Consider the following 144,179-nt stretch of genomic DNA (forward strand, 5'->3'; position numbering starts at 1 on the left):
TCACTTGATATCCACGTGCATGTGAGTGAGAGGGATGTATGACTTTACAACGCATGCTTTTACCACGCATGCTGTTACAACGCAGTTTTTACATCGCATACCATTACAACGCATAGCGCTTTGGGGTGCTGGATAGTGAATAGTTTAATTTACTATTCCAACTCCAGTCCCCGTGGACACTAGGGAAGGTTATTGGATAGTAAATTAACCTATTCCCTATCCTATAGCGCCCCCAGAGCAATGTGTTGTAATAGTTTGCGTTGTAATGACCGCGTTGTAACGGTAGTGCGTTGTAAAAGTTTCGTTGTAAGTGATGTTTCCCGAGTGAGAGAGGGTGTGTGTGAGGGAGTACTGCTGGTCATGTATTTTAACCACCCCTGTAAAGTTGTTATGTTTCATGTAAAGTCAGTCACACTCTAGGCCTCGCTCTTTAAGCCACATGTCAGGGATGCATTCTAGCCTTTCAATCAATCAATCAATCAATCAATCAATCAATCATTCAATCATTCAATCAGGATTTATAGAGCACACTAATCACCTGTGAGTGTATCCAGGCGCTATGAGCAGTCATCTCAGGCGATTCCTTCATTTCCCTGTAGGTCTGGCCACCACCAGACTGAGCTCCGCTGTGGTGTATTGCTGATCCTGCAAACAGGAATGAACCAGTCAAGAGTTATGCACAATTGCACTTAGGTAAACGATGCGGGAAATAAAAAGCATGGGGTATATTTACAAACTTGTCAGGCAGTGTAGCGCAGCAAGTCACCTTCCTGCGGTGCCCTGCGACACTGGGAAAGGGCCGGAATGCGCTGTATTTAAGTCAAAAGGGATATTCCTGCCTTTTTCCCCATCGCGGGCTCTCTTTAGGCAGCTTAGTGGCAACGCAGGTACCCTTGCATCATGGTGTGAGGGTGCTTCTGTTGCAGGTAGGATTGTTTTTGTACCGGGAGTGACACCTTCCTGCACAAAAGCAATCCTGAGAGGCGTATTCCTCTATCTATGCGTGCTGAAGAATGCAGCAAATGGCCCAAAGCCACTATTAACCACATGGGTGCTGCTGACGAGCTCAGCTCGTCATGAGGCACAGCGGAGCAGCCCTCATGACGAGCTGAACTCATCACGGCCGTTGGAACGTTCGCACGCGGGGCTAATTTCCCCGCTGTGCTGAACGTTCTAAAAACGGGTGTGGCCGTGACGAGCTGAGCTCGTCATGAGGGCAGCTCCGCTGCGCCTCATGATGAGCTGAGCTCGTCACGGCCAGGCCAGGCCCCTTCTCTTAAGAAATTTGATAAAGTACCAAACCCAGCCCGTTCCCATTGAAAAACAATATCTGCTCCGATTTTAATTCCCATAAAAATGAGAGCATTCCTTACAGGAGTTCTAGAATTGAACTGCGGGAGAGAATACCTTTTTAGAAAAACATCGCGACGTTTAAAAAACCCAATATTTGTATCGCTATTTGTTTCACGCTGTTTTTACCAAATTTCAAGAGAAATGGCTTATTTATATTAATGTTCGATAGGCACAGGCAGCTTGGCCACCTGTACTGCATCTATACCCAGTGACACCCACATTGACTGCCGCAGTCAGACAAAGACTCCTGCACTTTTTGCCATCTAAACCCAATAGTTACAAAGGAAACATAGCTACACCTAGTGGCACTCACACCCATCCTCTTCACAGTGACACTGGCACCTGCACAAATGGACTGGCGAAACCCACACCAGTAATGAGTACACAGGGACCTCGAGACCTTGACTCACTCTGTTATTGTGGTTGTGGCCTTATTATGAGTGGTATATAACTACTTATCACTACTAATAATGCACTTTCTAACAGTAATCCCCTGTCATTTTGCCCTTATCCGCTACTTTCCTTGCTGAATTTGATTTTGTTCTGCATTTTATCACTGCTAACCAGTGCTAAAATAGTGAGCTCACTCCCCTGAAACATGGTTACATTGGCTTATACCCAATTGGCATTTTTAAATTACTTGTAAGTCCCTTGTAGGGTGGCATACCATATACCCAGGGCCTGTAAATTAAATGCTACTAGTGGGCCTGCAGCACTTATTGTGCTACCCACTTAACTTGCAGTTTACATATCAACTTGTCATTTAAACCCCTTGTCAAGCCTTAGACTCCCCTTTTAATACATATAAGTCACCCCTAAGATTGGCCCTAGGCAGCCCATATGGCAGAGTGCTGTGTAATTAAAAGGATGGACATGTACTTTTAGGTTTTACATGCACTGGCAGTGAAGAACTCCTAAACTAGTTGTTCACTACTGTGAGGGCTACCTCTCCCTTAGGAAAACATTAGGGATTACTTTTTACAAGTAATAAGCTGTAATTGTTCATTGGGAGTTTGTAGCTACACCAAGTTTGGTGTCTTTGGAATTGTGGCCAAGAGCCCAATCTAAGGGTAAAATCATGTTTTCCATCAAAATTATAAAAATGCCACTTTTAGAAAGTTATAATTTTTCTGATCTTAGACCTTTTGTCTACAGCATGGCCTGGTTCACATGGCTCGGTGTAACTCACAGACTATGGGAATTCATCCCACACAATCACAGAACAGAGGGATAGGTATGCCTGGATGGGCCATCTACTGGCAGGATGAAGTGGAGCTGAGCACTGCCCCACTTACAACTGAACAGCCTTTGCTCTGCCTTCACACAAAGGCCTGATGACCCTGCATTGTCACTTCAGCCAGCTTGGAGCCTTGGCAGGAGAGGCAGGAAATTCAATGCATTTCAAAGCCACTGTCTGGAAGCTTCTCCAACCCTCCAGAACCAGGTCACCAGGGTATTAAAGTAGGACCTCAGATATCAACTCTTCAGTGCCCTTCTGGACCTGTGGATAATCTGCCAGGAAGAAGGAATGCTGCGCAGCAGAAAGGACTGCCACTCTGCAGGACTGCTGATCTGAAGAAACTCCTGCCTTGCTGTGCTGACCTGCTGCCTGCTTCCCTCTTGTCTGGGAGGAAGAAATGGACCTGCAACCTCATCTTGAATCCAGAACTCCAGAGTGATGCCAGGTGCTATTCTACCTCTCAAACATCTTCTGGACTTAGCAGCAGTGAGTTCCTGACCCTTGACCAGTGCCCCTTAAGTCCTGGACCCTTGGTGTGGCTCAGTGAGCTTGAATGAAGATTTTGGGCTGTTTTTGCTGAGAACTGTCTGGGTTGCCAGCCTGTCTATTTACACGGCAGCATTGATCACTCGCAGGAAAAGGCAAACGTGAAGTTCCAGCCTGTCTGCGACTTCCGGACTGCTTTTCGCGCCATACTGACAGCATCCCATGACCCTCTCCTTGCTCCTCGTGCCCGTCTGCGATATGAACAGGACTCTTGGCTCAAAACTTGAGAAAGTAAAACTTCAGTGGGACCAATCTGGGATGGTAACCAACCTGCAATCCATCACAGTTATCCTGGGTGTTTGACATTGTCCATGTCCATTGGGACCAGATAGCCACGTTTCGTGCTTTATGCTTTTAAAAATGAATAACTCCAGTTCTGCTAATTGATCATTTGTTGTTTTGGTCTTGTTACAGGTATTACGTTTTGCTCTATTTTTCTAACTTGTTGTAGGATCCTTACTATATGGTGTTTTCACGGCTGTACTATTCAAAGTGTCCCAGAAATACTTTACACATTGCCTCTAAGTAAAGCCCGACTGTTCTGTGTGAAGCTACCAGGGGATTGAACAGAGGTGAATTTTATATTTGTTTGGGCTTCAACCTGACAAGGATTATGGTTTATGCTTGACCAGGGCTCACACTCCAGTCTACCAACACCTAATTTCTCACACACAGTAACTCTAAATGCCCTATAACTTTACACAGCAAGCGCAGTAACTCTGAATGCACAGTAACTCTGAACGACCAAAACATTTACAGAACATGCACAGTAACCTTGAATTTACAGACATTCTAAACACCCTGTAAGTTTACAGAAGATGCACTAAGTAACTCTGAAAGCACGGTACCTCCGAGCACCCTATAGGTTTACAGAACATGCACACAGCAACCCTGAATGTGCAGTAACTCTCAATGCCCTAATAGTATACACAGCATGCACAGTAACTTTGAATGAATGCACAGTAACATAGAACACCTTATACATTTAAAGAGCATGCACAGTAACTGTGAATGTACAGTTACCCTGAATATATCCTATAGGTTTACAGAGCATGCACACAGTAACTCCGAATGTCCTTTAAGTCTACAGAGAATCAGTGCTTAATTTGTAAAATATTAAGTGCCGGGGCCAAGGGCTTTCTTCACAAACCCGTTGTGCCACTGCAGAAAACCAGTGTGCTGAATACAACAGCTGTCTAATCTTAATTTTGCCCCACGCCTCTTCCACCATCAGACTCTCCCTGCCCTCTTATCTCACTCTTGCAGGCTCTTTACTCACCCTACATTTCTCCTTTGCCACTGTTTTCCCATTGTTTGCTTCCCCTTCTTTTGCTGCCTTTCTCTCTCTCTTGTTCTGGGTCAAAGTCTGATGATGAAAAATAAGTCCCAGGCCCCACCTGCGACCACTGGCTCAAACTAAGCCCTGCAGAGCATGCAGAGGAGCTCAGCACCAGGACTGATGATGACTTTGGAGATGCAAAAGAGCTCCATTTGTTCTTGGCGCGTTTCAAGCTGTCATCGCAGCAGGGGCGCGATGCAAGTATTTGCATATACATTAAAAAGGGTGATAGGCTGGCTCTTGGTTCATGGCAGATATATTTTGTACTGATTACATGTCGGCCAAAGGGCTGACTTTGTGTTCTCTCCACCGCTCCATTACTCAACTTAACAGTTTCTTACATTATTAGTTTAATGTCTTAGATAGGACACAGTGTGACAGATGGGTTCTTCAGGCAGGGGAATGGAGTGAGAAGCAGGTGCAAAGGTATGCAGAGCTCCAGTGAACCACATGAGTAATTATAAAATAATCTATTGTTCCATGAGCTAGAATAGTAGTGTGCCCTGTCTGTGCTGGTAACAGGAAGCTGGACTGTCAGGACAGTCATTTTCAAGGAGACCAAGGCAGCAGCTGACCGTCCCAATTCTTCCCATAAAGACGGATGAGAAGGCGTGAAATGGACATCGCCACAAATAAAGTGATGAGTTATGCCCTTACCCAGTTCATCTCTTTAGTGTTCACTGTAGCCATTGGGTACCGAGGTCTGCCAGCGACATCCTTCCAATGTGGATCTAGTGCTCCCATTGGTTATCAGGGCATCCTTCAATCTCAGGCATTCTACAAGGAAGTGTTGTGCCATTGTGAATTCAGTGACAATGTCTTCAGTACTAGAACCATCCCTTATGTTGGTTCTTCCACAAAGCTGAGACACTGTCTTTTTATGAAGGACTGGCAGGGCCTGTTTGAACCTCACGCTCTTTGTACGGCCAGCGAGGAGCACCAATCCCTCTGGGCTAATGTGGTCCCATGGGGGGCTCCATCGCCTATGTCGATCTCCGTTCTTGCTCCTTCTGGAGTATTGCATGATGGAAGAGACCTTCCATTGGGTCAATTTTAATACTTTTGTTTTCCCCTTATTTTTGAATTGTCAATTAAAAGATAATAGGTGGGAATGTACGTTGGGGTTCATTACAGATTAGGGAATTGTTTGATTGCAGAGGCATCTGAGATTCATGCTGCCAAGAATTAACAGCAATTCGAGCCTAATGGCTGTAAAGTGAAAAGCCAATAAAAATGGAAGAGACCTTCCACCATCACTGCTGGCTGAGCATCCATTCTCTCATTGACACTATAGAGTAATGACAATTAATTGTAGCCCAGAAATCCTTTCTTCTTGTTGGGGATCTCTAACTGGCCTTCAGTCATGCATCGCTGGTTCACCATACCCATCGTGTTTAGGACACAATATTTATTTTGGATGACATTGATATTGGGACATACAACCCTTCATGAACCATCAGACCAGTGGTACCAAGGGGAAAACTAGGGGTGGCAAGTGCTACCCCTCTCTACACCCAATTGAAACCCAAGGAAAAGTAATTCTGTTAAAAATTCAGCCTGCAGTTAGTTGTAGAATGAAGCCTGGACATCTGCACCCGCTGGTTCTAAAAGGGTGACCTTTTTGAGGTGATGCAATTCAGTCATGGAATGTATTGACTGTTGTGGACTTTACATTGCAAGAAACATTCATTTTCAAGAGTGGAGACACAGCTACATACCTGGCAATGTTTAAATATTTTCCATGCTGAGATTTGTTGGTGGGTGAATAATTTTATGAAAACGATGGCGGCGACTGGGCTGATCGCGGATGGACATTGAGTCACACCGGAAGGAATGGTAACAACACTAAAACGTAAGCAGTTTATTACAATACTCCTGAAAGCAAGTGAATTACTCACTGTGAAATCTATTGCTATTAGCTACAAACATATCTGAAGAATGAACAAATTTACCTTAGCAAGAACATTGGTTCTAATGCTACAATTTATATGCTAATATCAAACAAACTTAGCTTGCCTCCTCATAACGTCCTCATAATCTTTATAATATCACATAGGTAACTTCTTCCATTCTAGAAAATCATACATGAAACCATGTCAGAATTGTCTAAAATGGCTTTATGTCAGAATTGTCTAAAATGGCTTTATGGTTAGGAAAATGCCATGTCACAGATCATTACTTTTTTTCATTATTTACAAATTTAAAGGTCAATATAGTCTTTATTGATCATAATCCTAGTTCCACTAAGTGTAAATCATTTATTTTGCCAAATTTGACCCAAAAGATAAAATCGCAATGTCCCATTCAGATAACCATATCAATAAACTAGAACTTAAATATCATACCTATTACAGTACTTAATTAAAACAATCTACCTTTCCCTGTAATTGCATTTTTGCCTCCGATATGAAGGTCTCTGGCTCGCATCTCTACTTGATCTCTTCCCAGCACAAATCTGAGTTGCCCTATTGTATTTTCTTTGTACCACTTTTCCTAAGCGTGAGTAACCAGGACCTCTTTGCAGTGTCCCCCTCCACTTTTTGCCCCCATTTTGACTACTGGATGCTGGTTTTCTGACTCTGATTGTGCCCTGGGCTCTGCTACGCATGGCTGGTGCTCTGACTAAAAGTACATGGTTATTTGGTATAGTTACAATTGGTACTGGCAACCTACCTGTATGTCCCTAGTATATGGTAGGGCATGTGGGTTTAGAGGCACAGCAGATTTAATGTCCTCAGATTAGCACTGCTGTTTTGCCTGCAGTCATTTTAAAGGCAGTCATGCTTTGCAGGCTGCTTTTAAAAGTAAATTATATGCAAATTCAACTTTGGAAGCAAAGGTTCTTCCAAAGTCTTAAACTACCTTATTTTTTCATACAAGTGCCCCTAAGGTCTCCCCTAGAGACCTCAGGGGTAGGGTGCCCCGAAAAAATATAAACCTCCCAAGGGGTTCACTGATACACCTGGTTCTTTAACCCCTTCCACGCTCATGACGAGCTGGGCTCGTCATGAGGTAGCCTCCTTGCACGCTCATGACGAGCCCAGCTCGTCATGTAAAGTGCGTTTTAAAAAATCTCAGCGTGCGAGCGGAATTCCGCCCGCACGCATGCGGTTAAACCAACAATGAAGTGATTGGCACAAAAGCTGTAATATAACGTAAAAATATTTATTAACCTCAGATGAGGGAGACTATGTCACACAGTACCCTCAGGGCACTGTAGGAGACATTCTAAGGAGTACAGGGAACAGGGGCCTTATATACGCATAGGTTACATTAGCATAAAACCAAGGGGAGGTCCTGGCACATGCAAGCATGCAAAATGACTAATATGGGTAAACAAAATTTGCTTGCTCAACAAAGTGAGAGGAGAGACATTTCTCCTTACATCAGCAAAAATAGCCTGACAGTTATAACAGTAGAGCAGGCGCCTTTATGGCCATGTGCAAGGCTCTGGAAGAGGGAGAAAGCACATGGCTAACTAAAATGACTGCCAAGTACAAAATGGCTTTCAGCTCATGCTAACAGATTCCTGCAATCACTAACAGCTCTTGTAACTCTAACGAGGGACATTATGAGATACGTTTTCTAATCCCTGGTGAGGAAAAAACTGTGAATTTCGTTTTTGCCCATAGTAGCAAATTGACTCCCTAGACTAACATGGGAACACTTTAATAAACTATAACTAATGATAAGAGTGACCTATCAGCGAGAAGACGTATAGAACTTGCTTTTCTGTTGTGCTAAAATCCAGCTTTCTTGCAGCCTCTCCTGATTGGCCTGCCTTTCACAGGCTGTGCCCAACTGCTCTGATAAGGTGTGAAGTGGCCTGCATGGAGACACATAAGACATCTGGTGCAAAGAGAACTACAGCTGCAGAGCAAAAGCAGGAAGGGGGCTGGGTAGCCAAACCGGTCTTCAAAGAGGGAAAGACACTTAGGACAGACCCCCATGGCCATCCCCATTACCTGCACCCCCAGTCATATGGAAACCCCTGTAATTGAATTAGCAGAAGTGCTGGAAGGAGAGTCTTACGAAAACTTAGGCATGCCAGTGGGTTGCCTTAGACATATATTAATCTCCAGGAGAGAGTTTCTCTAATTTGGATTTTAAAGGAAGAGTGCTTTCTGGGTCAAGAATATGGCACACTTTGGAGGAAGTGGTCATACCTGAGGGTAGCACCTTGCCCCCCATCGATCATGGTTGCCCCCCTACTTGTGACATAAGAACAGTGGATGCATATGGGAGAGCTAGCCAGCAGCTCAAATCCCTGCCTGAAACTACACGAAGAAGAAGGACTGCCCTACTGGAACCCTGGCCTGCACCAAGAGGATTGCACTCTGAATGACTGCATGTGCTGCAGAGTGTGGAACTACATCCCTAAGGACTTTGCCTTGCTTTGAAAAGTGAAGGAGTGGTCTCTCTGAAAGCAACAGGTTAAAAGAGCTCCGCCTACATCATCACCAGCAAGAAGAAAACAGCTGACTACCTTCAGCTGCAATTTAAAGGATTTTGCCAGGTGCATTGTGGGAGACGGAGTCCTAACATCCCAAGGAGCAGCTCAGAGCTTATGTAACCTTAGAAACCGTAAAGGGACCTTCTGGTAGAAGATCCAGAAGTTTGGATGACTTTTGGTAAAAGGCTCCATAAGGTGACAGACCCATCAATGAGAGTCAAGCTGGCAAAATTTCACCGCGACCCAGACTGAGATTCAGGTTTGCTCCGCTGAAGCTCCAGAGCTTATCATCATCGACGAGACTTCCAGGAGTTGACTCAGGCATCGCGCTGAGCCAAGTCACAATTGCCTAACCCAAAGTCAATCTTACCAGGAGCCTTGCTCGACATCGAGAGAAAAAGCTCAAAAAAGGGACTAAAGGCCAAATTACGAGTTTGGCAGTCCATTGAACTGCCAAACCTGTGGTGGCTATGCGGTGGCAGTTATAGACCACCGCACTGACTGCTGTATTATGACTACGGCAGTCGTACCACCATAGGACAGCCGTAACCGATGGGAATCTGCGATCCCTGGTGGTGGCATGGCGGTGTGAGGCCGCAGTATGCTTGGAGGCCTGGCTGCAGCACCACCAAGCATATTATGAGTTGCCTCACCCCATCGGCCTCATGGCGGTGCTCACGCCATGAAAATGCTGGTAGTGAGGAATTGTTGCCTTAAGGTCTGGGGATACTTTGCAGGACGGCAAATCCTGTTCCCCCTGTGTGCATGCACCCCAGTTCCTGCACGGTATGGACAGCAAAGTCCATGCTGGGCAGGAACTTGCTTTGGCACTCCTTCGGCACTGCAGTTAAAAGGCTCCCATATGAGCCTTTGAACTGCACCACTGCAGGACTGCCCCCCAGACCACAAAATGACTTATAATCTGCTGGGTGGGCGGTGGTTGACTTTGGCAGTGTGGGAGCGGGGCGCTTGTGTGGCGGCCTGCTCACACACTGCCAAAGGAGTAATCAGGCCCTAAGTCCGAGGGTAAAAATTGGACTGGGCCTTACCGCTAAGTGTATCCAACCCACGCTCCATCTTGGTCAGCCTGAAACTTTGACTTTGTCCAGGTCCAACGTGACCAGATTTCCCAAAGGGGCGCTTTTGGCCTTTAAGCACTAGAAAGTGTTTATTTTATATATTCGTATCTCCCGTGCCCTACATTGGATTTTTGTTGTTTTGGTGTCATTTTAATCATATAAATATGTCCTATTGTTATAAATTGGTGTTATATTTTTATTGTGTGGGGTGTATTACTTATTTAATGTATTGGTGTTTTAAATGCTTTACACAGCTGTCTTCTAAGATAAGCATGCCTGCTCGCAGTCAGCTAGCAAGGGTTGATCAAGGGAATAATTTATTGAGATGCTAACTGGACCTTATATTGTGATTGTGGCCTTATTACTAGGGGTACATACCTACTTACCCCTACTAATAAACCATGTTCCAACACTAAGTTTGTCAAATTTGTAGTTTATAGGTTTGTTTTTTCATTTGTGACTATTGTAGCTTAATTCTTGTGCAAGACATTTAAGATGGTCTGGATATGTTTGTATGGAACAACAATAACCATTTGTTACAGTGAAAGTGTAATACAGAGATCCTTAGCAAGATTGAAATATGATTGAGTTTTAGAAGCATTGATTTTGAAACTTAAAATAAAAATACAAATATTTGATATACACTGCACTGTTGATGATTGAGATATAGCACAAAGTAATACAACCTATTGCAGGGGAATTGCAATATTCAATTGAGTTGATATGCTTATAACTTTGTCATTCAGGAGTAGTTTATTTATGTAGCAGCAGATAATGTGAAGCATGCATCAGCTGGGCTACAGTTATTTTCTACTGTAATGCAATATTACCCCTGAAGCATGCTCATACCCCTAATATTTACCCTATGCTTATGTAGGGCCACACAAACACTTGCATTATTGACTGTTCCTTAGGTCAATACCTATGATTTCAATTTGCCAGCAATGTCACCACTGTCTCTTGGGCTAGTTCCATGTTGAGAGTTAGCTTCAGTTGAGGTCATGTATTGGGTAGTATGGAATTCATATGGGGAACCAGGATTGGCTGACTTGCTGTTAAGGTTAGAATGACTCTGCAGACACCTTTTTCCCTTTTCCTGATTATCTGTTTGCCCTCTGACACATGACTCGCTCATGAGACCTTATCACCCTAAGAGCCAAGTTCCTGTTGACATAATGTTTGGAGTCTTCAAAATACCATACCTAGTCAGTAATGTTTTGTTAAATCTCTTTGAAATGATGGCTGTTTCTGGTGGATCGGTCTACCTTACTCATGGAGACAAAAAAAGTGATGGAATAAAAATCTGCTTGCGCCCAGCCCCTGAAGCCATTTAATACTCATCAATTATTGTCTGCCGCAGTTATGGAAGCTCAGCACTCCTAGCTCCAGTCCATTAATAACCCTCTCCACCTGTACCACCCCTCCCCCGACAAAGCCTGTTGGCTCCCAAGCACACATGCCAAAGCGTGCGTCACGCAAGGGGCACCCGCACAATACTGCTGCGCGGTAATTGAAATTGGCACCAATGTCACCGAACAATTTATCATCCTAGAAATGGCTCCACTTTACAAAAGACACTCATTAGGCAGTGGGAAATTAGACGATAGAGACCAGGGTTCATTTATCTAATTCACTTAAGAGTTTTATCATTAAACGCGAGGGAGTCATCAATATGTAGTCAATGGTACGAACTCCTCAATGACAAATTTTAAGACCTCTTTCAGCTAATTGGAATCTCCCAGTCGACCTCCTTTAATGTGCACCTTCTGGAAAAGTGAATGATACTCGCTCAGAGAGTGGCGACTATGAGTCGGTAAGAGCCTTCTTCTATAGTGATAAAAATAACATGTGGTATTTAATGCCCTACAAGACTGAAAAACTGTAGCCCAAGGAATTTAAAAAAAATAAGTTATGATTGATTTAGAGGGTTTTATGGGAAATAATTGCCCTTCACCCCAATGATGTGGTGTGTGCATGCACAATTTAGGAGGTGGCCAACTATCCCATGATAATGCCCTCTTCGATTTTCATCAATGCTACTGTTTAACCTGTTTAGCGCGGCGGACATTTTGCCGCTGTGCGGGAGTTCTATTAGGTGGGCGGGCTGCGTCGGCCAACGGTCGTGCTCAGCAACAGGGAGGGAGTGATCGCTTTGGCCGTTGGCCAAAGCGAGCACGGAACGGGTTAAGTGCACAAGACTGTCTGCCCAACGAACTGTCTTCAGTGCTTACAAAGACAATGTGCTGACTGTGGCATCAATTAAAACAAGGCACTAGTGTGTTTGAGGGCAACATTGTGTATTTGCACGTGGCAGCCAGACAAAGAGCTCTAGATCATACATTCACAGATTGCCATTTTACAGCGAGTCTCCTCGCGCTTCAGCTCCGGAGGTGGACTTGTCCATTGAGAAGTATGAGATCAATCCAATGACCGTGTAAGGCAAGTTTAGGGTCACCTGTAAACTACTCTTACAGAAACTTACCAGCACCTGAGGGGTTTGGTTAGTGCAACTACACCCCGAGAGGTTATCATGGCACTGAAAGAAAACTAAACTTTGAGCAAGCATTGAGTAACAAGATTTACAAATAACCAGGAACAAAAGTCTAACACAATGAAGGGTATAGCTGGGCCTTCAAAGATTCCCTGAAATTCCACAAGTTGGATTGTGGATAAAGGTGGAAAGGTAGCCAATTTAAAAAGTCCTTTCACCAATTGTCTGTTCTGATATTTGGGAATTCTCAAAAAAATTGATTGTTTGATCTCAACATGCGAGTGAGTGCATCCTGCTGAAACTGAAGTGATAGCGGTGATGGATTAGGAAAAGGATTGCTCTATGTACAAGGCACACTGATCTAAAGAGGGTCTGGTCCTTTGCAGGCAATCAATGAAGTGAAAGGGAAGCTGCAGACATGGGGAAACATCCTTTACAACGCAACTTTTACCACACATTGCCTTTACGACGCAACTTTTACAACGCAAACCATTACAATGCATTACGCTGGGGGGCGCTCTAGGATAGGGAATAAGTTTAATTTACTATCCAACACCTTCCCTAGTGTCCACGGGGACTGCAGTTGGAATAGTAAATTAAACTATTCACTATCCAGCACCCCAAAGCGCTATGCGTTGTAAAGGTTTGCGTTGTAAAAACCGCGTTGTAGAGGCATGCGATGTAAAAGCATGCGTTGTAATGTCATACATCCACAGACATGTGATCACGGGGACCCAGCCCAAGAGCCATTCGTGCAGCATAGTTCCGAATCTGCTGCAATTTCCGAATCTGATTTGATGCGAAATTCCGAATGCCGTGCATTACAGCGATACAATCCAGTATGGAATCATGCATGAAGAATTGAATCTCAGTTTAGGAAAGAGAAGTGCGAGATTAGTTTCAAAGAGTCTCTGTAGGATGCTGGCTCTCTATATAGTGCACTAAAATGAAGTACAATGTCCAGTGAGACCCAGATTGGTTGACAGAGGCAAAAGTAGATAATACTAATGCTCTATTTGTGGTAGTGTGGGTGAGCGGTTAGGCTTATTAGAAGGTGGTGCTAAGCATTTGTTGTACACAAAGAGGCAAGGAATAAGACACACACTCATAGAATACTTCAAGACCACTTTATTTTATTTTGTTTTGAGTTTTTTATATAGTGCAAACTAGAACCGAAGATATCAGGTATTAGAGCACTTTACATGAGCACCAGTTTCGTTACGGATGGACACATTCATTTTAGTTAGGCATTGGGAGATTGAGTGATTTGCCCAGAATCAAAGGATGTTGAGTGTCATTGCCAAGACTCACACCCGGTTTCCCAGCTTTGAGGCTGACCGCTCTAGCCGTAAGGCTACATCCTCTCCCCTATTTGCAAAAATAACACTTAATTTTCAATATTTGTTCGGACCAAGAACTTCATTGACAGGTAAGTACTTATTTTTTTAGGAATTTTTTCAAGTTCGTAAAATAATTCACGGTTGTGCCCAATTACACACATTGCCTTCATATGGGAGAAAACACAAAAATGCTTACAAAATTGTGCAATTGGCTCTAGGCGTTCATTTTCAAGGATTAGTGTAGCAGGAGGCCAAGACAGAAGCAGCAATCAGCAGGCCTGCCCAACACAGCAACAAGCAGAGTGGCAGTTCCCCTCTTACAGCTTATCCAGCTCGTCTTCTAGGCAGAATCTTCTCTTGGTCCAGAAGTGTTTTGAAGTTGTGGTGTCACAGCTCCAGTACTTTTACCAGTTTCTGCCTTTGAAGTAGGCAACCTTCAAAGGAAAATATTTGTAGTGCACATGACCCTGCTTTTTCCTGACCTGGCTCCAGACACACGACAGGGGAGTGCAGACAGCTTTGTGTGAGGACAGGCACAGCCCTATGCAGGTGTCCGTGACAACTCCTCCCACCACTTTAGCTTAGGAAGGCCCATCAGCCTGGTGATGGGCCTTCAGGATATTCAGGGCAAACCTCAGCTCCCTTTGTGTGACTGTCTAGAGAGAATACAAAACAGCCCAACTTCACAGGCAGGCAGATGCACAGAATGGTAAAGCAAGAAAATAGCCACTTTCTAATAGTGGCATTTTCAAACACACAATTTAAAATACAACTTCACTAAAATATGTATTTTTAAATTGTGAGTTCACAGAGCTCAAACTCAAACTCCGCAACTCCTCCCAATTGAAAATGACACTCGTAAGAGGTTACAAGGAGCACCAATGATAACCTATGGGAGAGATACTCCTTACAATAGTGAAAACAAATTGGCAGTATTTCACTCACAGGACATGTAAAACACTCCACCATATGTCATACCTCTTCCCAATTGAAATTATACTTGTTAGATATTACAAGGCAGCTCCAATGATAACCTATGGGAGAGACAGTTCCTGCAATAGTGAAAATGAAATTAGGAGTATTTCACGGTCAAAACGTGTAAAGCACACTTGCACTACCATTTAAATACACTGTACCCTTTCCATGGGGCTACATTGGGACTACCTTAGGGGTGCCTTGCATGTAGAAAAGGGAAGGTTTGGGCCTAGCAAGGGGGTGCACTTGCCAGCTCGACATGGCAGTTTAAAAGTGAACTCTCAGACACTACAGTAGCAGGCCTGAGACATGTTTGCAGGGCTACTCACATGCGTGGCACAATCAGTGCTACAGGCCCACTAGTAGCTTTTGAATTACCAGCCCTGTGCACAAGCAGTGCACTTTACTAGCAACTGACCATTAAATCAAACATGAAAATCACAGAAAACCAATCATAATCACAATTTACATAGGGAGCCCTTGCACTTGTAAATGTAAATGTATAGGCATTTATATAGCGCACTACTTACCCGTAGGGTCCCAAGGCGCTTCGACCGCTGCGAAACCCTTCCTGGCTTCCCTGAGAGAAGGTCCCTTAATGGGTATCTCCAGGGTGAGACCAGGCATCCCCGGCGGTCTGGTGGGGCCGTTAGTGAGGATGAGGCAAGCTAATGCCCAGAGTTGCCGAGTGTGATCGCTGATCAGAGTGGGCACCGAGGCGAGAGAATTATCGAGTCCGCTGACCCTGGTCCAGAAACCTGCCGCGCCGGGAATCGAACCCTGGTCCCGGGCCGTCCTCTGCTCTCGGGTCTGCCGCCTCTAACCAGTGAACCACACCACTTCACTCACTTTAGCACTGATCAGTAGTGGTAAAATGCTCAGACTTCTAAAACCAGCAATAACAAAACACAGCACACAGTCAAAAACAGGAGGTCAGAAGCAAAAAAGAGAGGGGAAAAACACGCCAAAGATGCCAGTTATATTAACCATCTTTCATCAGTTTTACTCCAGTCTTTGTATTGATGATTGCTGAGCAACCCAGGGTATGATCAATATCTATCTTCAAACAGTTAGGCCTGACCAACTATTGGTGGAGCAGAAAGCCAGGTTGGATGCTCTTATTACTAGAGATGAGATTGAAAAAGTGATTGTGCAATAATCAATGGGAAAAGCAGCAGGACAGAGGAGACAGGCTGCGTGCAGGCGTGAGCGCTGAACCTAGCGCTGAGAAAACAACTCTGCTGCTGCCGCCCACTGCCCGGATACTACAACCGCCAAGGAACAGGAGCTGGAGAATACTGTCGGCGCTATCCTGTGAGTAGGAGCAAGGAGCACACGGTGCTTATGGAACTGGCCGGTGGGCGCATGAATCCAGGCTGAGTCCTGTGCCCCGAGTCTGAGCCCGAGCTGAGAGCTCCGAGCTTCGAACTCCGAGCACCTGCCCCCCCGCTCCGTGCCCCTAGTGAACGGGAGAGAGGCAGCCGCAAGGTGTATAAGCACACCACCCCCCGGACCCAACTAACCCTGCTACCTAAACCCCTACGGAGACTGACTGACTCCAGTTCGCTCGCCCTCAGGTGTTAGCCTGCCCGTTATTGGATGTGCCTTGGAAGTGCCTGCTGAGCGGCTTTCTGCTAGTAGAGAGCACGAGAGGAGGACGAGAGGAGCTTTTGCCTGCGAGGGTGCTGTGAGGAGGTGCAAGGAGGTGACCATCTGCAGGGTGTACGAGAGACACCGCAACCTCCTGCACAAGCCCTCCCAAAGTAGCGGCGCCTGGAGCTGCTAAAGTCGCAAAAGCCTCAAGGCACAAGGAGGATAATTATCGAGCACTGGATTGGAACAGTAAGCCCTAATAATCGTAGCGCTACCTTAACTTAAACTTAAACTTTAACAAAACTACAAGCTGCATGCCGCTTAAACTCTCACCGAACCTTCCTTGAGCTTACCTGAAGTGCACGTTCCACTTCTGCACTGCACCTGCACTGAACCTGCATTCAACCTGTGAAGAAAGTTAACTTCGTTTGGACAAAGCCACCCCATTGCCTCTGGCTCTGCGCGACACCGCATTCACCCCTCTCCCCTGACTGCAGCTGCTCCAAACTCCCTGCGCACTATGTTTGTGTAGGAAGTGGTTACACGGCAGCGCATGAAAGGAGTACGAAAGGAGCAGACAGGCTTGGGAGGTTATGTGGATTCTGCGGCCTGTGCGGATCTGAGCCCCCAGGTAGTAGCAGCGCAAGACGGGAGTAGCAGAGTGTGCTTTTGAGTGTTACTCACGAAAACAATTTTTTTCGCAGCCACAAAGAGCCATAAAGAGCCCAGAAATTATAACAAAATAAATAACATAAGATCAGGAAGAGAAAGGACTGTAGGCACAACAACAAAACGCGCAAAAAGAATGCAGCCACGGCATCAAAAAATTAAAAACCAACAGACTTGGAATGACCCAGTCACTTATCTCCCCAATCGCACGTATGTTCGAGAAATCCGGTAAAATACCGGCTAAGTTCCAATTTCCAGCGGATCCAACCGGAGCTTTGATATCAATGAATTCAGAGTCAAACAAGGACAAATTACAGACCCCCATGAAACCTAATAGTAGTAACACGACCCAAATCAGTCAGCAAATGGAACAAATAGAACTAAACTGTGAGGAAAACCAATGTATCGACCTTGAAATACTGATGGGAGACCAACTGCAACAGTCAACTAACCAAGAACCCCCAAAAGAGTCGCAAATATGCAATACAAAGTTGGATATAGACGCACAGCTAAACGCAAGGGCTAATGATGATATGTCTACCCCTAATAATCTGCACTCACAAACTCCTGAAACTAATCAACAATATTACGGAGACAGGATGGAGCAAGCGCCACCAAGGTACCCCATCGAAACTAACGTTGAAATCAATAAACGGTGGTGTGTACTCCCTGAGGTATTTGAAACTTATCATAATCACGAGAGGATTGACCAGGGGAGCGATAACAACAAAATCATGCTCAATGAAATAATAAAAGAAACCAAGACGCTGGGGGATGATCTTGAAGGACTTCTGGAAAAAAATGATTTAGCTTCGGCTATCACTGACAAAAATATGGTGGACAAAAAAACCCTCAGGGTATTGCACACTCTAAGGATGAAATGATTGTATTTATGTACCTATTATGGACAAACTAGCAGTACTACCGGCAGTTCTAACAAGCATAATAGAAGACACTAAAAGGAATATCCAAATAAGTAAGGTGAAAGTTAATACTGATAATGCTATTACAAAGGAAAATAACAAAAATGAAACAGGGAATGGGGTTGACAGCCCAAAAAGCACTGAATTAAAACAGTCAACACAACCACATGGTGATATCGTTAATCCTCAAATCCACCAAGCTATGGATCCACCGGGAAATGAAATTACGTGTAACACTAGTCAAGAGGAAGAAATTCATAATACTACCGAATTAGATGGTTTCTCGACGTTGTCAAAACGTCAAAGGAAAAAGCTCCGGAACGCAAGAAAAAAGGAAAAACTGAAACCGACTGATACAAGGAAGACAGACGATGACCAAATATCAATAACCTCAGAGGTTACAACGAAAGGGAGAAACAACTATTTTCCTATCTTTGGTAACAAATCAGCAACTTGTCCAAAGCAAACAACGCACTTCAATGTAAAAGAAATCCAAATCCCAACAATGAGTGATGATAGTGGACTAGAAGGCCAAGTGGACAATAGGACCCCAGATAATCAGCTGCAGGTTGTCACACTGGACACAACCCAGAATGAAGAAGAAAGAACAACAAGCAACTGTAACCCTCACAAAACGAATGGAAGGAGCCCTATCAACTCAACCCAAAAAATGATTCCTCACCAAAATCAAGGCACTGATGTAAGAATAATAAAAGATGGGGAACCTACAGTGGGGAAGGTGGGGAATGGACCGATAAAAACATCCGAATGGGACCATCTACAGACTAAAAGCAGGGAAGGGAAAAAAATAATCAGCTTCAAACCTAAGCAAATTGAAAAAAATGATGTCCCTATTCTCCAAATCCCCAAAATCAGCGAAAAACTTATATTCACACCAGAATTTCAGTCTAGAGGCAGGCATGACATACTTAACCGTGGGAATTTGCTCAGACTATTCAAATCAATACCAGCACTGACTAACATTGTAAGTCAGGACATTATCTCTGTTGAGTTTATGGAGGGGATAAATAGTAACCAGACTCCGACGCTAATCACACTAATATCTCCAAAAATATCTGAACAGATCATGAACGAACGAATGACATTCAAAACCTGGGGCATTGTACTAAACAAACAAATCCCAGAAGTCTATCCTACTCCTTTTATAGGGGATGAAACAACACTTGAAAAAGTTGACACACAGATCGTCTCTGTCCTAAAAAATGCACTTGGTAGATCGCCCACAAAAAATGTTTGTAACCTGTCGCAAAACACCATAGACAGGAATTTAGAAATAAATGAAAAATGGATTAATGTAGCACTACATAGCAACTATAAGCAATGATACGGTAGTCCATTGAAACTAGGAACAATAAGTAATGACAGAAATATAATAAGAATGTGTTCGTGGAACATTAATGGGTTGAGAGGCAAGATCCATAACGTACAGATAGATTCTCTAGTGGGAAGTTTCCAGATTATAGTACTACAAGAAACATGGGAAATCAGCCCATTTTTGTTACATGGATACTCCGGCTACTATGAACCCGCAAAGAAAGAACAAAGGTTCGGGCGAGCCAGTGGGGGTCAGGCAATATTTATCTCTAATACGTTACAGGCACACCACGAGCAAATAGAGATAGAATGCACAAACATCCTTGTAGTCAAACTAAACTATAAAATAACTATCCAAAAATCTAAAACGTTATACCTAATTACTGTATATATACTGCCTAATCACCGAAGTAGGGAAACAATCTGTGGAACCTTGAATAATGTTCTAATCAACAAAATATTGGAGGATCCCCTAGCCGACTTTATGATTACTGGGGACTTTAACCTCAATCTTATGTCACCTCACACAAGAGATGACACAACGCAATCGCAAAATCACCAATGGCTAATTCCAGAACAGGATATAGGGAAAGAAAATTACTCCAATAAGAACAGAATGGGGACAACATTTGTTAAGGACATTGAGGCTATGGGACTTCGAATTCTTAACGGTCGAATAAAAACGGATGTGCCTCCAGCATATAGTTACTTTGGGTATAACGCACACTCCAGGATTGATTACACCATGTCCTCATTATTTATGTTTCACAACATTACCTCGTACCAACTAAAGAAAGTAAATGAAAGTGACCACGCACAGCAAATAATTGTAATGAACATTGGAACAAATACAAATAAGGTTTATCAGACTGTCCAAGGGCATGTTGGAAGAACAAACTATAAAAAACTGTTTTGGAATGTTGTTAACAAAGACGAAATGAATAAACAGGTCGAAAGGCTTGCAGAAGTATGCTTCAAAGACACTGCACTAGAATCAGTGATAGAGCAATGGGAAAACTTTACTGGGATGCTGATCAGTACGCAATGTCATACACAAACAAAGAAGAAGCGAATGGGGAAAGAACAAAACAGGGATAAGGAACACCATTTAAATCTGCCATATACTATAACGAAACTGACAAAAGAGCGAAACAGGACCATCAGGTCAATGAAGAAACTGGGGGTAAAAGCAGAGAACCTGGGAAACTTGAAGCTATTAAATCAAAATTTGAAGAAGCTAATATGGAGTGAAAAAATTAAAGCAGAACAGGCGACCTGGGCAAAAGTATTGCATGCCAGTAAGCAGAAGAATCCAAGAGATTTCTGGAAAATTATCAATTGTCTTGCCAGATCTAACAAGCAAGTAGTCTCATCACCACTAACCGAGCAGGATTGGGAGATTTTCCTGAGGAAACATCTAAATCAGGACAACATACAGTCAATTTTACCGGAAATGCGATACGGGTGCAAAAATGTCTACGATATGGAATTTTCCACTCATGAGAAATATTGGGATACGCCAATACCCATAGAAAAAGAAGAGATAATTAAATCTATAAAAAAACAGAAGAACGGTGCTCCCGGACCAAATGGGATACCGTTCGCACTCTTGAACGAAAACCCAGAATTATGGGCGACTGTCCTAGAGAAATTATATGTAGAAGTCATCCTAACAGGAACCGTACCCAAGTCTTGGCAAGGATCCCTAATAACTCCAATTTTTAAAAAAAGGAAACTGGGCACTCGCAGAAAATTATAGGCTGATCACTTTGCAAGACACAGACGCAAAGTTGTTTGCAAGAATTTTGCTGACCAAACTATCGGCATGGGTGACGGAAATGAAGAAATTGCCCCTTAACCAAACAGGCTTCATACAAGGCCTAGGAACAACAACAAACATAATGGCTCTCGCCCTACTTATGGATAAGTCAATCAGACTGAAGCAACCACTGTATCTATGTTTTATAGACTTTAAATCCGCATTTGACTTTGTTAATAGGAACTTACTTTGGAAAAAACTTGAAAAAATGAAAATTCCAGCTCCTCTTCTGAATCGCCTCTTGTATACAGACACATGGGTGAGTGTGAGGATGGGGGATGGCAGAACAATCATCTAAGGAGATTCCATCAAACGAAGGCTGCGTTCTAGCCCCCTCCTCTTTAATTTTTTTCTCACCGACCTAACTATAACATTGGACGAGTAAAATGCGCACCCCCCGAAACTAGCCGATAAGCGTCTCACGAACCTGCTGTACGCGGATGACGTCATACTTCTGAGCCACACTAAAGTGGGACTACAGCGTCTAATTAGGCGGACCCACATGTACTCGAAGGATAATGGGATGGTCATAAATGAGACAAAAACTAAGATCATGGTTGTTACCAAAATCAATAAAATAAGATATAAGAGCAAATGGTTCATGGATAAGACCGAGCTAGAACAAGTAGATGTATATAAATACCTGGGTGTGTTATTTGATGCGAAGGGCAACTTCCAATTACAAAAAAGGGATATGCAAAGAAAAGCGAATGCATTAACTGCAGCATTTAGAATTGTGCAGAAGTCACTTTCCAGCCTAACCTACGGCCCTCTTCTGAGTATTATTGGTGCAAGACTACTACCGACTATCACATACGGTAGCAAAGCGGTAATGGGTATGGACACTGAAACTCTGAACAAAATCATAACTAGAGCATATCGGGCCATATTCCATCTTCCAGCAAATGCATCCCCTGCCCAAGTAAGGTTGGAATTTGGACTCACCAATCAACAATATGCAAGGCAGGGCCACTTTATAAAAGTATGGAATCAAATAAAAAATGACCACCATAACGAAATATCGCATCTATTATGGAGAGAATTAAATAACGACACCAACTCTACTGCAGCGCTCTATCTTAGGAAAGCAATAAAGGATTTTGCGGTAATGTCGATATGGGAAAATAATATAACCAAGACATCGTTTAAGAAAATAATTAACAAAACCACAAACCACCTATCTATCCTAAACGATAAAGCTACCCTTACAAAGAGAATACACGCCTGGGCGATAATAAACGGTTATAGAAAGAAGGAAATTCAACAATGTCTGGTAACACCTTGGACGGAAAAAAACAAACAGGTGTTCCTTAAAGCCAGATTTGGAGTAATGCCAGGCCTGTGTCACCTTCCACCGTGGTAGAGACCGGTAACCCTAACGCAATGTAGACTGTGCAAGAACGGTGAGGAGCATATTCTTCATCTTCTGTGTACCTGCCCTGAACTCCTGCAAGAGAGAAAAGCACTGCTTCGGGTTCTTTTTAAGGCACGAGGCATAAGGACATGTAGTCAGGCCCTGATTAAGTGCCTAATCTCGAATGATATCATTTTAAATGCTAATTTTGTAAAGTTCCTAATAATAGTTAAAAGGAAACTAGGAGTTGTACCTACTGTAAATATTTAACTGACTACAAAGCTGATGCAACGTCATTTTAAATTGTTTTTATATGAATATAGCTTTTTACTGTTTCTCCTTTTGATGTGTAATATTGTAAGATTTTAAATAATCAACATAATAAATTACTTTGTACTTTGTACTTTGTATTAGAATTCCATAAGCAGTTCAAAAAAATCATCACACATCTACTGCTTGATCTTATGAAGTCTTCAGAATTTCTTGTACCATACTGCTGTCTTGGGAAAAAATGCTTATATCGGTATTCGTCAAAAAGAACAAAGATCCACTTAATTGCGGTTCATATTGCCCTATATCATTAATCAACAGTGACTCCAAGATCTATACACAGCTACGTTATAACGCCTCTAATTAATCCCATGCAACATGGGTTCGCCCCTTTCACGGGATACTACATATCATATAAATCTACCTATATCAGTGTTTGAAGTTGCAGGTGAGTTGAAGAGTCCTGCCGGGATGAGCTGGCTGGACGCTGAAAAATCTTTCGATGGGTTCTCCTAGCGGTACTTGTGAGTACCACTTAGATCCATATGTGAGTACTTAAATCACCTTCTACAATTCACTCATTGAAGTTGCATAGTTGGAAGGATAGGCTTTCAGTGTATGCTGACGATATTTCAAATTCAACATCTTCACCTAGGAAGGCACTGCCAGCCATTGAGGATGCGCCTATGACATTTGGGCGAGTTCCTGGATATAAACTAAATATCGATACTGCGTTCTGTATGAGTTGGAGTCTTTTCTGCAGTTTGGCCTTGGTTCCAGCATAGAGGGCGTTCCCGTAGTCCAGTCGGCTGGTGACGAGGGCCTGGGTGACCGCCTTTCTGGTTCCGGTGCGGATCCACTGGAAGATCTTTCGGAGCATGCGCAGGATGTTGAAGCATATGGATGAGATGGCGTTGACTTGCTTGGTCATCGTGAGGGAGGAGTCCAGGATGAATCCCAGGTTGCGTGCATGGTCCGTGGGTGTCGGCGAGGTGCCCAGTGCTGTGGACCACCAGGAGTTGTCTCAGACGGATGGGGATGGGCCTAGGATGAGGACTTCCATCTTGTCTGAGTTCAGTTTCAGGCGGCTGAGCTTCATCCATTCGGTGACGTCTCTCATTCCTTCCTGGAAGCTGATTCTGGTGGTGGCGGGGTCTTTGGTGAAGGAGAGTATCATCTGGGTGTCGTTGGTTTTGGAGATGATGTTGAGGTTGTGTTTGTGTGCGATGGCGGCGAGGGGGCTCATGTAGATGTTGAAGAGGGTAGGGCTGAGTGAGGAGCCTTGGGGTATGCCTCAGATGATCTCGGTGGTCGCGGAGCGGAAGGGGGTAGGAGAACTCGCTGGGTTCTGTCAGAGAGGAACGAGGTGATCCAGTCCAGGGCCCTTCCTTGGATCCCCGTGCTGTGGATGCGGGTTATTAGGGTGCGATGGCAGACGGTGGCGAAGGCGGTAGAGAGGTCTAGGAGGATGAGAGCAGCAGTTTCCCCGCTGTCGAGCAGGGTCCTAATGTCGTCGGTGCCTGCAAAGAGGGCTGTCTCGGTGCTGTGGTTAGCTCGGAATCCGGACTGGGATGGGTCGAGGGAACCGTTTGCCTTGAGGAATGCAGTCAGTTGTTTATTGACGGTCTTTTCAATGACTTTTGCCGGGTAGGGGAGAAGAGAGATGGGGTGGAAGTTCTTGAGGTCTTTGGGGTCTGCTGTGGGTTTCTTCAGTAGGGCGTGGATTTCTGCGTGCTTCCAGCTCTCTGGGAAGGTGGCGGATGTGAAGGAGTTGTTTATGACGTTCCGGAGTTGAGGTGCGATGATGGTGTTGGCTTTGTTGAAGATGTGGTGAGGGCATGGGTCGGAGGGTGAGCCAGAGTGGATGGTGTTCATCACGTGGGTGGTGTCTTCAGTGCTGATGGGTTGGTTTCACCTGCTGTCACTAGTCACACACTCCAGGTGACTGCAGAGAAGTTTGTAAGGATGAAATTCTAGAACAACAGGGAGTGAGGACAGTGGGTGTGTCTTCCTCCAAGAAGGGGGTCCGCTCCTGCTGACAGATAATAAATCGTACTTCTCTTTACGGTGTCTGCATCCTTATAGAGAGCTTACCATGCAATATTCTCATAAATACACAGAAAGAAATCCAACACCAATTAATAAAAATAGAGTCTATTTTATGTAAATATAGACACCAAAATAAACTTTGTATCTTACATAAAACTGGAGTTGTGGATTTTTTAATTCTTTAAAAATAAATGCAAGGCATCTGTCAAACTGGTCCCATTCAAATGAATGGTGGAAAACACAGGTGACCCTCTGCCACTTTCAGGGTGAGTTCAAATGAACCCTCTTGGGGATAAGGTCATGCGGGTCCCTAGATCAAGTTTCAATAGTTGTTACTTTGTTATCTTTCCCAGGGAGTCCGGGTGCAGAGATGACTTGGCTGTCCTTGCTACTTAACGGGATACATGGGAGCTGTCAATCTAGCGGGACTCGACAAAGCCATACTTGGAGATGGAGTCGAACTCTACACATGGAGAGTAGGGGCTCTGGGGTCCTAGGACCCGGGTTCAACAGCTGGATTTATTCAACCTTGCTCAGCCACTTTACGTGCAGAGGTAGCTGTCAGTCACTGGTGCAGGTTGTGTCAAAGATGCTATACCACACATTCAGGATGCAGGAACACAGCAGCAGGGTCATTGCCGACGTCAGTCAGGAATTTCAGGAATCAATGATATCCATAACTTTTATTCAATCTTGATAGGATATATCTAACAAATGTGCGGCTCTGATGGCTAATTGGTCACGTCAATTGCACTGTCAAATGTCTGTCAATTATATTAAGCGTGCCAATTTGCTGGCCCAGAACATTTTAAATGTCTCTCTACTTAAGACCCATCCCTTTAAAATTCTGTATGATTTATTCTATACACCCTACAAGTTACATAAATTGGGCTTAACGGGTGCCTCAAATTGCTTTTATTGCAACCAACATACCTGGGGCAGCCACCGTTCATCTTGCAATATTATCACTCCCCATTGGTGCACAGTTTTTCAATTAATTATTTAATCGACTTTTTAAGACAGACACTAGATTCAATCCAACACTATCATATTCGGCTATGGTCCAAATTTCCATCTGAAGTCAAAGAGGCCTGTTTCTTTGCCATAACAACCGCAATTGCTTGACCATAGCTTTAGCAGGAGGTCCCTGATGCTGGAGGCAGAAGTTTGTCTTCCTTTGTGGATTAGAACTCACCATCTGAGATGCAGCTAGATAAACACAGTATGGAAGCCAGCTGGGAGCGGACCTGCAGATTTAATGCCTGTTTACGCATTGGTAATCTGAAGGCATATGATACTCAAGTGTTTTTCATTAATTTCTCACATGCTCTTTGTCTAATGAATTATGCTGTTTGGTTTGGCCTAGGTTTACCTGTGGGTTTTTAGTAATGGAATATATTTGCTTCTATGCTTCTCTTTTGTTCTTCTTTGCTGTGTGGTGTTTATAAATGCTTTCTTGTAAAATAATCATATATTTCAACAAAAAAAAGACATAAAAACCTACCAGTAAAATCCACTGAAAATATCAAATTTTACAGCTAGATTCATATCCAGAAAAGAGTGTGAAATGTAGGGGCAGCCATAGTACATTCTAAGTAGCTGACTACTAGTAGGCTGCAGAGATCTCTTCAACTGATCACAACTAGGTCGGTGTTCACACACCTGGGTACGAGAACACCGGGCCTGGATTACTGGATAGGAGAACACTGAGCCTGATGTTACCAGCAGGAAATGCCAGCCAGCAAAGCTGGGTGCTGATAGGGCCAAGGGCTGCTGGCACCTTATCCCTGCACAGTCAGTTACTTGTGAGGTGAATCCACCTCGTTGACTGGACCAAAACCAGGAAGTAGGAGTGGACTTCCACTAATCCCACCCAGTAGGGTGGTATAAGACATGGCCAATCCCCTTCCACTTTCTGACATACCAAGCAGGTTCCGGACTGGCTGTATCAGGCATGGGGCGTTTACCCGGGGAGATAGAAGGATGGGGGCTGATTTTGCAGCGGTAGGGGGCGGTTTTGCTACTGGGGGCCGGTTTTGCAGCAGTGCCGTTATTTCGGTACCAAGTAACAAAAGCAGCACGGGGACTGGTCCATCAAAATGTCAGAGCTGGTCTGGGTTCCTACTCTGGCCCTGACACAAAGCCATCCGAGGCCAGTGACCTCGGGGAAGGAGGAAGGGCTGTATTGACTGTGACGAGGACTACGGACTAAGGATAATGAAGGTTACCGGTAAGTAACCAGAGACTTCACGGCCTGAGCCCTGCCGGAACTCCTCCTATAGGTCGGGGGCATCCAATGCTCCACCATGGACGTGCAGAAAAACTGCTCTGCCCTCATGCCCCCCAACCCACACTGGCCTTCCACTCCCATTTCCCCCATCCGTCGAACAGGGGCGAATGGAAGTGTTTTTTGTTGCTAGAATCTGGGATAAAGATGCGGACCTGGATTAGTTACTCCCTTTCTGACATCAACAACTTGTAATTGCAAAATAGAAGGACGCATTATTGGCCAGGTTTGGAGACTCCCCGACCAGTCGTTCCAGCGACTTGTAATGACGTCACGGTTAAAAGGTGAGCACAGGGGCGGCCTTAGGCATGTGCAAGCTGTGCACCTGCACAGGGCCACCTAACCCCAGGGGCCGCCACGCCAATATATATCCTTAACCCCTTCCATGCGGCCGCGTTTCTGCGCCTGTGCGGCAGAATCGTGAACGGGCGGGGTTATGACGGCCCCCAGCCGTCATCAGCATGCGAGCCCCGTAATGCATGACGGCTGGGGGCCGTCATCAGCATGGAAGGGGTTAATATAATAATCCTCTGAGGATGGATACATATTTGCGTGGCGGCCCCTGGCAGGGATTTGGCGGCCTCCGGCTCTGTTCCACTTCCAAACACCCTGACCCCCCCCCCATCCCCCCCTTCACTGGCCTCTGCGCTCCGCCCCGCCCGGACCCCCTCTTCCGGGGCCCCCCACCTACACTCCCTGCCCAGGGTGGCCATGAGCCTAGAGCCGCCCATGGTGAGCAGCTGGAACCTTCTGGAAGGATCCCGGTTTTCATACTGCTTCTAACGGGATTGGTTCAGCGCTGAGTATATTTCGCAGGCAGCGGAAGCGCTCTATGTGGAATTAAATAATGCTGTATGTGATGTTTAGAGGCAGAAATATGACAACCTCTGTCTGGTGAGAAAAATATCGTTTTAAAATATTTTCTGGCTTATAAATCGTCAAAGAAGGAAAGCTGGGTCGGAAAAAGTAAATATCATTGACTTTGAATCTGCACCTGCCGCACGGTTAAAAAAAAAACCTAGTCTAGACCATGTGAGGGACACATAAAACACTGATTTTTGACAGCTGCAGATAATAAAACCCGTCCTTTCAGTCGCAGTGTGATAAAGCAGTCCTTGATTTTATCCTGAGCCGCAGAAATGCTTTCAGAAAGCGCACAATAAATATGAAATAAAAATCCATTTTCAGCTGTAATGGGGGACAAGCATTTATCAGCCGACTGCTGAATTGAGATGGAAAGTCCCCGACTTCCCGCGCGCTGCGCTCACTTGATCTGTAGACATATGTTTTTTTACACAACTGTGGCATATACACTTTTATGAGTGGGTTTTACTTGTTGAATCCCAAGCCTCTAGTCGGTGCTTAATTTGAGCTGGTGTTTGCAGGTGGGGCCCACTGGCACGCATTTATTGGGGACAGTAAATTATTTTTCATTCATCACACACAGAACCGGGGAAAAGGGGAGGAGGGGAATGATGGAAAATAGTGAGGAGGGGAGGAAGCGGATTTGGAAAAACCCTGCAGGAGTGATATAAAGGGAAAGGGAGCGTAGAGTTGCAGAGGAAAGAAGGATGAAGTGGAACGAAGACCAGACGTCCTTGGTATTCGGGAACTCTGACATTCAGCAGCACCGGCTGCAGGCTTCTGAGAACAACTTGGGGCATTTTACAAATCAATCAATCAATCAATCATAATATTTGTATAGTGCACTACTCACCCGGAAGGGTCTCAAGGCGCTTGGGGGAGGGGTATGCTACTGCTCGAATAGCCAGGTCTTGAGTTGTCTCCTGAAGGCGAGGTGGTCCTGGGTCAGCCGAAGGTGGATGGGGAGGAAGTTCCATGTCTTGGCCGCCAGGTTGGAGAAGGATCTGCCTCCGGCGGTGGCTCTTCGGATGCGTGGTACGGCGGCGAGGCTGGTAGACCGTAGCTGGCGGGTGGGCGTGTAGAAGGTCAGGCGGTCGTTGAGGTACTTGGGGCCCAGGTCGTGGAGAGACAAATTAACCATTGCCTTTACTTGATGTCCTACAGGTTTCAGTAACAACTAAAGATGGCCCCAAAAATGACCTCAAGTACCCAGCTGAGGGGTATTACCATAAGACCCATGAATACGATAGACCGAATTTCAGAACATGTTGTTTTAGATGTACAACACATTTGGCCCGTGAATATACAGCGTGAATATACAGTTGCAGAAAGTTGAGTGAACACTATATACACGCACACCCAGAACGGACGGTTACTTCCATCACAGCCATCAGACTCACCGCAAACTGGCATTTATCAAGGAGGCCTAAGCATCTATACTGCACACATACATTGTCTCTCCCAGGACAGTTATTCTATGCCCTGAAGAAGGTTATTGTGTATGAACGAAACGCGTTGGCTGGCTTTTTTGTATTTGAACACTTATGAAAATAAAGGATTGATCAAGACAATTCTAAGAAGAACATATGACTTATTGACTTATTGACCAACCGTCTTTTAATAACGAGTGGTGCACCACTCCAAAGTTTGGGTTCACTATATACATGCACAACCCCATGGAGAGGTCTATATTGTCAAAAGTTGCCCAGAACTCATCCAAACTCTGGAACTTACACATGCAAACTATCCCCTTCCTGCTTAGGCTGGTGCAGGAAACTGGGTTAATCGTTGAGTGTGGTGAAAACCTACTCAAACAGCACCCACAATTCTTATCAGGGTGAACCACAGGCAACACCAAATTAACTTGTGCTCAATTCTCTTGGAGCTTGGCACAAAAGCAGTCAGGCTTAATTTAGAGGTATTCAGAGGTTTTCACGCAGCACACAAACAGAAATAACGTGAAAACACAATACAAGAAAAATCTCACACTAATTTAGTAAACTCGAGCTAAATGTAATGAGTAATTTTACACCAAAACAACAAAAATCCAATTAGTAGAACCAGTGAAATGCAATTTGAAAGATTTAGGTAAAACTAGTATTTAAAAGCACAAAGTGCCAACTGTGGTTATCTGGCCACCCTGACTGGTATCCATATATGGTGACTCCACAATATCACTTGCACTATATCTTCAAGGTACATTTATGTTGAATTAAGACAGTAAGGTGCTGATTACGATGTCAGTCAGAAAGCCTCCGACCGCTAGTCAGAAGCTTTCTGACCATGGTCAGAGGCTTTCTGATCGACATAGTCAGTTTGCGGTCCGACTGCCCGATTACGATGTCGGCGGTCGGAACGTAAACCCGCCGGTCACTAACTCGGTTCTGACCAGCTCTCTGAGTTATCTGGCTGGTCGGAACTACACTGTAATCTACTATGGATGGCATTTCTGCCATCGGGATTATGATGTTGGTTTCCCACAGGCTTTCTGTGCTGGCCATTCCGACATGAAAATGCTGTCGAAAAATGTGACTTTGAAGGCTCCTAGCAGGACCCCCTTGCCTCCGTGGTCTACAGTTGGTGGTCGACGGGGTACCGAGGGTACCCCCCTGTAAAACCCTGCACTGTGTGGCAGGCAACATGGGGTGTCTGCCACAGGGTGCAGTGTTTCACACACACACCCATTTCTAAATAGGAGCCGGTCAGGTTACAGCCGTGACACAAGCTCCCATAGAGTAAAGTGAGTAAGTGACGGAACAGTGTTCAGTCGCATCGTAATCAGGCGGTCGGGACAGCTGACCGAGGGTCGGTCGGTCCATAATCCGTGATGGTGTTGCCTCTGACCGACATCGTAATGAGTGCCTAAATCTATAATTCGCATATTTATGTGCATACTTTGATGATACAGTGGCACACTCAGAATTTGACGGTCAGCATTTCTTTTCTCGATATTTAGACATACATAAGCTATGAAATGTAAGGAGCTGTGAAGTGTAGCGGGCGCTATGAAAGGTGCCAATCCCGTTTGAACCTCTGATAATAGGGGATATATAATGAACAGGAGCTATGAAACATTATCATGAGCTATCACATTTAGCACGAGCTATTGATGTCACAATGAGCCATCATCTTCCAGAAGTTGCAATGCAATGTAGCATGTGCTATGAAGCGGAAAACAAAATGAAAGGCACTATAAAACATTATCATGAGCTATGAAATGTAGCAGCAGGTGTTATGAAACATTGTCATTAGCTATGGAATTAAGCAAGTATTCTCACATGTTAGAATGAGCCATCATATGTTAACAGTTGCAGTGAAACATAAGTGTGAGATATGAAATATGAGTATGTGCTATGAACTGCAGCTTAACAGGTGCTATGAAATGTAGCAGGCGCTATAAAAGGTGACAGCCCTGTGTGAAACTCTCAGAAGCGGAGATAGGCAATGAGAGGGAGCTATAAAATATTATTGCGAGCAATGAATTGTAAGAGGTGCTATGAAATATAGCAGTACAAAAGGGGGTGGTGATGGACGGAGCATCTGAACCAATCGCCCTAAGTTGGCAGGGTATGCTCAGACGTGAGTCCCTTGCTCACTTGGCCACTGGATTCAAGATAGCCTGGCTGATGAGGATTATGAATCCGAAACCGGTGCCAGGATGCTTGTTTCCGGTCCAGGGAAGAAATGGCTTGGCAGTTCAGGCTGGACTGTTCCCATGAGGCACAGGGTCAGACTGATTTGCATATGGCCATGTCTGAACTGGGGTGGCTGAGTGAACTAAAGAATGGTGATGGATTAAACCCAGATCAGTTGACTGGGGTTGAGTGTTTGATTTGCTCAAGCGCTCCGTCCATCATCCCCTTTTGTATCGCTATGAAATATAGCAGGCGCTATAAAAAGGAAGCAGGCGCTATGACATGTTGCTTACTCTGAAATGTTAGGAGGGACATTAGCAGCGCTTTCAGGGACGTCTGCAGCACAGTAAAAGCCCTTTATCACCGAGTTAGAAATGCAAATGTTATTCGGCTGCGCTCGCTGCGAGCCGAGGGTCTGTCTAATGAAGCCAGAAGGATGGGCCGGGTGTCGGGGATGGATGTCCCCCGCTCACCTGCCCGTCCCGCCCCGCCACTTTCCTTTCATTTGCAAACGCCTCAGAGGAGCGGCGGCTAATCCTTCATACTAATGATGGGGGACAGCCAGGAGGGGAAGCGCCTTGGTTTTCAAAATCATCTCCAGAAAGGTAATCTGGAGCAGAAAATTTGAGATTATTAGGGATTTTAGATGGACCGATCTTTAAAAAACATACCTTTTAACGATGTATTTATCTTACTATTAAACTTGCGCAGACTTCAGAGACATACTGAAGCCATCTGCGTTTGTCTTGAGAATTTGTTTCCTTTTTAATACTCTTTCCTGTGACAGAAGTAACCAGTGGAAGCCAGCATGGCTCGCGGGTGGCGGGGCAGGTGCAGGCGCGGGATCGGGGTTGGGGGTGGGGGGGGTTTGAGGTGCACGGGGGCATGGTCAATGAAAAATAAATAAATAAACACTTACCTTGCTGCCAGGCCCCACGTCTCTGCTCTTGCTCTCCTCTCCTCGTTGGACTCGAGGAACAGGAAGCACAGCCAGGCTCCCCTGACCAATCACAACGCTGCATCATTGTGATTGGTCTGAGCATCCTGGTTCAACACTCAGCCAGGGAATGGGGGCCTGGGCATGTTCTCCACGCAGGCTGTAATGTAGCCTTGATGGAGAAAAGGGAAAGTGCGCATGACTGTTTTGGGTGGCACGAGAGGGCCGGCGAAACAGACATGTGCACTTATGGAGTGGGCAAACCACTCCTCCCCTGCTCCGACAGCAGGGAAGCCCCGCCCACCCGCTAAGCAGCATGGAAACATAAAATGATAATAACTCAGGGTTATCATTTTGTGTTTCCTTTACTGTGCACTGCTTAAAAGCAGTAGTGCGGCGCTCCTCCTCTATAGCGGAAGAACCGCCCCTGGACGGAGTAACCCATCCGCCGAGATCTAAATCAGACCCCAACTGTTTGAATGGATGGTAACACTAACAAATGTGTGCTCGACTGCCATGTTTTTATTTAGAACCTCAAAGTTTTGTGACCCTGTTCTAACTGACAGGACAAACATTCCACTTGTCTGATGCATGCTTTGAAACTAATGGCTGCAAGGGAAGATGACCTTGGTGAGAACGTCTTGGAAGGTAGAAGGAAAAGTAGCATTATCTTTGTAAGTTTCCATTTACTTTGGAACATTGCCACTGTTTTCACATTTGTGCTGGAAAGCAGGAGTCGAACGAGAGTGACCCCTGCTCACTCCATAAGCCGTCACTGGCGTAAAGGTAAATAAAGAATCAGCGTAGGAGCGGGCTTAGGCAATGGACCGGGTGCTGAAAGGTAGATTCTTGAGGTCTAAGCTCAGACTACTGCCACAATGACAACTAAAGTGTGAGGGTAGACTACAGCCTTATAGGACGAGCTCCATTTTACAATCACCTGCAAATAATAAATTTTCTGAGAGGGTGGTCTAACCTCTAACACTCCCTGAGCATAACTCCTCGAGGAGGAGAGAGAGCCAACAACCACATCTACTGTTCTTGGAAGGAATCTGTTAAGGGGGGGTCTAGTGGTATTGGCCAAATACTATTGGGGTGAACATGCCATGGTACCCATGTGAGGTCTGGCCCCTGAGGGCGTCTGAGTGCCCGCTGAACATAGGTCATACACACAAACCTAACCGGGATTCATGTAGGCAATTCCGCCGCGGTGCGGGGCGTTCCATTAAGTGGGCAGAGCTGCATCAGCCAACTGACGTGCGCAGCACTACCGAGATAGTGCTTGCGACAGCCTTGGCCAACTGGCACACTTAAAGGGTTAATGATTCTCAGTAACGGGAACCCACCGCCCCATGTTTGACTGAAGTTTGTTGCGCGCTTATGAGTTACAAAGGATCTGCTCAAATTGCTGGTATGAGTTCTTGAGTCTTAGCGAGCCATGGTGAGAAAGACAGAGGAGGTAGAGCTGGAGACAGTAGCCATGCAAGAAGACGTGTGGTCTGCCCTTACTGCCCATGTGACGGCAGCGGGGTTCTAGTTAACTGAGAGTGAGATCACGTGGGTGATGAAATGGGCCAATCAGACACCTGTGCACACACAAGAGGAAACCATTAATTGAGAGACTATACAAGAAATGAAGGGGTGTTGCCCAATTAAAGGATATGGGGGCATATTAGCAAGAACCTCGTTAAAATTATCACTGTTTTAGCGGCAGGAAACTGCAATGATGGGCTTGCTAATATGCATTATAGAATTCCATTAGAAGCCCAGGTTAGATGTCCTGCACATCTAACCTGGGCTTCTATTGGAATTCTATAACGCAAATTAGCAAGCCCTGAGGTTCCGTGAATCCTGAACCCGTTTCATAAAGGTCCTGGTTTCGCTACGAATTTGATATTAGCGAACCGTAACCAGTTAGTATGGCAAGCCTGAGTGTTTTCGTCACGTTAAACCGATGGATTCACTAAGTATTTAGGGATTCGTTTTGGACCCTTGGGTTCCATTTTTGTGTACGGCAGCCATTTTGTGGTTGCCCTCACATAGGCCGATCACTGCGGCCGAACGAGTCTTTAGCACACGTACACTTTAGCAGACTTCTGAATGACCCAAGCAAACTGACCCTCTTGCCTGAAACCAAACTTGTTAGGCCAGTTCCTTTCCCAGTAGTTGATCAAGATTGAGGATCAAGGCACAGGACATCATAAACCTTTATTGCACACAAATATGTCTTATCTTACTTACACCTGTTTCTGCTCCTTTCTTTATGGTCCATTTACGATGGGGATGTGCCCGTTTTTATTATGGGTTCGATCGACGTATCTGATGAAGAATGTTGGGTTTGACCAATGATCGATCATGGGCTGGGCAACTGAAAAGTGGGTTTTACCGTCAAGCGAAACCTCTGATCTGGATGCATGTGATTGGACAGTTTGTAAATGTAAGATATTTGTCTGGAATGTGATTTTTGGCATAAAAGGGATGGTTTGCTTTGTAGAATTGAGCAGTCTCCTGAGAACTCATACCGTGTTGACTTCTAGGACTTCTGTTACTGGCTGCAGCCAATAAATTCGATCTTTGACGTCACCAAGAAGTTTCCGTGTCTCTGTAGTTTGAAGACAGGTGATACCCGGAGACTTTGGGCGTGACCCCTGACGCCGCCGGGTCTTAAATAACCCGGTTCTTCATTTGGCGCCCAACGTTGGGCGACTTCAGCGGTACCGGTCCAAGCTTGAAGATCGTGAGGAGCTTTGTGTGAAAATTCTGGAGGAAGGCCAACCACTTCATCGACCCCTGTATGTCGTCGTGGTCCGAAAGTCTTTGCTGTGAGGTTCCCCGCTTTCCGACGGCTACAAAGGACTGCTACCCTGACTGTCGCCCTGTCTTGGAGCCTTTGATGATTTGTAGAGCGAGACGATAGACGAATCTTCTGGCGACGTCATCGATACTTCAGTTAAGTATGAGTGGAGCGTCTCCCAGTCCTTAGTTTTTGGGTATCCATTGGGATCTTTGATTTGGAACTTGAAAGCTCCAAAGCCGAGGGACTTGTGTATTCACGAGACTATCGTATTCGATACTCCCTTGAAGTTTGAAGCTAGACTAGAGAGCGATGATGCCTGGTCTTAGCAGACTTGGAAGGATATTTTGTTTTGGTCGAAATAGGGATTCCCGATTGGAGGACTCGTGTCCGGTTCCTCCGATTGGAACTCCAACCTATGAGCTCTATGTGAAACATGGCGTGGGCCCCATCACGTATAATGAAGTGTGGATCCGATACATTAGAAAGGATGGTGTTCTCAAATGGCCCCAATATGGTAGTTTTGACACGGAAATTTTAGATAATTTAGAGGTTAGACTTTTTAAGAAGAAAGCCCGGCCGGCGATGTTTGACTCTTTCCACCTATGGCGAAAGGAAGCCAAACAGAAAGAAATTAAATTAGCGAAGAAGAATAAAAGAGAAAAGGGTATCTCGATAATGCAAGCTGCTATACAGTTTAAAGATAACGAAGAAGAACAAGCGAGTGAGCAGTTGCATAGGCAACTTAAAATGGCGATTGATAAATGCTATCCAGTTTTGCCACCCCTTCAGCAAGATGTGATGAAGGACCTTGTGAAAGATCCTTTGATGTCACATTTGTTGACTTCGCCACCCCATTATGCGCAGAGTGCTACAGCACCTCCGCAACCTTTAGTTGCGCAACCTCCGGTTGTTTTGCCTCTTGCTATTGCACAGCCGCCAGCTCCTCTTCAGTTGGCTCCTACTCCTCTGGTGCAGCCTCCTCAAGGGCCGCCGACTTTGCTACCTGCTCCGTCTTTAATTCCTACGACTTTTCCGCCTGTTCTCGCTGCCTCCTCTGCTACTGCTCCTACATTAACTTTCTCTCAGTCCGCTTTATCTCCTGTCCTGTCAACTTCTCCTTCTGTTCCTCAGAGAATGACGGATACTGTTACTAGTCTTTTGTCTCCTTTCTTTGGGTCATTGAGTGCGACCCCCGTTTCAGAGCGTAAGCAATTGCGTAGCCAAATACCTGGTCCCATGGAGAGGACAGTATTAGATCATTTAGCGCGTAAATGGGTTACTGATTCTGCAAGATATGATTTAGAGTCTGTTATGGATGTCTTCCGCCAATGGTAAGCACCGAAGCAGAGATATGTTTTTGACAAGATGTGTATGTTCCTTTGTGAAGAATGGGAAGATGGTGATCTAGAACATACCCCGTCTGAGTTGGTCCATGTACAGTCCGAATTTGCGAAAGGCACGATTGTGGGTCCCGACGTCGAAAGAGTGGTAGCGACACTGCTTTCGTTCAGGAGCGAGTCTCCTTCTCGGTCGTTGTTTGAGCCTGACCCTTCTGTTAGGAGAAAAGTGAGACAGTACCCCATGAGAGAAGTTCCTCCTATATGGAAGGAAGCAGTTCAGGCTGATGCCCCTAATAACATTGATGCCGTACCGGCTCATTTTCAACATGTTTGGGTACATGTTCCCTGGAAACGTGCTGAAGTTTTGGCTTTTAAGCAGACTTTGCCTGACCCCCGTAAAAATCCTGCAGGGTATTATAAGGAATTATCACAGACCGCAGACTCATGTGTTATGAATCTAGCTAATATAGACATGTTGTTTGGAAATGTGGTCCCACAACCTTTATGGGGATTGATTCGTCATTCTGATCATGCGCCGGAGTTAGGTGATACGTGGGTTAATATTGGTGCTGCGGATGCGCGACAAGTTGGTGGTGCTAAACCTGAGCCTTTAGTTGCAGATTTCCCTGGTAAGATCATTACCTACGTGAAGACTTTGATGCCTGCTATGAGAGTAAATTGGGACAAATTGTCTGCGTGTAAGCAGAAGAAGGATGAAACTGTATCTGATTTCTTCACTAGGTTTGAAGAAACGTTCATTGACCACAGTGGTCAAGACATGAGTACAGAGGGTGGTCAACGGTTGTTTGTTGATAAGTTTGTGCATAATTTACTTCCTGAGTTATGTACCAAGTTAAAGGATTCAGAGAGTTCTTGGGCTGTTTCCTCATCAGCACAGATATTGGCTACTGCACAATACTACGAAAATAGGGATAAGGATGAGAAGGATAGAGCAGACAAGAAGACTAAAGATTTAAAGACGAAGGTTCTTTTACAGCAAGCGTACCCACCTCGTAATAACCAACGTGATTATCAGCAACCCCAGCCGTTTCAGAGAAACTCGCAAAGGTTCGAGCCTCCTCAACCGCGTTTTCCTGTAGGCCCTAATCAATGTGCATATTGCAAAGAAGACGGTCATTTTAAACATATTTGCCCTGTTTTGTTACAGCTTATGAATGGTGTCTCTGGTGCAAGAGGTCGAGGTGTTCCGCAGGCTTCTAGAGGTAGGGGACGTGGAGGGTTCCCCCAGAACGCGCGTTCCTTTCCTCCGCAAAATTCAATGAATTGTTTTGATCAGCAGAATAATGCGTCTGGTAGGACGACTCAGTACTATGCTGACGACTACTATGTCGAGGGTGAGAATATGGATGGTAATGACTGCTAGGACAGCCATGGACAAAGAGAGGGAGTTGTTTCAGTTCCAGTAGATCAGAGTGGACCTTATGTTGAAGTGATTACATCAGGTGTGTCAGAACCTTTTCTGTTGGATACTGGTGCTGCGAAGAGTTCTATTATGCACTCTAGACTCCCTGACGCACCTTTGTCTGGCTTAACAAATGTTTCAGTAGGTTTTTCTGGCGCCCCAGTTAGAAACGCGATTTCTAGTCCTTTGTCTCTTTCTGTTGGACCTCGTGAATTCGAAGCACCCCTTATTCTGACGACAGGTTGTGGTGAGAACTTATTGGGATTGGATCTGTTGAAAAGATTGTATGCAACGTTGTATTGTTCTCCTTCGGGAGTACAACTTACATTGGGTAAGAAAGTGGTCTCTCCGATGTATTTGTCGAAGGATCAACTTCCGGCAGAATTGTCTTCTCTTCCTGATACTATTTGGGCTACTGGTCCTAATGATGTGGGTCTTTTGGAGATACCGCCATATGTTGTGATGCTGAAAGCGAACGTTAAAATGCCACGCATTCCCCAATATAGGATCTCTAGTGATGGTGAAAGAGCGTTGCTAGCGATTTTCCATGATTTGATTGAGAAAGATGTGATTGAGGAAACAAGAGGTAATGTGTGCAATAGTCCTGTTTTGCCTGTCTTGAAACGCACTGACTCTTCTCAGCCACCCGTTTACAGGTTTGTGATCGATCTTAGAGAGGTTAACAAGATAGTAGTTCCGCAATTTCCTGTTGTTCCAGATATCACTGCCTTATTGACCATGATTCCAGCTTCGGCCACTTGGTTTTCGGTGATTGATTTGAAGAATGCTTTCTTCAGCATCCCGATTGCCGAGGAGAGTAGGGATATCTTTGGCTTCTCTTTAGGACGTCGAAGTTTCCGGTTCAAACGCGCTCCTCAAGGCTATTGTGAGAGTCCATCAATATATAGTCAGGCTTTGAAAACACAGCTTGATACGATTGTTTTACCTGATGGTGCTGCTCTTCTTCAGTACGTCGACGATTTGTTAGTAGCTGCCGATACTGAGGAGATTTGTAAAGAAGCTACTTTGTCGTTGTTGCATCATTTGTCTGACTTCCATCACAAGGTGTCTCTTTCGAAGTTACAGTATTGTTGACAAGAAGTGACCTACCTAGGTCATCTCTTATCGAAGGAGTGAAGAAGATTGACCCCAGAACGAATTCAAGCAATTGCAAAAATGTGTGCCAATTACACGGAGAGAAGTGCGCGCTTTCTTGGGTATCACGTCATATTGCAGACAATGGATACCGAATTTTTCTTTGCTGGCCAAACCTCTGGTAGCATTGACTTGTAAAGATACACCGAGTCCCCTCCCGTGGTCTGACGATTGTCAGAAAAGATTTTTCCGAATTGCGCGATGCATTGTGTTCGGCTCCTGTGTTGGGTACCCTCGACTACAGTAAGCCCTTTACACTTTATGTCCACGAGAGAGAGGGATGTGCGTTGTCAGTGTTGACACAATCTTTTGGGGACAAGCAGTGTCCGTGTGCGTATTTCTCGTCGACCTTGGATCCGGTAGCTAGAGCGTTGCCGAGTTGTTTGAGAGCCACAGCAGCAGCAGCTGTTTCCATTCGACAGTCTGCTGGTTTGTTGATGAATAATGCGCTGATTGTGATGGTTCCACATGCAGTGGATACGTTGTTAAACAGGACCAAGACACAGCACTTAACTAGTGCTCGATTGTCAGGTTATGAGCTGACACTTTTAGCAAGTCATGTGCACATAAAGAGATGCAATACGTTGAATCCAGCTATTTCAGTAGAGATAGACGTTTCTGAACAGCATGATTGCTTTCTCAGGACAGAAGAGGAAACGAAAGGGAGAGTAGATCTTAGGGACACTCCTCTTGTGAAGTGTGATGGTACCTTATGGGTGGATGGTTCATGCTTCAAGCTTCCAAATGGTGATACGACTGCAGCATATGCTGTTATGACTTTGCATATGATTGTTGAAGCTGCACGTATCCCACATAATTCAGCTCAAGCAGCAGAGGTGATTGCACTTACGAGAGAGTGACCATATTTACCGACATCCAGTATGCGTTTGGTGTGGCTCATAGTTTTGGACGCTTGTGGAAGGAACGTGGGTTCCTCACGTCTCATGGAACGAAGATTCAGAATGGTCAGTTGGTGAATGAGCTTCTCGAGTCACTTACCTTGCCGTTGCAAGTTGTGATTGTGAAATGCAGTGCACACAAGAAGGTTACCGATGACGTTGGTCGCGGTAACGCGTTTGCAGATGAAGTCGCAAAAGATGTGGCGAGGGATGTGATGAGTCGAATGTATGTCTCAGGCCCTGCAAGATGGATTGGTGATGTGGAATGTGTGAGGATATGATAGAAAGTGTGAAGTCTATTCAAGCTGAAGCTACAGAGAGAGAGTTGAGTGTGTGGAGAGAGAGTACAGGTAAATTAGATGCGAATGGTTGTTGGGTTGAGTTGTCAGAGCATCAGCGATGGTTGTTACCCAAAGCGTACGTGCTTGCAGTGGTTACGATGGCGCATGGAATGGCTCATATCAGTGTGAAAGGGATTTGTAAATTGTTGGCTCCGGTATGGCAAAATGCTGGAATTCCTAAGTGTGCAGAGAATGTGGTCAAGAATTGTATGGTTTGTCTGAAGTACAATCCTGGTAAGGAACTCCGATTCCAGCTGGTCATTTTGCGCCTCCCACGTACCCGTTCGAGGTTTTGCAGCTAGATTTCATCCACATGGAGAGGTGCAACAACCTGAAATACGTACTCGTAGTTGTTTGTGCCTTTTCGAGATGGGTGGAAGCATATCCCCTAAAAGATAATGCTGCCTTGTCCACAGCTAAAGCCCTTGTTAAGGAGTTTTTCCCTAGGTATGGTTTGCCGAGAATGGTCTGGAGTGACAATGGGAGTGAATTTGTGGGTCAAGTGATGAAGAGAGTGTGTGATGGTTTAGGAATCCGGCAAAAGTTCCACGCTGCAAATCACCCACATCAGCTGGTCTAGTGGAGTGCTACAATGGCACTCTTAAGTTAAAACTTGCCAAGAAACAGGCGAGCTCTGGTCTTAAATGGCCTGATGCGTTGCCATTAGCACTCCTGTCAACTAGGATGACTGTACATTCTCGAGTGGGACTTAGTCCCTATGAAATAAGTTTTGGTCGCCCGGCAAACATATGGGGAGTGCCGAGGCTGACAAAATTCTGCGAGATTGAACACCCTGTATTGCTTGACTATCTGTATGATATGACGGCTAAATTGCGTGTGTTACACCAACAGGTTCATGATACATTGCCTCAGGCTTCTGAAGATCCAGGACACGCCATCGATCCTGGTACCTGGGTTCTAATCAAGAATTTTCAGCGGACAAAGAACGATCAGCCTCGTTGGCTTGGTCCCTACTTGGTGCTGTTATCTACGCGATCTGCAGTGCGAGTGCAAGGAAAGAAGAACAGGATTCACGGCGTACACTGTAAGAGGGTTCCTTTGCCTCTGCCGTGGCATAAAAGGGATGGTTTGCCTTGTAAAATTGAGCAGTCTCCTGAGAACTCATACCGTGTTGACTTCTGGGACTTCTGTTACTGGCTGCAGCCAATAAATTCGATCTTTGACGTCACCAAGAAGTTTCCGTGTCTCTGTAGTTTGAAGACAGGTGATACCCGGAGACTTTGGGAGTGACCCCTGACGCCGCCGGGTCTTAAATAACCCGGTTCTTCAGCCCATTATCGCCGTTTTAGCGGCAGTTTCCTGCCGCTAAAACGGCGATAATTTTAACGAGGTTCTTGCTAATATGCACCATGAATTTGAATTTTAGCTAATCAGGAAAAAGTTTCAGCTGTAAGCAGTGCACCCTCACTCAACCCCAAGGATTAACACCAACTAATGAACATGGACCTCCCAATGGGGATTGTACCCAATCCAGAACAATCTAAGTTATGGGGAAGTCTGTTTGCTACTCTGTACTCCATGCCACAGGTGTACCCTTGTCAGGTACTCCTGCCTCAATCTCCTCTTTCCTGTCATCTTCCTCAGAATTACCCTCTGGCCCTTTTTTTGCATTTTCTCTTCTTTATGTGCAGAGGAGTGAAGGAGGAAGAGCACCAATGCATCAATATTGACCCTTCAATCGCCTCTTTCAAAACATCTAAAATGTTACTTTTGATAACATTCACTCTTTGAAGGGAATAATAGTATGATATTCTTGCCTATTTCTGAATCTGCATATTTGTTTCAATTACTTCGGATCATTCGAAAGTTCTTTTGTAAAACATTGTTTTCCTGTCTATAATATTTCCACTGAACTCCTAGGAGTTATGCAATTCCAATAGTTCAGCCCATTAATTTCCAATGATAAATTGGTTAAATCCAATTAATACATTTGTTTGAAATTTTACTTTTAAATTGCAAATGCTATGCATTTAAATGACTCAGTTCAAATTTGCATTTTGTGTAGTTTCGTTTTTACAGCTCAAAACGGGTGGAACCCCCACCCATCACCCACCTTTGCCTCTTATCATTTCTGCTATTCTTGCATACAGACCGAACCCTCCTTCAAAATCGGAAGCTTTTAAAATGAATTCACACATTTTAATTCTTCTTACAAACTTTTGACTATTTATTCTAATGGGCAGATTTACAAATTGTCGACGCATCTCAGCACAGCAGTCACATTGGCTGCGCCGCATTGGGCTAGGGCGAACAGGCAGTTCAGAGGGGAAACGGCCACTACAACGAAGCCGTTTCCACGAAATCCTTAACCACGCATGCAGTACAACGCATGCGTGGTTACCACGAAAGCCTTTACCACGCATACCTTTACTACGAGGTTTGTAGTAAAGGCATATGTGGTAAAGGTAAAAAGTAAAAAAAGTGGGGCTTGGGGGGTCTCCCCCCCAAAAAAAAACTCACCTGAAGTCACGTCGAGATATGCAGAAAATCAGCGTCGTTTAAGAGAAATCGGAATATAAACTTCCGCTTTCTCTTAACAACGTATGACGTCACCACGTCTGTATTCGAGGTAAAGGTTATGCGTGGAAAACGAATTCCGTTGTAACGCATGCGTGGTAAAGGCATGCGTTGCAACGGAATTCGTTGTAACGTCATACATTCAGTTCAGAGACACAGTGCCTAAGATTAGCCTGCGGCTGCTGTCTTCCCAGAGCTGGTGCTCTAATGAGCCTGCCTTGCAAGGGCCAGCGTATGTGACTGTGTGCCGTCTAGCACATGAACATACATTTTCAGTGCTATCATTAATTATTTTACCTTTGTGGAATATGGAACTGAAAATAAATCACCGAGGGGCATATTAACAATGGCCAGCGATAATCATCGCTGGCCGTGCTTAGCGATAATTATATTATCGCAGGCTATCTCTGGTAGTTATCGCCCTGGTAGCGCGTAATTAACAACGCGTTACTCCAGGGCAATACAAATTCCAGAGATAGGGAAGTCATCGCCCTTTTGCAGGGAACATCGCTGGTTTTCCAGCAATGTTCCCTGCAAAAGGGCGATAACCTTGCTGATATGACCCACAGGGTCGTATCAGCATAATCCACCCCCTATGTTAGGGACGGCTAAATCAGGATTTTAGCAGACGTTAGATTTTGGAGAAAACGGCTGTTTTCGCCAAAATCTAATGTGTGCTAAAATCAATTGGCCTGCCTTGTAAATATTGCGATGTAAGCATCAGCGATATGTGCAAGGTTGTCCATCTGGGGTACGCCCAGCGACGCCCACTTTGCATCTCATTGGGAGGCGTTGGGGAAAAGGGTGCTAACATGCGATTATGCATGTTAGCACCCTCTTGTAAATAGGGTGCTGGTTTTATCTCCGCTTTTTTGGCTTTGTAAGCCAAAAAATGGAGATAAAGCCCTTGTAAATATGCCCCCAATTCTCCACAGTATACACAATTTTACCATAGGGTGACCCCATACCTGAAACAAAGACACCCAAAAACTGATGAAATGCAGAGGTTGTGATGACCCCGCTGGGCGATAGCGCTGAGAAACATTAGGTGCTTGCGAGTGGTACCCGTATGATGAAGCATGTCATCCATGTGTGAGGGCGGGAACCATGGGGCATATTATCAAGGGGGTTTATCTACGCTTTTTTGGCTTTAAAAGCCAAGAAAGCGGAGATAAAATTATCTCCCTATTACCTAGCTGTCGCTAACACCAGTTAGCGACAGCTAGTAGGAGATAGCGACCATCTTGGGCCCCACTTTGCATGTCAGTGATATTTATCACTAATGACATGCAAAGTGGGCGTGCCAAGATGTTAGCGACTGGAAACAGTCGCTAACTTCTCTATCTCCCATTACCAACTTTTGGAAATAATCGCGCTAAGCGCGATTATCTCCAAAAGCTAACACCTGCCCTGAGCTGTTCTTAGCCCTGTATCCAATGGGAGGTGGATAACATGGCTAAGAGCATTTGATCGGTAATGCATGAATATCGCTGACTTTACAGCGATATTCATGCATTTCGGCCGATTTTTATCGCTTAGGAGATAAACCTTGATAATAGCAAGGCTCCTAAGCGATAAAAATCGGCGGAGCTCGGCGATATTAGTATTGCCGCTAAACCAACATAGCGATAATTATCGCTAGTTGTTGGTAATATGCCCCTATGTCCTTTCAGGACTCCATGGTGAGCAGCATCTCCATCAGTATGAGCAGGAGATGTAAAAACACAGTGGAGGAGCAGAGGTGCTCTGGGGCTGTGCTTTAGTCAGTCTGTCTTGCATGACAGATTCCCACATCTTGATGCAGAGGTGAGCGTATGCTGCCCGCGTAGGGTTTGTACTGGAAGCACACCCTTCTAGTATAGGTTCCGATGCCTAGACACATTTCAGAGGGGCCCCAACATGTATGTGTTGTGTACCTCAGCATACATGCAATGCAGTGTTTGTTTGGGAAATGAAACATTTCATCTTGTTAATGGTGTCCTCGTTTTTGACAGAAAGCTCCATCTGACTATTGGCTGTTTTAGCAGATTAGAATTTGTCAAAGCCTATGGGCGCCTTGAGGCCCTCGTGGGTGAGTGCCGTGCTTTACAAGTTCCTGATTGATTGATTGACTGAGCAACCTAAGCAATTCCCTAGTAACACCCCTTTGATGCAAAGCAGTGCAAAGCACTTTTTGCACTGAGAATTGGGCACTTTTTCAGCACAAAATACTATTTGTGCTTGAAAGTAAATAGCAATGCATCTCGTTGTGTCACTTTGAAATTGCGCCAAGCCTCCCTAAGGGCCTGGTATAGAGTTCAGTGGACCGGATACTCCACCACAAACATGATAGATATCCCGTCCACTGTATTACAAGTGCCATTGAATATAATATAATATAGTATAGCAAGTTTATCAATCGCAAGCTCTGGGGTCAGCTTTATATGGTGCAGAGCTGTGAGGTCATGTGGATGCGACTACACTTGACTTAGCTGAAAATCGATTCATCAGGCAACTGGCTGTTGCTTCCCCTTAGACTTAGGGAGAGGTGTGGCGCCGCGGCCAAGGCGACAGATGCTGGACGCTGGTGATCACGGATCGATCCCCGGCTCCGGCAGCAGGGGTCTGCCTAGCACCATGCGACTCTGGGCAATAGCTCGCTTAATTTTCCCAACGGCCCCTGGTGCTGAGATATTCCTTCCGGGGTGATTCGTGCGCTATACAAGTACTGGATTTACATTTACTTGACCTTGGAATGAGACATTTATCTGTTAAAACTAGAATACGTCCAATCTTGTACTGGAAGAGGCTCTGCACTACTCCTGAGCTCCAACAGTACCGGGAAGGCTCAGTCGAGAGTCTCATTCTCACAGGCTCTAGTAAAGTTCCCTGGGTCTGGTATGTGAGATCCCTCTTGGAGAAAATTGGACTTTTAACTATGTGGAGTATCCCACACGAGCCAGCGGGCATCTGCAAGAACAGCATCAAAAAATCCTATTGATTCAAACTAATGGTATTTCAGTATTTGCTTCCCACTTATTTCTTGCTACTCCTAGGACAATGCAAGGCAGACACGCATTGCCAAAGTGACCACACGCAATTTATCAAAATAATGGTGTCTTCACTCTGAAATATTCTGGAATTGTTTGGAAACTGTAGTGGCTGAAGCAGAGTGCAGCATTTCATGGATTTCCTTCATTTCCTTTGGCACTCAATACTCTTTTTTTTATTTTTTATTTTTTTTACTGAGCATCATTTCTTTACACATTATAAAAAAAAAAACAAGAACAAAAAACGATTTTACACTGAAAGCAAATCCTATGCTAATTAAACCAATAAGATCAACAAACAACCTACAAAGAGAAGGAAAAAAATGAATAAAAATTCAAGGACAGTCCAAATGATCCCAGACCCTTGAAAATGTCTTTGCTGTCCCCACCCGCTTCGCATGGGCCACTTCAAAACATTTTGTTCGTTTCATTTTACTCATCCATTTCTCAAACAGCGGTATTGGCACTCAGTACTCGCCTGACTTACCAAACCACTGTAGTACCTTGTTTTCCATTGCACGCCTTGACAGGTACAGCTGTTCCACTTCCCTTTGCTGCTGTGGTGCACTTGCGGCTGGTGGTACTGTAGGTTTTAATGTAAACCTGATGATGTCTGGCCTTGAGGTCTCACCTGCTGGGATGTGTGTGTGTGAGATGGTCACCACACACCTCACCTTGCTCTCTCAGCCCTTACCAGGATAGGGGGATTATTGGTCTTTGCAAGTAATTGCAAAGTGCTAATAGTGACTCCCTGGTTTGCACTTTAGCCTCCATCCTTGCATATCCCTTGGGAATGGTGCACTGGTGTCCCTCTACCTTAAATACTGATACTGCGGGAGTTGGGGTATTCCTTGTCATTCCAGAGTCATCCAGAAACACTGTCTGACAATGATCCCTGAATCAGATAGGACTTGTGATCGGGGCCTTACGGTGTTTATAACTTTCAGAATCTGAAAGCCTGTCCTCCTGGTCAGGCTCCAAAATGTAGCGCTTGGATGCCCTCGCGTCTTTAACGTAGAAGGGATTTCGGATTAGAAAGCACTGGATGGAACTCAGTGCTTAATTTGTAAAAAAAATATATAAGTGCAGTTTGAAGAGCCCACTGCAGCTTGCATCACCTGTTGCCCCTGCCAGTGCTGTCAATCACAGTACAAACACACCTACACTTACTGACCATCAAACCCCTACAAGTGTGACAATTCAGACTATTCCAGGCCCCCAAAGCTATAGGAATGGCATAGGTGTCAGGTATTAGTCATTTTAACGTATATTGAATTAATTAACAACTGTTGTTGTGTTCATCACTAATTAAGCCGAACAGCGCCACCATGTGGCTAACTGTGATAAATGATGGTGTTCCCAATTAGGTGCCGGTGCTGGCGCCGAGCACCGGAAACCACCGGCTCAAATTAAACACTGAAATCTACAGTGTCACTGAAGACAGAGTCACAAATATTTGTAGGCACATTGGTGGAACTTATCTAGGCAAAAATCATTTAATTTCAAATTCCAGGAAAAGTGATTCTCAGAATCAGCATTAGAAGAACTTTGGAGTGTAAAGCACACACCAGAATACCTGATGGTATTTTGGATTTGCTGCTGTCGAAGGTTTAATGTTAGAGGGAAAAACTAGAGTTATAAATGGGATCGCCATGCAAAATGTTGTGAATATACACAAAACCCTAGCTTTGTTGCCACTCACAGACAACTGCAGATAGGTATTACCACCTGCGAACACGTAAAAAAACTCCTCCTGTAAAAAGCCAGGAGTAAGTGCCTTTCCTGGGTATTCAAAGAAAAGAAGCTCTCAATATTGCATGAAGGTCAGAGAAGTTTTTTCTTCACTTGCACATCTTTTTTTCCAGTCAAGAGGATAGTACCTATGTAAATGTACAGGAATTTATATAGCGCAAATCACCAAGCAGTTTCTAAGCGCTTGCTTAGGGAACCCGTCCTGGTATTCCCCTGTGAGAAAACCCCAGCAGGGTATCCGCAAGGTGAAATCCAGGCATCCCGCCGCAAGGGGCTGTTGTGGAGATTAAGCAAGCTATTGCCCAGAGTCGCAGAGTGTGAACCCGTGAATCAAGTAGGCACCGCAGCGAGAATTGTCGAGTCCATGGACATTTTAGGGCTCAAGACCCCGCTGAGCCGGGAATTGAACCCTGGTCCCGGGCTGACCTCTGCTTCCAGGTCTGCCTCCTCTAACCAGTGAGCCACACTTCTACACCTAGATGTGTGCAAATACACATTTCATCCATGCACACTGCCACCCGCTGTGCAATCCTCTACAAACGTCCCAGGTGAGAGTACTAGAACATGTGGCCCTATATGACTTGTGCAGATTTCTATGTATTCTCTAGGAGATATCTGTTAGTCAATAAAGCATCAAAAATGTGAATACATCTTAGGCGTCTAATTATGGTGTGTAGATTTCTGACCTTTCTAGGGAGTTTTTTCTTAATTGGATTCTGCATCAGAGAAAAGGAGCCCAATGGTGGGAGGCAATATGGATGGAGCAAGATATAGAAAAACAGTTCTGATCACTGTCTTGTTTAATGAATATTTCATGCTCTGGATCAGTGTGTTCTGAAGTGCGCACGGGGGCGTCTTTAGGGCATGGTGACCGGTGTGGCCGCACTGGGCGCCGACCTCAGGTGGAGGAGCTGTGTTTAGCAGTAACTCATCATTTAAAAGCAGCTGATGCAGCGCTCCTTGTGGGTCCAGATTTCAAGTAGCAATAATAATGTCAAGATACCTCTTGTGATTAATGTTCCTGCCAGAGCAAGAGATCAGAGTTTTGTCTAGAGGCAGCTTTCAGTAGCTCAGAGGGTTAACCCTTTGCATGCGGGGCTGATAGTGGAGGAGTGTGGCTCACTGATTAGAGCGGCAGACCCTGATGCAGAGGTCTGGCCCGGGACCAGGGTTCAATTCCCGACGCGGCAGCGTCCTGAGCCCAAAATGTTCATGGACTCGATAATTCTCGCCTCGGTGCCTATACTAATCATGGGGTCCCACGCTGCAGCTCTGGGCAATAGTTGCTTAATCTCCACTACGGCGGCCCACCCGCTGTGGGATGCTTGGCTTTCACCCTGGGGATACCCCGTAGGGGTTATCTCACAGGGAAAAAGCCAGGACGGGTTCCCAAGGCAAGCGCCTTGATGCCTTCGGGTGATACGTGCGCTATATAAGTTGCAATACATTCCCCCGCTGTGCTGAGGGGGGGTGCGCGCAGCGCCCCCATGCTCATGACGAGCTCAGCTTGTCATGGCCACACCCGTTCCTGTAGAACGCTTGCACAGCAGGGGAATTAGCCCCGCGTGTGAGCCCTCTAACGGTCATGACGAGCTCAGGAGCACCTTGGCTCATTGCGAGCTGAGCTCGATATGAGCGTCCAAGGTGTTAATATGCCTGCTGCAAAGAACAAATCTGTAAATTGGATAGCTAAATGGATTGGTAAAGCCAGCCTTTACCAGTGCTTTAAAACAAATTAAATGTTTGTGAGAGAGGGGTTATGGAGAGATGATGGACACTTTTGCCGGGTGGTAGTGAGGAAATCTGAGTAGGTCGCGCTGCTAAAAAAGATTGTGGCCCCGGACGCCACCAGCGCTAAAGCCGACCCTGAGTGCACAGGTGTTAGATGTGAGAGTGCATAGTGAGAATGTCGGTCGCACTTTCAAGCTCTGCTATATCCCCGCTTGTGTGTGAGATGACAACCTGAAGACGGCGTAGCAGAGGGACTATCCCTCAGCTGCTTGGCAGCTTTGATGACGCAGCAAGCTTTGGGGTGTTTACCAGAGCAGGGCCTCATTTAGTTCTGCCTAGAGGAACAGCTCACATGAAATCACCGCCACCATCCTGCCCAATACATCTCCCGCCAAATCCACTTTGCAAATGGGCTTCCATCTGTCACGAGAATGAATATGGCGGCCGCCCAGCAGATTCCATTTAATACAACGAGCGGCAGATCTGTCAGTGAGAGTGATCGCTGATCAATACCATTAGTGAAGGCAACGCACTTGCCTCCAGCAATCACTAATGACATGAGCTGTACAAGTCCTGCTTTGGCCACCACAAGGCGACCGCATCGCAGTGGGCTGCGCTTCTTGTGCCGCGGCGCACCGACGAACAACAAAAGGTTATTGGTGCATTTATAGAGACCGCGGATTGATCTGCATGGCCATCAGGCACCTCAGTTTTAAATAATTACGCGTAAAGTGAATGTAGCACATGTCTTTGCATTTATACAACAATTACAGATCAAAATCTATCACAAGCCCCTATCGCCACAGGAACCTCATTTTTATGGACATATTGACAAGCCCCTATCACCACAGGGATCTCCCTTTTAAGGGCATATTTACAGGCCCTTATCGCCACAGGAACCTCACTTTCAAAGACATTCTTAAGGTAATAGGCGCTTCGCATTATTTACAAGGCGGTGTTAAGCCACTTAATGTGGTTTAATGCCACCTTGTGAATCAGGTCACCTTTCATGCTATGCTCAGCGTGAAAGGGACACGCAATGGATGTTGCTGTGGGCATTCCGTTGCAACACCCATTGATTTCAACGCTGCCCCATATTTACAAGGGTGTCATAAATATGAGACATAGCCAAAATTAAGACCAGGAAAAACTCAAAAAGTCAACAGAGTACCATCTGTAGTTCTAAACTGGTTGTGAGCACTTCAAGGCTGGTCTTCAGATTAGGCAATTGTTCCAGGAAGCAGAAAGTCCTGAACTCTTGATTGTTGACAGACCCTGGGATGACTGTTATCCCATGATCAGTGACACATTACATTGGAACAAGACAGTATTTTATTCCATCCCTTATGAGATTACAGGAGGCTGGTCGTACAGTTTGTGAACCCAGTGTATTTATTGATGTATGTGTTTTACAAAGCTCCCCAGGCCACCATGCAGCTCCTCTGAGGCAACTCATCACCATGAGGTGTCCTTCTGCTATCCAGAAATGGAGCATGGTCCTTATATTGGGGAAAGACTGACCCGGCTAGGATCCACATCCTTTTTCCAATACTCACTTTCCCCACCCACGCATGCTCATGTCTGGTCTGAGAAACACTTTTAAAGATAAACAACAAATGGTCTTTGACAGCATGAGCAAGGTGGATATAATTTAGTTCAGCTTGACCAATAAAAGAGTACTATCAGTTCTGAACTTCATGAACTGAGCTATAGTAAAAATATTTTACCAATCAAGGATCTTTTGAAATGCTACAATTTTTGTAATAAAATCTACCTGCAGAGAGGTAATATTGTGAGGGTTTTTTTCATCCAAAAAATAAAAAAAAATCCCTAAGGATTTTTGACCTTTTTGCTGATAATACAATGTGGACATTTTTGTTTTCACTCAATTGTTTTAAAAATAACTTTTACATTTAATGAGATTTCATGAAATGTGTAGATTTCCCTGGAATTTCATAAAAGGTGGAATTTTAAAAATACAAATCTGCTATTCAGTGACAAGATACCTTGGGCGAACACTTGCTTTACAAATGCACATCATGTTAAATTCTAGGAGGTAGAATTTTTTAATATACTTTTTTGCGCTGCATATATGTTTCTACCGATCTCTGCCTCTTTATATGTTCCTTGTGTGCTTCCCCTAAATATCAACTACATCCACCACAGAGGGGCCGATTCCGATCCCGTTCCGAAGGGCTCCGAATTGGATTTGCCAAATCCGACACGGAGCCCTTGTTTCCGAAGGAATTGTACCCAGTTCTATAACAACCTATTACGATCCCAGTAAACCATTAGGGCTGACTGAATCGGTTCCAAAAGGCATTCGAATATGTCAAGCCTTTCTGAGCCAATTTGTATAGCTCTATGGACACAGTTTCCAAGCGAGCGATTACGATGAACGATTCGGACACCCGTTCCGATTTGGTTTGCCCGAAATGAAACAGCTGATGGAATCTGTCTTTGGGGGCCCGTAGCAGGACCCTCTTTCACTTGGGGCCTTCCGAATGGGGCCCATGGAGGTACCCATGGGTCTCCCCTTTCAAACCATGCACAGTATGGAGGGCACCATGGGTGCCGTCGACAGGGTGCACAATTTTCCCCAGCCACCCCTTTCTTCAATGGGAGCATGCGTTCTCGTTTTTGAACACAGGCTCCCATTTAAGTCAATGGGAGTCTGACTGCATCGTATCCGGATGCATCCAAATCGCTTGGTCGGACTCCCCCGATCTGAGGCATCTGAAAAGCATTCTGGAACTGATTAGGTCAGAATGCTTACCGGATGAGATCGGAATCGGCCCCTGAGTGTTGGCGCTTGCAACGTGTTGCTGGGCCTGCCTCATACATCTGCAATGAAATCCTCCACGAAAAGGCAGCATTTCAGGAGCATTGTTAGACTTGGCATCTTTTGGCGTGTCTCCCCTGACTTTTTGCTTTCTGACCTCCCGGTTTGGACTCTGTTTTTTCTGGTGTAATGAGTCTGCGCACTTTCTTCACTGCGGTCCAGTGGTAAAGTGCAAGTGCTCCTGTATAAAATGTGTTATGGATTGGTGTTTCCATGATTGGTATATTTGATTTATCTTTCAGTCCCTAGTAAAGTGCACTGTGTGTGCCAGGACCTATAAATCAAATGCTGTTGGTGGGCTACAGCACTGGATTGTACCACCGACGCAAACAGTCCGTAAAGTGTAACTCTGGCCTACCATCACAGAGCCTGTGCGCAGCCTGGGACTGCAAAGTCGACTTGGCAAGTGCACACACTTGCAAGTCCCTAAACCTTCCCTTTTCTACATGTGAGTCGCCCCTATGGGAAGGCACAAGGTGGCCCCATGGGCAGGGTGCATTGTATGTAAAAGGTAGGACATTCCATGGTGTGTGTGGCATGAATTGATAATGAATTACAGCCTACTTCGTTTTTCACTTGTTGGACTTGGCTCTTCTGGCCGGTTCACCCCTGAACTTTTTGCCTTTTAATGTTACATCATTATAGTGATTTCTGGTCTTTGCGCACTTTTGCACTGTGGCGTGCATGGGGGAAATGTGTGTCCATGGTAATTCCTGATGCGTGCGAAGTGCAAGGTTGAGTTTGGTATGTGCGAACTCGTGAGATTGAATGCTGCGCGATGATGTGTGCGGCGTTCATGTGTCTAGTGTGGAAGTGCCACTTCTAGAAGTTGGCCTGTCTGTGCAGTGAAGGTGCTGGCTTGTGATTGGCTGGAGCTGGCTGGTGTGCCTGGCTCCAGGAGTCAGGATGGGTCTGCCCAGCTGGTGAATGGGAGATCTGCATGTTGATGGCCGGGAGAAGTGCACCTGGGACCTGAATAGGGCTGGATTTTCCCCTCAAAATGCTGGCTCCACCCCCTGTGGTGTGTCTGATGTCCCTGACCCATCCTGTGAATAGGCAGAAAGGCTGAGCAAAACAAAGTGCTCAGGAACCAGTTGGATCTGGTTCGCCCATTGCCTGCACCTTTGTAGACAAAGGATTTCTCTGTATAAAAGAGGGGTTGTGACCCCATGAAAATGTTCTTGTTTTTCCTGACTAAAATCTACTAGGGGCTTGCTGCTGCTGGGGCCCAGGGGAAGGAACAAACAAACAACGAATAGCAGTAGGAATCAACAGTTGCACTACCCTAATATATACACGACAGTCAAAGCAAAACCTTATTTGCCATAGTTGCCCACCTCTTAGGTCCACTGCTAGAGAACCCTAATTATACAAACAAAGTAGAGAACAGAGAGGCAACAATATAGAATACAGTGCATAAATCAAGTTATTTTCCAAAACGTGTTCATATATGTTCACAAAAAGAGTAGCGGTCCTTCAAGTTGTTCTTCAAATATTTTTATTGCAGTCTTCAAACAATATCTTGACAGAAATGACAGCCAACGCGTTTCGCCAGATTGGGCTTCCTCAGGGCAAAAATGTTTTTGAACGCCAACAATACTTCAGTGCAATGCCACATGGATGGCGGACCTGATTCTTTGGTGCCGAATTAAAGCTGTCTATATTTAGTGAGGTCCACAAACTTTCTATTTAAACATGGATGCCAGTGTGCATTAAACAAGAAACACGGTCCCGACGCAGAAATGTACTTCCAAATAAATCTTCCTCCAATACGTTTGGTGATCAGGTCTCAGTGAGTAATGCACTAATTTCCGGGTGGACACTATGATAGGTGTCCCTGAATGTGACAAGTTATAATGCGGAGCAAAATTAAGCCATCCAGCACCCGGTTCCGTTTCTTCGTAAATATCAGTCTTGCTAAGAAAACGCGCATTTTCTTAGCAAGACTGACACTTGGTCCGCTAGGTGAGTACCAGGGTCCACAAGAAAGCGTTTGGGGGAGACTCAGCCAAAGGTGAGCAGGGTCCTCAGCAGAAAAGTGGGGGGAACAAGGGTAAAAGTCAGGAGATCTCTAAAGGGTCCCAAAATGGTACCCTGGGAAAAGGTTCCCAGCCCCCAGGTGATAAGAAGAAAGGGGTCTCTACCGGGAAGCCTGCTGAGACAGGCCCCCACAAGTGTTATGCATCTGACCAGGTGGGTCACTTGAAGGGGGACCCCAGGCGCCCCTAAGGGGACACAGCCACCCACCGGTAGACAGACCAAGGTGTTGGCGAGTGTAGCGCTTGGGGAGGAGGGGTGCCCACTGGAGGGTGGGGATCCCACAGAAATGGCCCTCGTCTCACTAGGGGACAGTGAGATGGTCCCAGGAGACCAGGTACCCCCTAACACATAGAAATATATCAACTGGGTGACCACTAATGGGAAAAGGGTAGAGGCTCTCAGAGATACTGGAGCCAGTGTGACCTCAGTCCGGTGTCACCTGGTATCTGAGAAGCAAATAGTCCCTGGGGGATTCCACCAAATAGTTGCTGTAGACAACTCAGAGCACCAGTGTAAGGTGGCGCAGGGTCCCTTTGAATGGGGGGGTCTCAGGTCCCTTGAGGGTGGTTGTGAGCCCTACCATCCCTGTAGATTGTCTGTTAGGTAAAGACCTGGAACATTCCTTATGGAAGGATGTTAAATTCAGGTCCCACTTAGAGATGCTTGGGTTGCCAGAATGGCCATGCGTGTCTACTCGGTGAATGGCGGCTAGAAAGGGTGATCGAGAGGACTTGGAGCCTGAAACAGTGGCCCGAGTCCCTGCCAAGAGAAAGGGCATGAGGCGTGGGAAACCGGCCCCCGAAGTTCCCACGGACCGGGAGGAGGTGGACCTCGAGGGGGACGCCCCGGTGCCTACAAGAGAACAGATAGCCGAACTGGGAGACATCTCTGAGCTGACCCATTGGCAGCAAGAAGGGGGTCCCACCAGGGAGGAGTTCTGCCGGGAGCAGAGCGAGTGCCCTACTCTAGAGGCGGTACAAAAGGGGGTGGTGATGGACGGAGCATCTGAACCAATCAAACACTCACACCCAGTCAACAGATCTGGGTTTAATCCATCACCGTTCTTTAGCCCACTCTGCCACCCCAGTTCAGACATGGCCATATGCAAATCAGTCTGACCCTGTGCCTCATGGGAACAGTCCAGCCCAAACTGCCAAGCCATGCCTTCCCTGGACCGGAAACAAGATTCCTAGGACCAGTTTCTGGCATTTCAGCAGTCTTCAGCCAGCCTGTTCCCATGAGGCACAGGGTCAGACTGACGGTCTGGTGGAGAGATTCAACCAGACCTTGAAGGGCATGATCAAGGGTCTAACCGAACCCATGAGGTATAAGTGGGATGTCCTCTTACCATGCCTACTCTTTGCATACAGGGAGGTGCCTCAGATGTCTCTAGGGTACAGCCCCTTTGAGCTCCTGTACGGCCACCCTGTCCTAGGACCTCTAAGTTTGGTGAAGGAAGGCTGGGAGGTAGCTCCCAGGAAAACTCCCCAGGATGTGTTTAGTTACATGCTGGCCTTCCGAAACCAGACTGCCCGCTTCAGGAAACTCGCTCAGGCAAACCTAGAAGCAAGCCAGGAAAAAATAAAGAAGTGGTATGGCCAGAATGCCACTCTGGTTGAATTTCCACCTGGGCAGAAAGTGTGGGTCATGGTCCCAGTGGAACCTTGTGCCTTGCAGGACAAGTGGACTGGGCCACATGAGGTGGTGTAGCGCAAAAGTGACGTCCCCTACCTGGTGAAATTGCAGATTACAAGGAACCCTCTGAGGGTCCTTCACGTGAACCGCCTCAAGACAACATTTCGAGAGGTCCGAAGTGAGTATGCTCTTGGCGACAGATGATGGGGTGGAAGAGAAGAGTGAGCCTCTCCCTGACCTCCTGTCCATCCAGGAGCATGATGGGTCAGTGGAAGGTGTGATCCTCTCCCCTACACTGACTCAAGAGCAGCAGGGGGACTGTCACCAGTTGCTGGGACAGTTTGCCCCACTGTTCTCTCTGACCCCCGGTCTTACTCACTGGTGTACCCATGACATGGACACTGGTGACAGCCCTCCTGTAAAGCACAAGATTTACAGGTTGACTGATCGAGACAGGGTCAGCATCAAGGAGGAGGTTTCTAAGATGTTGGAGTTAAGGGTGATCGAGCCCTCGCACAGTCCTTAGGCCAGCCCAGTTGTCTTGGTCCCAAAAGCTGCTGCACCCGGTGCCACTCCGGAACTGCTGTTATGCGTGGACTACCATGGGCTCAATGCCATCGCCAGGACTGACGCGCACCCCATCCCCGGAGCTGATGAGCTCATTGATCGTTTGGGAGCTGACCAGTTCCTGAGCACATTTGATTTGATGTCTGGGCACTGGCAGATTGCCTTAACCGATGGGCCCAAGGAGAGATCTGCGTTCTCAACCCCATAAGGTCATTTCCAGTTTCGGGTGATGCCCTTTGGGTTGAAGAATGCCCCTGCCACCTTTTAGAGGTTGGTCAATCAGGTATTGGCTGGACTTGAGAATTTCAGTGCCGCCTACCTGGATGACATTGCTGTGTTCAGTTCCAGCTTAGAAGAACATTTACAGCACCTTGAGAAAGTGTTGAGGGCTCTGCAAGATGCAGGCCTCACGATCAAGGCTAGTAAGTGCCAGATCGGGCAGGGTTCGGTGGTATACTTGGGACACCAGGTAGGAAGTGGCCAGGTGGCGCCCCTACAGCCCAAGATTGACACCATTCTGACCTGGGAGCCCCCCCCAAGACCAAGACCGAGATGAGGACCTTTTTAGGTCTCACCGGTAACTATAGGAGATTTGTTAAGGGCTACGGCACCATCGTTGCTCCCTTAGCAACTCTGACTTCCAAGAAGCAGCCCAGGAAGGTGATCTGGACTGAGTCTTACCAGAAAACGTTTGATGCCCTGAAGGCAGCCATGTGTACGGCGCCCGTGCTCAAAGCACCTGACTTCTCCAAGGAATTTGTTGTGCAGACTGACGCTTCAGAGCCTGGTGTGGGAGCGGTGCTCTCACAACTGAACGAAGGGGGTCTGGATCAGCCTGTAGTCTTCCTTAGCAGGAGACTACTCCCCAGAGAACAGAGGTGGAGTGCCATAGAAAGGAACGCTTTTGCTGTGGTCTGGGTGCTAAAGGACCATACCTGTTTGGGACTCACTTCAGGGTTCAGACAGACCACAGGCCCCTGAGATGCTTAATACAAATGAGGGGTGAGAATCCAAAACTGCTGAGGTGGTCCATTTCCCTACAGGGGATTTGATTTGATTTTAAATTTCTAAAGCGCATCGAATGCCCGAGGGCATCTTGATGCTGAGGACTTGGCCGGACATATGTAAAAAGAGTGCGCTTGTTAGGAGGTCCTATAGATCAGTTAAAAATAACCATGTTTTTATTGATTTCCTAAAGAGTCTGAGTGACGTGCTGTTTTTGATCGTCAGTGGCAGGCGGTTCCAGATTTTTGCAGTTTTTTTCCTTTCTGGAAGGCACATACAGCCACATGCATCAAGCTAAAAAACGGTTGCAAACGGGCAGATTCTCGGAATCTGCCCCTTTGCGACCGTTATTTTTGCATTTGGGATGCATCATCCCAAATACAAAAATCGCAATTTAAGGAATCTCTAAATTGAGATTCCTTACATTGCGTTTGCATTTAAGGAATCCCAAATTGAGATTCCTTAAATGCAATGCATCATAGTAAAAAAATTTGCGATTTCGCTAATAGGAGTAGCAAATTACCATGAAGTTGAACTTCATGGTAATATGCAAAAACTTTGAAAAATGCACTTTTGTGCATTTTTTAAAGTTTCATGTTGGGCACACACATGCCCTTAGGGCATGTGTGTGCGCAACATATGTGCACAGATCAATTTCAGGGGTGCAACAGGGTGTCCTTTTGACACCCTGGCACCCTTGAAATTGCATTCTCAATTTGCGATTCTCTAATTGAGAATCGCAAATTGAGAATGTCTTCCCATTCATTCCTATGGGCCTCTAGGTCCATAGGAATGAATGGGGAGGTATTCCCTAATTGCGATTCGCAATTTGCGAGTCGCAATTAAGGAATGTGTAGAAATCGCTATTTTTTAAGCGATTTCTACATGCATAGGCTTTTGTGATTCCTTAATTGCGATTCCTTAAAAATCGCAATTTAGGAATCGCAAAAGCCAACATTGATGCATGTGCCTGATAGTATTTCATAAGTGATGTCAGGTACAAAGGGCCTCTGCCTTGGAGCGCCTTGAACACAATACACAGTGATTTAAAAATTATTCTTTTTCTTACTGGCAGCCAGTGCAGCGCTCCTAGTGTGCAATGGATTCGTTTTTGGGAATGTCCAATATTATTTTGGCTGCTGCATTCTGCAGGCGTTGTCGTTTTTTCAGATGTTGGGTCTGAATCCCCATGTAAAGGACGTTGCAATAATCCAGTCTTTATAGCGCTAGGGTGGTTAATAGTGTATTTAGAGCATCAGGGGGAGTAAAGGAGCGAATCTTCCTAATCATTTTTAATATGCCCTAAAACCTGGCCGACAGACTATTACTTTGGCTTTCAAAAGTCAGCATATTGTCAAAAATCACCCATAGATTTTTTGCATTGGAGACTGGTGCTGGACTTTCGCCCAGGTTAGTTGGCCACCATTTTGATGACCAGACTGGGGGATTGGAGCCTAACAGCAGGATTTCCGTTTTTCCACCAATCAATTTTAAACAATTGGACTGCATCCAGATGTTAACATGGGACATACAATTGTTAAAGCGATCTGCTGTCTCATCCTCGTTGTTGGTTATTGACATGACCACCTGCGTGTCGTCCGCACAGGAGAATACAGAAAAGCGATACTGTCAAATCATTGCGTCCAAGGGGGCAACATAAACATTCAATAGCGTAGGGCTCAGGGACGAGCCCTGAGGCACCACAGCAGATTGAAGGCTTGGGAGCTGGATCCGCCCATTTCAACTAAAAACGATCTCTCTGTGAGTTATGAAGTCAGTAGGGTAGTAGCAGATTCCTATATACCCAGCTCAGTCAGTCTGTCAATTAGTATTTTATGATTGACAGTATCGAAGGCCGCCGATAGGTCTAACAGAATCAAGGTGGCCTTCCCTCCTTCGTCCAGTGATCTTCTGAGTTCCTCAGTCGGTGTGATCAGAGCGATTTCTGTTCCATGGCCCTCTCTGAAGCCATATTGCGAGTGGTCTAAGAGATTATTCGAAGAAATGAAGGCGGTGAGCTGGATATTAAGCAGCTTCTCCAGTACCTTCGATGGAAATGGTATTCTAGAGATTGGCCAGTAATTATTAGGATCATCTGGATCAAAGTGATGGTGGAACACCGCCCTGGCACAGAACACGCAAAAGCAGATGGTCTTTCCAGGTTCTTCCGCCTTAGTGAAGAGAACTCCCAGGAGGGTGGGTAGTTCTCCCTACTTTCAGCTGGAGGGGACATGTGTTAGACTTGGCATCTTTTGGCGTGTCTTTCGACGGAATTTTTGACTTCTGACCTCCCGGTTTTTGCTGGTGTAATGATTCTGCGCACTTTTTTCACTGCGGTCCAGTGGTAAAGTGCAAGTGCTCCTGTATAAAATGTGTTATGGATTGCTGTTTCCATGATTGGTATATTTGAAGTGACATGTGTGCAAACACGCCCTGTGGCGCGTTTTAAGTTGGGGTCCAACTAGCCCGCCAGGTACCTCCAATAAGTGCCACAGAGAGGTGTTAAAAGGGGCAAGGCCTCAGACAACCTCTCTGCAACGCAGCCCAGTGGCGCTAACTGGGCCCCCCGGGATACTGCAGGAGCCGGCCCTGGGGGTGATGGTCCCCCGAGCCATTAGTGGCCCCTGGAGGGGGGCCGTGCGGCCCCCCTCTCACCATTGGCAAAGCCCCGGGGAGGTGGTGGTGGTGGTGGCTGTTGAACTGTGTTTAAAATGACAGCCGAAACTACATTTTGTGCTGCCATGCTCTCAGCAACCTGGTAAAGAATTGCTCTCTGTGTCTCTGTTGGAGCTTGCTTAACCCCCCCCACTCCTTGCGGTTGAGCCGATTGAGAAGCTGCCTGTGTACCTCGCCCCCGGTTGCGCCAGAGACTTAGCCACATCCTGTCCACTGTTGGTAATTCAGCCTCCCATGACCAACGACTGTGCCCCGTGACCAAGCCATCTGGGCACGGAAGTCAGAGGCTGTGTGTATTGTGCAATCGGAAACAGATGCTCTGTGACCACGCCATCTGGGCACCCTGGGGAGGTGACAGTCCCCGGGGCTTGTGGGTCCAACACGGACCCTAAATTTGAATAATTAGAGCCCCGGGAAGGGGGCGGTCCCTGGGGTGTGTGGTGGGCTCTCGCCCCTCCACACAGGTATTATTAAAAAAATTGGAGCACCGGGGGGTGGCAGTCCCCGGAGCAGTGAGGACCATGTGCCCCCGCAAATCTAATAATGAAAGCTCCGGGGTGGCGGTCCATGGGGCTTGTGGGGGGCTTGGAGGCCCCCCACGCATAAAAAAACAAAGCCCCGGGGGCTGGCAGTCCCTGGGGCTGCGGGTGGGCTGTGTGCCCCCGCAAATATTTGTACAAAGCCCCGGGGGTTGCGTTCCCCGGGGGCAGTGTGGCTGGGATTGGGGCCTCCCCACATTTATTTTTTTATTTCCCCGGGACTTGATCCACCCGGGGGCTAATTAATAACGAAGCCCGCAAACCCACGCTTCATTTTTTTATCTTCGCGTCCGGATTCGCGGATCCTCAGCGCATCACGACGTTAAAAAAAAAAAGGCTTTTTTTGGCCCTGTGGGTCCTTGTGGGACCCCTAAGCAGCCTAGGGGGTCAGGGTGCTTCTACCCTGCCCTCTTATCTTGTTTTACACGTTTGTTTCCCTGGTTTCTTGTGCCTCGGCTGTACCGAGGCACAAGATGACTGCCAACTCATCCTGATTTGAAGTGTTGACAGCCAATTAGAATGCAGCTCGTGATCGGCAGGGTGCGCGTATCCTCCGTGCCTCTATATATCGAAACCTTTCTTTTTTTATTTTCTCAGCAACCACTGAACGGATTTACACCATTTAAGAAAAAGAGTGCTTTCTGAACCAAGCACTACCTTTCTGCCAAATTTGGTGTAATTCCGTTCAGCAGTTCCAGCTGTAGCCATGTCTAAAGTTTCCTATGGGAAATGCATTTTTTCACCTCTTTTTCTTGAATTTCTCAGGAACTACTGAGCGGATTTACACCATTTAATAAAAAGAGTTCTTTCTGCACCAAGGGCTACCTTTTTGCAACATTTGTTGTAATTCCGTTCAGCAGTTCGGGCTGTAGCCGTGTCTAAAGATTCCTATGGGAATTAACATGGAGAAAACAAGTTTTGGGATCCCCTTTTTTCTCGGCTCCTGCTTGCCGAATCACTTTCAAGATAGGAGAGGGCCGGGCGCTCCATTAGTTTTGAAAATTTCGTGAAGATTCGTCAACCGGTGCCAAAGTTATTGGGAAAAGAAAAAACACTTTGCAAATAGAAACAAGGTCCAAACTATAACTACCTACTGGCGACTGCCAGTAGGTAATATACACAGATATATTAAGATGCGTAAAATGCAAAAGGCTGCTTCTTATTACTATAGAGTGTAGGACAGGACATGTGACTCACAATATGCAAGCCTTGACTGAGTCATGACTCCCTTCTCCTCCCTCAACAGTCCTAATTTGGTTAATTGGGTATCTGTGAAGCACTCTGACAGCACATTGGTCATGCTGCGCTATATAAAAATTGTAAGTAAATAAATAATAAATTGCCTCAAATGGATGTGACGGATGACATCACTGCGCCAGTATAATGAGTATGGATAGGGATTCCGTCTTAGTAAAGGACTGATTTAACATTCAAGTCTCTATTTGCAGTTTCAGACACATCATGGAGCATGTCATGATGATATGATATACGTCGCGATTGGTGTTGTTGATGGTGTTACACGTTATGACATCAGCGACATAACGTCTGAGGTGATGAGGAATGCATCGGAAGAGATTTGAGTGCACAGCTCTCCATGGCAGAATCATTTCCATGGTTTAGAGGGTTTGGATTGTGACCATTAAATCCCTTCAACGGATTTTTTTTTTTAATTCTTTTTATTAACAATGCTCGTGAGACCATACACTACAACGTAGTGTCTATGTACCACATTGGGAGATATCACAAAAGTTGACAGTAAAACAATTGTTAGGGAACAACAAGTACAATCATCAATCCCCATCTCTCCTACCCCTCCATGAATGCTCCATTTTCTCTGTACTGCCGCCAGGGCACCCACACTTTCTTCCATTTTTTAGTATACCCCCTACTTTTGTATACAGTTTCTTTGGCCCTCTGGTACCGGTCGTGCTCCCGCTTCCATTCCTCCCACTGCGGGAGTGTCTGTGCCCTCTTCCCCCTAGCAATATTTTGCTTTGACACTCCCACTGCCAGGGCCAACCATATTTCCACATACCTAGACCATTCAGTGTTCCCTTTTATCATCAATAAAAGCCACCTCGGCTACATCGGAGCCATCTACCCCACCACACTAGACATGGTGTCAGTGACCTTTGTCCAGAAGGGGATGATCTCCGGACACTCCCATAAGATATGAAAGAAGGTGCCCTCCTGTAGACAGCCTCTTACGCAGCCCCATGCATAAAGGTGTGTGCGGGGGTAGTAGGTACGGTGAAGGATGTTTAGCAGCACTAGTCTGAACCTCGAATGGATTGCAAGCTCTCTAGGACTCTGCCAGGCCCGGACTGGCCGTTGCGGGCACCGGGCAATCCCCCGGTGCGCCGCAAGGGTGGGGGCCGGTTTTGGGCCGTGGGGGCCGTTTTAGTTACGGGGCAGTTTTTGCAGCATAGCTGCAAAATCAGCCCTGTAACAAAATCCGCCGAAAACCGGCCCTGGCAAAGAGCTCGGTTGCACCCCCAGGGGGCTGGCCGAGCACTTTGCCAGGGCCAGTTTTGGTTGTCAGTCCGGCCCTAAACTCTGCAGCGCATCCTGCCAGCCTTCATCGTCTATGCTTCCAAGATCTTTGCCCCAAGCTGCACTAAGAGTGATCAGGGGGTGAGGTATGTTGTTTATTAATTCATGATAAATTGTAGATGTGGGTTTCTCTGTTAAGGGGTCAAGCAACAACCTATCTTCCATCGGGGAGAATTCCGGAATAGATGTACCACTTTCTATATGGGATCAGGGGCATTTAGGAGTCGTATATGACGGTATCTCTGTGACTGGTGTAGGTTGTATTCCCTTTGGAGGTACTGATACAGCGAGGTGAAGAAACAAAATTTTGTATACTTCTCGTGAAGTCATTTCCTCATAACTGTAACTTTTATTAATTGTGTGGTTTGGTATATTAATCAACGTAGTATAGAATGCACACATAAATACATGTTGGAAACTAATTTGCTCGTTTTGCAACTATAACTGACTAATTTAGTAATGTTGTCATAGTGTTTACTAATGCAAAAGCTTTAAATTAATTGAAAAGCGGCATAAATGTGCTTTCTGTTTATTTATTTTGTGCCAAAAACATGAAGACAGGTGAGCATACCATGCATATGTGTTGCTTATTTGCTAGGTAACAACTAACAGGGAAACCCTAAGTATGGGGGGAGGTAAACAGAAGGGCTATATTTCAATAATTAACATTTATTTGTGTTTGTTTCTATGATAGTTCCCATTCTGGCTCGTGAGGCCTACTTAAAAAATGGAGGCTTACGATTACTGTGCCAGTGAAAAATACTGCACGTGTGCAGCTAGAGCCAAGACTGAATGTGAGCAGCCTGTGCCTGAGCGAGAACAGTTCAAGGACAACATGACCTGAAAGTCCAGATGACTGCCAACAAAATATAGACGTTTGAGTTATAAACCGTGGGAAAGAAACTTGATATTACCAGTTGAGGACGTGACTAGGCCTGACACTTTTTAAAAAACAAAGAAATCTTTATTTCAGCTGATGCTAAAGAAAATGAATATTAGAATGATGAGGTGATGCTCATCCACCCTCAAATTGTCCAATCAGGACTTGAGTTTGTACTGACAGTTACTTTTGTAGATAGAAAAAGTTAGTGAAATAGGGCATAAAAAGACATGACTTTTCTTAAGAAAAAACTCTTTCGATTTCCTCCTGAGATGCTGTCGGAATGCTGATTTTCCTGAGATGTAAGACTTGGAATACAATTTCAATTTTTCTTTGATTGTCAACTGAGATTTAGTTGAGGTTATTAGTTAGGGAAGTTAGGAGAAATTAACTTAGGGAACTATCTGTCTTTTGCTAATACTCGTATCCTGTAACCTAAATAATAATGTCTATTACTGAATCTTTTGAAATAAATGAATGTAAATGTTTGGGATAAAACTTTTACTCTTTGAAGGTTATATTCAAATAAAGAAATAAGTAAAGCGAATTAACTGATAGACATGCTAAACTTTGCTTTGAATAAAAATTAGATAAATGGAGAATTAAGCTGGTCTTGTATTTTCCTAAGCCTAATTTTTACTAGCAGATCCATTGACCATAATGGTGGTGTGTCTGAATAAAATGTCACATTAATAAAACCATGGTAAAATTCATTAAATGAAAGTGAAAACAGTATAAATATTTAGTTTTGATTTAGACACTCCACTATGATCCAGCGGCTCTCCTTTGAGTTTCACCAATCCATGACGTAGGATGAAAGTGTTTGTGAGTAACTCGCAGAGTCATGGGCCCCACTGATGAGTAATGTATGTTATGTTATGTTAATTAATCATTTTTATAGCGCACGGCTACTCAAAAAGAGTGTCCCGGCGCTTTTATTGGAGAAAGAAAAAGCTGCAACATAATAACATAACACCAAAAAAAAGACTAAAAGAGAAGTGATCCAAGGATTCGAAAGAGACCGGCTACTGAGTAAACAGCCACGTTTTAAGGCCTTTCCTAAAAGCCAGCAAGCTAGTGGCTCCCCGCAGGGCCAGTGGCAAAGAGTTCCATAGCTGAGATGCCAGCAATCCAAAAGAGCGGCCGCCAAGGCGCGTTTTCTTTACCCGAGGGACAGCAGCCAGGTGCAGGGATTCCGACCTCAGAGATCTGGTCGGATGGTAAAAGACCAGTCTCTTTTGGAGGTACTTAGCTCCCCCCTTGTGCAGAGCTTTATAGGCCAAAGTCAGCGCCTTAAAGGCAATCCTCTTGCGGATGGGCAACCAATGTAAAGTTGCCAACAGGCCAGAGGCACTGGAGCGCCTACTAAGGCCGAAGATTGCCCTGGCCGCGGCGTTCTGCACCACTTGAAGCCGCTGCAGCAAGTACTCTGGAAGGCCCAGGTAAAGAATGTTGGAATAATCCAACCTGGACCCAATCAGAGCCTGAACTGTCAGCGTCCTATGCTCCACGGATAACAGAGGAAGGAACCTCCGCAGCATCCTAAGGATGCCAAAGCACATGCCCGACACCCCCAGTATCTGAGATTTCAGGGTTAACCTGTTATCCATCTTCACCCCTAGATTCTTTGCAACCTGAGAGGAGCAGGATGGAGGGAACATATCCAGTGGCCACCAAGTCTGCCAGTCAGGCTCGGTGTCACACCCAAAGAAAAGTACTTCGGATTTGTCGGAATTGCACTTAAGGCTGTTTAGATGGAACCAGTGAAAAACAGCCCCAAGGCAATCCCGAATACTGTCCCCGTCAAAGTCACCTCCTCTCTTACAAGAGAAGATGAGCTGGGTGTCATCTGCGTAAGATACGATCTGGGCACCATGCGACTCCACCAGCGCCGCCAACGGGGTCATAATGATGTTAAAGAGGGTCGGGCTCAAAATGGAGCCCTGAGGGACCCCGACTCCCAGAGGCGGCATCACGGCGGAATCAGGCGGGGCCCAGATCGTTTGCCGGCGGCCGGCAAGAAAGGAAGAAAACCAGTCGAACACCGTCCCCCGTATGCCTATCTCGCGAAGTCTTGCGAGAAGACCAGCATGGGGAACGGTGTCGAAAGCCGCCGACAGGTCTAACATCACCAGCATGACTTTGCCCCCAGAGTCCAGAACACCTTTAATGGTTTCCGAAACCTCCAGGAGCGCTGTCTCAGTGCTAAGATGGGGACGAAAGCCCGATTGGGTGGCGTGCAGGATCTCATTAGATTCAAGAAAATTGGAGATCACGCCTTGAACGTGCTTTTCCAGAATCTTCGTGAGGGCCGGCAGCAAAGAGATGGGCCTATAATTAACTGGGGCCTTCGGGTCTAGGCCAGGTTTTTTGAGCAAGGGAATCACCATCGCCTGTTTCCAGGTTTGCGGGACCACACCCAGCCTCAACGAAAGATTCAAAAGCGGATTGGCCAGCGGGTTAATCACCTCCGCTACTTTCGCTAAAAATTTAGCAGGGCATGGGTCGAGGGGAGAACCTGATTTTAAATTGCCCATTAGAGCCAGCGAGTCCGGAGCAGAGATTGGAGGAAACACACTCAGCGTCACCCCTGGCCCGGCCTGTGGCGGTGTGATGATGTCCAGTTCAGTCTGGCCCACCGACACTGGTACCAGGAATGACTCCTGGATGCGTTGGATCTTGCTCGTAAAGAAGTCAGCAAGGTCCGTAGCCCAGGTACCGGATGGTTTTTGGTCCGAGGTGTTAGACCAGGGGGAGGTGAATTCTCTCACGATGGAGAAAATCTCCCTGCAGGAGTTGGAGGCGGCGTCAATTCTCCTGGCTAAATAAGCTTTTTTCTCCAGGCGAATGTCCCGGTGATAAGCCTTAACCGCCGTTTTGAAGGTCAACTTGGCAACAGTGTCATATTGTGCCCGCCAAGCTCTTTCGGCTACCTTGCACTGCTGCCGCGTAGCCGACAGTGCAGCGGTAAACCAAGGCGCGGAGACCCGTTTCGGTGTCGGGCAAGATGTTACTTCCGGGGCAAGATCGTTTAGCCTGTCCAAAAACCAGTCCTGCATAGTCTGCAAATCCCTGTCTAGATCGCCTGAAAGGAGGCAGGGATGGACCACAGCTGCTTGAGCCAGCATCTCTGGGGTTACTCGGTGGAATGCCCTATGGACACGACCCTGTTGATGTGCCAAGATAGGCACTGACTTCACTATGCCCTTGATCACAAATTTGGCAAGAAAGTGGTCTGACCAAAGGACAGGAGTAACCTCTATACCCTCGAGAGGGACAGACGAGAAAACTTGGTCAAGGGTGTGCCCCTTCTCGTGCGTAGGCTCCTGTAGGTAAGGGATAAGTCCCAGAGGGGTCAGCGCCTCAGAGAGTTTGGTGGCAGCCGGATCGGAAGGATCATCCAACCGAAAGTTGAAATCGCCTGCCACGATAAAATGTTCAGCTTTCAGGGCCAACTCCACCAGCACCGAGTCCAGATCTTCAAAGAAGGTGCCGGGAGCACCAGGTGGCCTGTATATGAGCAGTCCCTTAAAGGATTGATGGGGCGATAGAGTGATAGAGAAGGCTAGGGTCTCAGAGCCTCGGATGTCAATAGCTGGCAGGATCGCACAGGGGGTTCCTTTCCGGACCACAAGCGCCACTCCACCTCCCCTTCCCTTGGCTCTATCCTTTCTGAAGATGTTATAATCAGGCGGGATTGCCATAGCGACGTCAGGGTTAGAAGAGTCTGCCCACCATGTCTCAGTAAGCATGAGGCATAGTGGCTTCTCTATATCAGGAAGCTCATAGATGTCCTGCGCATGTTTGCATGCTGATCTGGTGTTTAATAGCATGCATCCGAAGCCCATCCTGGAGGTGTTATTGCTCGGCCGTGAGGTGAGCGAGCGGGTCGGGCACCAGCCACAGCCCGGGCAGCGGGATTTCCCATGATGACGACCAGGGAAAACAGTGCGACAGCCCGAGCCATGGGGATAAAAAGAGCGAAGTTCGCTAGGGGAATAGCACAAGACGGGGGTCACAGGGGGACACATCCCTGGTGGTAGAGTCCCACCCGCCACACCGCCCGCTCCCGGGACGCTGACGGGCGCAGACGGGCAGGACTCTGGCTTGACTCCGGCGCTCCCGCTGCGCGTCACCGCTGCGCGCAAGTGGCGAGCATTAAGTAGGGCTCACCTGTGTCGAAAATGAGCGCTAGAACGCTCAAAACAAGTGGCACACTCGCTCCAACCACCCCCAAGATGGCGCCCGGCGCCAAACACGAAGGCTGAGAGAAAAATGAAATAGATCCGCGAAAAGCGCGGTGGGGGGCCCAGTTTAAGGTGCAAGTGAGAGGGCAGACACAGATAGTTTTAAAAACAGGGTGAATACAAATTAAATTAATCAAAGATACAAAATCGGTATTTTTAAAAATTACAGCAGCGCTGAAAATGACAAATCAGCAGAATAGCGCGCGTGCGTGCTACTACCTTTCTCCAGGCAGAGCTACTGCCTAGCTCGCCTTAAGTAGGGCTCACCTGTGTCGAAAATGAGCGCTAGAACGCTCAAAACAAGTGGCACACTCGCTCCAACCACCCCCAAGATGGCGCCCGGCGCCAAACACGAAGGCTGAGAGAAAAATGAAATAGATCCGCGAAAAGCGCGGTGGGGGGCCCAGTTTAAGGTGCAAGTGAGAGGGCAGACACAGATAGTTTTAAAAACAGGGTGAATACAAATTAAATTAATCAAAGATACAAAATCGGTATTTTTAAAAATTACAGCAGCGCTGAAAATGACAAATCAGCAGAATAGCGCGCGTGCGTGCTACTACCTTTCTCACATAACATAACATTTCCTACACTGTGAGTGACAGCAACTACCTCATCACGTGTGTACATCCGCATAAGAGGAAGTCCCCTTTAGTTCATGAGTTGTTGGCCCATTACTTTTTCCATGCAGTTTTTCTTTAGCTTCTTCACCTTTAATTAATTGTTAGTAATCCTTGCGTTTTTAAACACTGTCTTTCGCTTACAGCAAATGAAAGCTAATTTGACATTTTTCCTTATGCCAATAAGAATTATATTTCCCTGTGAATAATTAAAGCTAAGAGGGGATTCTCCAAGTGTCCTCAGTACCCCTGCCTGCAATGAACCTGTGCTGTTCATTTCTTTAATGTCATTTTTAGGTTCCGCCTCACCAAAAGCTGCGCAGCAGACTTTCACGCAGGCGAAATCTTATGAGTTACAGTATGGATGTTTGTGCCGCCTCTCTGTTCCATTGGCTAGCTCCATAAATGGAGGCTAGCCATTGGAACAGAGATCTGTCCGTCATGGCCGGACCAGATTCGTGGGCGTTCCCGACAGTTTTTTTCATTTTGCCCACGTCATGCGGCTGTGGGCGTGTTTTTTTTTGGGGGGAGTTTTTTTTTTGGTCATTCCGCCGAAAGCCGCCGGAAGAAGTCGTCCTTGGTGAGTGCTTGCTGTCCTGTCTTCCCCCGCCCCCCCTCCCGCTGTCCGTGTGCCCGTTACCGACCCCCCTCCCGCTGTCCATGTGTGCCCGTTCCCGCCCCCCTCCCGCTGTCCGTGTGCCCGTTCCCACCCCCCCTCCCGCTGTCCGTGTCTCCGGCATTGTAAATGCTTGTTTGATACTCTTAGCTGAGTTTCACAATCTGCGCCCCCTTTCCAGTATCTGCTGCACATCTCGTCCTTTTCTTGTGTTCTCTAAGAAACCCACACGGCCCGAGTCAGCTCTAATACATTTAGGTCGAGTGTTCGACCAGACTGCGTGGGTGTTTTTTCTCAGTGCGGTTGCCGTCGTGGAACATGCTTGCTCGTCACCTGGCCATCTCTTCCTGCCAGAGTGGTGATTACTGTTTATGTCCCGCTGTCCATGTGTGCCCGTTCCCGCCCCCCCTCCGCTGTCCGTGTGCCCGTTCCCACGCCCCCCTCCCGCTGTCCGTGTCTCCGACATTGTAAATGCTTGTTTGATACTCTTAGCTGAGTTTCACAATCTGCGCCCCTTTCCAGTATCTGCTGCACATCTCGTCCTTTTCTCATGTTCTCTAAGAAACCCACACGGCTCCCGAGTCATCTCTAATACATTTAGGTCGAGTGTTCGACCAGACTGCGTGGGTGTTTTTTCTCAGTGCGGTTGCCGTCGTGGAACATGCTTGCTCGTCGCCTGGCCATCTCTTCCTGCCAGAGTGGTGATTACTGTTTATGTCCTTTCCGAATGGAGCATTAGTCGCAACGTTGTTGTGAACATAGTTGAAATATTCTACACATCAAAGTCAAGAAGGAAGTTCTCAGTCTTCTTTTTACTCTGTGGGTGACTCGGCTTGGACAGTCATTCATTAATAATTGTTGGTGTTTTCACGAGCTGCTTAAAATGAATGTGAAGACAGAGCATGCTTATTACCTCCGGATGTACGTCATTACGACGCACACTTTTACAACGCGTTCCATTACAACGTGGTTGTAACAACGCAAGTTGTTACAACGACTTGCGATGGGGGGCGCAAATTAAAAGATTTTAATTTACTATTCCAACACCAGTCCCCGTGGATACTAGGGAAGGTGTTGGGATAGTAAATTAAATGATTTACTATCCTTGAGCGCCCCCCAGCGCAATTCGTTGTAACAACTTTCGTTGTTTTGACCGCGTCATAATGGAACGGCGTTGTAACGGTTGCGTTGTAAACGTCGCATACCATTACCTTCAATTAGCTGCCTGTTAACTTTTAACTAAAGTTTAAATCCTTGCAAGGGTAAATCAAAGTTAATTTCTTAGAGCATTGAGTTGGGTAATGATATTAAGCATATTACAAGGCTATACAAGCATAAGATTAATTATGCATATAAATGTGCGACATTTTACTATACATATTATGCTACTTTCCATGTTTATAGTGGAAAGCGGATTCAACACCGCTGCTCTCGGTTACATACTTGCGCCTGTATAATGCATTAGATGCCCTGTCCCACACTGCAGTCTCCCTGAACTGGGTGTGCTAGGTGCCACTGGGACAGTACTCCCTTCTACAGTCCAGGCACATCCTTACCCCTCCCTCTCTTCCTGCACGACTGACCAGCGTATTAGTGACTGGGGTACTAGCCCCTTGGTGGCTCTGGTCAGCCTTTCACTGCCATCCTGAGTTTGAAAGAGGGGGAAGTGATTCCCACGGCAAGCAGGTATTGTCAGTGAATCAGTGTGTGCACACGACTGAGGGTCCTTGGGAACTCCTTGCATCCTTCAAAGCCCTCGGGAGTGCACTGGCCAGCTCTCTTTGGCTCACAATCATTGCACCAGTGCCCGAGGGTTCTCATTTCCATGGGCCCATGCCTACAAACTCATGAGGGAAGCACATTTGTGATCATGCTGTGCATATTGCTGTTACTGCACCTATTATCTCCTCAAATGGTTACAGTAATATGTGCTTTGTGGGGCTCGCAGTGTGTGGGGGGCTTGCTGTGTGTGGGGGGGGGGCTCTGTGTGGGTGTGTGGGGGGCTCGCAGTGAGGGGGGGGTCATAGTGTGTGGGGGGGCTCTGTGTGGGTGTGTGGGGGGCCTCTGTGTGGGTGTGTGGGGGGGCTCTGTGTGGGTGTGTGTGGGGGACTCTGTGTGGGTGTGTGGGGGGGGCTCTGTGTGGGTGTGTGGGGGGCTCTGGGTGTGTGTGTATGTGTGTGTGTGACTCTGAGTGTTTATGTGTGTGTGTGGCGCTGGGTATGTGTGTGTGTGTGTGTGTGTGGCTCTGGGTGTGTGTGTGTGGCTGGCTCTGGGTGTGTGTGTGTGACTGGCTCTGGGTGTGTGTGTGTGGTAGTAATTGCTGTCTGCTGAGCTCATCCGTAGGGTACAATAGGTCTCACATTTGCGAGAGATAAAGCTAATGGCAATGTAAATAACAATACCATTTATTTATCTGTTTTCAAAACCAACACATAAATACAAATTTTGTCATTTACAATGCCAATAGCTCAAACTTTTCCAAAGGCGAAACCATTGCATTGTAAATGCTTGTTTTAATTCTTGGCATATGGTAGCCACATTACTTTTTTCCTGTCTTTACTTCTCTGGCATATAGTTTCCGTAATAAAGTAAAATAAATATCCATCCTTCTAGCTTGCCAGGACCAGGCCTATTGGATTTGTAAATGCTTGTTTAAGTATGTAATATGTTCCATGTGCTTTGGACTGATTTCTCTGTCTGGTTTCTTTATCTGCTGTGTTTTACAGTGAGATGTGAGGTCAATCACCAAGGGCAGAGTGATGCACCCTCAGATGAAAAATACAAACACAAGGGTCACTGCAGGTCAGACAGCCAGGTCTGGAAGGGAGCCTTGTTTCAATCATGAAAAGATGAATAGTCCTGAGAAACAAGGCCCCTTCGGCAGCCGCCATAAGTCACCGATGACACCAGTGAGGGACCAGGTCATTGGAGCAGCCTGTGCTTGCAACAGCTACTTACCCCTCTGAGAGCTGCTCCTGTTTGGAGAAGTCATCAAAGGATTATATTTATTGTTGTGCTTCGTGTCACGGATCAAACATGGCGCTGCTGTAACTCAGCGAGATTGGCTCTGCTGCCCTATAATTTGCAATCTCCTGTAAATACAGCCTTCTTGAGCTGTGAGGATGGGATATTATATCTACAGCAGCTGTGGTCTGCCCAGAACACAAGGAGAGAGAGGAGGCTGAGCAAAGACAGCATCTACAACCTCTAAAGTATAACTCTGGCTAGGATCCCACCAGGCCTCCGGGGAGGAGGGGTGCTCTGTGCTGCTCCAGCGGCGGCAGCATTTTCTTTTATATGTCAAACGGAACCAACGTTATTAACAATTGAAAAATACCTTTTCAATGGAAACTCTGACCTAGCCATAACTGCACACTGGCTGGCACCAGGAATGTGTATTTGACTTGTTAACGCTTTGGTGGCTGGTCACAGATCTGCATGACATTTGGAAGCTACTTTTCATGTTTAACTTACTCTTGTAGTTTCATTCAAGCCATGAAGAATGGTCCCAGGTAAACTGAGAGTGGTCCAAAAAGTGTTAATCTATTAAAAACCTTGGGGCATATTACCAAGCAATAGCGATAATTATCGCTATTGCTTGGTTATTTTACCGCTGAGCTGCGGCGATTTTTATCGCAGATAAACCTTGGTATTACCAAGGTTTATCGCAAATGCGATAAAAAACGGCCGCAATGCATGAATATCGCTGAAAAGTCCGCGATATTCATGCATTACCGAGCTAATGCTCTTAGCCATGTTATCCACCTCCCATTGGATAACATGGCTAAGAACTGCTCAGGGGCAGGTGTTAGCTTTTGGAGATATTCACGCTTAGCGCGAATATCTCCAAAAGTTGGTAATAGGAGATAGCGATTTTAGCGAATGTTTCCAGTCGCTAACATCTTGGCACGCCCACTTTGCATGTCATTAGTGATAAATATCACTGACATGCAAAGTGGGGCCCAAGATGGTCGCTATCTCCTACTAGCTGTCACTAACTGGTGTTAGCGACAGCTAGGTAATAGGGAGATCATTTTATCTCCGCTTTCTTGGCTTTTAAAGCCAAAAAGCGGAGATAAACCCCCCTGATAATATGCCCCCTTGACCATTGCTAGTGAATCTGTGTGATATTTGATGGGCTTTTAGCACGTCATGCCCACTGCAGGAGCCTCTCGTTTCTGGAATATCTGACAACCGGGGGCAAAAGCAAAGGGGTTGGTCAGGCCCAGTGGGGTCCCTGTGGGGCAGTAGGCTGTGCACAATGGGGATTGTCTGAGGGCACCTGTCTTTCAGACAGTGTGGCGCCCAGCCATAAACAGGTGGCGAACACCAGCTGTCAGGGCTTGACTGGCCATAGCGGGCATCAGGTGTTTCCCTGGGAGGATTGAGGGGGGGGCTGGTTTTACAGTGGTGGGGGGGGAAGTGTTGTTACTGGGTGCCTGTTTTACAGTGTTGCTGCAATATCGGCCCCAGTAACAAAACCAACCGTCGGTGCCCAAAGCAGAGTCAGCCTCAAAACGTGTGAAAAAAAATTGTGCTTATCAACTCGCTGTGATATGCCCTCAATCTCTACAACATTTTGGCCCTTCCCTGTCACAGGCACTTGTCCCACACACACATAAGTGAGGTATTATTTTACTCGAGAGAGACCAAGGGGGATGCTGGGTGGTAGGAAATTTGTGCCTGTGTTGTGATCCCACAGAGAAACATGAGGAAAATATGATTTTTTTTTGTAAAAGTTGAGGTTAGCAGTGGATTCTGGGTGAGAGAAATGTGGATTCCTTGGGGTGTCTAGTTTTCAGAAGTGTCTGGGTTTGGTAGGTTTCCCCAGATGGCCGCTGAGCCTGGGATCAAAAACGCAGGTTATCCCCTTGCGAAACCAGGTTGTTTTGTGAAAGCTAATGTTGATGTCTCCACAATACATCTTGACCCGTTTCCTGACGCAGGCCTTAGTTCCACACACACAAGTGACATACCATTGTTATCGGGAGACTTGGGGAAATGCAGGGTGGATGGAAGTTTGTAGCTCCCCTCAGATTCCAGAGTTTTTCAGCACGGAAATGTGAGGAAATTAGTTTTTTAGACAGATCTTGAGGTTTGCTAAGGATTCTGAGTAACAGACTGTGGCGAGAGACACACAAGTCAACCCCTTCTGGATTCCCCTGTGTAACTAGTTTTAAAAAATCTACAGGTTTGCTAGGTTTCCCTAAGTGCCAGCTAATCTAAAGCCCAAAATCCACAGCTAGGCACATTGCAAAAAAGGGTCAGTTGTGTGTGGAAACATGTGAGGTTTCCCTAAGTGCCACATTGAGTTTTGGGCCGCTTCTTGTTGTGGGTACTAGGCCTACTCACACAAGTGAGGTGTCATTTTTATAGGGGGCTTCGGGGAATTCTTGGTGTATGCAAGTTGGTGGCCCCCCCAGATTCAATAACTTTCCATCACAGAAATGTGAGGAGAATGTATTTTTCTTTTTACAAAATTTGAGATTTGTAAGGGATTCTAGGTAACAGACCCTAATGAGAGCCACACAAGTCATCCCATCCAGGATTTCCCTGGGTGTCTAGTTTTAAAACATACAGGTTTGCTAGTTTTCTCCAGATGCCGGCTGAACTAGGGCCCAAAATCCACAGCTATGCACATTGCCAGAAAAGGGTCAGCTTTCAGTGGAAAACTGTGGTGTGTCCACGTTGCGTTTTGGGCCGTTTCCTGTAGCGGGCATGAGGCCTACCCACACAAGGGAGGTACCATTTTTATCAGAAGACTTGGGTTAATGCTGGCTGGAAGGAAGTTTGTGGCTCCCCTTAGATTCCTGAGCTTTCCATCACAGAAAGTTGAAGAACATATGTTTTGTAGATAAATGTTGAGGTTTGTAAGGGATTCTGGGTAACAGAACATGGCGAGAACCACACAAATCAACCCATCCTGGATTTCCAAGAGAGTCTAGGTTTCAAACATTTATAGGTTTACTTAGGTGCAGGCTGAGCTCTGGCCCAAAATCCTCATCTAGGCACATTGCAAATAAACTGTCTATTTTCAGTAGAAAAATTTGTCCATACTACATTTTGGGCACTAGGCCTACCCACACCAGTGAGGTACAATTTTTATTGGGAGACTTTGGGAAACACAGAATAGTAGAATAAGTGTTATTACAGATTGTTTTTCTATGCATTTCTCCTTCCATATATGACAGTGTGTGAAAAAGAACTCATTTTGAAAAATGCCCCCTACTTCACATGCTAGTATGGCTGCCCACAAATTCAGTGATTTACAAATAACCGCTACTTCTAAACTCCAAATTTTCATTGTGGCAATACATAGGTTTTCTTGACACCTATTTTTCACTTTTTATATTTTATCAAATAAATTTCTGTATACCCGGTACACAATGAAAAACCATTGCAAGGTGCAGTAGTTATTGACTATTGGTACCCGGGTTCTTGGTGAACCTACTAGCCATGTATATCCTCGCAACCAGAAGGGTCAAGTGGATGTAACGGTATATTGCTTTCTATAATATGTCATAGTTAGAAGAAGTTACAGATGAAAACGTAGGAATGAATGGCTGTTTTTTTCAACTTAATTTTAATATGTTTAATTCAACTGTCACTTTCTATTGGAAAGCCTTGAATGATCTACACAACTGACCCATTGCTGAATTCAGACATTTTTCTACTGTTTGGAAATGTATAGCTTTCTTGGATCCATTATTGGTTTCACACCCATTACTACCACTAACTAGAACTAGGTTGAAAGCACAACAAATAGGAAAAATAGGATATGTCCATGTAAAACGCAAAAACTTTGTAGAACATTTTGGTTTTCTGACAAAAATCTGCCTGTTCCTGACAGTCAGGAAAATTGTGTTTTTGGCATTGCAAACTCTTTGTTGATACCATTTGTAGGGAAAAAACCAGACGCTGTCTTCTGCTGCACTTTTTTCCTTAATAGATCACAATATAGCTGTATTTTGGCAAATGTCTCTGTCCCCTTCGGGGTAATCAACAAACCCTTTAGAATCCTCATGATGTTGTCAAAAAAGGATGGACATTTGACATTGATATCGTATTTGGACCAAAATGTATGGGGGCCTAAGCGCGAACTACCCCAAATAGCAAAAAAAAGGCTTAGTACGGAGGTGGGGGATGGGGGAAGCCTAGCAGTGGGAGAGCGTCTGGCCATTTCAGTCCTGTAGTAGCCACTATCTTCGCTAGTTTGAGCTTCAGTGTGGCATTATGTCGCTCAACCAGTCCAGCAGATTGGGGGTGGAAAACTGCGTGGAACTTTTGTTTTACACCCAACCCCTTCAAGATGAGTTGGATAACCTCGGCTACGAAGTGAGGGCCATTGTCACTCCACAAAATTCGACAAAGGCCGTAGCGAGGAAAGAATTCCTTCAGTAGTACCTTTGCAGTGGCAATGGCAGTGTTGTCACGAGTTGGGTAGGCTTCCACCCATTTGCTAAATGCGCACACGACAACAAGTACATACTTCAGTCCTTGGCATCTTTCTAGCTGGATATAGTCCATCTGTAGGACTTCAAATGGATGGTTGGGGACCCCAAACCCTCCCCGGGGTACGACAGTTCCTTTCCCAGGGTTGTGTTGCAGGCATAGCAGACATTGTTGGACCAGACGTTTAGCTGAGTCTGTGATTTTGTCATTATACCAAACTTTGGAGACAAGTTCGGCCATGGGGGCAGGTCCTATGTGTGCAGGAGAGTGAGCCATGGTCAGTATAGGGATCAAGTACGAGTTGGGTAGCAACCATTTGTTCGTGTCTTTTGTCCGCCAGCATCCTTCATCATCTTTCAATCCAACCCGTGCCCATTCAGTCAATTCGTGTGGTGAGCTGGCCATCTGGATGTCCCTAATAGTTTCCCTAGCCTCCTTCCATTTTTCTGCATGTGACCTGGTCACGTATATGCGTGTCGTCGTCCTATTCTCGGCTGTGGTCCGGGCAGTGATGTCGGCCAGTGCATTCCCCTGCCCAATGATGTCCGTCAACTTTTTGTGTGCTTGGCATTTGATTACAGCAAGTTGTTTGGGAAGGAGGACCGCTTCAGTCAGAGCGGAGACTAGATCTCTGTGCAGGATGGGTGTGCCGTGTGAGGTCAGGAATCCCCTCTCCTTCCACAAGAGCCCGAAATTATGAACCACCCCGAAGGCATACTGGCTGTCTGTGTAAATATTTGCTGTCGTCCCTGTTGCTAGGATACACGCTCGTGTGAGGGCAATCAGTTCCGCAGCCTATGCAGACCGTTGCGTGATGCGGGCGGTCTCAACTACAGTTCGGGCTGTGGTAACTGCATAGCGATACAAAAGGTGATGATGGACGGAGCGTTTGAGCAAATCAAACACTCACCCCCAGTCAACTGATCTGGGTTTAATCCATCACCATTCTTTAGCCCACTCAGCCACCCCATTTCAGACATAGCCATATGCAAATCAGTCTGACCCTGTGCCTCATGGGAACAGTCCAGCCCGAACTGCCAAGCCATGTCTTCCATGGACCGGAAACAAGCATCCTGGGACCGGTTTCGGATTCATAATCCTCATCAGCCAGGCTATCTTGAATCCAGTGGCCAAGTGAGCAAGGGACTCACGTCTGAGCATACCCTGCCACACTTAGGGCGAACAAAGCGATACAAAAGGGGATGATGGACGGAGCGTTTGAGCAAATCAAACACTCACCCCCAGTCAACTGATCTGGGTTTAATCCATCACCATTCTTTAGCCCACTCAGCCACCCCATTTCAGACATGGCCATATGCAAATCAGTCTGACCCTGTGCCTCATGGGAACAGTCCAGCCCGAACTGCCAAGCCATGTCTTCCATGGACCGGAAACAAGCATCCTGGGACCGGTTTCGGATTCATAATCCTCATCAGCCAGGCTATCTTGAATCCAGATACTCTGTCCATCACCACCCCCTTTTTGAAACTATTGTGGTAACTGCATAAGCAGCTGAGGTGGTGCCATCGGGGAGTTTAATACAAGAGCCATCCACCCATAACTCTCCGTCAGGATCTGGGAATGCTGTGTCTCGGAGGTCAACCCTACTCCTAGTCTGTTCATCCGTGACGGTCACACAGTCATGTATGGGGGACACATTGGGGTCGTTCTCTGGTAGGGGTAACAAAGTGGCTGGATTCAGCGTGGTGCATCTTTTCAGTGTGATGTGGGGTGCAAGCAGAGTCAGTTCGTACGCAGTCAGTCGTGCGCTAGTCAGATGTTGGGTCTTAGTCTGGTTCAGGAGGGTGTCAACTGCATGGGGCACTAACACCGTAAGGGGGTTCGAGAGCACGATCCCCTCACTTTGTCGGATAGAGACAGCAGCGGCAGCTACGGCTCGAAGGCAGGCAGGCAAAGCTCTGGCTACGGGGTCAAGATTGGCAGAGAAGTAGGCACATGGGCGTTGCTTGGGGCCGATGGATTGAGTCAGGACAGACAAAGCGCACCCCTCCCTTTCGTGGGTGTAGAGGGAGAAGGGCTTCGTATAATCGGGGGTTCCTAGGACTGGTGTTGAACAAAGGGCGTCTCGTAGTTCTTTGAAGGAAGATTGGCATTCAGGGGTCCAAGGGAGTGGGAAGGGGATATCTTTAGCCAGCAGGGAAAGTAGTGGTTTTACAATGAGGCTGAAATTTGGCAACCACTGTCGACAGAAGGAGGTGAGGCCTACCAGGGAGCGGACTTGTTTCTGGGTTTTAGGGACATGGGTTTCTAGAATGGCCTGAATTCGATCAGGTGTAAGCTTTCTCCCGTCTTTGGACAAGAGGTGGCCTAGGTAAGTTACCTGGGGTTGGCAGAATTGCAACTTCTTCTTGGAGACCTTGTGGCCATTTTCCGTGAGGAAGCGCAGGAGTTGGATGGTGGCTGTGACTGCAAGTGGAGTGGTGTCGGCCGCCAAAAGGATATCATCGACGTACTGTATCAACACCACTCCATCTGGTAACTGGACTGCATCCAGTTGTCTCTTGAGGGCCTGGCTATAGATGCTGGGACTTTCAGTGTAGCCTTGGGGTGCTCTACAAAATCTATATGAGCGGGCTTTTAAGGTGAAGCCGAAAAGGTAACGGCTGTCTGGGTGGATGGGGATGGAGAAGAATGCGTTCTTGAGGTCAATTACAGTGAAGGTAGTGGCAGTGGAAGGAATCAGAGTCAGAATGGTGGTGATGTCTGAGACTACAGGGTACTGAGGTACAACTACTTTGTTGACCTCTCGTAGGTCGATGATGAAGCGGTACGCTTTCTCATCTCCCTCACCCTGCTTCTTTACAATGGGTAGGATAGGGCTGTTGCAAACATTGCTAACTACTTCCTCTACCACTCCTGCATCCATCAAGGATTGGATGATCTTTACCAATGCCTTCTCGCCCTCGGGCAATATCCGATATTGTGGAAGTTTTGGGAGTATTGCGTCCTGGCGAACAGTTATGTGTACTTGGTCGATCATCATGCGTCCTACGTCCGAGTCAGTTTTGGCCCATAGATACAGAGGGAGAGTGTAGAGTAGGGACGAGTCAGCATCAGTGATGGAGAACATGCGTCGTGTGGGACAAGGTCTGAGCAGAGTCGGGTTGTTGTACAGAATGACTCGAACTCCGTCTTGTGAACATCTAATAGTAGCTCGGAAATGTTTCAATAAGTCAAGTCCCATAATGGCATCGGGGGTGTTGGATGAAAGTAAGAATGTCGTGTCAGTAGTGTTATTATCCAAGTCAAAGGAGATCGGTGTGGACAAGGGATTAGTGGAGGGCGTTCCATCAAAACCTATTGATGTTACATGTGAACCAGACAAGGGTGCCCTTGGAATCAGTCGTTTAGATAACGCACTACGTGTCGCGCCAGTGTCTACCAAAAATGGAGACTTCGTACCCAGGACCTTAGCGGTGACATAAGGACCTTGCTGGTCAACATAGAGCTCGACTGGATCCCTCCCTTGCCCTTGGCAGTCCTATGCAAAGTCGTGGGCATTGTCGTAGTCAGACTGTTGGCACTGGTTCTGTCGGGGACGGTCAAACGCGTTCGGTCTGCCTGGCCTGTCGTTGTTGGTGTCGTTTGTGTACCCTCGTCCCTGTCCTCTATTTCTTGGCCCACCCGCTACGTCCCTTGTGTCCCTATTTTTGTTTGCTTCTTGCAGAACCGGACACTGGGATTTCCAATGACTAAATCCCTTGCAAAACGCACACTGGTTCTCGTCGATGTCTTTACGTCCAGCGTAGGGTGCAGATGTACGGTCTCTAGGGGGTGGATTTCTAGGAGCATTCGATTGATAGCTTCCTTTGTACTGCTCCCTTCCTATAGTCACCCCTTGCAACTGAGCAATCATCACCCTTTCCTTCAGGTCCTTTTTCTTTTTCTCAGTCGCCCTATCGTTCTCATTCTTTTGATGCTCATAGTACTGGGCCATCTAAAGGATAGCCGCAGGTTTGGAGGCCGCCTAGCTACTCTCGCTAGTCTGCAGCTTCTGTGAGACTTCTTGTGACAGACCTTTGACATAATTCTGGACAAACAGGTGATGTCCGGTCGCAGTGGTCATGTCCTGGCCACTGTAATCGGAAAAAACTGTCTCAAACCGGGAGAAGTATTCCAATACGTCTTCCTGGGGTTTCTGGTGGCAGGCCGTTACTATCGACCAATCCACCTTCTTCTCTGGGATCAGGGTTTTCAATTTCTGCACGATCTTGTCTGGGAGGTCTAAAATGGATTTCAAAGGTTTCTGTCCTGGCTCTCGTTGTTTATCTATGCCATCGAGTTGTGACCAGGTATGTCCGAACAGCTCAAGGTGGTCGACTTTCCAGATTTGCTTCCACACATCAGCAGGCAGACATAGCCCGAAAAACAAATCGATGTCCGCTAGGGTCATAATCGTCGAACCTAAGGCTGTGCCTAATTCCGTGTAAAAGGCAGTGGGGTTCTTTCGTAAATCAGGCAAGGACTTTCGGAAAGTCAGGATGTCTTGCCGATCCCATGGTTGGTAGACCCAGTTGTAAACTACCCTCCCTCTTGCATCTTGGTGGTTAATGTCATCATGTGTTCCCTGTCCTCGTGGGGGAACCCAATAGGGAGTGGCCTCCTTTATAGGCATCATCGTGTCAGTTTTCTCTGTTCGGGGTTCGGTCACCACAGGAGTTGTAGTGTTAGTTCCTAGTCTTTGTTCCGCGAGGTGGCGGAAAACTTCAAGCGTACGCGTGAAGAGGTCCGTCACATCACACTCGCCTTCATCTCCAATGTCAACTTTCCTATACAGAGTTGTTAGGCTCTCAGGGCCTTTGTCTTGGTGTCAGTCCTCATAGGCATTAAGGGTAGGATAACAAAATCGCACGACAAAGTGCCGTCTGTGGCTGTTGGCATATGAATTGTACGTATCCGTTACGTATTCCTCACTCTCTTTTCGTTCCACCAGTGTCTTCACAATCTTATCGATCCCTGCTCGTTCATCTTTGCTTAATCGGTTCATTCTAGTGGAGTCTGTCTTTCTAGCTTCAGAGTCATCTAATGTTACTGCTTGCGCTGTGCTGAGTACAAGGGGCTCGGCCGGCGCAGAGGCCGTGAGGACCGAGGTTCTGGTACTAGTCTCACCTGTACTTGGGGGCTGTGGGTGCTGTACTAAGGGATGGGAAGGGGCATATGGAGGGGGCATGTAGATGATTGGGGGACCTAGTAATAAATCATCGTTCGCTCGTTGTTTCGAGGGTAACTCAGGGTAGAGCATAGAGGGTGTTCTAACAGGACACTGGCCCGATGTTTCAGACTATTGCTTCTGCTTGACTTCCTCTCTCTCCTTTATCTCTTCCTCTAACCTTTTAGCGGCTAGGTGAGCTGCTTTTCGTAGCTCTTTTTCTAACCTAACTTCGTTTCTCTTTTTCCGTTGCTCTGCTTCTTTGCGCCACATGCCGAGACTATCAAGCATAGTGGGCGTTGTCTTATTGTTACGAAAGGCTGTTTCCAGCACGTTTATTTTATCGTTATCAAAGGATCCTATCAGTGGCCACTGACTTTCCTGATCCTTTCTTGTGTATTTGGGCAATAGCCTACTATAAGCCACGGCGAATAATCCATATTTAGTCAACATGTCCTTATTAGGGGTGCCTTCCAGTGGAGCTGGATGGTTCATCTCTAATACGCAGCTCCGGGCTGAACCAACTACCAATCAGTGGGGAGAAGATAGGCATGACAGATTACAAAGGGGGACAAAGGTCCGCACTACCTATCCTTCACTACTTGCAAAGACTAGACAGAATATATCTATTCTACGTTATTTGCAAACAGAGAATATCTCAAAAGAACCAACTTCAAACACTCAATGTTCGGACAATCAATCAATCAGTGGGGAGAAAAATAGGCACAACAGATTACAAAGGGGGACAAAGGTCCGCGTTACCTACCCTTCACTATCTGCAAAGGGAGAGGGAATATTCCTATTCTTCCCCGTTTGCAGGCAGAGAATCTCTCAAAAACAATCAATGAGCAATACTAGTATTTTTCAAACAATCAAACAATCGTTTCGCAATTTTTCGTGTTACACGACCTTACCCGGACCGCAAGGACAGTTTCTCGTCTTCCGCTTCCAGCGCCTGATCTTCCTCTATTCTCCGTAATTTGCTGCGGCACTCCTGATGGTTCCCAGTCAGGACCGTAGATCACTCGAGAGAGGTCTGCTCGGAACCGGTGAAGTTCAGATGATCGGCTGCCAGACGAGGGTCTATCGGGCAGGTGCACTCCCAATCGTTGCAGTTGTTCACTCTGTCGTCAGGACCTCTCCCACTGGATCCACGTGTCGCTGATGGGCCCCACGCTTGGGACGCCAATTGTAAAAGGGTAGGCAGATTTCGATCGATAACCTTTAAGTATTGCCCAGCGTTAGTCGCCTCTTATACCACTCGAGATTATCAAACAAAGAGGCAGGCGCTGGAGACTGGAAGGCAGGAAACAGAAGTTTATTCCGACGGAGGCAGAACACGTCAAATCAGACAACAGGGTATCTTCTCGAGGTGCTCTAACCGCATCTCTGAGGCCTGGCCTCTTATACACAAGTTTTATGGCTTTATTACATGAAACACATTCTTGTCAATACTTTGATGTATGGAAAGACATCCTCGGAATCCCCGCTTCAAGCCCGTTCCCACACATATCTACAGTAGAAGTCCCCACCCCAATCTCAGCATGTGATGGCTGTCGCGCAGCTGGACATTCCGCCAATTCCCGGAATGTGTGCGACTGATCGGATCTCATGGGGTGGGGGCTTTGATCAGTCGTAGATCCTTTGAAGAGGGACAGCTTCCTACTGTAGGGGGCAATAAACTGCATCTGCAGGACCAGGTGGTGGCCTGGGATCGGGTCTGACAATCGGGCACAGAGGAAAGGGGGGTTCATCAAAGGATGTGTGATAGCCGGGTACGGGATGTGGTTCCGCGGCAGGGCCGCGCTGAAGTGGGAGGTTCATGGCCCAAGCATGTGAGAGCGGGGGCTGTGAGTGAGCGGGGTATGCTTGCGAGGTCAGAGAGAGAGAGAGAGGGGGGACGCGCTGGCTATCAGCAGAGGGCAGAGAGGCCATGGCATTCAAAATGGCTGCTACTTACGCGCACGTACGAGCCTGAAAAGGGACAAGATGGCGCCGATAATGTCTATGCCGCAATCTAGATTTTAACAGTTCAACTATTCTGTATCACAGCCCTTGCTCTGAAGTGATAAGCAGTGAATTGTGACTTGTCTTGGTTACTATTCATCCTCCCCAGAGTTTTAAGTCCCTGCTGCTCAGCCAGTTTGTGAGGGCATTGGATGGTTGGGATGTCGAGAGTGTTTGTGATTGGATGAGTTTGCAGTTGGACTGAGAAGGGCTAGGCAGTAAGATTCTGCTGCTGGGGGGCTCTCCCTGATTTACTTGTAAGCTGATCAGAACTTAATAAACCTACACCTTTTGTAACCTACAAGACTAGATCCTTAATTATAACACAGTGCCAGCTTGAATGCCACTTCTTTGCACAGATCCTGGAGCAGGCCCAGACCAAGGCTGGTTGTTGCTACAAATCGGTGAGAACCCTAGTGATTTAGAAATATTACTGCCAACCACAGTATTAGTGCAAGAAAACATATAGCCAACAAATCAATATCTATTTCTAGCGACAAAATCACTTTGAAAGATGTACTTCTATAGTTTAAAAAACAGATAGTAAAAAATTGAACACTATAAAAGTTCTAATAATTAGACGAACTGTTAGGAAAGAATCAGGAAAACAATAGTTAAAGAACGGAGAAGAGTGGAGACAAGAAATGCAAGAGGGGTAGAGGAGAGGTTGATGATGCCACAGTAGTAAAAATAGGGGCAACAAAGGGAAAAACACAGAAGAAAGGATGAAGAAGCCTGTGGAAACAGAAGGCAAAGTAAATTAAAAGGCAACACAAGGAGATGTGCGGGGTTTACAGATACTAACTATAGAAGATAAATATGAAGTTAGAAAAAGATACAAAAATGCAAATAAAATAAAATTCAGTTTGACAGAATGCCAGAGTGCATATTACTATGGGTGATATTATGATATAAATCTAAAAAGTGTTCAGGGGGGAGTGGCCAAGATGGTGGAGTGGTAGGATCCGTTCTCCTGTCTCTCTGCTCCCGCCTGGCCGAGTTCGTTAGTTATACAGCACTCAGAGGGGGCTTTTTAGCCACAAACCCCCGGGGTAAACTGTGCTGAGCAGCGGTGCCCCCCGGTCAAGCAATCCCGGTGTGCCCTATTAGGCAAGCGGCCAAAGAGGTAGCGTGCATGAGCGAGGCCGTGCTTAGAAGGTTCCCACTGCTCCAGGAGGAAGGCCGCGGTGTAACAAAAACAGGACCCGGGCGACCCTTGAGCACGAGAGACACCATCCCAGGGTGGATTCTCCCCTCAGTGACTAATGGAGATCTGAAGGACCCTGCTGGGGGGCCATAGCAGGCAGTGGAGGCAACCGCAATTGGGCCAACACGAGGAGACCCGGCGGCTGTGGCCCAACCTACGCAGTGTTTCCTAGTGAGCCCGGAGACACCTGGCACAGACGCCGCACTTGAAACTCCCCCCTGCAGAAGCACACAGCATGAGGAGCAGAGTAGTGCCGGGGGTCAGGGCTGGGGCCGGGGCCCGCAGCAAGAGAGGTTAGTGCTGCAAGGTGGTGCAGACTGGGCCCCCTGCTTATAGCCCACTGCCTATCATGCTCTCCTCCATCTGGTGTGGACGGAGGGTTGCGGCGGGAGTGAAGGGGGCCTCGGAGAGCCAGGACATCAGAGGGCGGCAAGTGCTGCAGTCGCATCGGGCTGCCGCTGAGCGTGGGCCCGGGTGCTGCGAAGATGGACCAGTCAGACCGGGTGCGGTTTGTGGCTCCCCTGGCACACCCCCACTTGCCCACTCGTTCTAAAACCTCCCGCTCTCCAGTGTGCCTGCTGGTGGGGAGCCACGCAGAACCTTTAAGTAGGCCTACGCTAGCCCCGGTCCCAGCTCCTGCTCCGCCCCCGTTGAGATCAGACCCCCTCTCCGGTTGCTTTGGGCCTTGTTCCACCTAGGCCTCAGCGTGCTCTTGGCGGCTGCCTGCGTCTTTATTGAGGCATGTACTCACTGTGACCATAGCTTCGATCTGTTCTCTGCTGCGAGTGGCGGGGCCTCAGTCGGCTTCTGTTTGTAGGGCAAACAAGGCCCAAAGCAACCGGAGAGGGGGTCTGATCTCAACGGGCCATTGTCAGCAATATCAGAGAGACCGGAGCCCCGGGGGATACGCCCTTGAAACAGCAGAGGAGAGGCTAATCTGTTTGGCTGCAGGAGAGCATTGGCCTCACTGGGAGTGCTCTGTGGGGCTGAACCCTGTCCACAATATTCAAGGCCCTGCTGAGCCCCCCGTCAAGGCACAGGACCTGAAAAGAGGAGTGGTGGCGGAGGAGAGATAGCGGCCTAGCACATAGCGGACCTCTGAAGATAGAGGACTAATCCGGAAGGCAATGGGGCCCCCCTCTGGGCTGGACACAAAAGAGATCGGGATAAAAAAGCCGAAGCCCATAGCTTGCTGGGAGAGCTTCACGACCTGCGATTACAAAAGACGAAGGGAGTCGGGCGCAGCCCCAGGGGTGCTCCCAGTCATGCCAGCCGGCAGACCGAAGAAAGATGGGTAGGTCAAGGACTTGCTTTTAAAAACACCCCAGTCTGAGAACCCACCCACCCAGGGGTCCTGAGCAGAGATGGAGGGTGGAGGAGACACGGAGGGACCAGTCAGTCGCTCCTTTTTGGGGTCCCTCTTCTCCGTCTTGAGGGAGGACCTCACTACCATGAAGCAAGAGCTGTCTGCAGATTTGAGAGAGGTGCGAAGCGACATTGACTCATTGGGAAAGAGGGTTAAATCTCTGGAAAACCGCGAGTCGGACGAGACAGCAAAACTCAAGAATCTATAGCAGGAAGTCATCTGCCTATGGGAGCAAAACCTGGATCTCCAAGCGCATACAGAGGACCTCGAAAACAGGTGGCGACACAATAACATCCATATTTGAGGCATTGCAACTAGACTGGAGGACACGAACTTCAAGCCCATGGTGATGGACATGTTTTGCATGCTGCTTGAGAGTTCTACATTAAGCTTGATCGTATGCATAGAGTAGAACCCCAAAGAAGTAATTCGGCCCCTTCAGCCGACATCTTAACCTCCGTCCATAATTATCAACGTAAAGAGCAGATCTTACGAGCAGCCAGAGACACCCTCACCTTCAAATATAAAGATCAGAGACCTACTTTATATCAGGACTTAGCTGCCTCGACCCCACTGAAAAGAAAGGCGTTCCGACCCATCACTACACACTTACGATCCATTGGTGTGTTGTACTCATGGATTCATCCTTGTAGATTGATTTTGACTCTCAAAGGTGAACTTCGTCAAATACAATTGGTTGCTGAGGCCAGCAGGCTCTTGGGCATTGCGGACCCCACAGAAGAGGAGACACCATTGAGCAAACCAAGCCGAAATAGGAGAAGTGGCCACAGATGCACTTGGATCAAACCTCCAACAGACTCAGCCACCATGACCAATCAGTCCTGGCATCACTTACAGGGGAGCCATCAGGCGATAGACATTCAGAGTAACTGGAGGCAACAAGTGGACACTGCGCAGCCACTTTTGCTTAATTCCTACACAGACAGCCGGATGGGTCCCGGCGGGGGCAGAGAGACACTGGCCATGGGCACCCCTTCCAGTTACCCTTTCCCTGTCTCAAGTGGGGGCATAGTCCTTGGATCACACACATTTCAAGATGTCAGACTTTAGTCCCCTGGGACTTTGTTATAGGAGTTTTCTTGTTGGGGTTTTCTACTTTCTTTTTGTTGAATTTGCTTTTTCTCCTGGGTCGTGGATCTCTTTTGGCCTATTTGAGGCAGTGGTCGCCTGCGAGGTGAAGGCACTAGATAGCCCACGGAGTGTTAGCTGGGAGCATTTGGGGGACCACCAGTTCACTATGCAGAATCTTCAGGGACCCCACAAGGGAGCTAGATGAGCTTAAAATTCTCACCCTAAATGTGAAGTGTCTGAATGGCCTGATTAAGAGGAGGGCTCTCCTGTACTATCTAGAGCATTCAACAGCACAAATTTGTCTACAGCAAGAAACTCACCTCCTAGCCAAAGACACATATTGGCTTGGATCGCAGGCTTTCCCTCAGCAATATTTCTCCTCCTATACTACTATAACGGCAGGTGTGGCTATTCTTTTTTTGCACTCTTTTAGAGGCAAAGTTGGGGCGAAGCAGGCAGGCTTCTAGCTCTCACAACCACCATTAATGGACGTGATTACACCTTCGGCTCTATATACGAACCCAACGAGAGTCAGGAGGAATTCTTGAAGAGGGCAGTGATGGACCTCGCTGTCTCTCCTGACCGGATACTCCTACTGGGTGGAGAAATTAATCTAGTGTTCGACAAACAGCTATATCACTTGGCACACCATCATGGTGCGACTGGGGTCCTTAGACGAGCGGGGCGGGACTGGCTGCAAGACCTGGGTTTGGTAGATATGTGGCGTTCCCTGCATCCAAACGACCAAGACTACACTTTTTATTCACATGCACATAAAACATATGCTAGGATTGATTATTTTATCAGCTCCTGCTCCTTACTCTCCCATACACAAGCCTCAGACTTTGAGCTGCGCTCACACTAAGACCACGAAACACTGACTCCCACACTCACTCTGCCCCCCAGAAAGACCATCATTCACTTGGCGGCTGCATGATACCTGTTGCACCGCTAGGATGTGATAAAACGCGTTGACAACGCCACAAAGGAATTCCTTAGTTTCAATGAGACCCCTGACACTTCAAGTACCATATTATGGGAAACACTTAAAGTATACACCAGGGGGTAATTCATAGCTATCTCAGCGGCTGATAACAGAATCAGGAAGGAAAGACTAAGGGACCTCGCCGGTCAAGTACAGGAACTAGAATACATCGACAAGCGGACCCGGGCTCCACGAGTGTGGTGATAACTGGAGGCAATCCGCTGACAACTCACGGGCATTGACTTTGACAGAGCAGAATATGCTGCACTGAGATTGCATCACTCCTACTATGTAGGGGGCAATCGGTGCAGGCCAACAGCTCCGGGCACAACACCAGTTGACCGCAGTCCATACAGTGTGTGTTGAGGCTGGTAATGAGTGAACTGACGACATAGCTATAACACGGGCGTTTAGGGATTTTTATGCTACACTGTACTCCGCACAGCAATTAGCAGAGCAAGATTCACTCCCCTATGTGCAAGGAGCTAATCTTCCAAAATTTACCCCGGAGCAAGCAGCTAGTCTAGATGATCCCATCCAAATAGTAGAAGTTGTCTCTGCCATAGCTCGCCTCAATCTACACAAAACACCCGGCCCAGATGGTTACTCTAACATCTTTTATAAGACTTTCTGTGCATCATTGGCCCCCATACTCACTAGATTATTTAACTTGACAGGAGACACAGGGGTCAGCCCTCCCACAATGCTCGGAGCTTCAATTGTAGTAATTCCAAAACCAGGTAAGGATTCTAGGTTTTGTGCATCCTATAGACCAATATCCCTCCTGAGCGTTGATCTGAAGCTCTTCACTGGCATAGCAGCACGTCTAGGCCCGATGAGGCCAGGGTTGATAGACCCTGACCAGTCTGGCTTTGTGGCCACTAGATAGTGTAGCGACAGTACGAGAAGGCTACTTCATCCCCATGATATAGCACAGCGCCAAAATACAGAACGGGTCATGATATTGATCGATGTCGAAAAGGCTTTTGATCGGGTAGACTGGGGATATCTGAAGATTATCCTGGCATGGTTCAGGTTAAGAGACCGCTTCTCTAGATGGGTGTTAATTGGCAACAGTCAGCCAACGGGTATGGTGCGGGTCAACGGGCGCTCTTCTGAACCCTTTCAGATCTTGCTGGGCACTAGACAGGGGTGCCAGCTCTCTCTGTTGCTCTTCGTGCGTTATATGGAGCCGATGGCATGGAGAGTGTGGAAGGATCCGTGGATCCTCGGCGTGCGGTTCGGGGGGGACTCTCACCCCAACAGCTTGTATGCCGGTAATGTGGTCACCACGTTGGAAGAAGCACAGGTCTCCATTTCTGCTTTCTTTGCCAAGCTGGAGAGATTTGCAGCAGCATCTGGCTTCAAAAGGAATGTGGCAAAGTCCCAGGCCATGGGGTTTTCACTCCGACCTTCCACCATAGAGGCCCTGGCAAGCTCAACCCCGCTCCAAAGGGACGCAGGATCGATCCCATATCTCTGGATTCAACTCACGGATTCTACTCACCACACAGCAGCCCTGAAATACAAACGGCTCCTGTCCCTGGTGCCTGGTGAGTTGGGCAGATGGTGACCCTTCGGCTTCTCCGGTTGAGGAGAGTGGCAGCGATCAAAATGAACATATTGCCTAAAATCCTGTACATTTTTCAAACTCTCCCCTTAGAGCCTCTCCCGTGACTTCTTAAAGGGCTGCAGAAGGAGATCTGTTCATTCATGTGGGGCAATAAGAAGCCTCAAATGAGCAGGGAACTGAGCTATAGGCCACGTAGAGAGGGGGGACCGGGGGTCCAGAATCTGACTCGCTACTTCCAGGCCACTCAGCTACACCTTCTGGTGGAGTAGTCACGCAGGTCCCCTTTTTACATAAAATGCAGCGTCCTGCAGATATATATAACTCACCAATCATTCGCACAACTCTGATAGCCTGGGATTCCACAGCGGGCAAGCACGATCTAACCTCATTCTCGTCGCCCCTTACTCCCATAGTAGGAAATGAGGAATTCTCCCCAAAATAGATCAGAAGGAGTTCCGTCACTGGGAAGCGCAAGGCTGTCGGTTCATTGGACATATGTTTGATGCAGAGGGCCCCCGACATTTGAGGACCTCCGATCCACATTTGGTCTCCACGAGTCCAAAAGATACTGTTTTCACCAAGTGAGACACTGGGTGCTGCACTCTCTGGTGCATCCAGGGGCCCAGAGACGGCTTACACCATATGAGAAGTGGCGTTACAGTGGCGTTACACAAAGACAACAAATACGCACCTCATCACTGAACCCTATCATTTGCTGTGGCCACCAGAACAGGCGGCCTCTATGCCAGGGCAACCATGGGCGTCCGCAGGGGGGGGGCAAGAGGGGGCGCTTGCCCCCCCCCTGGATTCAGGCCCGGTTCTAGAGGATGCAGTGGCTCACATACGTGGGTCGATTTTCCTACCTGAAAGGTTGCTACAGAGCCGAGTGTGACTCTCAGCAGGTCACAGAGTGAGGCCGGTCCATGGCCATGGGCAGAATGACAATGGGCCGGCAGAGGAGGCACAGCATGGAGCATCTCCGCCCATCCCAGGCCTCAGGAGGTGAGCAGGACAATTAGCAAGTCTTAGGCAGGGGACAGGAGCTTTAGTCTCTCACAGCAGGCCACAACAATCAGATAAAAAGCTACGGGGAGGGCGCGGGTGGGGGCGTTTGGGGAGTGGGGTTAGTGCAAACATTCTTAGTTTAAAAACTGTAAAGTTACGGACCGGATTGAAATTGAAACTTTCTTATGAAATTCCATCCGTTTGAGCAATGGGGAGAATGCTGAATACAGCTAACAGTGAAAAAACTCTGCAAAAAACACTAATGACTGAAATAACTACATTTAAAGAACAAAATGGAAATAAAATGAAAATTTTATTTTGACAATGTTGTAGTGAAAATTTTAATTTCTCCTACATGTTGTGGCCAAGGGAAACGTAAGAGCAGAGGAGAGATAAAGAGAGAGACAGAGCCAAAAGGAAGAATAAGAGACGTAGTGGGGAGTAGAGACAAACGGAGAGGGGGAGAGGAAAGAGGGAGAAATGATTGACAAGAGAAGATAGGAAAAGAGGCGAGAGGAGGGGGACATAATTATAGATAAACACAATGAGGGAAGGAGACGGAGGGAGACAGAGGGCGACAGACAGAGGGAGACCGACAGAGGGAAGGGAGCAACAGAGGGAGGGAGACAGATAGAGGGAGATACAGGGTGGGATACAGACAGAGACAGATAGAGGGAGGGAGACAGAGAGAGAGTGAAAGAGAGGGAGACAGAGAGAGAGGGAGACAAAGAGAGAGGGAGACAGAGAGAGAGGGAGACAGAGAGAGAGGGAGACAGAGAGAGAGGGAGACAGAGAGAGAGGGAGACCAAGAGAGAGGGAGACAGAGGGAGTCCGAGAGAGAGAGGGAGACAGAGAGGGAGGGAGGCAGCGGGAGGGAGGCAGAGGGAGGGAGACAGAGAGAGAGAGGGAGAGAGAGAGAGAAAGAGAGAGAGGGAGACAGAGAGGGAGGGAGGCAGCGGGAGGGAGGCAGAGGGACAGAGACTGAGGGACAGAGACTGAGGGACAGAGACTGAGGGACAGAGACTGAGGGAGGGAGAGAGACAGAGAGAGGGAGACAGAGAGAGAGAGGGAGGGAGACAGACAGAGTGGGTGAGACAGAGAGAGACAGAGAGAGAGAGAGCGAGTGAGAGCGAGAGAGAGAGGGAGACAGAGAGGGAGGGAGACAGAGAGAGGGAGACAGAGAGGGAGGGAGACAGAGAGAGGGAGACAGAGAGGGAGGGAGACAGAGAGAGGGAGACAGAGAGAGGAAGGGAGGGAGACAGAGACAGATAGAGACAGACAGAGACAGATGGAGGCAGAGACAGGGACAGGGGAAGACATGCAGAGACAGACAGAGAGACAGAGAGGGAGACAGAGGGAGGGAAACAGGGACAGATAGACAGACAGATAGAGGCAGAGACAGGGACAGACAGATAGGGGCTGAGACTAAGACAGACAGACATAGAGGGAGACGGAGGGAGAGAGAGAGGGAGGGAACAGAGGGTGACAGAGGGTGACAACGGGAGGGAGACAGTCAGAGGGAGACAATCAGAGGGAGACAGAGGGAGGGAGACAAAGGGAGGGAGACAGAGTTAGACAGAGAGAGAGAGGGAGACAGGGAGGGAGGGAGGAGGACGACAGAGGGAGAGAGACAGACAGAGGGAGGGAGAGAAAATGAGGGAGGGAGACAGAGGGAGAGAGAGGGAGGGAGACAGAGGGAGAGAGAGCGAGATAGACAGACAGACAGAGTGAGTGAGACAGAGGGAAACGGAGAGAGGGAGAGGGAGGGAGACAGGGAGAGAGTGAGGGAGACAGAGGGAGGGAGACAGAGGGAGGGAGACAGACAGAGGGCGACAGACAGAGGGAGACAGACAGAGGGAGGTAGACAGAAAGAGGCAGGGAGGGAGACAGAGGGAGAGAGGGAGGGAGACAGAGGGAGAGAGGGAGGGAGACAGAGGGAGAGAGTGAGGGAGAGAGAGAGAGGGAGACAAAGAAAGAGCGAGGGAGAGAGAGATAGACAGAGAGTGAGTGAGACAGAGGGAGACAGGGAGAGGGAGGGAGACAGAGAGATAGAGAGAGGGAGGGAGACAGAGAGAGAGGGAGGGAGACAGAGAGAGAGGGAGGGAGACAGAGAGACAGACAGAGAGAGAAAGAGAGAGAGAGAGAGAGAGAGAGAGAGAAAGAAAGATGTGTGTATGCCGGGTCTGGTGGCTCAGTGGACGAAGGCGTCCGCTGCAGGGACCTGTGTTCAACCTCATGGTCATAGTTTTTTTGTTGCTCTAGCCTCTCCCCCCTCCCCCACTGACCCCACCTCCACCTGCGCGGCCCTCGGCCACAAACCACACTTTAAATTTGGCCCCTGCGAGAAAGTTTAAGAGTACCCATGCTCTAGAACCGCATCAACCTGATTTAAACATGTTTTTGTTTTTTCCGGTCATTTTTTGTTTTTCCCTCTGTTTTATTGTAGTTGCCAGGTCGTCTGCTGTGGTGCCTCACAAGATTTTTGTCTCCCCCCTCTGGGTTTCTTTGTTTATTTAAGCTCTTTGTCTTGAATTTTTTTTAATGTATTTAATACTTGTGCTCAATCATGTCGGAGGATGGTAATGAAGTTAAAATGTTGCCCCCCCCTGGAAACATTTCTGCGGATGCCCATGAGGGCAACGAAGGTGGGAGTATGAACTGGGCCGAACACTCTTGCAGGAAGAATGGGGGGATATTTTTTACTGCGCGTGCCACACAGCACGGAATGTTTCGAGCATCGAGAACGCAACTAAAATGGCTACCTACCGGTATCTTACTCCACCTAGAATGCACAGATTTAACTGCAGCCACCCTTCATATTGTTGGAGACAATGTGGAGCAGAGTGCACTCTGACTCACTTCTTGTGGAAATGTTCATGTTTTTCCGCATATTGGGAACAAGTTTTATCTAACATTGATAATCGCTTTAACGCGTAAATTTCATGCTTCGTAGCATACATCGTTTTAGGCCTACCCAACAAGCTCACTTTCCCTCTTAAATCTCGTAGAGGCAGGCAAATGGGACTGGCTCTGGGAGCGGGACTTCAGAACATACTGTCCCACTGGGGCACAGATAGGACTCCAACACACCAAGGCTGGTTGGGTAGATTATGGACCGCGCTGGGCATGGACCGCATTACGCTTACACTACAGGGTGACGGAGCCTAGTTTGCGGACTACTGGTGCCCATTCTTATCTATACTTAGTACAGGGATGAGGGAACTAGGGGGCATATTACCAAGCAATAGCGATAATTATCGCTATTGCTTGGTTAGAGACAAAAATTTACCGCTGAGCTGCGGCGATTTTTATCGCAGATAAACCTTGGTATTACCAAGGTTTATCGCAAATGCGATAAAAAACGGTCGCAATGCATGAATATCGCTAAAAAGTCAGCGATATTCATGCATTACCGAGCTAATGCTCTTAGCCATGTTATCCACCTCCCAGTGGATAACATGGCTAAGAACTGCTCAGGGGCAGGTGTTAACTTTTGGAGATATTCGCACTTAGCGCGAATATCTCCAAAAGTTGGTAATAGGAGATAGCGATGCTAGCGACTGTTTCCAGTCGCTAACATCTTGGCACGCCCACTTTGCATGTCATTAGTGATAAATATCACTGACATGCAAAGTGGGGCCCAAGATGGTCGCTATCTCCTACTAGCTGTCGCTAACTGGTGTTAGCGACAGCTAGGTAATAGGGAGATCATTTTATCTCCGCTTTATCTCCGAGATAAACCCCCTTGATAATATGCCCCTAACTTCCCCCAAGTACCTGCGCCTGCTGGCAGCAGCTTTTAGAAACCACACAGGACCCCAGTCCATGCCGCTCTGGATATAGAGACAAAGATGCAGCAACCTGCTAGCTGAGCTTCCATTTAAGGTGGGCTAGTGTGAAAGAGTGAAAGAGTGGAGGGGAGGAAGTGTCAACATATATTAGAATAGGACCCAGGAGACTTTTCCTTATTTCCTTTTCTTTAGATTTTCAATTTCACCTGTCAGGGGGGAGGATGGGAGGGGGGCAGTTGGGACTCTGATTGGAAATGTATTTTCTAAATTTTGTTAATTTCCATGCATTGTCTTACTGCTATTTCTGCTCCTTTATCAATGGCACTGTTCAATTATAATGATTTCAATAAAAACGATTTAAACATAAAAAGTATTCTGGCTAAAAGCCACTCTAATTAATGGTAAAAAATGTGTCTTTTATAGTATCTGGTCATTGATTTTATCTCATGTTTATACGTTTGGAGACAAAAAAGACCCAACAAGACCAACCAAGTATGGTGATTCAGCATAAGATTTCATTGTCACACCCCTTCACCTACTAGTAAATTATCAGTGAAAAAAATTACTGCAAATGTATTTGAGAGAAACACAATGGGAAAATGAATACAGTGGGAAGATAGCAATGAAGAAAAATTAAAAATGGTACATTTCAAACTGATTTTGAAAATGGAAGGGCCTTTGTTAAACTGCACACTAGTGTATTTATTTGAATTGCCTGTACAACCTATAACTTATTAGAACATGTATGGGGAAATCTGTCTGAAAATATACAATTTCTTACCATATGTTATCATAGGAAGGGGGTTTGATTGGCACACAATTTTAAAATATTTCACAAAGGTCCCTCAAGTCCTATAGAAAACAAAACTATGCTCTTTAGCCAATTAATTTGAAAATTAGTCTTCAAGGATGCACAACGGGATGCCATTGTTTACACGTTTCTTGAGAAGGAGTTACTTTCTAGGGTCGGTTGGCAGAGTTTCCCAATTTGAATTATGGTAAAACCTGAAGCCCTTAAGTAAGGGTGGGTGTAGTTCGCGAAGTGGCGCTATGCGTAGCTACGTGAAGTGCACTTTGCACTACGCGAACTATGAGTAGCTACGCAAACTGTGTAGTGAACTGTGCAAAACGCTGTTCCCACTGATTGCACGGTGCCGAATGTTTGTCCGAACTGTGCAATCAGTGCAAACTGCATCTTGCACAGTGCAAGGGGTCGTTTTCTGCCGCTCGAGTAGATTTCTACTCGAGCGGCAGCTTTCTCAACGCGGACTGGTAGTTTCTCATCGTGAGCAGTCGCGAGCATACGTGACCAATCGCAATGAGAAACCTGACCTCCCCGCGTTGTGAATCGTTTATTTTCCACGTTCGCGATTGGCAACTGGATGTTGCTGATCGCGAACGAGGAAAAAGTCTCGCTGGGATGTAATTTTGCTTGCTCACAGTAGCCAACTTGACGTTGAGGACCGCGAGCAAGCAAAAAATGACAGCTGCACTACACTAAACTACGTGTGTTTACACTGTGCTACATGCAATTAGCGTAGTGCGAAGTAGCGCACACTTTGCAAACTACGCCAGCGTAGCGTAGTGCTTTGCCCAGGGTTACCCTTAAGTAAGAGATAATTTTCCAGTTTGGGATTTACAGTAAGTTTTCTAACAGTTGTCATAGATAGTTCTTCCAGTGTTAAATTGTTAAATGTAGTCAAGGCATTCAAAGTTTATTAGTCTAAGTCCACATCTTTCAGGAAGTGTGACTCAGTGTTTGTTCATTGTGGGCCTGGTAAAGGAGCTTGTAAGTAGTCTTTCTCCACTTTGGGTCAATGTATTAAGGAAATATTTTCTTCTGCCTACTCAAGAGTTGATTGTGAGCTTTAGCACAATGCACGTTTTTCACCAAACTCACAAATTTTTTTACGTCTTGTTTGGTGTAATTTATGAATAATAATTATCGATTAATTATGAAATCTGGCAAAAAATATTTTTTACTGCATGGTATCCTGTTTGATGACAGGGACAGCAGTTGCTTGCATTCTATTGATGACCCAGGTCCCTGGGGATCACAGGGTTTCCCTTTGTTTTTTAGAATCCAGCATAAAGTGATGCAACTGGTTGATGAACCAGTACAGAAGAGCACTGTTAAGGCCATCCACCTCATGACAGACATGTAGACCAGTTATCAAGCAACAGACTACGTGGACATCACTCCAGGACGGGTCTCACTCAAGGGGGTTAAGTGTCGGCTCGTGGCTGATCTCATCATTAGCACATTGTATCAATCTTATTGTGCAGGACTTCCAGAAACTAAGTAGTCAACAACATAATGGTCGCCTGCCTCACTATTTGCATCCATTCGGTCATTTTGTCAATGCCGGAACCACTTGTGGCACCTTCAGAGTGGCTACTGTGATGGAGAACCCTTTCCCCCAACCTTTAAATCAGGCCCTTTGTAGTTTAACTTATCTGGCCCCTTCCTTCCATGTCAGATGTGCTGCACTCATGAACTTGCTGAATGCTTTGTTGTCTCTCTAGATTTGTATCTAATTCCCCCACCCAACCAGTCATTTATCCCTGTCCCTGTTCCCCCAACTTGTGAGATCTGCTGTTATCTACTTCCACCATCAAAAGATCTCACACTCAGCAGGGCAGATGTGATACAAGCAACATTAAATAGGATATGAGAAATGTGCTTAATTTCCTTTTGACCATTTTTCAAAACATCTGTGTAGGTATGCAAAATTACATGAAATTGCACATAATTACGCACATCCATAATTCCATGCTATATTTTGTTATGTTATGTTTTTATTGCAATATGCATCCTCACATCAATTTTCAATGCGATGGTGTAATTTGTGCTACAAATTAGTGCAAAAAAGCGAAAGTACCATAAACACAGAAACTCGCCGTCTGTTGTTTCCATGAGTTCATGGCAAATTGCTACCAAGAATGGTGCATTATTGGTAAATCTTAGCCGTGAATGGCACATCATTTCGCAAACTGTGCACAATGGTGCAATTTTGTGTAGTAACCTTGAGGCAAAAATCCCCAAATTATGCAAAGTATGTTGCCATAAGTTAAATTTTATCTAACTGGTACAGGGGAAGTTACAAAATATGCTACTATGCCCATACAACCCCTTTACCAATGACAGAAAGGAAATCTAACCTCCTTTTGTGACTTGAATGACATTAAGCTTATTCTAGTAAATACATTCCCTTTTACATGGTCTTGATTTTTGCTGGATTTTTTCTTGGATTTTCCCCGTGCTCTGTTTTTTCTTTTTCATGTTGCAAAGCAAGAATCCTTCTGGTTCTTTGCTAGATCACCTGCTCCAATCTGAACAAGAACAATCTTATTCCTGTACTCTTGGAAAATCTACCAAAAATCTATTTTAAAACAGAAAACTGACTATTTGTCAGAAAAAATTCTGAATTCACAGAATAAGACAAAAGACTTATTCAACATTGTGAACGATCTTTGCAACCTTTGGTCACTCTACACAAGAGCTTTGTGACTCACTGAATGCCTTCTTCCTAAATAAAATCATTACTATAAAGCAGAGCATACTAAACTCTCCACCCCCTGTCCCCCTGGATGATGTCTATCATAATCCTCTCATATTAGAAACCTTTCCTTCCATCGACGCTAAAGTCTTGCTTGATCTCCTTGTACGTTTCAAGTCTGGATCACCTGATGACATCTGTCCCCCATACATTTTCAGAGAGGTGGGGTCGGTAATTCCACAGGGCGTTCTTTCGCTGCTAAATGAATCACTTCTACAGGGTAAGGTGCCCAGCAGCTTTAAGAAAGCTCTGCTCATCCCACTGATTAAAAAATTAGGAGCAGATCCACACGATCCAATAAATTATAGGCCAATATCTCTTCTCCCTTATGCTTCAAAAATTTTGGAAGCCCATGCCTCTACATGTGTGTCCAAATTTATTGAAAAATCTGAATACCTGGAACCTAACCAGGCTGGCTTCCGCCCTTGTCATTCGATGGAAGCCGTGATCCTTGCTGTCCAAAACACTCTAAGACACAATGCTGACAGAGGCATCCACCAGGCCCTTGTGCTCCTTGACTTGTCGGCAGCGTTCGACACGGTTGATTACACCATTCTTATCAACCGTGTCGAACAAGCCGGCCTCAGGGGCCCTGCCTTAAGCTGGATCACCTCTTTTATCACAGGACGCACCCAATCTGTGAGACTTGGCACCTTCACAGCTCCCAACACTCCCACTACATGTGGGGTACCCCAAGGATCATCACTATCACCTTTATTATTTAATCTTTATCTCCGCCCACTATTACACTCCTTAAGGAACGCCAAAGTTACCATCTATAACTATGCGGATGATCTCCAACTTGTCTTTCCTCTTAACACCACAGATTCTGTGATGGAATTTCAGAACACCATGACACACATACAGAGGTGGATGAACCTCAACCATCTAAAGCTTAACCCAGGCAAGACAGAATTAATCTTGCCTGGGAAAAGCGAACTAAGTTGGAGCCCATGTTTTTGGCCACCTAGTATGGGGGCCCACCAACGAGATCTCTCTTGGTTAAAAGTCTGGGAGTCACACTCAGCGCAGATTTTTCTCTGAAAGGACAGATTGGCACAGTGATCTCCGCTAGTTTTTTTCAACTTAAGAAAATAAAAAAAATAGCCCAGTTCCTCACGCAATCCGCACTTATTCAGGTTGTCATTTCCCTCGTTCTGTCCCGACTGGACTTTTCAAATAGTCTTTATTTGGGACTTCTAGCGGGCCAGCTAAAAAGACTCCAACTTGTCCAGAATCAAGCTGCCAGGCTTATTCTGAAACAACCAAAATGGCAGTCTATCAGACCTGGCCTCGAACGACTCCATTGGCTGCCTGTGACGCAGCGGATTGCGTTTAAAACCGTATGTATTATTTTTAAAACCCTACAAAACACAGGTCCGAAATTTATAAAAAATCTTGTTTCTAGATGTAATCCCTCATTAAATCTCCGTTCTGCTCACAAAGCTCTATTGGTTGTCCCGAGTTTTAAGAAAAAACGCCTTGGCGGCTGCTGCTTTGACCATCTTGCAGCCACCTTTTGGAATTCCCTACCACTTCCTTTAAGAATGAGCCAAGACCTCCTCACCTTTAGACACTCTCTTAAGACATGGCTTTTCAAACAGGCTTACCTCTGAGTATTTTTTGTGTTATATTTCCCTCCGATAGTGCCATGAAGCCTACGGGCGTACGAGCGCTTAACAAATAAATATTAACATAACATAACATAACATCTTCCCTATTTGGGCCTGTTAGGGCCATCAGTGAGTCTGTTTGGAAAAACCTCTGCATCAAAAGCAAGTCTTGGAGAGAATGGCAGAGAGCACATGTCTGCTCAGGTAAGAAGAAGAAGGAGGAAGTGGTTGAGTTCAGTGTTGGATAGGACATTAGAGTATTCCACTGTTTGTTGTAAATAGCATTCTTATTTAGTGTCACATGAACACTGTACTGTTAGATCTGGGGGTCTCTAGTTGGCAGAGGTAGGTACCACTATCCAAATAGGGACCCTTGCTTCTGGTCAGGGTAAGAAGGATACGCTCTTTAGATAACCCCTGCTCACCCCCTTGGTAGCTTGACACGAGCAGTCAGGCTTTTCAAAGGCAATGTGCTAAGTATTTGTACCAACACTCACAGTAACACAGTGAAAACACCACAAACTGACTCCACAACAGTTTAGAAAAATAAAGGTATTTTAATCTAAACTACACAAGACCAAAACAACCGAAAATCCAACAAACAGAGTTCAAGAATATGGTTTCAAAAGAGTTCTTAAGGTTGCATTAAAATAATCCAGTGCATCACGTTTTAGCCAACAGTACCTTTAGATGCGACAAAAGTTCCAAGTGAAAGCTGCAGCATTGAAAAGCAAGCGATGTGTCACTCCTGAGACCCTGGGGAGGCGATGCGACAACCCCGCTGGACACAGTGGGCGTGTTGCGATGACTCAGGTCTGTATGGGGAGGGATGTTTTTTTTTTTTTTTGAATAGCTTTATTTCGATATATTTATCATATCATAAAAGCATTGCAATACAAAAATGGTTAAAAATATAATACAATTTAACAGTTCATCCCTCTATACAATTTATGCCATTTATCAATTCTGCAGTTTTTTTATAACCATCAATAAATAACATAGGAAGGAATTAATTCACCATAGGATTATTAAAACAAACTAAATCAATGCAGATCTTGTTACTGGAGAAACAATTTCCTCATGGATCTTATCCGCCAAACCCAACCCAGAAATTTTGCCAGGCAACAGGCGAACAATGGGCGAGCATCAGATCTTAAGATGCGTAGAGCCTCCAAGTGCGATCGAGTGCCAAGGCTCAAGCATATTGGTTTCAGCCATCTGCACCGAGGTGCTGCATAGGCTGGGCACTCAAACATTAAATGGGCAATGGACTCATCCCTTTTCTCGCAAAAAGGGCAATACGGTATAGTTTGCCGCGGTGCCTTCCAGCTTGCTGTCCACTGTCCTAGAGGTAGAACTCCCACCCTAAATTTAAAGTACAATGACCTATCCATCGGGTTGAGGATCAAGTCCAGATAGGGTTCTCTAAGGGAGTGTTCCTTGATTAATAAAAACTCAACAGCAGATCTGCATAATTTAGAATTACTCATTCTCTCATTTGCCACCCATGACCAGTATAATTTCTTTAACATCAGTTTGGGTGGAGCTGTTCTATTAACCCAAGCGTCTCCAAGGCCCAATTCACAGAGAAGCCACTTTACTTCCGTGAGCCAACCAACCATGTGCCAGCCAGGGGATGAAAGAAGTTCACTCAGGGCTTCTGCGTAGCTCGACAGTTCTGGTACGTTCCATATTCGAGCCCACAATAAGAGGGGACGTAACCTTGCTTGCTCGCATATTGGACGTGTGCCTGCATCTAATAAAAGAGGGAGTGTGGGAGTGCTATGTGGTAGCCTCATAAGATCTTTGTGAAATTTGTTTTCAATAAAAGAGGGAGTGTGGGAGTGCTATGTGGTAGCCTCATAAGATCTTTGTGAAGATGGGGAGGGATGTGATTCCTTGCCTGGATTCCAGTGTGCAGGTTTCAGTGGAAGCGGATCGCAAAAGGTATGATGCGACGATCTTCGGGGCGGCGACGCGTAGCTCAACGTCGATCTTCTCCTCTCGCGGCCCCTCGATGCAATGGCTCTGCGACGACTCTCGCAGCGACGTGATGCGGTCGACAAGCAAGTGGAGCAACAATCTCACCCAGTGATGACAGGTTCTGCGACGATACTCGCAGCGATGGTAATCTTCCCGCACCGGACTGGTGCGTCCAGCAAACGAAGGATGCGACGACTCTGGCAGCGGCAACAGGCGCTGCGACGATCTCGGCCTTTGTAGCGGCGGGAATTTCCTCGCACTGACGGGGAGGCGCTACGCAAGCGAACAATGCGTTAAAACTTGCAGAAAGTCTTTAAAATCTTGGTTTCCAGCTTCCCAACACAGGTACAACTTCCAGAGGCACCGAAACTGGCCCAAGCACGCTAGGAAGGACAGAAGTCTCTTAGCAGAGTTCAGGGAAGCTGGGGGTGAAGTCCTTTTGTTCCTGGGACTTCTTAACAGGGAGCCAGCTCTTCTTCAGGTCCTTAGAGATTCCTTCAAGCAAGGGGACACAGCACAAAGCAAACTCCTTCCCCTCTCCTTGGCAGCAAGACAACTGCAGGTCAGTCCAGCAAAGCAACAGCAGGACGGTCTTCCTTCTTTAGTCTTCCAGCTTTCTCCTTGGCAGAGGTTCCTTCTTGATTCCAGGATGATCTAATTGTCTGTAGCTCGGGGTCCTGTACTTATACCCAAAAAAGTCTTTGTTCCCTTTGTGCAGGAGGGCTCTGAGCCCGGTCCAAACCAGTTCTGGAGCACTCTGTTTACATGACTCCTTCTTTCCTTTCACAGTGCAGAGCTGAAACCGCAGACGTCCCACAGGAGGTGAAGGCAGCATTGTGGAGGGAAAGCACAGCCCTGGAGCACTTTGTTGACATGATTACTTCTCTCCTTTTACAGTGCAGGGCAGAGACATCAGACGCACCACAGGGGGTGGAGCCAGCACTGTGGGGGGCAGGCACAGTCCTATTCAGGTCCTAGGTGCAACTCCTCCCTCCCTTCAAGATGCAGATCTCTCTATTCACCACTGGGCGGACTCATTCTGTCTCCTGGGATCCCCCAGCCCTGTCACTCACAAACCACACAGTCAATTCACAAACAGCCAAAGGCACACAGAAAGGTCAGACAAGAAAGCAGCCACTTTCAAAAAGTGCCACCTTCAAACACAGGATTTAAAAAACACCTTTCCCAAAGGATGTTTTATTAAATTCTGAGTTCAGGGACACCAGACTTTTATGTCCCATCTTGCTCCTATGGGAAGATATGCAGGTAACCACAGTGCACAGCATTCCCCATGATAGCCTATGGGCAAGATAGCCTTACATTAGTGAAACACGAAAATGGCTGTAATTCACTACCAGAGCATGTCACCTGCACTAGTACATGCTCTACCTTTCACATACACTGCACCCTGCCCAGGGGGGTACCTTGGGCCTTCCATAGGGGTGTCCAATGTGTACAGAAAGGGAAGGGTTAGGCCTGGTCAGTGGAGACACTGGCCAGGTTGACATGGCAGTTCTCAGACTGCACACAGGCACTGCGGTGGTAGGCCTGAGACACCATTTTAGGGCTACTCATGTGGGTGGCACAATCAGTGCTGCAGGCCCACTGGTAGCATTTGTATCACCAGCCCTGGCACGCTCAGTGCACTTTACTAGGGACTTCTTGGGGATACAAATATGCCAATCATGGATAACCAATTACAATAACAATTTACACAGAGAGCATTTGCACTTTAGCACTTATCCGCAGTGGTAAAGTGCCCAGAGCCCTATTGTCAACAACCACAGGTCAGGAAAAACAAGGGAGGAAGAAGCAAATAGTTTGGGGATAACCCTGCAAAATGGGCCATTTCCAACACAACCCTCTTCCAGCTTAAAGCCAGGGTAGACCAAACGATACCTCAATGGGATTCCCTGCTTAAGGCGATAGAACACGGAAACTGGCCCAAACAGCAGGGCACTATTCCTCTTCTACGCCGTCCTGAACCCAGTTGGATCACCCTATCCATACTCTCAGGGTCCACCACGCCCACCCATGTGGAACCCTTCTCCTCACCTGTGGACACCATCTGAGCAGCACCTAAACTTAACTTGCTCACAGGTGTGTCCCAACAGACATACAGCAAGCCACAGTGGCCACCAACAGTGGTCAGGGATGAGACCCAGGCCTTGTGCCTCTCAGGGCTCTCAAACCCTTCAGGCATCAGAGGGTGCGGGGCAGTAGCCGAGGTGCTCGGCAACCTTTGTCCACTCTCCCTCCTGTCAGGTCAGGTCTAATATCCTGGCACTTACCCACCAGTCCCGAACCTGTATCCGGCAGCTGGACAGGAGGCTGGGGTGGGCCTCTCCACACCCGGTCCTCCTCTTCCTTGGGGCCTGTACCCTCCCACCTGGAACGGTACCCCCTTCTAGAATAGCCAGGGCACCTGTGGCAGGTGTCCTGCACCTTTCACTCATCAGTTAAGGGGTTCTATCCTGCAACTGGTATTCCAGGTCAGGTGGGACACCCCGGACCTGACCCTCAAACCTAGGCTCCAAATTCTCCAGGTCAGGCAACACCTGAACCTGGCCTCCCCACCCAGGGACCAACCCCTGCGGTGGAACACTTGCCTGGCACACCAGGACTTCACTCACAGATGGACCCACACGGGTAAACAGTACCCTCCTGGCCAACACAACGGTGTGGCCCAGTCCACCCCCAGGTGACCGGATACTCCTACTGGGTGGAGAAATTAATCTAGTGTTCGACTGGGGTCCTTAGACGAGCGGGCGGGACTGGCTGCAAGACCTGGGTTTGGTAGATATGTGGCGTTCCATGCATCCAAACGACCAAGACTACACTTTTTATTCACATGCACATAAAACATATGATAGGATTGATTATTTTATCAGCTCCCGCTCCTTACTCTCCCATACACAAGCCTCGGGCCTCGAGCTGCGCTCACAGAAAGACCACGAAACACTGAGTCCCACACTCACTCTGCCCCCCAGAAAGACCATCATTCACTTGGCGGCTGCATGATACCTGTTGCACCGCTCGGATGTGATAAAACGCGTTGACAACGCCACAAAGGAATTCCTCAGTTTCAATGATACCCCCGACACTTCAATTACCATATTATGGGAAACACTTAAAGTATACACCAGGGGGGAATTCATAGCTATCTCAGCGGCTGATAACAGAATCAGGAAGGAAAGACTAAGGGACCTCGCCGGTCAAGTACAGGAACTAGAATACATCGACAAGCGGACCCGGGCTCCACGAGTGTGGTGATAACTGGAGGCAATCCGCTGACAACTCACCTGCATTGACTTTGACAGAGCAGAATATGCTGCACTGAGATTGCATCACTCCTACTATGTAGGGGGCAATCGGTGCAGGCCAACAGCTCCGGGCACAACACCAGTTGACCGCAGTCCATACAGTGTGTGTTGAGGCTGGTAATGAGTGAACTGACGACATAGCTATAACACGGGCGTTTAGGGATTTTTATGCTACACTGTACTCCGCACAGCAATTAGCAGAGCAAGATTCACTCCCCTATGTGCAAGGAGCTAATCTTCCAAAATTTACCCCGGAGCAAGCAGCTAGTCTAGATGATCCCATCCAAATAGTAGAAGTTGTCTCTGCCATAGCTCGCCTCAATCTACACAAAACACCCGGCCCAGATGGTTACTCTAACATCTTTTATAAGACTTTCTGTGCATCATTGGCCCCCATACTCACTAGATTATTTAACTTGACAGGAGACACAGGGGTCAGCCCTCCCACAATGCTCGGAGCTTCAATTGTAGTAATTCCAAAACCAGGTAAGGATTCTAGGTTTTGTGCATCCTATAGACCAATATCCCTCCTGAGCGTTGATCTGAAGCTCTTCACTGGCATAGCAGCACGTCTAGGCCCGATGAGGCCAGGGTTGATAGACCCTGACCAGTCTGGCTTTGTGGCCACTAGATAGTGTAGCGACAGTACGAGAAGGCTACTTCATCCCCATGATATAGCACAGCGCCAAAATACAGAACGGGTCATGATATTGATCGATGTCGAAAAGGCTTTTGATCGGGTAGACTGGGGATATCTGAAGATTATCCTGGCATGGTTCAGGTTAAGAGACCGCTTCTCTAGATGGGTGTTAATTGGCAACAGTCAGCCAACGGGTATGGTGCGGGTCAACGGGCGCTCTTCTGAACCCTTTCAGATCTTGCTGGGCACTAGACAGGGGTGCCAGCTCTCTCTGTTGCTCTTCGTGCGTTATATGGAGCCGATGGCATGGAGAGTGTGGAAGGATCCGTGGATCCTCGGCGTGCGGTTCGGGGGGGACTCTCACCCCAACAGCTTGTATGCCGGTAATGTGGTCACCACGTTGGAAGAAGCACAGGTCTCCATTTCTGCTTTCTTTGCCAAGCTGGAGAGATTTGCAGCAGCATCTGGCTTCAAAAGGAATGTGGCAAAGTCCCAGGCCATGGGGTTTTCACTCCGACCTTCCACCATAGAGGCCCTGGCAAGCTCAACCCCGCTCCAAAGGGACGCAGGATCGATCCCATATCTCTGGATTCAACTCACGGATTCTACTCACCACACAGCAGCCCTGAAATACAAACGGCTCCTGTCCCTGGTGCCTGGTGAGTTGGGCAGATGGTGACCCTTCGGCTTCTCCGGTTGAGGAGAGTGGCAGCGATCAAAATGAACATATTGCCTAAAATCCTGTACATTTTTCAAACTCTCCCCTTAGAGCCTCTCCCGTGACTTCTTAAAGGGCTGCAGAAGGAGATCTGTTCATTCATGTGGGGCAATAAGAAGCCTCAAATGAGCAGGGAACTGAGCTATAGGCCACGTAGAGAGGGGGGACCGGGGGTCCAGAATCTGACTCGCTACTTCCAGGCCACTCAGCTACACCTTCTGGTGGAGTAGTCACGCAGGTCCCCTTTTTACATAAAATGCAGCGTCCTGCAGATATATATAACTCACCAATCATTCGCACAACTCTGATAGCCTTGGATTCCACAGCGGGCAAGCACGATCTAACCTCATTCTCGTCGCCCCTTACTCCCATAGTAGGAAATGAGGAATTCTCCCCAAAATAGATCAGAAGGAGTTCCGTCACTGGGAAGCGCAAGGCTGTCGGTCCATTGGACATATGTTTGATGCAGAGGGCCCCCGACATTTGAGGACCTCCGATCCACATTTGGTCTCCACGAGTCCAAAAGATACTGTTTTCACCAAGTGAGACACTGGGTGCTGCACTCTCTGGTGCATCCAGGGGCCCGGAGACGGCTTACACCATATGAGAAGTGGCGTTACACAAAGACAACAAATGCGCACCTCATCACTGAACCCTATCATTTGCTGTGGCCACCAGAACAGGCGGCCTCTACGCCAGGGCAACCATGGGCGTCCGCAGGGGGGGGCAAGAGGGGGCGCTTGCCCCCCCCCCCTGGAGTCAGGCCCGGTTCTAGAGGATGCAGTGGCCCACATACGTGGGCCGATTTTCCTACCTGAAAGGTTGCTACAGAGCCGAGTGTGACTCTCAGCAGGTCACAGAGTGAGGCCGGTTCATTGTTATGGGCAGAATGACAATGGGCCGGCAGAGGAGGCACAGCATGGAGCATCTCCGCCCATCCCAGGCCTCAGGAGGTGAGCAGGACAATTAGCAAGTCTTAGGCAGGGGACGGGAGCTTTAGTCTCTCACAGCAGGCCACAACAATCAGATAAAAAGCTACGGGGCGGGCGCGGGTGGGGGCGTTTGGGGAGTGGGGTTAGTGCAAACATTCTTAGTTTAAAAACTGTAAAGTTACAGACCGGATTGAAATTGAAACTTTCTTATGAAATTCCATCCGTTTGAGCAATGGGGAGAATGCTGAATACAGCTAACAGTGAAAAAACTCTGCAAAAAACACTAAGGACTGAAATAACTACATTTAAAGAACAATGGGCCAGATGTAGGTCGGTCGGTAACGGCCGAAAATTGGTATTTTCGGCCGTTACCGACCGGTATTTCAGAAATGGTATGTAGGGCCCGTAATTTTACAGAATCGGTAAATTTACCGATCGGTAAATTTACCGATTCTGTAAAATACCGAATCAGTATTTTTACCGATTCGGTAAATTTGAGATGTAGGTGGGACTCTTCTGAGTCCCACAAGCCTTACAAAATCGGTATTTTACCATCAAATCCAATTTGATGGTAAAATACCGATTCCGGTGTGCATGCACATGTGTGCATGCACACCTTCTGCCATATGACAGGCAGACCTGCCCTTGGGGCATGTATGCCTGCCACATGGCACCCAAGCCTGTTTTGGGGGGGCCAGAGGGTGTCAAAGTGACACCCCCTGCACCCTTGTGAAATTCGGTATTTACCGATTCGGTAAATACTGAATCGGTAATGCCCATTCATTCCTATGGGCTTCAAAGCCCATAGGAATGAATGGGCATTACCGATCGGTATTTACCGAATCGGTAAATACCGAATTTCTCCGATTCGGTATTCCAGCACATCTGGAATACCTACATACCAACCCCTCTGATTTACCGATTCTTAATTACCGAATCGGTAAAATTCGGTAATTAAGAATCGGTAAATCAATCCTACCTACATCGGGCCCAATATGACTAAAAATGGAAATAAAATGAACATTCGAATTTGACAATGTTGTAGTGAAAAATTTAATTTCTCCTACAAGTTGTGGCCAAGGGAAACGTAAGAGCAGAGGAGAGATAAAGAGAGAGACAGAGCCAAAAGGAAGAATAAGAGACGTAGTGGGGAGTAGAAACAAACGGAGAGGGGGAGAGGAAAAAGGGAGAAATGATTGACGAGAGAAGATAGGAAAAGAGGCGAGAGGGGGGGGACATAATTATAGATAAACACAATGAGGGAAGGAGACGGAGGGAGACAGAGGGCGACAGACAGACAGAGGGAAGGGGGCGACAGAGGGAGGGAGACAGATAGAGGGAGATACAGGGAGGGATACAGACAGAGACAGATAGAGGGAGGGAGACAGAGAGAGAGAGAGGGAAAGAGAGGGAGACAGAGGGAGAGGGAGACAGAGAGAGGGAGACAGAGAGAGGGAGACGGACAGAGAGAGTGAGACAAAGAGAGAGGGAGACAGAAAGAGGGAGACAGAGGGAGACCGAGAGAGAGGGAGACAGAGGGAGGGAGCCAGGGAGGGAGCCAGGGAGGGAGACAGAGGGAGGGAGACAGAGGAAGGGAGACAGAGGAAGGGCGACCGAGGGAAGGAGACCGAGGGAAGGAGACCAAGGGAGGGAGACCAAGGGAGGGAGACCAAGGGAGGGAGACCAAGGGAGGGAGACAGAGACAGACAGAGGGAGACAGAGAGAGAGGGAGACAGAGGGAGAGAGAGAGAGCGAGAGGGTGAGAGACAGAACGAGGAAGACAGAGGGCGACAGACAGAGGTAGGGGGTGACAGAGGGAGGGAGACAGACAGGGAGACAGACATAGGGAGGGAGACAGAGAGAGAGGGTAAGACGGAGACAGAGAGAGGGGGAGACAGAGAGAGAGAGGAAGACAGAGGGAGAGAGAGACAGAGAGGGAGGGAGGCAGCGGGAGGGAGGCAGCGGGAGGGAGACAGAGGGAGGGAGACAGAGAGAGAGAGGGAGGGAGACAGACAGAGTGGGTGAGACAGAGGGATACAGAGGAAGACAGAGAGAGAGAGAGCGAGTGAGAGCGAGAGAGAGAGGGAGACAGAGAGAGGGAGGGAGGGAGACAGAGACAGATGGAGACAGACAGAGACAGATGGAGGCAGAGACAGGGAGAGGGGAAGACACGCAGAGACAGACAGAGAGACGGAGAGGGAGACAGAGGGAGGGAAACAGGGACAGATAGACAGACAGATAGAGGCAGAGACAGGGACAGACAGATAGGGGCAGAGAATAAGACAGACAGACATAGAGGGAGACGGAGGGAGAGAGAGAGGGAGGCAACAGAGGGTGACAGAGGGAGAGATAGAGGGAGGGAGAAAGACAGAGGGAGACAGAGAGAGGGTGACAACGGGAGGGAGACAGGGAGGGAGGCAGGGAGGAAGACAGAGGGAGGGAGAAAGACAGAGGGAGACAGAGAGAGGGTGACAACGGGAGGGAGACAGGGAGGGAGACAGGGAGGGAGACAGAGGGAGGGAGACAGAGGGATGGAGACAGACAGAGGGAGACAGTCAGAGGAAGACAATCAGAGGAAGACAGTCAGAGGGCAACAGACAGAGGGAGACAATCAGAGGGAGGGAGACAGAGGTAGGGAGACAGAGGGAGGGAGACAAAGGGAGGGAGACAGAGTTAGACAGAGAGAGAGAGGGAGACATGGAGGGAGGGAGGCAGAGGGAGACAGACAGAGGGAGGAGGACAACAGAGGCAGAGAGACAGACAGAGGGAGAGAGACAGACAGAGGGAGGGAGAGAAAATGAGGGAGGGAGACAGAGGGAGAGAGAGGGAGGGAGACAGAGAGGGAGAGCGAGATAGAGAGACAGACAGAGTGAGTGAGACAGAGGGAAACAGAGAGAGGGAGAGGGAGGGAGACAGTGAGACAGAGAGGGAGACAGGGAGAGAGAGAGGGAGACAGAGGGAGGGAGGTAGACAGACAGAAAGAGGCAAGGAGGGACATAGAAGGAGGGAGGGAGACAGAGGGAGAGAAGGAGGGAGACAGAGGGAGAGAGGGAGGGAGAGAGAGATAGACAGAGAGTGAGTGAGACAGAGGGAGACAGGGAGAGGGAGGGAGACAGAGAGATAGAGAGAGGGAGGGAGACAGAGAGAGAGGGAGGGAGACAGAGAGAGAGGGAGGGAGACAGAGAGCGAGGGAGGGAGACAGAGAGACAGATAGAGAGAGAGAGAGAGAGAGAGAGAGAGAGAGAGAGAGAGAGAGAGAGAGAAAGAAAGATGTGTGTAAGCCGGGTCTGGTGGCTAAGTGGACGAAGGCGTCCGCTGCAGGGACCTGTGTTCAACCTCATGGTCATAGTTTTTTTGTTGCTCTAGCCTCTCCCCCCTCCCCCACTGACCCCGCCTCCACCGGTGCGGCCCTCGGCCACAAACCACACTTCAAATTTGGCCCCTGCGAGAAAGTTTAACAGTACCCATGCTCTAGAACCGCATCAACCTGATTTAAACATGTTTTTGTTTTTTTCCGGTCATTTTTTGTTTTTCCCTCTGTTTTATTGTAGTTGCCAGGTCGTCTGCTGTGGCGCCTCACAAGATTTTTGTCTCCCCCCTCTGGGTTTCTTTGTTTATTTAAGCTCTTTGTCTTGATTTTTTTAAATGTGGAGAAGTGTGGCTCACTGGTTAGAGGAGGCAGACCCTGAAGCAGAGGTCGGACCCGGGACCAGGGTTCAATTCCCGACGCGGCAGGGTCTTGAGCCCAAATATCCACGGACTCGATAATTCTCGTTTCGGTGCCTACTCGAATCATGGGTTCACACTCTGCAGCTCTGGGCATTAGCCTGCTTAATCTCCACTACGGCCCCCCCGCGGCGGGATGCCTGGCTTTCACCTTGGGGGAAGCCAGGACGGGTTCCCAAGGCAAGCGCCGAGATGCCTACGGGTAATCGAGCGCTATATAAGAACGCATAATAATAATAATAAATGTATTTAATACTTGTGCTCAATCATGTCGGAGGATGGTAATGAAGTTAAAATGTTGCCCCCCCCTGGAAACATTTCTGCGGATGCCCATGAGGGCAACGAAGGTGGGAGTATGAACTGGGCCGAACACTCTTGCAGGAAGAATGGGGGGATATTTTTTCACTGCGCGTGCCACACAGCACGGAATGTTTCGAGCATCGAGAACGCAACTAAAATGGCTACCTACCGGTATCGTACTCCACCTAGAATGCACAGATTTAACTGCAGCCACCCTTCACATTGTTGGAGACAATGTGGAGCAGAGGGCACTCTGACTCACTTCTTGTGGAAATGTTCATGTTTTTCCGCATATTGGGACCAAGTTTTATCTAACATTGATAATCGCTTTAACACGTAAATTTCATGCTTCCCAGCATATATTGTTTTAGGCCTACCCAACAAGCTCACTTTCCCTCTTAAATCTCGTAGAGGCAGGCAAATGGGACTGGCTCTGGGAGCGGGACTTCAGAACATACTGTCCCACTGGGGCACAGATAGGACTCCAACACACCAAGGCTGGTTGGGTAGATTATGGACTGCGCTTGGCATGGACCGCATTACACTTACACTACAGGGTGACGGAGCCTAGTTTGTGGACTACTGGTGCCCATTCTTATCTATACTTAGTACAGGGATGAGGGAACTAGGGGGCATATTACCAAGCAATAGCGATAATTATCGCTATTGCTTGGTTAGAGACAAAAATTTACCGCTGAGCTGCGGCGATTTTTATCGCAGATAAACCTTGGTATTACCAAGGTTTATCGCAAATGCGATAAAAAACGGCCGCAATGCATGAATATCGCTAAAAAGTCAGCGAGATTCAGGCATTACCGAGCTAATGCTCTTAGCCATGTTATCCACCTCCCATTGGATAACATGGCTAAGAACTGCTATGGGGCAGGTGTTAACTTTTGGAGATATTCGCGCTTAGCGCGAATATCTCCAAATGTTGGTAATAGGAGATAGCGATGCTAGCGGCTGTTTCCAGTCGCTAACATCTTGGCACGCCCACTTTGCATGTCATTAGTGATAAATATCACTGACATGCAAAGTGGGGCCCAAGATGGTCGCTATCTCCTACTAGCTGTCGCTAACTGGTGTTAGCGACAGCTAGGTAATAGGGAGATCATTTTATTTCCGCTTTCTTGGCTTTTAAAGCCAAAAAAGCAGAGATAAACCCCCTTGATAATATGCCCCTAACTTCCCCCAAGTACCTGCGCCTGCTGGCTGCAGCTTTTAGAAACCACACAGGACCCCAGTCCACGCCGCTCTGGATATAGAGACAAAGAGGCAGCAACCTGTTAGCTGAGCTTCCATTTAAGGTGGGCTAGTGTAAAAGAGTGAAAGAGTGGAGGGGAGGAAGTGGCAACATATATTAGAATAGGACCCAGGAGACTTTTCCTTTTTTCCTTTTCTTTAGATTTTCAATTTCACCTGTCAGGGGGGAGGATGGGAGGGAGGCAGTTGGGACTCTGATTGGAAATGTATTTTCTAAATTTTGTTAATTTCCATGCATTGTCTTACTGCTATTTCTGCTCCTTTATCAATGGCACTGTTCAATTATAATGATTTCAATAAAAACGATTTAAACATAAAAAGTATTCTGGCTAAAAGCCACTCTAATTAATGGTAAAAAATGTGTCTTTTATAGTATCTGGTCATTGATTTTATCTCATGTTTATATGTTTGGAGACAAAAAAGACCCAACAAGACCAACCAAGTATGGTGATTCAGCATAAGATTTCATTGTCACACCCCTTCACCTACTAGTAAATTATCAGTGAAAAAAATGACTGCAAATGTATTTGAGAGAAACACAATGGGAAAATGAATACAGTGGGAAGATAGCAATGAAGAAAAATTAAAAATGGTACATTTCAAACTGATTTTGAAAATGGAAGGGCCTTTGTTAAACTGCACACTAGTGTATTTATTTGAATTGCCTGTACAACCTATAACTTATTAGAACATGTATGGGGAAATCTGTCTGAAAATATACAATTTCTTTCCATATGTTATCATAGGAAGGGGGTTTGATTGGCACACAATTTTAAAATATTTCACAAAGGTCCCTCAAGTCCTATAGAAAACAAAATTATGCTCTTTAGCCAATTAATTTGAAAATTAGTCTTCAAGGATGCACAACGGGATGCCATTGTTTACACATTTCTTGAGAAGGAGTTACTTTCTAGGGTCGGTTGGCAGAGTTTCCCAGTTTGAATTATGGTAAAACCTGAGGCCCTTAAGTAAGGGTGGGCGTAGTTCGCGAAGTGGCTCTATGCGTAGCTACGTGAAGTGCACTTTGCACTACGCGAACTATGAGTAGCTACGCGAACTGTGTAGTGAACTGTGCAAAACGCTGTTCCCACTGATTGCACGGTGCCGGATGCTTGTCCGAACTGTGCAATCAGTGCAAACTGCATCTTGCACAGTGCAAGGGGTCGTTTTCTGCCGCTCAAGTAGATTTCTACTCGAGCGGCAGCTTTCTCAACGCGAACTGGTAGTTTCTCATCGTGAGCAGTCGCGAGCATACGTGACCACTCGCAATGAGAAACCTGACCTCCCCGCGTTGTGAATCGTTTATTTTCCACGTTCGCGATCGGCAACTTGATGTTGCTGATCGCGAACGAGGAAAAAGTCTCGCCGGGATGTAATTTTGCTAGCTCACAGTCGCCAACTTGACGTTGAGGACCGCAAGCAAGCAAAAAATGACAGCTGCACTACACTAAACTACGTGTGTTTACACTGTGCTACTGTGTTAGCGTAGTGCGAAGTAGCGCACACTTTGCAAACTACGCCAGCGTAGCGTAGTGCTTTGCCCAGGGTTACCCTTAAGTAAAAGATAATTTTCCAGTTTGGGATTTACATTAAGTTTTCTAACAGTTGTCAGAGATAGTTCTTCCAGTGTTAAATTGTTAAATGTAGTCAGGGCATTCAAACTTTATTAGTCTAAGTCCACATCTTTCAGGAAGTGTGACTCAGTGTTTGTTCATTGTGGGCCTGGTAAAGGAGCTTGTAAGTAGTCTTTCTCCACTTTGGGTCAATGTATTAAGGAAATATTTTCTTCTGCCTACTCAAGAGTTGATTGTGAGCTTAAGCACAATGCACGTTTTTCACCAAACTCACACATTTTTTTACGTATTGTTTGGTGTAATTTATGATTAATAATTATCGATTAATTATGAAATCTGGCAAAAAATATTCTTTACTGCATGGTATCCTGTTTGATGACAGGGACAGCAGTTGCTTGCATTCTATTGATGACCCAGGTCCCTGGGGATCACAGGGTTTCCCTTTGTTTTTTAGAATCCAGCATAAGGTGATGCAACTGGTTGATGAACCAGTACAGAAGAGCACTGTTAAGGCCATCCACCTCATGACAGACATGTAGACCAGTTATCAAGCAACAGACTACATGGACATCACTCCAGGATGGGTCTCACTCAAGCGGGTTAAGTGTCGGCTAGTGGCTTGTCTCATCATTGATGATACCTTTCGAGGAATGCACCATTTGCAATGCTTCCCATGGAGGAATCACATACAGCTGCCAACATCTTGGAAGTCTAGAAAGTCCACAAATGATTTCAGCCCAAAGGTCTCAGCACTGAATCCTTCAGACTCATGTTTAGCACATTGTATCAATCTTATTGTGCAGGACTTCCAGAAACTTAGTAGTCAACAACATAATGGTCGCCTGCCTCACTATTTGCATCCATTCGGTCATTTTGTCAATGCCGGAACCACTTGTGGCTCCTTCAGAGTGGCTACTGTGATGGAGAACCCTTTCCCCCAACCTTTAAATCAGGCCCTTTGTAGTTTAACTTATCTGTCCCCTTCCTTCCATGTCAAATGTGCTGCACTCATGAACTTGCTGAATGCTTTGCTGTCTCTCTAGATTTGTATCTAATTCCCCCACCCAACCAGTCATTTATCCCTGTCCCTGTTCCCCCAAGTTGTGAGATCTGCTGTTATCTACTTCCACCATCAAAAGATCTCACACTCAGCAGGGCAGATGTGATACAAGCAACATTAAATAGGGGTATGAGAAATGTGCTTAATTTCCTTTTGACCATTTTTCAAAACATCTGTGTAGGTATGCAAAATTACATGAAATTGCACATAATTAGGCACATCCATAATTCCATGCTATATTTTGTTATGTTATGTTATGTTTTTATTTATTGCAATATGCATCCTCACATCAATTTTCAATGCAATGGTGCAATTTGTGCTACATATTAGTGCAAAAAAGCGAGAGTACCATAAACACAGCAACTCGCCGTCTGTTGTTTCCATGAGTTCATGGCAAATTGCTATCAAGAATGGTGCATTATTGGTAAATCTTAGCCGTGAATGGCACATCATTTCGCAAACTGTGCACAATGGTGCAATTTTGTGTAGTAACCTTAAAGCAAAAATCCCCAAATTATGCAAAGTATGTTGCCATAAGTTAAATTTCATCTAACTGGTACAGGGGAAGTTACAAAATATGCTACTATGCCCATACAACCCCTTTACCTATGCCAGAAAGGAAAGCTAACCTCCTTTTGTGACTTGAATGACATTAAGCTTATTCTAGTAAATACATTCCCTTTTACATGGTCTTGATTTTTGCTGGATTTTTTCTTGGATTTTCCCCGTGCTCTGTTTTTTTCTTGCAAAGCAAGAATCCTTCTAGTTCTTTGCTAGATCACCTGCTCCAATCTGAACAAGAATAATCTTATTCCTGTACTCTTGGAAAATCTACCAAAAATCTATTTTAAAACAGAAGACTGACTATTTTTCAGAAAAAAATTTGAATTCACAGAATAAGACAAAAGACTTATTCAACATTGTGAACGATCTTTGCAACAGTGATAGAACTACCCCTTTGGTCACTCCTACACAAGAGCTTTGTGACTCACTGAATGCCTTCTTCCTAAATAAAATCATTACTATAAAGCAGAGCATAGTAAACTCTCCGTCCCCTGCCCCCCTGTATGATGTCTATCATAATCCTCTCATATTAGAAACCTTTCCTTCCATCGACACTAAAGTCTTGCTTGATCTCCTTGCACGTGTCAAGTCTGGATCACCTGATGACATCTGTCCCCCATACATTTTCAGAGAGGTGGTGTCGGTTATTCCACAGGGCGTTCTTTCGCTGCTAAATGAATCACTTCTACAGGGTAAGGTGCCCAGCAGCTTTAAGAAAGCTCTGCTCATCCCACTGATTAAAAAATTAGGAGCAGATCCACACGATCCAATAAATTATAGGCCAATATCTCTTCTACCTTATGCTTCAAAAATTTTAGAAGCCCATGCCTCTACATGTGTGTCCAAATTTATTGAAAAATCTGAATACCTGGAACCTAACCAGGCTGGCTTCCGCCCTTGTCATTCGACGAAAGCCGTGATCCTTGCTGTCCAAAACACTCTAAGACACAATGCTGACAGAGGCATCTACCAGGCCCTTGTGCTCCTTGACTTGTCGGCAGCGTTCGACACGGTTGATTTGTGGTAAATAAATAAATAATACCCTATTTTTGACTAGGCATATATCATAACAGATAGCTCAATAAAATAAGAGTCAAGATTCGAGGTAGTAGGAGTTTTTGCAGGTTTAATACAGCATAAGGACAAGAACAGGACGACCTGCATAGGAACAGGATGACAGGGCCCGGCAGCTGCCGGGGCTGGGTCTGGGATGAGCGCGCTAACTTTTAATAACAATACATGAACTTATATACATAACGCAAACACATAGCATTACATTACAGTAGGCGTAGCAGTGGGTGGAGCAGAAGGCGTGACGCGTAGCAGTCGCGAAAGATAAGAGTAAAAGTAGGTGTAACTGGGCGTATACATAGACATGTGGTGCGAACGTAACAGAATATGTCATGAATGGGGCGGAAACATAGGAGGGGGCTACCTAAGGAGCCGGGACCTCTAACCTGATGGTGCGCGTAAACTGGCAATGACGTATCACTAGGAGAAGCTGGGGGCTATGAACTCTGTGCTAGGAGCAGAGACTAAAGTCTGGAGGGTCGGAGCGACATGTACCTAAACCCTATCTAGTATCTGATGTTTAGGGAACATGTTGATATAAACTAGAAGTCATGAGGGGAAAGGCTAACTTGATTCTAAGACTGGACCATGCATTATTCTACATGTAGTGCGTGATGAAGAATATTAAATGACCATTAAATACAGTATTTCTCTTAACATGGAGACGTGAAGGCTAGACAATGACGGAAACTATTGATGCAGTTCAGTAGCTTAGGAATGCAGAGAAGGAGGACTGAACTGATAGCTGGAACTATAACATACTTTTGGCAGACTCAGAGGCAGAGCCAAGCTGCACCGGGCACTGCGAGGCAGGAAGTAAGTGAAAGGTCGAGGATACAGGTGGGGGCTGTATCGCTCCTCAGCGAGGCTTCAGGAGACAGGAGCTGAATCTGATGTCCGGGCCCTTTTTGAGGCCTAGAAACGGGGACTTTATAATGGAATAACGTGCACACTGGGAAACGTGGCAACGTAACTTTACATAGGCCTGATATTCGTAGTATTCACGAGGACTGGAAACTAGCATACTAGAGGTGGACACAACTGTAATTGCATCATTAACCAGACATGGGGAATACATATGCATATTTAATCATGCACACATGACATATGATGGATGAGGCGTAGGGACACAGAACATGGCAAAATTTACTTTTCCACATTCCCTCCTTGTCACTACGTTTCCATCAGGAAACATCAATTTTCATGATACCATCTATCATTTCATACAGTACCATTTGCTCGTCTCGAATTGTCTTGGAACGGGATTTAGAACGGGGCTTGGGACTAAGAATACAAGAGGTAGCACAAATGCCGCAAATCGCAGGGCCACATTGTATACAGAGGCAGCAGCTAAATATGATCGCTGCTGCAATACCTAGAAAGGACAGGACTTTCCATCCCCATGCGGAAATCATATTCCAGAACCAACCGGACCATGTCCAGGTGCCTGGATCTTGGTGTAACAGATGGGCAATTTTATGAAGTCTGGTTATAGCTGAATAAACAGACGGTGCGTTATTTGGAATGAAAATACAGCAACTAGATCCGATGACTCTACAGGCCCCGCCCCTATCGGCCAGTATGACGTCAAGGACGAGACGATTCTGTAAAACGACAATTCTCATAAAGGATTGCTCTTCGGTTAAGTTACCTAGAGCGGAGGCAGTCTCATCTACTACAGCTTCGAGGGTTCGGGTTAATCTACGAATTAGCTTACTGTTTACAACTGTACCTAAATAAGGGAACACACCTTTATCTATATCAATGAATTGCTCTGCGGCAGTTTCAGTATAATCGACAATCGGGAGATTTCTCTTGTGTCTAGTATGTACTAGGAAGGAATTCCTATGGTAGTCAGGTGGGGCTAGAAAAACTGGTGGCAGTAGGAAGGCAATGTAACAGGTTCCCTCCCAATCGAGGGGCAGACGAACATATGCGGTTTGACCACAAACAAAATATGAATGACGTGAAGCTTTGAAAATAGATTTCCCACTGTCACTATACTTGACAACAGTAGTACATTCACTATGTCCTACATGTACGGAACCCTTATTTCGGACACATAATTCGCCTTTGACTGGTAACACTGAAATAGCAGGTAAGTCTGGAGTAGTATCAGACTGAACATTCAGGACCATGAAATTCGACGAATAATTACCTAAATTATATACTTCATTTTCTAGATCTAAACCTGTTCTGTGGGGGAAACCTTGCTTGTCTGGAAAACATGTACTGTTAAGAAAAGACATATCTGTTGAGGATGACGTTAACGTGGACCATGCTCCACACGAACCATTATGCGAAAATGGATAAGGAAAGAGTGGCAGAACTCCCTTCGGTGTCTGGAAAGGGGGGAGTCGACCACACACCCAACAATTAGTGGCATTGCTGGTCTGGTGTGAGTAATGTAACATACGGATAAAAGAATTATTACGCATAGCGAGGCGGTAAGAATATTCGTGAGGAGGCAGATCACTAAACGTGTGCTCTACTGTAGCATTAGCAGACTTATTTACATGAGGAACTGGAAAATACAGGAAAAATGCATAACTAGTGCAGGAAATCAAAATGCTGAGAAATAATATGAAGCTTAGAAAAACGATACATTGAATTGAGTTTTGACTGACTCTCTCACTATGGGGGTCTATTTTATACATGTCAGAAACAGTCTAACCGTTTCACCTAGGGGAGGACTTAGACAATCAAACTGACTGACTTATTTTACTAGACCGGAGCTTTAACTTATACTCCTGCTGCGGAGTTTTCTCTACCAAGGGAGGGGTTGTAGCAATGTCATTTGCGGGACAGTCCTTAGGAACAATATTTTGGCAGTCCTTAAAATCCTGGGAATCCTTGGAAATGTTTTTAAAGACGGGTTTCAGTCCTTTAAAAAGTTTAACGTGAGAAAGGTGTAACCATCCTTTTCGGCCTTCCAACTTCACGGCTGTACGGGTGGTGAGGAGGACCTGACGGGGCTCCTTCCAACGTGGCTCCAGCGGACTTGATCTGTCAAAATTTCGGACCATCACCAGTGAACCTGGAACGATTTCATGCGGTGCCACCTCGGTATTGTCTGGAAATGCGGCAGCAACCTGTGAACGACATGAGTTGAGGGCAGACAACAAGGAAGCTAGGTAATCTGTCAGCATATTACAGGAAACATCAGTAATACTTCGGGGTCTAGGAGTACCCCACATGTTAGGGGGGCGGCCGAATACGACCTCATACGGGGACAGACCTGATCTAGAATGTGAGACCATGCGCATATAAAACAAAGCGACTGGCAGAGCTACTAGCCAGTCCACACCTTTTTCTTTACATACTTTGGCGATGCGGATTTTCAGAGTCTGATTATGTCTCTCGACTAGACCGGCTGCTTCAGGATGGCGTACACAATGAAACTTCCACTGGTACCCTAATAACAGGGAAACGTGCTTCATGAGTTCAGATGAGAATGGCTGACCGTTATCAGAATATACGACTCTAGGGAGTCCATATCGAGGGAAGAATTCACGAACCAACTGCTTGGCAGTGGTCGCGGCTGTGTAATCTGGGACTGGATATGCTTCTGTCCACCTGGACAAAGCGCATACAACTACAAGGACATACTTGAAACCTCGACATCGCTCCATCTGAATATAATCCATCTGGAGGACTTCAAAAGGGTGGTCAGGGGGCTGGAAACCACCTTGTTCCACCGGGACACTTTTACCTGGATTAAACTGACAACATATCATACAGGTACGGACTTTCTGCTTGGCTGCAGCTCGTAAATGCTTGTTGGACCATATGTTCTGGATACTGTCTAACATAGCTTTTTCTCCTAAATGTGCTGGACTATGTGCGGTATTAATAATGACTTGAACCATAGAGTCGGGGAGAAACCATGTGGCTCTACCCTTCGTTAACCATCCTTGATCTGTCTGGACCCCTCCTTGTTCAGACCATTTCTTGATTTCATCAGGAGTAGCATGTAACTGGATATCTATGACATCTTGTGTAGGGTCCTTAACTGTCATGCATGTAGTCGGATCTGGAGTGTGTGTCATGTTAACTGGAATGTCTGGAGTCTGTGCTGTAAGCTTGGCTGTGCGATCTGCTAGATCGTTACCTTGGGAAATAATGTCAGTAACTTTCGTATGTGCTTTGCATTTCATGATAGCGATAGATGTCGGTAAATGTATGGCATCTAACAGAGCTTGGATAAGGAGACCATGCTGAATCTTGGTTCCATGAGAGGTCATGAAACCTCTCTCCTGCCAGAGCACTCCGAAGTCGTGTACAACTCCAAATGCATAACGTGAATCTGTGTAAACATTAACTTTCAGGTTCTTGGCGTGTATGCAGGCTTGTGTCAGAGCAACTAGCTCTGCTGCTTGAGCGGACAGGGTATCAATACGGTGTGTTTCAATAACTTCGGTGTCAGTAGTCACTGCATATGCGGCGACTAGTTCTCCTGTACTTGTTCTCATACATGAACCATCCACATAAAGTGTCAGGTCAGGATCTGGTAACGGAATGTCTGTCAGGTCTTGTCTTGGCTTTGTCGTAATGTTGACTACTTCCACACAATCATGTGTGGCAGAATTTGGACTAACTGATGGTAACAGTGTAGCAGGATTCAGGACGTTGCAGCGTCTAATTTCTATGTGTGGCTGGAACAGTGTCAATTCATAACCTGTTAAACGTGCAATTGTCAAATGCTGAGTTTGTGTTCGGTTTAAAAGAACTTCTACTGAATGTGGGACTTGTACTGTCAGGGTATGTCCTAAGACTATGGAATCACTTTGTCTGATAGCTAGTGCTGTGGCTGCAACTGACTTGAGGCACGCAGGCAACGCCTGGGCGACTGGATCTAGTGTGCTCGAAAAATAAGCACAGGGCTTGTATTGTCCTGCTTGATCTTGTGTGAGAACAGATAATGCTGTACCCTCACGTTCAGTAACGAAAAGTGTAAAAGGCTTACTGTAGTTCGGTGTAGCTAGAACTGGAGCTTGGCATAAGGCTTTCTTTAACTCGTTGAAACTAAGTGTATGTTCAGATGTCCAAGGGAGAACAGTCGATACGGCTGCCTCCTGTGTCGTTAACTGTATCAGTGGCTTGGCTAGGAATGCATACTGGGGAATCCATTGTCTACAATAAGAAGTAAGGCCGATAAAGGCACGTACCTCCTTCTGGGTTCTGGGCTGGGGGAGACTCGCTATTAACTGGATACGGTCTGGTGTCAACTGCCTACCCCTCTTGGACAGCAAGTGTCCTAAGTATACCACTTGCTGGACACAGAATTGAAGCTTCGAAGGGGACACCTTGTGCCCCATCTCGGCTAGAAAATACAAAACTGTAAGTGATGCTCGCTCGCAAGCACGTTCAGAACGGGCTGTGATCAGTAGATCATCGACATACTGGAGCAGGGCAGTGTCAGTTGGCATGTGAATATTGTCTAGTTGTCTCTTGAGTGCTTGACTGTAAATACTAGGACTTTCTGTGAAACCTTGAGGAGCGCGTGTGAACATATAGCTCCTTCCATTTAAACAAAATCCGAAAAGAAACTGGCTGTCTGGATGAATTGGAACACTAAAAAATGCATTCTTGAGGTCTATAACAGTGAAGAACATGGCTTCGGAATCAATGGCTGTCAATAGGGAAGAGATGTCTGGGACAACTGGGTACTGCGGAATAATACATTTATTAAGCTCTCGTAAGTCAATCACTAATCGATATACTGGGGGTGCATTTGGATAAGTACGTTTCATGACTGGAATGATCGGAGAATTACATACATTGGAGTCAGTTTCTACAACTACTCCTTGAGCGATGAGCTCGTCAATAATTTTGGATAAGGCTGCTACAGCCTCGGGTGGCAATCTGTACTGTCTGATTCGTGGTAACACTACACCTGGTTTGAGAGTCACACGATGGGGTGTGATTTGCATGTAACCTACATCAGTTGGACCTTGCGCCCATAAATGCTGCGGAACTTTAGACAGTCTGGAATCAAAATCTCGTAATACATAGTGACCTTTAAAATCACGTAGGAACAGACGTATTCCCTCTGGGGAACAGCATATAACTGCACCTAACTCTTTCAGTGTCTTAATGCCTAACAGATTTTCTGGACATGACTTAGTAAGTAACAGATCAGTAGTACGGGACAATGGACCTACTTCTAGAGTAACTGGCTTTGATATCTCGTTAACGATAGGCTTTCCTGAAAATCCAAGGGAAACATTTCTTGAGCCTGAGAGCGGAGCCCCTGGAACTTCGGCATGACTAATTGTGGTCCTACTTGCCCCTGTATCAATCAAAAACTTTCTGTCTTTCCCTAATACTTGACTGTGAACATAGGGACCTTCTTGATCTACAGGTATCTCGATGAGAGGCAAGCCTACCTCCCTCTCTAGGCTGTTTCATGAATATGGCTGGTACTCTGGATACTCGGACTGTGCATACTGGTACATCTGCTGTGTGACATGCTGTGTTGCAGCAATAGGCTGCGGTGCTGTAACTGTCTGTGGTGCATTCTGTGACTGAGGAATCTGTGAAACTTGCTCTTGTCTAGGCGGACGTGGTCTTTCTTTAGTCTTACCAGTAGCTATGTTGTGTTTCAGAACTGCACACTCGTTTATAAAATGACCTGGCTGTTTACAATAATTGCAGTTCCCTTTAACGGGAGCTGCAGGATGACTGGCTTGATTCGGACCCCTCTTCTGGCTGTCTTGAGGAACAGATTGTGCAACTAGCACTTTCATTTTCGTATCTTTCATACGTTTTCTTTCGTGTTCTTGCTCTTCTCTGATTCTATTCTGGTGATACTGGAGCATCTGGAGCATCTGGGACGGAGTATTAGCTTGCCAGGTGCTTTCGACTTTCAAAACTCGATTTTTAATTAGTGGACTTGAATTCTCGACTAATTTAGTAACAAAAAGGTGAGGATATGACTCACTACTTGTCTTGAGGCCACTGTTGATACTGAAACATTTTTCAAATCTAGAATAAAAATCACTAATATCTTCATCTTGTTTCTGTTTACAGGCTGAGATTGCATCCCAGTCTTCTTTTCTAGTTGTCAATAATCTGGGTAAAACTTGAATCAATAATTCTGGTAATTCTCTACATTTATCTCCAAGACCGGTACCTGGTACTCGTGCCTTGTCTTCAGCTTCTAGAGCTGTCCAATCGATCTTTTTCTCTCCCACCTCCCATTCTTTTTCCTTTAACTTTTCATACACCCCTGCGGGTAACAGGACCTTTAACATTTTAATGATATCTGGGTAAGTGTATTCTCCCATACGGAGCATGTCTTTTAATTCTCTATGGAACCCTGCTGGATCTTTGTCATGACAGGGAATTAATTTCTTCATTTCAAGGAGTTCCATCTTTGTTATTGGAGTGTATACAAACACTCGTTGCATTTCGCCACCCGTTCCTTTAACTGGGTGGACTTCTCGTAACGGATTCTGTCTATCTATGTAGAATGGTTTACTTTCTGGGGGTGAGACATGAACAAAATGCGGGTTCAGAAACGTTCTATATTTGTGGCGCTGTTCTAGAATGACACTAATTAAATCGGTACCTAGACCTCTCCATCTATACTGGAGTAACTCGTTCAGGATATCGTGTAACGGGCCTGGATCAGAGTGTTGACCCTCATACAGAGTAATGAGGTGCTGAATCATATACATACCCACCAGTCGTTGCTCGGCTGGGGGCATTTTCAGAAACATTTGTGCCACTATTTCGTCTGGAAAAGTGGTAGAATCAGTAATCCATCGGACTGCTGATCGGACTAGTTCCTGTTCATGCATAGTACTTAATTCACTGTAACCGATTCGTGATTTCAGAATGTGATCGGTAGCTTGAAATACTTGTTCTAGGGAACCTTGTTCTGGTGCTGGATGATGGAAAATAGACTTGTGTTCTAGACGTAAATGGCGATCTGGAAATCTAGGTTTTCCTACATACGCTATTCTGGCGGTATTCTCATCGTCTTCCTCTTCAGGATCAGAGGTACTTTCTTTCTCGCTTACTTGTGCTGCTTTACGCTGTTCGTGTATCTTTATTATCTCTCTACGGATTTTCTTGTACATACTTTCCATGGCACCAATGGTATTGTGCTTTCCTTCGGCTATATTATCACTCCACTTTGTCAGGATTTTCATTTCGGCTGGATCTTTAGACGGGTTATCTTGTTCTCTTATTAGACAATTAATTAAAAACTTTAATATCATACGCTGGATCTCGGCTTTCCTTTGAGACATGGCATCACTAATACTTTCTGGATCATCCCCTGTACGGATGAAACGATATATTCTGTCTAGATCTTCTTTCATATTTGGCAAGGTGACTAGATACTCGGTCACTCTTCTTACGCGTACGGAATATAAAACCATATTAAACTCGCCTGGAACTGGGTCATAGGCACATTCACCAAGGGTTTGCCTGATCTCTGTAACAGACTTATTACTTTTAGGAGTACGCTGTGATGCTTGAGCATGTAATTCGAGTGCTGATAAACGCTTGTGTGGCGGCGGGGTTTGAGGAAGACCTCCCCCTGCGGCCCCTAAACTGGAATCATCAACTGATGCTTTTCGACCTGGCAGGGTCGGTAATTGTAACGTGGGCTGGACTTGTATGGCGGGCTGACCCGGGGGAGCTGTTAAGGGCACCCCGGTGTCTGGAGGAGCAGGAATTACCTGATTTATAGGGACTGGCGGAGCACGAACAGGATTTGCATATTCAGGGACTGTGTCGTCCAAATAGGACGAAATAAAAATATCAGCTGCGGTCGGTTTGTGACGTAGCTTGGTCGGAACTAATGGTGGCGGGAAATTACTGGATGCCTCCGGGGTCGCTTTTGGCAAGCCCTCGGCAAGAAGAGGATACATACCCTTAATGAGGGCATGCCTCTGTCTGTCTGACTGTTCGGCTTTTACTTGTTCACCTATCTCGATTAATTCTCTTTCTTGGACTCGTTCTTGGGATTCTCTACTTAGTTCTGACTTTCTGATTTCTTTTTCGGTTCTTTTATGAGCTTCTTTGCGCCATAACTCGATGGCATCTTTCTGTGACTGTCTGGCTTTCTTTTTCCATAATGCTTCTTCTACTCGCATGATGCACTCGGCATCCCATGTACCCGATACGGGCCATCTATACTTTTCTTCTAACCGTTTGGTATAATCTACCCATAAATCTAGATATAATATGGCGCTTATGCCATGCTTCTGATACATAAAATGACCTGGACTGTCCCTAGGCGGAACAGGAACTGCTGCTTCCAGCAGACCCTTTCTAGTTTTTAACTGACGTAACTTGGAAAATATGGGCATGACTGAACTGTAATCTAGACACAATACAATACACAATGAAAACACGAAATCACGTCGCACTCATACCACAACATTAAAATACATGAAGAACATTATGAATAACAGTTCGAACAGAATACTACCTGAAAATACTGAGAACAGAAACAGAACAGATTTTCTCGAGAACGGAACAGACTGGAATTACTGGATGCACTGCTGAAACAGTACGGAACATACCGGTCCCATAAAAGGACGCATCAAGACCCGTATCCACCTAGGTGAACACTTCGTTAGTGGGCCTGGGTACCACCAACCCACGGACCAGAGTCAATTCAGATTGACCCTGTCTAGATACTACCCCAGCAATGGTACTCACCGGGCAGCAAGAACGGAAGGCCTCGGACTGGACTGGACGGACGACGAACTTCGGACTTCAGTTACGGGTGGGCCTCCGGATACCTCGGACCTTGGACTCTTGGCTTGGGCTCTGGTCGGGACTCGCCGCGTTCCTCCACCGTCTCGTTTGGATGCTGGACCGCCTCCTCCGTCTCCTCCGTGGGCCTGAGGGATACTTGAAGCAGAAATATCTGCACGTGGCCGGTATGGTTCCGTCACGGCTGCAGAGGGTCAGGGGGTCGGCGTGGCTTCACCGCCGCGTGGGGAAAGGGCAAGTCCCTGTTCGGGCGCCATTATGTGGTAAATAAATAAATAATACCCTATTTTTGACTAGGCATATATCATAACAGATAGCTCAATAAAATAAGAGTCAAGATTCGAGGTAGTAGGAGTTTTTGCAGGTTTAATACAGCATAAGGACAAGAACAGGACGACCTGCATAGGAACAGGATGACAGGGCCCGGCAGCTGCCGGGGCTGGGTCTGGGATGAGCGCGCTAACTTTTAATAACAATACATGAACTTATATACATAACGCAAACACATAGCATTACATTACAGTAGGCGTAGCAGTGGGTGGAGCAGAAGGCGTGACGCGTAGCAGTCGCGAAAGATAAGAGTAAAAGTAGGTGTAACTGGGCGTATACATAGACATGTGGTGCGAACGTAACAGAATATGTCATGAATGGGGCGGAAACATAGGAGGGGGCTACCTAAGGAGCCGGGACCTCTAACCTGATGGTGCGCGTAAACTGGCAATGACGTATCACTAGGAGAAGCTGGGGGCTATGAACTCTATGCTAGGAGCAGAGACTAAAGTCTGGAGGGTCAGAGCGACATGTACCTAAACCCTATCTAGTATCTGATGTTTAGGGAACATGTTGATATAAACTAGAAGTCATGAGGGGAAAGGCTAACTTGATTCTAAGACTGGACCATGCATTATTCTACATGTAGTGCGTGATGAAGAATATTAAATGACCATTAAATACAGTATTTCTCTTAACATGGAGACGTGAAGGCTAGACAATGACGGAAACTATTGATGCAGTTCAGTAGCTTAGGAATGCAGAGAAGGAGGACTGAACTGATAGCTGGAACTATAACATACTTTTGGCAGACTCAGAGGCAGAGCCAAGCTGCACCGGGCACTGCGAGGCAGGAAGTAAGTGAAAGGTCGAGGATACAGGTGGGGGCTGTATCGCTCCTCAGCGAGGCTTCAGGAGACAGGAGCTGAATCTGATGTCCGGGCCCTTTTTGAGGCCTAGAAACGGGGACTTTATAATGGAATAACGTGCACACTGGGAAACGTGGCAACGTAACTTTACATAGGCCTGATATTCGTAGTATTCACGAGGACTGGAAACTAGCATACTAGAGGTGGACACAACTGTAATTGCATCATTAACCAGACATGGGGAATACATATGCATATTTAATCATGCACACATGACATATGATGGATGAGGCGTAGGGACACAGAACATGGCAAAATTTACTTTTCCACACCATTCTTATCAACCGTGTCGAACAAGCCGGCCTCAGGGGCCCTGCCTTAAGCTGGATCACCTCTCTTATCACAGGACGCACCCAATCTGTGAGACTTGGCGCCTTCACAGCTCCCAACACTCCCACTACATGTGGGGTACCCCAAGGATCATCATTATCACCTTTATTATTTAATCTTTATCTCCGCCCACTATTACACTCCTTAAGGAACGCCAAAGTTACCATCTATAACTATGCGGATGATCTCCAACTTGTCTTTCCTCTTAACACCACAGATTCTGTGATGGAATTTCAGAACACCATGACACACATACAGAGGTGGATGAACCTCAACCATCTAAAGCTTAACCCAGGCAAGACAGAATTAATCTTGCCTGGGAAAAGCGAACTAAGTTGGAGCCCATGTTTTTGACCACCTAGTATGGGGGCCCGACAACGAGATCTCTCTCGGTTAAAAGTCTGGGAGTCACACTCAGCGCAGATCTTTCTCTGAAAGGTCAGATTGGCACAGTGATCTCCGCTAGTTTTTTTCAACTTAAGAAAATAAAAAAAAATAGCCCAGTTCCTGACGCAATCCGCACTTATTCAGGTTGTCATTTCCCTCGTTCTGTAACGACTGGACTTTTCAAATAGTCTTTATTTGGGACTTCTAGCGGGCCAGCTAAAAAGACTCCAACTTGTCCAGAATCAAGCTGCCAGGCTTATTCTGAAACAAACAAAATGGCAGTCTATCAGACCTGGCCTCGAACGACTCCATTGGCTGCCTGTGACGCAGCGGATTGCGTTTAAAACCGGATGTATTATTTTTAAAACTCTACAAAACACAGGTCCGAAATTTATAAAAAATCTTGTTTCTAGATATAATCCCTCATTAAATCTCCGTTCTGCTCACAAAGCTCTATTGGTTGTCCCGAGTTTTAAGAAAAAACACCTTGGCGGCTGCTGCTTTGACCATCTTGCAGCCACCTTTTGGAATTCCCTACCACTTCCTTTAAGAATGAGCCCAGACCTCCTCACCTTAAGACACGCTCTTAAGACATGGCTTTTCAAACAGGCTTACCTCTGAGTATTTTTTGTGTAATGTTTCCCTCCGATAGCACCATGAAGCCTACGGGCGTACGAGCGCTTAACAAATAAATATTAACATAACATAACATAACATCTTCCCTATTTGGGCCTGTTAGGGCCATCAGTGAGTCTGTTTGGAAAAACCTCTGCATCAAAAGCAAGTCTTGGAGAGAATGGCAGAGAGCAAATGTCTTTTCAGGTAAGAAGAAGAAGGAGGAAGTGGTTGATTTCAGTGTTGGATAGGACATTAGAGTATTCCACTGTTTGTTGTAAATAGCATTCCTATTTAGTGTCACATGAACACTGTACTGTTAGATCTGGGGGTCTCTAGTTGGCAGAGGTAGGTACCACTGTCCAAATAGGGACCCTTGCTTCTGGTCAGGGTAAGAAGGATACGCTCTTTAGATAACCCCTGCTCACCCCCTTGGTAGCTTGACACGAGCAGTCAGGCTTTTCAAAGGCAATGTGCTAAGTATTTGTACCAACACTCACAGTAACACAGTGAAAACACCACAAACTGACTCCACAACAGTTTAGAAAAATAAAGGTATTTTAATCTAAACTACACAAGACCAAAACAACAGAAAATCCAACAAACAGAGTTCAAGAATATGGTTTCAAAAGAGTTCTTAAGGTTGCATTAAAATAATCCACAGTGCATCACGTTTTAGCCAACAGTACCTTTGGATGCGACAAAAGTTCCAAGTGAAAGCTGCAGCATTGAAAAGCAAGCGATGTGTCACTCCTGAGACCCTGGGGAGGCGATGCGACAACCCCGCTGGACACAGTGGGCGTGTTGCGATGACTCAGGTCTGTATGGGGATGGATGTGATTCCTTGCCTGGATTCCAGTGTGCAGGTTTCAGTGGAAGCGGCTCGCAAAAGGTATGATACGAAGATCTTCGGGGCGGCGACGCGCGGCTCAACGTCGATCTTCTCCTCTCGCGGCCCCTCGATGCAATGGCTCTGCGACGACCCTCGCAGCGACGTGATGAGGTCGATAAGCAAGCGGAGCAACAATCTCACCCAGTGATGACAGGCTCTGCGACGATACTCGCAGCGATGGTAATCTTCCCGCACCGGACTGGTGCGTCCAGCAAACGAAGGATGCGACGACGATCTCGGCCTTTGTAGCGGCGGGAATTTCCTCGCACTGACGGGGAGGCGCTCCGCAAGCGAACAATGCGTTAAAACTTGCAGAAAGTCTTTAAAATCTTGGTTTCCAGCTTCCCAACACAGGTACAACTTCCAGAGACACCGAAACTGGCCCAAGCACGCTAGGAAGTACAGAAGTCTCTCAGCAGAGTTCAGGGAAGCTGGGGGTGAAGTCCTTTTGTTCCTGGGACTTCTTAACAGGGAGCCAGCTCTTCTTCAGGTCCTTGGAGATTCCTTCAAGCAAGGGGACACAGCACAAAGCAAACTCCTTCCCCTCCCCTTGTCAGCAAAGCAACTGCAGGTCAGTCCAGCAAAGCAACAGCAGGATGGTCTTCCTTCTTTAGTCTTCCAGCATTCTCCTTGGCAGAGGTTCCTTCTTGATTCCAGCATGATCTAATTGTCTATAGCTCGGGGTCCTGTACTTATACCCAAAAAAGTCTTTGTTCCCTTTGTGCAGGAGGGCTCTGAGCCCAGTCCAAACCAGTTCTGGAGCACTCTGTTTACATTACTCCTTCTTTCCTTTCACAGTGCAGAGCAGAAACCTTAGACGTCCCACAGGAGGTGTAGGCAGCATTGTGGAGGGAAAGCACAGCCCTGGAGCAGTTTGTTGACATGATTCCTTCTCTCCTTTTACAGTGCAGGGCAGAGACATCAGACGCACCTCAGGGGGTGGAGCCAGCACTGTGTGGGGCAGGCACAGTCCTATTCAGGTCCCAGGTGCAACTCCTCCCTCCCATCAAGATGCAGATCTCTCTATTCACCACTGAGCGGACTCATTCTGTCTCCTGGGATCCCCCAGCCCTGTCACTCACAAACCAGACAGTCAATTCACAAACAGCCAAAGGCACACAGAAAGGTCAGACAAGAAAGCAGCCACTTTCAAAAAGTGCTGCCTTCAAACACAGGATTTAAAAACCACCTTTCCCAAAAGATGTTTTATTAAATTCTGAGTTCAGGGACACCAGACTTTTATGTCCTATCTTGCTCCTATGGGAAGATATGCAGGTAACCACAGTGCACAGCATTCCCCATGATAGCCTATGGGCAAGATAGCCTTACATTAGTGAAAAACGAAAATGGCTGTAATTCACTGCCAGAGCATGTCACCTGCACTAGTACATGCTCTACCTTTCACATACACTGCACCCTGCCCAGGGGGGTACCTTGGGCCTTCCATAGGGGTGTCCAATGTGTACAGAAAGGGAAGGGTTAGGCCTGGTCAGTGGAGACACTGGCCAGGTTGACATGGCAGTTCTCAGACTGCACACAGGCACTGCGGTGGTAGGCCTGAGACACCATTTTAGGGCTACTCATGTGGGTGGCACAATCAGTGCTGCAGGCCCACTGGTAGCATTTGTATCACCAGCCCTGGCACGCTCAGTGCAATTTACTAGGGACTTCTTGGGGATACAAATATGCCAATCATGGATAACCAATTACAATAACAACTTACACAGAGAGCATATGCACTTTAGCACTTATCAGCAGTGGTAAAGTGCCCAGAGCCCTATTGTCAACAACCACAGGTCAGGAAAAACAAGGGAGGAAGAAGCAAAAAGTTTGGGGATAACCCTGCAAAAAGGGCCATTTCCAACACAACCCCCTTCCAGCCTAAAGCCAGGGTAGACCAAACGATACCTCAATGGGATTCCCTGCTTAAGGCGATAGAACACGGAAACTGGCCGAAACAGCAGGGCACTATTCCTCTTCTACGCCGTCCTGAACCCAGTTGGATCACCCTATCCATACTCTCAGGGTCCACCATGCCCACCCATGTGGAACCCTTCTCCTCACCTGTGGACACCATCTGAGCAGCACCTAAACTTAACTTGCTCACAGGTGTGTCCCAACAGACAGACAGCAAGCCACAGTGGCCACCAACAGTGGTCAGGGATGAGACCCAGGCCTTGTGCCTCTCAGGGCTCTCAAACCCTTCAGGCATCAGAGGGTGCGGGGCAGTAGCCCAGGTGCTCGGCAACCTTTGTCCACTCTCCCTCCTGTCAGGTCAGGTCTGATATCCTGGCACTTACCCACCAGTCCCGAACCTGTATCCGGCGGCTGGACAGGAGGCTGGGGTGGGCCTCTCCACACCCGGTCCTCCTCTTCCTTGGGGCCTGTACCCTCCCACCTGGAACAGTACCCCCTTCTAGAATAGCCAGGGCACCTGTGGCAGGTGTCCTGCACCTTTCACCCATCAGTTAAGGGGTTCTATCCTGCAACTGGTATTCCAGGTTAGGTGGGACACCCCGGACCTGACCCTCCAACCTAGGCTCCAAAGTCTCCAGGTCAGGCAACACCTGAACCTGGCCTCCCCACCCAGGGACCAACCCCTGCGGTGGAACACTTGCCTGGCACACCAGGACTTCACTCACAGATGGGCCCACACGGGTAAACAGTACCCACCTGGCCAACACAACGGTGTGGCCCAGTCCACCCCCAGGGTTAGGCCTGGTCAGTGGAGACACTGAGCAGGAGGACATGGCAGTTCACAGACTGCACACAGGCACTGCGGTGGCAGGCCTGAGACACTATTTGGGGCTACTCATGTGGGTGGCACAATCAGTGCTGCAGGCCCACTAGTAGCATTTGTATCACCAGCCCTGGCACACCCAGTGCACTTTACTAGGGACTTCTTGATAATACAAATACGCCAATCATGGATAACCAATTACAATAACAATTTACACAGAGAGCACATGCACTTTAGTACTGATCAGCAGTGGTAAAGTGCCCAGAGCCCTATTGTCAACAACCACAGGTCAGGAAAAACAAAGGAGGGAGAAGCAACAAGTTTGGGGATAACCCTGCAAAAAGGGTCATTTCCAACATGTACCAAACACATTTTTAGACTTTTTCCAGTGTTTTCTTGAAGATCTTTTATGTCTTGCCGTGAGAAAGTGTGAAGTTTTAAACATGCCCAAAATGCATCATGTCCGCATCTTGTTTAGGTTGACATATTTTTGTTGTTTATATATAGTCGCTGCCATGACATTATGGATGCTTACAGCGAAAGCTGATATTTATCTATTGTTTTAGTTATAGGGGCAAACTATCAACAAGTGAATCCAGATAACATGTTTATTGTCTTTCTTATTGGAACATTTTTTGTCTTCAAACCTATAAACATGAGATAAAATCGAATATCAGAAAGCAGTTATATCTCTCACATCACAGGCTCTAACACCAAAGCTTCCACTCAGTTTGCAGAGACAGGACAGCTTCAGACAACAGTCATAACAGTAAGTTTAAAGTAATGTTCAAAGTTCTCCCCTCCTACTGCAGCACTGATGTTAATGTAATACAAATATGCATCCATATGGAGGCTGAATTGCCTCCACATGAATCATGACTCAGCAGCAGTGGCAGCAAGTGCGCTCTGGCACAAGTACAGGGTATCAGCAGTGTGCAGCCCCTACTCAGATTGAATATGTTGGCCATCACGTCTTACTATATAAAAGGAATACAACAGTTTTGTCGCAGAAAAATAACCTGCTATTTTCTGAAAACAAGTATTGATTTCTGAATGCAAGCTTGTTCGTTTGGCTAAATAAATTCAATTACCCCAACCAAAAAGTTTATTTTCTTTTTTTTTAAAGTAGCATTTTCTCACCTGAACACCTTTTTACATTTTAGTAAATCCACTGGTCTGCTCCCAAAGTACCAGCTTGTGCTTTCCATCAGGTGTTCAAATCTTTTACTGGGAAATATGTATAGAATCTGTCTCACATGCTCATGTTTCACATGCAAGGCTGGCCCCTATTGTGCTAATAATAACCACCAAATGTAACGGATGCATAGCCTTTGTGAGGTTGACCAGCCGAAATCATGAGTACCTTCATTTGTCATAGACATCCATCCACATTCCCGGGACATGCTTACTAAAGTCAGGGATGCTGAGCATATGCCAGGTGTGCCAGAGGCACAGTTATGCCAAGGGTGGCCACCATGATGCATTGGATGTTCATAATAAATCATTGCAATCCATCCTATGCCAGGGTCCACATAAACCTACAACTCCTTCTTCTCAGCCTATTTTGTTCTCTGTACAATTAGACGGTCAGCGCCGGGACGCCCCTTAGCTGGGGCAGCTGTGCGCTTTAACAAAATTTTAACATAACATAACATAACATAATTGACAATGTACCAAAGTGGTCTGCTTCATGCGAGAGCCACCATATGTTCTACATGGCCAAAATATCCCATGTGCCCTATTGACTAGTATGGGAAACAAACATGCAGCTGCTAGATTGAGGGCTTCTTGGTGGCCTTGTACCTTTAATTTGCCTGTTCTGCATGTCTAACTGATAGCATGATTGCAGCATTCCTCAAGATACAATAGCATGTGGAATCTGGAGCTACCAATCTGGATAAGCAATGTCAGTTGTATTGGTGGAATGAAAACCAGTGCAGGCTCCTTGCTGTGTGATGAGAGGAAAGTGATATGGACTAGTGGTCAATGGAATCTAGCGGTGGCCGAGAGCTCAAGCAGCATGTTGGGGTCATGGTGTGCGATGAGCAGGATGTCATTGGTGACTTGGATGCTTGCTGTCTCAGAGTTGTGCAGGTGCATGGTAACAAAGAAGATCATTGGTCTTTTAGGATAGAAGTCATGCTCACCTGATCTTTACGCAGAACAATGACTGCTTAATTATGCTTGGTCAGGAACTGTAGTTAGTCTTGTGAAGGTTTAGCAGATGGCAGCTCTTCCTGGTTTGTTGGGTAACTGGACACTCTTTACTGTTTGATTGCACTGGGAAAGATGCCTCGTGCAAGGGATCCATTCAACATGTTGATTGATGTCTTCTTTAGAGAGAGGCTTCATGATGGTAGATGTCAGAATGTTGTCTCTGTAAGTGGTGGATTTCAGGGTGGTGAGCAGTTAGCAATGTGTTCATGATGAGGTATGTTAGGGGGGTCCACTTCAGTATATTGCCAAGAGAGATGAGAGATGCAGCAGGAGCTTTCTTTATGCATTGAAGTGGGGCTCGACCCTGTCTTGTTTTGGCAAATGATTGATGCGTTACAATTGCCAGTTGAGTTCTTTACCTTTTGTGCCTGGGATCAAAATTAGGCCATGCATTAATATCGGTGCTTAATTTGAGCCTGTGCTTTCCGGTGCTCGGCAAAGGCACTTAACTGTCATCACACACTTATGATACTCTGCCACATGGTGGCGCTGCTCATCTAATTTAGAGATGAGCAGAACATCGGTTGTTTAGGAATACAAAATACTTTAAAAAATATTAATTGCTACCTCCACAGCCATTCCTTTAGCTCTGGGGGCCCGGAATAATCTGAACTGTCGTACTTGAAGGTGAAGAGCTGGTCAGCCGTTGTTTTGGTACCGTCATTGGCAGCGATGCCGGGGCAATCGGTGGTGCAATCTGTAGTGGCCTCCTGGTCAGAGCCCTGGCACCTATTATATTACAAATTAAGCACAACCAGAATTTAGCCGCAAAACACGAATGTACACCACTATGAATAAGAATTTTAAAAGTATGCCCTAAACAAGCCCCTTCCAAATACAGAATCCGTTTTGGGTCCCAAACCCAGATTGTAATTCAGTAATCTGTGAATTGAGATGCTTGTGACTGCAAAAATGCTTCATACATCTAGCCCCATGGTCAACTTTCTGACACTTTGCAAATCACCCAGCGTAGGGCCGACAATCTCACCCTTCACCATCAACAGAGCAACGGTCAACAATTTGATGCTTCACCAGTCAACCGATTCAGAAAAGGGGGTGGTGATGAACAGAGTGTCTGAATTAAGCAGACCACTCTTACCCAGTCCAAAGATCAGGGCTTGATCCATCACCGTTATTTAGCTCACTGCCCCATCCCAGCTCAGAACCTGGCTATATGCAAATTAGTCTGTCCCTGGCCCAGTGCATCATGGGAACAGGGCAGACCAAACTACCAAGCCAATTCTTCACCAGAAAGGAGACAAGCTACCGGGGACCGGTTTCTGGCATTTCAGCCTCGTCGGCCCGGCTTGCTTGAATCCTGATGGAGCAGTGAGCAAGGGACTCATGTCTGAGTATACCCTGCCACACCTATAGTGGCCAAAAACGATTCAGAAAAGGGGGTGGTGATGAACAGAGTGTCTGAATTAAGCAGACCACTCTTACCCAGTCCAAAGATCAGGGCTTGATCCATCACCGTTATTTAGCTCACTGCCCCATCCCAGCTCAGAACCTGGCTATATGCAAATTAGTCTGTCCCTGGCCCAGTGCATCATGGGAACAGGGCAGACCAAACTACCAAGCCAATTCTTCACCAGAAAGGAGACAAGCCAGTGGTCTGCAGTCTAATCCTCCCCTAACTACAACATTTGTTTCTGCACAGGTATTAGGCAGCAATATAAGTGCATTTGGCCTCCTCCAAAATGTTGTTTACTAGAGAACTTGTACGTTGGAGGAAGTAAGTGAATGGGAAGAATGAAATGAGGAAGTGAAGAGAGGAACTTAATTAGGAATAAAGAGGATACAGGAAGGACGGATGTTAGGGAACAAAGAAGAAATAGGTGTGGTGGAAGTAAAGAGTAAGAGTAAAAATGAAGAGATAAAACGATACAGGGTATGGAGAGTTTGAATAATGAAGGGAGGAAGGCGGAAGGAAGGGAGGGGGTATAGAGGGAAAATGGGGAAAAAGAAGAAAAGAATGAGTCAAGGAAAGAAGGAAGAAAGGAAGTAGAGAAGAAAGGGCGAGAAGGGAGGGAGAGATGGAAGAAGTAAGCTAGGAACAAAGGTGGAACGATGCAGTAGAAGAGACAAAGGAAGGACTGAAGGGAGGATGGACATTTAAAAAAAGAGAAAGTCGTGGGACTCCACATCTGGAAGGTGCCTTGGCTCCCTAAGAAACACCGTCCAGCGGGGGTTTATATCTCACCGGTCACTAGAGCCACAGTGGGAGTGTGGGACATGGTACAGGAGACGAGACGTCTTTCCCGGCGTATTTTGCCCCTGACTCCTACATTGGAAATCTCGACTTTTCCCTGGCAGCGAAGGGAGGTACATATTTGAGGTGGCAGGAGACAAATTGTAAGAGAGTGGGAGACCACTTTGACGTGAGCCGAATGATAGACGTCTCCTAACTTCGCTCTAATTATTACTTACCCTCTAACACCTTTTGGCAATACCTAGCTCCCAGACATTGGATCCTGCGGCCCCATATTCACCAGCATGCTAGTACCCCGTTGACGAAATTCGAGAAATTGCTCATCACTCTGAAAAACACATACTTTGAGACCTATACGCTCCCCTTCGCACACCCATAACACTACCCAAAACACCGGCACAGCGTAGGTAGGAGACTAAGTACAAATATGAGTTCTCAGGGACAGGGCCTTTTCATTCAGCACAGTAGACAAGGAAATGTTCCTTAAAATCAGGGCACAAGTCCTAAAAACAGAAGTGGGGGGGAATGACCAAGTCAGGCAGTATGCAAGTGACATCATGACGCTTGAAATCAAACCACATGACATCACGATGCGTGATATTCCATGTGGCATCACAGGAAGTGACCTCACTGGAAGTGATGCTCTGATATGTGTATGTTATAACATATGCCAACTGAAAATGCAATAAAATATGTTTTAAAAAAAAGTTGTCTCCTACAAAGCATATTATGTAACATGCAGATCACAGATTTTTATTTTATGTAGATGGGTAACTGGATTAGTACTTAACCCAGGGATCCTTTTGGTACTTGCAGTTAATACATTGTAATCCTTCTAGTAGACCACAGAGAGCTTTGAAGGGTATTTGACTCCTACACCTTGTAACCCCGGCTGTCTCATGTAGCACATCTTCTACATTAATTTACACACTTACATGATTTATTTGGAATGGATAAAGTGCATGTTATGTAAAGCGCTTTAACACTCTGCATTGCGCTAGCGGAGGAGATTAATGGTAAAGGAGCTTCCAGCTCAGTGGACCCCCTGGATGGAGACCGTTTTTTTTCCCTTGCTGAGGAGTCAGACACCAATCTCACGGCTAACTCTGAGAGCGGTAGCCTCACCTCAGAGGAGGAGGATGAGGAGGATGACAGCCCCCCTAAAACAGCTGACACTCTTAAAAAAAACACACCCCGACATAGCCGCAGTAAGGCCAAGCTAACTCGCTCGCACAGTGATGGGTCTGAGACCAGCGACAACCTTCAGTGGGACTATGCACAGGCAGCGATAAGCCTAACAGGCTCAGGGGGCTCAAGGGCGCGAGGAGGTGATCGTAAGGGATCTAGGGGCGAATCTCACTCACCGCCATCAAATACTCTCATATATGAGATGCTTAAATCTATCCAAAGTGAGGCAAGACAAGAGCACAAGAGGGCACAAATGGCGACTATGAAGATACAGGGGGCCATAAGGAAGAACACGAAGGCATGCTCAGAAGTCATTGCCAGAACTGCAGCCTTGGAAGAGAGGATTGTTGAGCTTGAGTCTGGGCTTCAGAGTACTGTCAACAAAACCACAGCTAATGATGATAAGCTAGCGGACATAATGTGGAAACTCGAGGACTCCGAAAATAGGTTACGGCGGAATAACCTCCGCCTCCTCGGGATTGAGGAGAAAGTAGAGGGCCAGGATATCAGAGGTTTTGTCATTAAGCTGTTTCAAGCCGCGTTCCCGGAGCTCTCTCATTGGTCTTGGGAAAGCGAGATCCAAAGAGTTCATCGCTTTCCTCTAATGTTGAAAAAAAACCCGGACCCCGGAGCTAAACCAAGGGCCATTCTGATTTTTTTGGGAAATTTTTTTGTTAAGGCAAGCCATTTTTGAGAAAGCCCGACCTGAGGCTAAGCGATCGGCAGAGGAACATGTATTTTTCGTCCGCGCGGACTTTTGCCACGCAACTGTGGAACGCAGGTGGCGATTGCGCCTCCTGATAACTCCATTCCAAAAGAAGGGCTGCGAGGTCTTCCTAATGAACCCTGCACGGTTAAAGGTCATCTTCAAGGGCAAGATCCGGGTGTTCACCTCAGAAATACAGGCCGAGGAGTACCTTAAGGAACTTCCTGATGTCTGACATCTGATGTTTAGCGGCCTGTGGATCTCGGACTGGGGTTAGGGTGGCAAGAGCAGTCTGGGATTGAGCTCTGAGTACTTGGTATGGCTTATCCGCTACACGCTATATGCTGCTGTTTAATTGGCTAATTTCTTCTTCGGGTTCTCCTTTTTGCTCCTTTTTTTTTTCAGGAAGGATTTATAGACAGGGAGTGACCTTGGGGCACTCGGGAAGTGGGAGGCATCACATGGGTCGGCAGACCTATTTTGCCTGTTTTTGGGGTTGGGGATGGGTTCAGGGTGGGGTGGGGGAGGGCGAACTAGGGTGGGGGAGGAGCTGCGGGAGGAGGCATGTACAGGGGTTACCTTTGGAAACAGTCGACAATAAGCTAGATTGCTATAGGGGACTGGCTGTTTTTTTGCTCTTTCTTCCTTTTCCTTGCTGGTTTTTTTCATAGGCATATGTGTTAGGAAGTATAGCTAGTATCCGAATAGCCACTATTAACATTTGTGGATTAAATGACCCTGCTAAACGGCGCCGGGTTAGAGAAGATCTGCGTTTCCTGCGGGCAGACATTATCTGCCTTCAGGAGACGCACATCGAGGCTAGCCGGCACAAACTGCTTGACATTGATGGGTATCAATTAGTTTCTTGGAGGCTAAAACCAAAGGAGTGGCAAGTTTGGCTCGTAGGGGGAAGATGAGTGTAATTCGATCCTCGGTGGATAGTCTCGGCCGTTGGGTTATAGTACATGGTAGATTTCTTGATAAAAATGTTACTGTGTGTTCTATTTATGGCCCTATACTTGATGACCCAGAACTATATAAGTGGCTAAGTGTGGAGCTGGTCGGTTGGCCTTCACCACTCATTATTTGTGGTGATCTCAATATTAATTTGGGTTGCGAATGGATGAACCAACCTAGGGTGTCCTACGTAGGGAGAAAACCCAAAGTCTATCAGGCCCTGCGATATCTTATGGAGTTACACGGGCTGATTGATGTATGGGCTGTACTAAAGCAGAAGGACCCGGGATTTACTTTTTTTTCGGCACCACATAAGACTTGTTCTAGGCTGGATTATTTTTTTATTTCTCCTGCTCTCATGTTAGGCTCTAGTATTACGAGGTTTCCAAGAGTCATGTCAGACCACAATCCGCTTGTGCTCGAGGTCAAGGTACAAATCTGTAGAAATAAACCGGATGCTTGGACCTTTAATCGTGGTTTGTTTACGGATAGTAAATACATTGAAGTTATGGCTCCCTGGATCTCGACATTTTTAGAGGAAAATGTAAATAGTACTGGGATCCAAAATGTATGGGATACGCTTAAGGCTGGGATCAGGGGGGAGACAACTCTGTATGGGTGGGAAAGCCAGAGAGAAGAGAAGGTGAAAATGCAGAGATTGTATAAAGACCTAGAAGAAGCAGAGATATTATTGGCTCAAGTAATACTAGGGGGTAGAGACAGTGATTCGGCTCAAACTCAGACCATCATAGCCAAGTCAGCCATCACAGAAGTGTCACAGGCTAAAGAGGCAGGGAAATTTATGGCATGGCGTTCCAGAATGTTTGAAAATAGTGAAAGAGCGGGACAGGTATTAGCTGCAAGAATTAGAGAAAGAGAATCTGCCTCTCGGATTAATGCTATCCTGGATCCTCATTCGGGTTTGGTGACAGAGGAGGGGGCAATTGCGCTAGCTTTTCAAAAATACTATCAAAAATTATATCATGAGGATACTCTTGATAATGACATTTTGCAGGCTGAGATTCAGGAATATTTAAAAGATGTCGAGGTTGATGCCTTGTCCACTGAGGAGTTGCGAATTTTGGATGCCGAAATTAGAATAGACGAGCTCTGGCAAGCAATAGACTCTCTTCCGGCGGGCAAAGCGGTAGGCCCGGATTTTATACCGGGCGAATTGTACAAAATTTTTCAGCAACAACTTACTCCTGTTATGCTGGAGCTGTTTCGTAGGGTCCAAAGGGGGGAGGCACCCCCGGAATCATGGCGAAGAGCCAGAATTGTTACCTTCTTAAAGAAAGGCAAGAATCCAATTGAGACAGGATCTTATCGGCCCATCACGCTCATAAATAGTGATGTCAAAATTTATGCCAAGATCCTCGCTAATCGGCTCTCCGGGATGATCAAGAAGCTAGTATCCCCACAACAACACGGGTTCGTCCCCGGAAGAGAAACGATAGACCATATACGCCGCACTATTGCCCTTTTTGATTTCACCAAGGTTTCAGGAGACCCTATGGCTTTAATTCTGCTGGATGCGGAGAAAGCTTTTGACAGGGTCTCCTGGCCTTTTTTATGGGCCGTTTTACGGCGTTATGGTCTAGGTGATGGGTTTATCTGCGCTATTCGGAGTATGTACCAACAGCCCACGGCTCAAATTTCGGTTATCGGAAGACAGACAGGTATAATCACCATTCTAAGAGGCACTCGCCAGGGTTGCCCATGTTCTCCCTTATTATTTGCCATTTATATTGATCCTTTAATTAAAAAATTCCTTTCTAATATTTTGATACAACCGGTTAGAGCCAAAGGAGGAGATACTAAAATCCTTGGGTACGCGGATGACCTTGCTATATTGACTGATTCCCAACAGATTGCTTTGGCAGAAATTGAGAGTTTGACAACAAAGTTTGGTAAGATCTCAGGATACCATCTTAATGACTCCAAAACACAAATAATTTGCAACAAGAAAATCAGCTTGATAGACTCACGTGTGGTTGGCAAGGCAAAATACTTGGGGATCGAGCTGAGTGCCAAACCTGAGGAGATCGTAGAGATCAATTTTGTTCCCTTATTAAGTAAAATTGACTCTGAGGCACGTAGGATTAATAATTTGCATTTAACTCTGATGGGGAGATGCAATGTGGTTAAAATGATTTTTTTACCAAAGATTTTGTATTTTTTCAGAGCTATTCCTTTGCTTGTTGATTTGATATGGTTTAAGAAAATTGAGCGAATTATTTCCTGGTTCGTATGGGCCGGAAAAAGACCCAGACGGGCTATGAAATATATGACGCTACCTAGGGAAAGGGGAGGCTGGGCGCTACCAAATTTTCAATGCTATTACTGGGCAATTACGTTGCGGTATATAGGTTTATTATTAGATGGCGAGGAACCAATCGGTGCTGACATCTCTATTTATCGTTTGATTTACGGGGAAGAAGCTAAGGGACTGCTTTTCAGACATATTGATTTTGCTTATTTTAAACGGATAAGGTTTAAGACCGTGCTGGCAGCCTTTAAGGTGTGGACACCCGTGAGAAAATTATTTAAAATCGGAAGAATACATATATATACTCCTGTCACTGGCAATACTCTTTTGCCAGAAATTTTCATGGATGGTTATTTTAGAGAATAGAATACGCAAGGAGTTTTGGCAATAGGGGACATTGCTTTGGAAACAGGGGTTATGTCTTTTGAATGTATTAGACATAAATTCGGTATAAACAACCGGTATTTCTTTAAATTTTTGCAGATACGTGATTTTTTGAGTCGTAAAAGGGTTAGCTGGGTCCATATTCCACTGGTTGATGCGATACAGGGTGGTCAATCTACTATCTCCACGCTGTATAAAATGGTAAATGAAACCAGATGTGACGATCTGGATAAACACTTTGGTCGTTGGCTGAATGTCGTACAGGCAGGACAAGAAATTTGCAAAGAGTCATTAGGCTTCAGTCAAACAGCAACCATATCTGCAAACCTACAGGTTCAATGTTTCAAGACCTAGTTAAATATGTATGTTACCCCACATCGTATTCATCAATGGGGTGGGGTGGATGGAGTTAATTGCCCTAGATGTGGGGAATTTGCTGTTGATAGTGTTCACATGTTCGCCTCATGCTCCAGTCTGACCTCATTGCTGGTTGCGGTCGAGCAACGGCTAGAACAGATGTTTGGTTACTTGATTAAACTTTCACCACTGCTGGTAATGTTAGGAATAGCGGATATGGATATGAATGTATCAGAAAGA

This window comes from Lissotriton helveticus, chromosome 11 (assembly GCF_964261635.1).
Source record: "Lissotriton helveticus chromosome 11, aLisHel1.1, whole genome shotgun sequence".
Lineage (NCBI taxonomy): Eukaryota > Metazoa > Chordata > Amphibia > Caudata > Salamandridae > Lissotriton > Lissotriton helveticus.